Source organism: Saimiri boliviensis, chromosome 10 (assembly GCF_048565385.1).
Source record: "Saimiri boliviensis isolate mSaiBol1 chromosome 10, mSaiBol1.pri, whole genome shotgun sequence".
Classification (NCBI taxonomy): domain Eukaryota; kingdom Metazoa; phylum Chordata; class Mammalia; order Primates; family Cebidae; genus Saimiri; species Saimiri boliviensis.
This window is the reverse complement of record NC_133458.1, coordinates 70,493,982-70,635,895: the sequence shown is the minus strand read 5'-3', so window position 1 is coordinate 70,635,895 and position 141,914 is coordinate 70,493,982. Positions and strand designations below refer to the sequence as shown.

The following is a 141,914-nucleotide window of genomic DNA, read 5'->3' as shown; positions in this document are numbered from 1 at the left end:
ATGGTCATGTGGTCATAGCTAGGACTGATGATTTCCTCCTTCCACTTCCCATTCTGTATCTCCTTTGCCTCCAGCAAGCCCTGGGTTTACATGTAGGATGACTTAAAACTTCTTCCTGAAGAAGCCTTTCCTGTATTCTATTGTTGTAGTCCTTTCATGGACTTAAATCACAGGACACGAGTTTATTAAAAGGAACCCTATATTTATCAGATCAATAGCTTCATACTAGGAGCCAGAGGCTGTGTTGATTTGTCAATAAAACCACATCTGAAAAAGCAAAAAAAAAAAAAAAAAATTAAACAACCTGCTCCTGAATGACTCCTAGGCCCACAAAGCCACCCAATCCTAAGCAAAATGAACAAAGCTGGTTGCATTACACTACCTTACTTCAAATTATACAAGTTTACAGTAACCAAAACAGCATGGTATTGGTATCAAAACCGAGATACAGACCAATGGAATGGAATAGAGACTTCAGAAATAACATCACACGTCTGTAACCATCTGATCTTTGACAAACCTGACAAAAACAAGCAATTGGGAAATGATCCTCTATTTAATGAATGATGCTGGTGAAACTGGCTAGCCATATGCAGAAAACTGAAATTGGACCCCTTCCTTACACCTTATACAAAAGTCAACTCAAGATGGATTAAGACTTAAATGTAAAAGCCAAAGCCACAAAAACCCTAGAAGAAAACCTAGGCAATACCATTCAGGATATTGCAACAAAAGCTAAAATTGACACATGGGATCTAATTAAATCAAAGATTTTCTGCACAGCAGAAGAAACTATTATCAGAGAGTTCAGTCAACATACAGAATGGGAGAAAAGTTTTACAATCTCCCCATCTGACAAAGGTCTAAAATAATTTAAACATGTTTACAAGGAAAAAAAAAAACAAGCCCATCAAAAGGTGGGCAAAGGATATAAACAGACATTTCTCAAAAGAAGACATTTATCCAACCAATAAACATATATTTTTAAAAAGCTCAACATTACTGATCATTAGAGAAATGTAAATCAAAACCACAACAAGATACCACCTATACCAGTCAGAATGGCAATTATTAAATAGTCAAGAAACAACAGATGCTGGTGCAGCTGTGGAGAAATAGGGACAACTTTTGATGTTGTTGGTGGGAATGTAAATTAATATCATGTATATTAATCAACCATTAATTTATGGTCAAATTATCTAATAAATTATTATTAAATTCTTCTTTAGAAGACAATGTGGTGATCCCTCAAGGATCTAGAACCAGAAATACCATTTGACCCAGCAATCCCATTACTGGCTGTATACCCAAAGGGATATAAATTATTATATTATAAAGATACATGCACACGTATGTTATTGCAGTACTAGTTACAATAGCAAATGCCCATCTATTATAGACTGTATAAAGAAAACGTGGTACATACGTACCATTGTATACTATGCAGTCATAAAAAGAAATGAGATTATGTCCTTTGCATCAAAATGGATAAAGCTGGAGGCCATCATCCTCAACAAACTAACACAGGAACAGAAAACCAAACACCGCATGTTTTCACTAAGTGGGAGTTGAATAATGAGAATACGTGGACACAGGGAGGGAACAACACATACTGGGTGGGGCCTGTCAATGGGGAGAAAGTGGATGGAGAGCATCAGGACAAATAGCTAATGCATGTCGGGCTTAAAACCTATGTAACGGGTTGATACATGCAGCAAACCATCATGGCACACATATACCTATGTAACCTGCGTGTTCTGCACATGTATACTGGAACATAAAGTATAAAAAAAATTTAACAAATTAAGAAAAAATAAAATCATACAAATAGAGAAAGACAAAAAAACCCTTGACAACCAGAGGGCAGTTTGGTATGGTTTTCAAGTAAAAAAAGAATAGTGTATCAATTTATTCCAGAATATTAAAGAAATATAGTAAGGGATAAAATTTGAGTGTATATAGCAAGTTATTTAAGGTTTAAGAAAAACGGATTTTATTTGCCATACTTTATAATATCTTAGTCCAGGAAAAAAGATCAAATATGTTAAAATTTGGTAAAAGCTTCCTTAATTTTAATGGATTTGTTTATAAAGATATTTTAATACCCTTCACTGCAAAAAACTAAATTAAAGCAATCTGGGAATTTTATTTTCTCCCTGTTAAAATATAAATTGATCTTGAAATATTTAGTATACTTTTAACAAAGGGAATAAGATTTTTTTTATCTTCTGTGTAATCTACGGAGTTAGCAGAAATTCTATATGTCACCAAAATAAGTTCCTGAAATTTGTGGTGACTTTATTTTGTTATCAGTTTTTTTTTAAGTTCATCACTTCATGAAACCCAAAGTTCCTTATAATTGAGTTACTTTCATCTATGTCTATTATACAATATTGTTATCACTTTAATTTATGTATAATCAAGCTATAATCAGTCATTGCTCACAGGCAACTGTAATACTGTATCAATCAAACGACCAGATCTTTTCTGATAACTCAGTTTCTTCAAGATCAGATTCTAAACACAGAACAACAACAACAAAAAAAAATAACAGATTTTCTTTTTCATTTTTTTATTGTGGTAAAATATACAAAACATAAAATTTGCCACTTTAACCATTTTTAAGTGTGCAGTTCTGTGGCATTAAGTACATTCGCATTTTTGTGCACCTGTCAATACCATCCCTCTTCAGAACTTTTTCATCTTTCTGAACTGAAACTCCATACTCATTAAACAACAGCTCCCACTCACCTCTCCCAACAGCCCCTGGCATCCACCATTCTACTTGCTGTTTTGTACATTTGTTATTCTAGATAGCTTACATATGGAATCATACTGTATTTGTCGTTTTGTGACTAGTCTTATTTTACTTAGCTTACTTCACAAAAGTTTTCCATTTCGATGTGGTCTAAACTACTTTTTTTTGTTGCCTGTGCTTTTGATGTCATATCCAAGAAGTCATTGCCAAGTCTGATGTCATAAATCTCTCCTCCTATGTTTTCCTTTAAAAGTTTTATAGTTTTAGATTTTCTGTTTGGAGCTTTGATTCCCTTTAAGTTAATGTTTATATACAGTATAATGTAAAGGTCCAACATTATTCTTCTGCATGTGGTTATCCAATTGAAATAGACAATCATTTCTTTAAAAAATTTTAAGAAATGGTTACTTCTTAAATAACTATTTAATGATTATTTCTTAATTTGTGGGTCATACTTGTGCAGGGGTCATGCTAATCTTCTCTAAATTGTTTTAATTTTAGTATACTTGCTGCTGAAGCAAACTCTAAGATGTTTTCTAAAATTACTATTATCTTTTAGATTGACCAGGGATGCCCCCCCTGGAAAATACAGAAATCACGGTGATTTCTATATCTGCTACATAAAAAGAGAGATGCTAAAAGTATTTTAGATTGCTTTGGTATACCTTTGTTTCTGAATTCTTAAATATTTCTGAGGAATTGTCAAAATAAAAGCATAGTTTTTTTACAGATAAAATGTTATTCATATAAAAATTTCTGAAATTGTACATTTTGCAAAATAGGTTAACAGGTTCAAGAGATTTCTTAAGGATTTCATTGTCCATAGTATGATTTTAATCCAAGGAAAAACATTGACGAAATTCTTATGAAATGGTTATGTATCGTACCCCAGTGGAAAAGTTTACTCCCCTTTGGTATTGTGTTATTGGAATAAATCAATCTCATCCATTTGGTCATAGTGTTATCCAGTCAGTTCTGCTTTGTTCATAATTATAATACAAAAACTGGTATTCACCAGATCCAGAAGCTATACTCTTAAATAGTTATTCAAGGAAAAAACTTGAAAAGCTTGTGTTACAATGAAAAAACATAATACATCATCCATATATTGAGAAAGAAGCACTGTACTCCTAAGAAATGTTTTACTTATGGGAAGATCTTCAAAATAGCCTAAAAATACAAACCAATTAAGTTTTTAAAGCATATGCTAAACTTGCATCGTTATGAAAGGTGTTTTGGTCTTTTTGATGCATAACATTTGGTTACGTTAATATGTATTTTTAACATGCATTCAGTCCCCAAATAAAACATATTTCATTTTAAATATTATTTTTGACAAAATAGTCTTTATCTTACATAATTTAAAGAAAATCAAGCAGCATTTTTTTCTGACTAGAGAGAAGCCTAAATTTATATTGTTATAAAATATTTTATTTTGTATACTTATGTAGACATATTTTATATCTCAAAATATGCGTATATAAGTAAATGTATATATTTATAATATAAATATAAAATAAATGTATATGTAATATATTTCATATAAATTATATTGTAATATAAATATATAAATAAATATATACATATGTAAATATATGCATATGTAAATATATTTACATATTTATATTTACATAAAATTATATATAGGATACTTATATAAATATGTATTTCTGTTACAGTATTTACATATATACTATATAAATATAGTATATATGTAAATGTTATATTTACATATATACTATATAAATATAGTATATATGTAAATGTTATATTTACATATATACTATATAAATATAGTATATATGTAAATGTTATATTTACATATATACTATATAAATATAGTATATATGTAAATGTTATATATATAAAAATGATCATATATTAACATTTAAAATTATTTTAGGTAAATGTTATTTGTATTTTTATTAATATGCTAATGTAAAATAAAATATTTTGCTTAAATTCAGTTTCTTATTATCTACCATAGAAAATAGGCAAAATGATTTTTTAAAACTTAAAGGAGACTTTATAAATCAAACAGACTGGGAAGTTTTGGGTGCTGTAATTATGTAATGTTTATGGATAATTTTCTTTTTACTTTATTGCCCTATCACCATGTGCTGGATAATTTTCTTAATGAAAGCTAACAATAGGATTTATGTTATTTAAGGAAAAACCCCAATAATTTTAGTAGTAAAATAATTATCAATAAAATGAGGACATTTTATAATAGATATATAAATTCTAATTGTGTTTAGGCATTCATAAGGTTCATATCTGTGGCAAAATATCATTTTTAAAATATTGAAGCTGCTTCAGAAAAATCTGAATTTAAAAAGTTTTGTTCCAAAGGAGTATTTTTATGTCTTATTCATTTTATAATGCAGATCAAACTGACATTCTTAACACTGTTTACGTTATTGTAATTTGGCAGTGGAAAATGGAAACATAATATAGACTTTGTAATTTCAACTTAAGTAGTGACAGGATAGCCTCCCTTTCTTTTTCTTCCCTTTGGTCCTCATGAATTCAAATGTTTTGCTAATGACAAATTCAGTATGTCTGAGGCTTTCAAGAATGTTTAATCTTCCTATTTTTTATGACATTTAGGCAATTACCTCATGGCTTCTGAGCCTTTCCAAGAGTATTGTTTTTAATAATTTGTGTTTATACTCAAAGAAACTTGAGGAAACAAGGTTGTTTGAGGATATTTTCAATATTTCTTGGGTAATTGCTGAGCATCCCTCCAGCTTCAGAATGTACTCTGGAAACCTCACATTTATCTACCTGCCCCTTCATGTGACCTCTAGATTCCAAACAGTGGATTGAGGTATCATTCTGAGGTCCAAGAGTTTACACAAGGCATATTTTCACTCTTAAATTAATGTGTTCATGTCATGCTTAAGAATTTTGAACTAAAGTTTATGCTATTTTTATGATACCACAAGAATATACATAGACATTAAATTTAGTAATTACTGGAAGAAATGTTTGCAAAACAACAACAAAGCAACTTTGAGCAAGGATAATGCTTGAAGTTAATGTCGCTAATGCTACCCTCTCTACCCCCTGCTACAACCAATCAAATCTAATTCTATTATTAAGCTTACAATTTTTTAAAAAACAGCTTAGTTGACTACTGTTAATTTAAATATTCCAATAGTTTATACTTCAAGTAATGTACAAATGACGTCATCCATCAATGCCTAAAGAAACGAAGGAGATATTACTAGGCTTCAAGCCACTGCAAAGCCTATTGAATTTTAGGTGGAAAAGCAATGATATTATTGTTGAAGTAAGGAATCTGCATATTGTACTAACATGCTTTATCAGAGAAAGATAAAGATTGTTTAAGAGAAATACAATGAAACTGTATTTTAGAAACATTTTTAGGAAAGTAAACTTCTTAGAGCCCCGGTATCTTGTATTTTAAATTCAGCTGTTCCCATTATTGACAATAACTGTTATAATCCTGATCCTAAACCTGGGAGTTCGTGAATTATTCATCACTTACGTACCAGTTAGATTGTTGCTGTAGTCTTGATAAGATAATGGGGGACAAGATAAGGCAAAAGGAACAGAAAAGATGAGTTTAAAATACATTTAAGGTAGGATGTATAGAATATGGATACTGCTTATAATAAAAAAAGAAAAGTAAGATTGGAAGCTTAAAATAGGATTTAATTGTGATTGACATACAAATACAAAATGGACACCTGTCAATGATTTTATTTAACTCATTAACTAATGAGGGACCCATAAATGTTACAACTGATTCAAAGGAGTGTTAAGGAATATACACATATATAAGCAGTAAGTATGCTGGAATTGATTTACAAATTGGTAAAATTCTCTTACTCCATGGGAAGTAGAAATCCCTTTAATTTCCCTAAGACAAAATTCATGTGCATGATTCTGGAGAGTAATTGCTTGCATTGCCATCAGTTATTTACAACTTACAAGAATTATAAAATAAAGAAAAGAAAAAATACAGCGAACCTATAGATCAGATGATAGTAATAATGTGCTTAGACAACTGCCTAGTTTTCCATTAAAGATACCCAGTAATGCTTTTGGTTCATTACAAAGGAGAGAAGATATGAGCTTAATTTTTAAAAATTTTAAAGTTTTCTCTAAGATTTTTAGAATAAATACTGATAAATGTTTTTTATATTTAACATTTGGTAATTCATTTTTTTTTTCCAGAAAAGACTGAGAACAAGGCTCATAGAGTCTTAAGAGGGTTTATTGATCTAATTCTACTAGATAGGACACAATAAAACACGGGTAAGAACATGGACTCTCAAGTCAGATTGTGGAAATTGCAATTCTGACTTCCTTACTAACTAGTAATTGACTTTGGGCAAGTTAATTTACCTTCTTTGTAACTCAGTTTCTACATTGCTAAAATGAGAAAAATAACAGCATTTAATTTATAGGACTGTTAAGAGGATTTCATAAGGTAATAAATGCCATGTACCTGACATACAGTAAACTCTCACTGCATGCTTTCTAGTATACCTTGAGAGAAAGGCTATTAATATTACAAGTCTTCTTATAAAGAATATATTTTGATACAAGCTTTATTTAAGTCAATGATCCTTTTTCTGACTACAGCACTGAACAGTCAGTAATTTTCAGTCGCAAACATCCTCAGCCCCATTACTTTCAAAGCCAATCTTACAAGCAGCAACAAGGGTTATTACCAAGAGAAATGGAAGTAAAGAGACGTAGAATATGCACCCAAAAATATGTCATTTTGGTATGTTGATTATTTTGAGCTGAAGACAAGAAGAAAGAGACATAAGAAAAACTCTTCCTCATTTGATTAAAACAGAACATAAATTTGCAAAGGTGCCTCCCTCTCCTCTCCACCAGGAAGGACAGAGATAATTACTGGAGACAGCTCTAGACCCTTATCAGTCTGGAGACTGCACCAGAGGAATCTATGTAACAAATCTTATTAATTAGCCCTTATCTTTCATTCATTTCCCCATGTATTTACCTTCCCATAATTTGCTGCCCTTGAAACTCAAATTCCTTTTCCTTTGTCTTCTCACATCTGTAAAATTTATTGTTCTAAAATTTATTAAGATGACCAAATGCTAACCATTCCTTTGAGTTACTCAACACCAAGTGCTCTTCTGTGTACACACATCGCACATGTTAAAAAACTTCTGTTTGTTTTTCTCTTAATAATGTACCTTTTGTCAGTCTAATTTACAGGGCCCCAGCCAATGATTCTAAGAGGGGTAGAGAAAAGAAACCAAAACTTTTTCTCCTCTACAGAAGGAACAACCATTGCCTAGTTTTGGCCATGACAGTTCATCTTTCATCATCACCATATACCCTCTTGGCATCTTAAGTCCCTTCACTTTGTCAGCAGGAATTGCTTTCCAGATAGATCCATCCTCTGACATGGTATTTGTTACCAAAGATATTTCTTGGTTTCTTCCCTCAAGCTAGTATTTCTCCATGAAATAAATTCCAAAATTACATAACCCTACATGTGAATCAGAAAATATTTTAAGGCAAAAATGAGAGCATATTGTTAACAAGTTGTGCTGAATGATAGATGGCTCAGCTAGAGTCTATCGGTAAGGAATAAAGGTAAAGAAATACTAGGCAAGGCAGTCTTATACATGTATCCCAGTGATTCATTTAAGCAGTCATCTGCAATTCATTTTATAATTGCAATTAAAGCCTCCAACAATCTCAGCTGTTTGAAAAAATACTTGGAGAACTTAGATTAAGTTATTAACTAAAATTAAGTCCAGATAGTGGGCTCATGGGTTTTTTAAAACCTTCTTTGTATTTCTCTGTGCTTCCCAAATTTTGTACAATGAATTATATCAATGTTTAATTAAAAATAAAGGGAGACAAATCTTCAAGGATGTCCTTTTAAAGCCTTAGAAGGAAAAGGAATTATGAAGACACATAAGGTAATACAAATCAAGTAAATTTAATTTTTTCACTACCATACTGCCATGTCAAAAAAGAAAAAACAGATATTTTTCTATGTCATTAATACAGAAAACCTTGTTCCCATGCTGGGAATACACTTGAAGAATTATGGAACACCTGGTGAAAAAGACGTAGTCAATTTTACAATAGAAAGTCTTGTATTCCCCTGGTAAATGCACGATTGTTATTCCAGCTTTAGCAATAGCAAGTATGCACTTCTGTTAAAGTTACCGAGTTACTTGCTCCCCAGTTTCTATGGTAACCACTTTTGGGGGGGTATATGTGTAAAAACATCATAAAATTAAGAATGGGGTTTTTTCCAGAAGTAAGTTCCACAGCATAGGGCTGAGAGGTAAGTGCTCTGTGTTTGAACTGACCTTAAAATGGATTGGCACTTCTGACTCCTTTGTAAAAATCATGATGTTCCTCCACGGAACTAAAAGAAGATGTGGAAATGAGAAGAAACAGTCAATAAAGGATTTAAGTACTTCAAAAAGGAAAAAATAGTGCTTAAAACTGAGCATACCAATGGACTAGAGCTGAAGAACTGTGGAAGTCATTCACTCACAATGTTTCTTTTGTCTGCCCCTAGAAAGGAATGCATAGGTTACACACATAGACTCCCTTTTCTATGGTAACAGCAACTTTCCCCAGGGCAACAGGAAATAGGAAGGGAAAATATTTTTGCAGGCTTGACATGGAGTTAAGCAGATGAAGTTTTTGGTAAATAACTAGGCTTCACCAGACTCTTAATCTCCCTTCACCAAGCTCTGTCCTGCTTTTTCTTTCTTGTATTCAGTCAAAGCTTATTCATAAATGTCCTTAGAAATATAAATGCCTGATTACAGGTTGTTACTTTAGATATTTATTCACAATGGGGAATATGCTCATGGTCCTAAGGAAGGATGCTCCACAGGTAACACTTAAGGCATAAAGCAGGTTAATAAAGGTGATACCAGGGTAAAGGGAATCCTGTGGTGAGCCTGGAATTAGGTTCCTGAAGCTGCCTTCTCTTAAAACCATAAAGTTAATCCTATACAGAAGTAGTTTTTCTTTTTCTTTCTTTTTTTTTTTTTTTATATTTTTACTGTGGTTTAACAAAAAAAAATGCAACATAAAATTTACAGTGTTAACTATTTTTCAGTATAGAGTTCAAATGGTGTTCATTATATTCACATTGTTTTGTAATGAATCTCCAGAAAGTTTTCATCTTGCAAAACTGAAATTCTATGTCCATTAAACAACAACCCCCTATTTCCTAATTTTCCCAGTACCTGGTAAGCATAATTCTATTGTTTGCCTCTATGATTTTTTTTTTTTGATAGAGACAGTGTTTTCCTATTGCCCAGGCTTGTCTTGAATGCTTGGGCTCAAGTGATCCTCCCACCTTGGACTCCCAAAGTGCTAAGATTATAGGTGTGAGCTACTCCACCCAGCCTGTCTCTATGAACTTGACTGCTTTAGATGCCTCATACAGGTAGAACCATGTGGTATGGTCTTTTTGTGACTAGTTTTTTCACTTAGCATAATGTCCTCAAGGTTCATCCATGTTGTAGCATGTGACATGATTTCCTGCCTTTTTAAGACTGAATAATACTCCATCATATGGATATACCACAATTTGTTTATCCCTTCATTCACTGATGGACATTTGAGTTGCTTCCACCTCTTGGTGGAAGCTGCTATAAACAGGGATGTTCAAATACCATACCTCTTTGAGATCTTGCATTCAATTCTTTTGTATATATACACAGACATGGGATTGCTGGATGACAAGATAATTTTATTTTTTTTATTTTTTAAGAAACTGCCATACTGTTTTCCATAGTGGCTGCATGATTCTGCATTCCTATCAACTGTGTGCAAGGATTCCAATTTCTCCACATACATTCTAACACTTATCATTTTGTTTTTCTTTTAGGTTTTTTTTGGTGGTAGCCATCCTAATGTATGTGAAATAATATTTCATTGTGGTTTTGGATATTTATATTTATTAATATACTTTCTTTAACTATACCATCTAATTTATGAAAATTGCTTACATCTAATTTATGAAAATTGATAAAAACATGCATAGTCAAGTGGTATATTTCTGCATGTTAACATAAAAAAGACTCTGGTGAAAATAAATTGAAGAGAAAATTATTTCTGATTAATAGTCATCATCATATCACATAATGTCTTGATAGTTTCAAGAAAACATTAAAGCACGTAAATCTGAGGCAAGAAAAGAAAATCTATTGAAATAATGTAAGAAATTTCAAAGTAATTTCACAAAATATGTACCTTTCTATTTAAAAGATGTTACTTTGATGCTCTGTGTATAATACTTGTTACAATTATATGATAAAATCCAAAAGATCACCAAAATGCAGTCAAAAACCATTTTCACCAAAAATTCATTCAAATGTGTTAAAGTATAATTTTCACAAAAGTAAAATCATTACTGTCATACAAATATAATATGAACAAGTATTAAAAATGTTATTGAACTCACAATTGTGAGAGAACCAGTAAGATATTAAAACCAGTTCAAAAAGCAGCTGAGAAACTATTATGCATACATGTATGCATATATGTGTGCGTGCATGCACACACACACAGACATATTCAGTTAAGATAATTGGGTAAGATACAAAACTGGTAATGTCTTATAGGGCAATAATATTAGTATTATCTGTTACTCTGGACAGAAATTATTTTCATTTCTACTAAACAGAATTCTATAAACTGATACCTGGAAATGTTAATGCATAGTGCATAGTGAGTCTAGGTAGGTATCTTCTTCTTGTATCAATGATTTTGAAATTATAATTCCTGAATCAGCAATTACTGGATCTGTGTCACCTGGAAATTTGTTAGAAATGAATATTCTCAGGCCCCATTGCCAGATTTACAGAATCAGGAACTCTTGAGTGGGACCCAACAACCTATGATTTAATAAGTTTTTTAGATGATTTTGAATGCACACTGAAGTATGAGACCCACTTCTTTAGATAATCATTAGGCTGCTGTCACCCCAGTATGACATTGAAGGAAGGGATACAGTACCCAACTTTTTGCCACACTTTCGAATTTTGCCTAATTTTTTCATAGCAAATAAAAATGTTAATAATTTTTACTCTTGATTTTCCCCAGATTTTGCAAATGCCTCATAATGTTACTTCCACATTTAGGGTCTTCTGTCCCTGACATCACAGGAACTTTTATTGGATGAGGCCCAGATATTTTAAAAGAAAAATGCTAATGTTATGTTTTCATAAAATAATCTTTATGCATATAATTTTCATATCATTTATGGGGAAATTCAAGAGATGTGAGTTGTAAGCCAAATTATAATGGAGTCCATTAAGATCTGTGTTTGCCATGTTTAGGCCTTAGGAGGCTGAAAAGGGATTTCGTAAGGCTGTGAACACATATTTCTTCTGCATAATAAATGTTACTGTTAAGCAAATAATTAACATTGATTCTTTTGTTGTACGTCCTAACAAAAGTATAATTCTTTTAAAGTGTGCTGACAGGACTAATTTCTAATCTCAGTTTTTACAACTTTGTTCTGCCTTTATACAGTCCTGCCAAACTACATTGTGAGGAGAAGGAGAACTTCTAGCAGTAACATGTCCTATTTCACACTGGTTCGCATGAGTCATCTCAATAATATGTGGTTTTGAAGGTCAACAGCTGGCAGGAAACAGCACAGAAGAAATAACATGAAGTTTTAAACTTGCATTCTACACTATGGTATACACACAGAAATCTTGATGCAATCAGCATATATAAGGCTGTTTATGCTTTTTTATTTTCTGCTTCTTAAATTGGCTACTCTTTGTGACTACTTCTCTTGGTAGCCATGGGCATGATATATTTGTCCAGCAAACTGAAAGCAACAAAAGCAAATACACTTATTTTTAAAGTCCCCCTTCAAGTTACATACATGTTTATTGTAGTAAATTTAGAAAACACAATCTAAAAGCAAAAAATATCATTATCACTCTAAATTCTACCTGCTGGAATAACCACAATTAATATTTTTATCTTCATATGAAAATATATATTTATGTTAATGTATGTTTTTAATGTTAATGGACATATATCTTATTCAGAAAAGGGCTAACAATTTCTAAATAGAAGTACTGACATGAATTGTACAAACATTACATAACAATTTGCATTTTTAACGTATCATGGTATGTTAAAAATGCCTATACCTAAGGATTCATTTGCACAAACACAAATTCTAAATGTACCAGTGAAAAAGCTGAGTTTTTGATCAGACCAATGCATCATTGTTTATTTTATTTAGCCTCAGCTAGCCTGAGAATTATCAGTTTGTCCAGTAGATTATTCACCCATTGTATGGTAGAAAAAGATACATGTCACCAAACAAGATGATACAGTATTTCCTTTAATTCTTAAAATCATCTTGAAAAACAGAAGTGATTCATGAATAATAAAAATCTATAGCAGCACTGGAGACAAAGTGTCATTATCATATTTAAAATTTGAGGACTTTCTTAAAAACATACAGTAGATAGCAGGATTAGTGCTAGAAACCATAGGAAGTATGCAAAGCATTGAGTCAGCAGGGCTAGAAATGGGAGCTGGTTATGGGCCAAATAGTGTGCCAATTCACTGAAGAATAGTGCAACAGTTGGGCCAGTCCCAACTTGAATATTCTTTAGCCTTTAGGCTAAATCATGTTAGAAGAATTAAATAAAATAGAATTTCTGACTCAGAAAATGAAGGCTTAGCATGAACTCCTGGAGTAAGGCAGAAAGGTAAAATTTGACCCTCAGAATGGAGATCAAGGCAATAACAAGGACATGCAGCTCCATGCTAAGAATTGGACTATGCTCATGCTATTCTTATTTCACTGTTTGAGGAAAGTCAGTAGATTATCTTTTTGCTTTTTAATCTATGGGCCTTTCAAAAAAAAAGCTGCCCATTTTTCTCCTGACAAGAATCATTCCTATAACTATTTCCCCACCATGCTTAATGGAGCCCTAAAGTTACAACTCTCTTTTGAGAAGTAGTTCTCTATAGAAAAGAAGGCTTGAAGATGGCCAAGGAGCCCCATGATACCTACAATGGTGAGGCAAGTTTTTCATTTATAAATGTGAATAAAAAAAAATTGCCAGGCATTTTGAGGAAAACAAATAGCAAATTTTAGTGAGGGACATTAAAATAAATACAAAAATACAGAGACAAAAGAAACATATTCCTTAAATAATGTGTAATTAATATCTTCAAATAGATTTAAAAGATTATTGCATACAAAAAAATGTAACTATCAGAAAAATAGTGCATTCTTAGAAATGAAAAACAAGACACAAGGATAGTTTTGAAAAAGAACTCAATTGTTGGACCGAAGATAAATGACGTATTTGTAGATTGACTTAATGACTGGAAGATAAAGTAGAAAGAAATGAACTGTTTTAGGAACCAAGAAAAGAGGGGAAAAATAGAAGAAAAAGTAGTTAAGAAAAATATGTAGTAGATTTTGTGTTCTTTTTGGCTGCTTGGCAATTTTGAACATCCTTTTTATTTTTGAAAATTTCTCACCTTATGAGTCTCACCAAGACAGAAAATAGAAAGTTGTCTTCCCCATCTCTCTTGTTATTTAAAAGTAAATTTGATTAGTTAAAAATTAACACTGAAAACTCTAGAGAAGTCCCTACTAAACTATCTTTACAAAGAAGTATAATTAATATGATAAAGTATGAGCTAATGGAGAATTATAAAATGCTCAATTAAAACCAGGCCAGACACAAAAAGAGGCAAGAGAAAGAAACAAAAAATAAGTGGAACACATAGAAAACAATTATAAACAAGGTAGATGTTAGCCAAACTATATCAATAACCATTTTAAATGTGAATGGTCTAAGTACACCAATTAAAAGACAGATATGTCAGGGCAGATAAAATATCAAAACCCAACTATACACTGCCTACCAGAAAGTCATCTTAAATATAAAGACCTGGAGTAAAACTAAAATGATAAGAAAGATGAACTATGCTAACACTAATAAAAAGAAAAGAAAACAGCAATTTAGAAGGCCAAGGTGGAAGGATTCCTTGAGCCTAGGAGTACAAGACCAGCTTGGGCAACATAGAGAGACCATGTCTCTGTAAAAAAATTTAAAAATCAGCCAGACATATTGGTGTGCACCTGTGGTCCCAGCTACTTGGGAAGCTGAAGTGGGAGGATCACTTAAGCTCAAGAGGTTGAGGCTACAATCCCCCATGATTGTGCCACTGTACTCCAAGACTCTGTCTAAATAAACAAAAAAGAAAGAAGATAAAAGGAAAAAGCTAAAGTAGTTATTTTAATTTAAGGAAAAAAGTAGACGTCAGAAAAAAATTATTAGGAATAAAAGCATGCATTACACAATGATAAAGGCATCAATTCTCTAAAAAGATATAACAATAAGTGCAGCTAAGAACAGATCATCAAAGTACATTAGGCAAAAACTGATATAACTATTAAAAGAAATAGATACATCCACTATTAGATGTGGAGAATTCATCAATTAGCAGAGAGTTAGTAAAGCATAGATCCAGCAGGCTGAAAATTAGTAAGAATACAATTGACCAGAATAGCACTATCAAGCAATGTGATCTAGCCGACAATTACAGGATACTCAATCCGATAACAGCTAAATATACATTCTTGTCAAGTTCACATAGATCATTTGCCAAGGTGGACCACAATTTGGATCATAAAACACCATCTTAAAAACTTGTAAAGAATAGAAATCATACAAAATATGCTCTCAGACCATGTTAGAATTCAACTAGATCATTAAAATAACTGGAAAATTCCCAAATTTAGAGGTTAAACAACACGCATCTAAATAATACATGATTGGGAGGCTGAAGCCGGTGGATCACAAGGTCAGAAGATCAAGATCATCCTGGCTAATACAGTGAAACCCCATCTCTATTAAAAATACAAAAAATTAACTGGGCATGGTGGCATGCGCTGTAGTACCAGATACTCAGGAGGCTGAGGCAGGAGAATTGCTTGAACCTGGGAGGCAGAGGTTGCAGTCAGCCAAGATTGCACAACTGCACTCCAACCTGGGTGACAGAACGAGACTCCATCTCAAACAAACAAACAAACAAACAAATAACTAAATAAATAGAACATGCATAACAAAGAAACCTCAATACAAATTATAACATTATTTAGAACTAAATGAAAATGAAATTTTTTTTAATTTGTGGAATGCAGAAAAGGCAGTGTTTGGAAAGAAACTTAAAATTAAGTCCCTTTATTAGAAAAGAAGAAAACCTTCTACAGCCATACCACCCTGAATGTGCCCGATTTCATCTGATGTCGGAAGCTAAGCAGGGTCGGGCCTGGTTAGTACTTGGATGGGAGACTGCCTGGGAATACCCAGTGCTGCAGGTTTAAAAAAAAAAAAAAATTAAAAGAAAAAAATATTTAAAAAGAAAAAAGAAAAGGAGAAAACCTAAAATCAATAATCTAGGCTCAGGAAACTAGACAAAGGAGAGTAATTTATACCTAAAGAAAGCAGAAGAAAATAAATACTAAAAATGAGAACAGAAATTAATGACATTGAAAGGGATAAAGTAATAGAAAAAAATCAGCAAAACAAAAGGCTCTTTTAAAAAAATTTTGGTAAATTTGATAAACTTCCAACCAAAGTAATCAAGAGAAAAGACACAAGTTGCCAATATCAGACATAAAAACGGGGGCCATCTCTACTGATTATCAGTATTGGGCCAATTCCCTGAAAGATACAAAGTCCCAAAACTCACACAAGGAGAAATAAGTAATCTAAATGAGTGTATGTCTATTAAGAAAATTAAGTATTAATCACCTTCCAAAAAAAACCACATCAGTTCTGGATGATTTCACCAGTGAATCTTACTGAACAATTAAAGAAGAAATTATATGAATTCTCTACAATTTCTTCCAGCAAATGGAACGAGAGGAACACATTCTAACTCATTGTATGAGGCCAGCATTACCATAATACCCAAACCAAATAAAAATATTATAAGAAAGCTTTGAATTAAAAAACTACAGATTGGAATCTCTCAGTACAAAAATGACAAATTCTCAAAAATAAATCAGCAAATTGAAAAAAAAATCTATGAGAATAATTATAAAACACAACCAAGTAGAATTTATACAAGTTTTGCCCACTGATTCACATTCAAAAACTAATTAAGATAATCAGCAATCAGTAAGCTAAAAAAGAAAAAATTCTTGATCATGCCAATTGAGGCAGAAAAATCACTTGACAAAATTTATTACCTATTCATGATAAAGTCTGTCAGCAAAGTAGGAACAGAGGGGGAACTTCCTATATTTAATAAAGAATACCTACAAAAATCTACAGCTAACATCATACTTAATGGTGAGAAACTGGATGCTTTCCCACAAAGATTCAGAACAGGAAAGAATGTTTCCTCTCACCAGTCCAATTCAATGTATTTATACTGTAAGTCCTGGTTAGTGAAATAAGACCAGAAAAAGAGGGCTTCAAAGTGGCTTACTGAAGGCATCTGGTACTTGCCTCCTCAACAAAGAAGAGCAAAAATAGTGAGTACATAATCACGCTTTGAGTAGATCATCTACAGAGAAGTGACAGGAAACATCTAACACAAGAAAAGAGAGGGAAGTGAGGCAGTCTGTTTGGCCAGGATCATCTGGGAATCTGGAGAGGCTCCCTAACACATGGCAAGAGTAAGCGAGAGACTCTTAATGGTCCACATTTCCATCATGGACTCCTACAATCTTAGTAGGGCCCTTAAGGGGAACCCCTAGACCGTCAAGGGCCCCAAGACTAACAGGGAACTACCTGGAGACTGTGCAAAGGTATTTCTCCAGAGAGGGAGTTAATTCAGGGTTTCACAAGGTGCCAGGTTGAGAGCCAAATCCCCACCAGACTGTATCCTGCCTGGGGGCCCAATAGTCCCCGTATGTCCACATCCTTGGAGCTCCACTTACATTCATCACCCACAGTCACTGCCATTAGGGCAAAAGTGCAAATTATTGGCAATGACCCCACTGCCCCAAGTGGCAAATGTGCCATGCATTTTCATGTACCTTGAGGACAAACTATACCAAAACACACAGACAGTCACCATATATGCATTCTGAAGGGCACACTTTCCAGCTAGTTGCATATGGTTGCTGCCACTGAAAGCAACCACACCCTCCCTAATAGCAGAGCTGTAGCACAACCACTGCCAATCCACCTGAACATTCTGCTTAGGGTCTAGGAATCACCCTACCCCTGCCTACTATAACCAGAACCTACATGCACCACCAGAGGGCCTAACAGCAAATCCACCCCACCCAGTTTTAACCCTTCAGTACCCACCTATATCATCCAAAGACCTGGGGATTGCCCAGCCCAGCACACCACTGTTAGCACCTGAGCATTTATCCCAGGAGCCTGAGGTCAGGTACACTCAACCTGCCATTGTCACTGTTGAGATTCACTTAGGGTGGTTGGCAAAATATTAAGGGAAATACTAGGGAAAGTTGTAAGATTATAGTCTCAAACTTTTTGGAGGGCTGAAAGGATTTTATTAACTTATGGAACAGGCTGAAGGCAGCCGGTCCTTATAAAGCATTAGGTCATAGGGTGAAGATTAGGAATACTAGAAGCTTCCCCAGTTAAGTCTGTTTACCCCATGTTCCTTTGTCTCTACTCTATTTGTTTACTCATGTAAGCTTTGTGCCTGATGGTCCTCTTGGGGCAGTCGAAGGGGGATTACGTATTAATGGTGTTTGCTCTGGGCCCTGGAACCAAAAGCTTTTATCATTTGTAAAGCCACTCTTTTAACCATGTTAACTATCCACAAGTGTGTTGACTTAGAACCTCTGTTATTAAATCTATACTGAATAAATGTGAGGGGGAACAGCAAGTAGAGGTCTGTTAGCTGCAATTGCCCTCTGAGAGTAGCCCTAGCCCACTCAATTCACTGTACTTTGTGTGTGAGTGTATTTATTTATCTGCCACTGAGTCAGAGTCTGCAGAACAGACTTTCGCAGGTGGTGATCAATGTCTATCGCCACAGGTAGCATCCACGCATAGATGCCACCTGTGGGCCTGAGAACTGTCCTGCCCAGCCCATCATAGTCACAAAGAGTATCAAGATAGATTGCTTGGAAGCCAGAAAATAGTCATGCCACTGCTACTGCCATCATCTGTGTCATAGGTACACTGCTTTGGGCCCGAGAGCCTCCTATCCATATACCCCACTGTTGCCACTACCAGCATATGAACAAGCTACATGGAGGCCCAATAACTGGCTCAATAACCTGCCAACACTGGTGCCAGCATACACTGCCCAGAGGATCAAGGATAGGTACACTTGGTCCAATGCTGCCACCACTGGAGCCCAAGGATAGGCTCACCTGATATCCTTATCCTCAGCAATACTTCACCACAGCCACAAACAACTGCACCCTAAGCCACTGAAGAAATCATAATCACCATTGATATTGTTTACAGTCAAAGAAATGCTCAGACTATACTACTGTCCACATCCAGAATCAAAACCAAAGTGCCCTACTCAACCCATGCTATAGATACATCTTTAAGAAAATGTCCTCTGCTATGAAAGCAAATTCAAAAAAAGAGAAGAAGTGATTATTACACCGGATGCACAGAAATAAATGTAAGGATATAAGAAACACGACTGGGTGCGGTGGCTCCCAGCTGTAATGCCAGCACTTTGGGAGGCCAAGATGGGAAGATCACATGAGGCCAGGAGTTTGAGACCAGCCTGGCCAACATGGCAAAACCCCATCTCGACTAAAAATACAAAAAATTAGTTGGGCCTGGTAGTGTGCACCAGTAGTCGCAGTTACTCGGGAGCCTGAGTCATGAGACTCACTGGAACCCAGGAGGCAGAAGATGCAGTGAGCAGAGATCATTCACTGCATTCCAGACTAGGTAATAGCGTGAAACCCTGTCAAAAAGAAAAAAGAAAAAAAAGAAGAAATATGAACAAACAAGGAAATATGACATCTCCATAGTAAAACAATTTTCTCCAGCAACAGATTCCAATCAAAAGAGATTTATGAAATCCTAAAGAATTAAAAATAATGAGATTTAAAAAATGCAAGAAAATCAGAAAAACAATTCAAGATATGATTGAGAAATTCACCAAAGAGATGGATCTCATAAAAAAGATCCAAACATTAATTCTGACAGAATTTAATGAATAAAATACAAAATAAATATCTTTAACAATTGATTAGATCAAGCAGAGGAAAGAACTTCAAAACTTGAAGACAGGGCTTTCAAAATAACCCAGTAGACAGAGGAAAAAGAAACCTACATGACATATGAGACACCATAAAGTAACCACATCATTGAATTTTTGGTGTATTTGGGGTGAGGAGAAAACCAAAAGGACAGGAACACCTATTTAATGAAATAATAGCTGAAAATCTACCAAATCTAGCAACAGGTTTAGGCATCTAGGCAAAGGAAGCTCAGAAAAAGCTCAAACATACACAATTAAAAAATATCTTACCCATAGCACATTATAGTTGAATGATAAAAAATCAGAGACAGAAAGAATTCTAAAAACAGCAAGAGAAAAGCATCTAGTAACTTAAAAGGGAACCCCTATCAGAGTAACAGCAGATTTATCAGTAGAAACCTCTCAGGCCAGGAGAGAATGGGATGATGCATTCAAAATGATAAAAGAAAAAAAATTAAAACCCTATTAGCCAAGAATACTATACTGAGCAAAGTTATCCTCATAAATAAGGAAAAATAAAGTCTCCCAGTCAAGGAAAAGCTAAGGGAATTTATCACTACTGGATCAGCCCTAAGAAATGCTTAAGGAAATTCTATACCTGGAAGTGAAAGGATGATATCTACCATCATGAAAACACGCAAAAGTATAAAACCCACTGGTAGAACAAATATACAAATAACGAAGAGAAACAAATCAAATGTTACCACTACAGAAAACCAACAAACCACAATGTTAAACAATTAGAGAGGAAGAAAGGAGCAAGGAATATACAAAACAATTAGAAATCAATAAAATTACAGGAATAAGCGCTCACATATCAATAATAACATTAACAGAGTAAATGTTCCACTTAAAAGATATATACCAGCTGAATAAATATAAAAACATGACCCAAATATGTACTGCCTATAAGAAATTGATCTCATGTAGAGAGACACATATAGACTGACAGTAAAGGAATGAAAAACTCCAAACAAACAAAATCTACAAGTGATCAGGAGTAGCTATGTTTCTATCAGATAAAAGAGACTATAAGCAAAAACAGTAAAAAGAGAAAGGAATGTCATTATATAATGACAAAGGGATCAATTCAGCAGAGAATATAGCAATTCTAAACATATATGCACCCAAGATGAGAACATCTAGGTATATAAAGCAAATATTACCAGCTCTAAAGGGAGAGATAGTCAATAAAATAATCGTTGGGGACTTAAACACCCCATTCTCAAGGTTAGACATCATATAGACAGAAAATTAACAGACACACATTGGATTTAAACTACACATTAGACCAAAGGGACCTTAACAGTCATTAATATTTCATTCAACAGCTAAAAAATACACATTATCTTCATCAGTGCATGGAACATTATATAGAATAGACCATGTATTAGTACACAAAACCAGTATTATTAACAAATTTGTAAAAATAAAAATTACATCAATTGTCTTGCCAGAACACAATGGAATAAAACTACCAATCAATAACAAGAGAAACTTTGGAGACTTTACAAATACATAGAAATTAAACAACATACTCCTGGATGATCACTGGGTCAAGGAAAAATTTCAGATGGAAATCAAAACATTTCTTGAAACTAATGAAGAAAAAAACAAACAAACAAAAAAAACATACCAAAACCTATGGGACACAGCAAAAGCAGTATGAAGGGGGACACTTATAGCATTAAATGCCTATGTTAAAAAAAAGTAGGAAGATTCCAAATGAACAATCTAATGATGCATCTCATGGGCCTAGAAAGCAAGAACAAATCAAACCCCAAATTAGTAGATGGAAATAAGCATTTGATAAAATTCAACATCTCTTCATGATAAAAACTTTCAACAAACTAGGCATAGAAGAAATATACCCATATACCCCAACATAATGAAAGCCATATATGACAAATTGGCAGCCAACATCAACTGAATGAGGAAAAACTAAAAATCTTTTCTCCTAAGAACTGGAACAAGATAAAAACATCTACTTTTACCACTCCCATTCAACATAGTGCTAGAATTTCTAGTCAAAGAAACCAGGAAAGTGAATAAAATAAAAGACATCTAAATTGGAAAAGAGGAAGGCAGCTTGCCCTTCTTTGCAGATGACATAATCTTATGTTTAGAAAAACCCATAGACTCTGCCATAAAAAACCTCTTTCATCTGATCAATAAATTTAATAATGTTGCAGGGTACAAAATCAACATATAAAAATCAGTACTGTTTATATATACCAATAATGAGCTAACAGAAATGAAATTAAGGAGGCAATCCTATTTTCAATAGCTGAAAAAAGAAAAAGCTAGGAATAAATTTAACCAATGAGGTAAAATACCTCTTCAAGGAAAACTACAAAACACTGATGGAAGAAATTGAAGAGGACACAAACAAATGGAAAGCTATCTCAGGCTCATTGATTGGATGAATTAATAGTGTTAAAATGATAATAACATTCTAATTAATAGTATTAATACTAATATGTAATATATAATACAAATGTATCATATTAGTACTAATTAATAATACTAATTAATAGTATTATTAATGCTACACTAGAATATCTTCAGATTCAGTGCAATTTCTATCATATTACCAACATCATTTTTCACATAATTAGGAAAAAAACCCTAAAATTCATATGGAAACAAAAAAGAGCCTGACCAGCCAAAGCAATTCTAAGCTAATAAACAAAGCTAGAGATATTATTACCTGACTTCAAATTATACTGCAAGGCAATAGTAACCAAACAGCATGATACTGGCATAAATATGGACATGTAGCTCACTGGAACAGGATAGGGAACCCAGAATTAAAGTTACATACCTACAACCAATTAATCTTTGACAAAGCCAACAAACATATACACTGGGGAAAGGACACCTTATTCAATAAATGACGCTGAGAAAATTAGATAGCTATATGCAGAAAATGAAACTGGACCCCTATCTCTCACCATATACAAAAAATTAACTCAAGATAGATCAAATGTGTAAATGTGAGACCAGAAACCATGAAACTACTAGAATAAAACATAGGGGAAACACTTGAGGACATGAGGCAAAGATTTTAGGGCTGAGACCTCAAAAACAAAGGCAGCAGAAACAAAAATAGGCAAATGGGATTATACTAAACTTAAAAGCTTCTACACAGCAAAGGAAACAATTAACAGAGTGAAGAAACAACCTGTTGAATGGGAGAAAATATTTTCAAACTATTTATCTGGCAAGGGACTAATGTCCAGAAAATACATGGAACTCAGGCAGCTCAACAGGAAAAGAAACAATTCCATTAAAAAGTGGGCAAATAACACGAATAGAAATTTCTCAAAAGAAAGCATAGAAATGGCCAATAGGTATATGAAAAAATATTCAACATCACTAATCATCAGGGAAATGCAAATTATCTTACCCAAGTTAGAATGGCTATTATTAAAAAGACAAAGAATAGATGCTGAAGAGGAGGCAGAGAAAGGGGATCTCTTATACACTGTTGATAGGAATGTAAATTAGTATAGCCACTATGGAAAACAGTATTGACAGTTCTCAAAAAACTAAAAAATAGAACTATCATATAATCCAGCAATCTCATTACTAGGTATTTATCCAAAGGAAAGGCTATCAGTGTATCAAAGGGATACCTGCATTCCCATGTTTATTATACCACTATTCACAATAGTGAAAATACAGAATCAACCTAAGTGTCCATCAACATATGAATTGATGAGGAAAATGTGGTATATATACACCATAGAATGTTATTTGGCTACAAAGAATACACTTCTGTCATTTGCAGCAACATAGATAAAACGGAAGGTTATTACATTAGGTGAAATAAGTCAGGGACAAATAGATAATTATTCATATTCTTTCTCATTATGTGGGAGCTAAAAATGTTGATCTCATAGAGGTAAACAGTAGAATGATAGATACTAAAGGCTGGGAAGGTTTCCTGGGTTGGAGGTGGGAATAAAGAGAGCTTGCTTAATGGGTACAAACATAGAGTTATATAGACAGAATAAATTCTAATGTTTGATAACAGAGTAGGGTGACTATAGTTAACAGCAATGTATTGTATATTTCAAAATTGCTATAAGAGAGACTTTGAAATATTCCCAACACATAGAAATAAAGACTTCAGGTAATGGACACCCCAAATACAATGACCTCATCATTACACAGCTTATGCATGTAATATCACATATACCCCATAAAAATGTACAAATATTATGTATCAATAAAAAATAAAGAAGGAAATAAGCAGTATACAGATTGGGAAGGAAGAAAAAAAACTCTGTTTGCAGATGATTTGACTGGCTGCACAGAAATTCCAAAGAATCAACATAAAAACATCTGAAACTAATAAGCATATATTGTAAGGCTATAGGATACAAGATTAATAAACAATTAATCTTGTAGATTTAATTGTTTTCATCAATACCAGCAACAAATAATTACAATTGAAATTTAAAGTCATACAACTTAACACCCCCAAAATGAAATATTTAAGTATAAATCTAACAAATTTTGAGCAAGATTTACATGCAGAAAAATTCTGATGAGATTGAAGAATATCTAAATGAATGAAGAGATATTCCATATTTATGAATTAAAAGATTTAATGTTGTTAAGATTTTTATTCTTCCCAACTTGATCTATGATTTAACATAATCTCAACCTAATCACAGCAAGTCACTTTGTAGATATTGACAAACTGATCCTGAAGTTTTCGTCAAAAGGCCACAGACCTTGAACAGCCGAGACAATTCTGAAGAAAAAGAACAGAGTTAGAGGTCTAACATTGCTTGATTTTAGGACTTAGCATAAATTTCAGCGATCAGAATAGTATGATGTTGGTGAAAGAATAGACATATAGTTCAATTAAACATAATAGGGGATCCAGAAATAGATCCAGAAAATATTGTTAATTGATTAGACAAAGCTGCAAGGGAGCAAAAGCAATGCAATGTAGAAAGTAGTTTTTTTCAATAAACGTTGATTGATCACTGGACATTCACATGCAAAAAAATGAATCTTTGATCTTTTATTAAATGTTTCTGAGTTTTCAAAAATTCAAAATAGATCACAGATCTAAAAATAAAATACAAAACTATAAAACTTCTAGAAAAAAAGGATTCGCGCCGGGCGCAGTGGCTCAAGCCTGTAATCCCAGCACTTTGGGAGGCTGAGGCTGGTGGATCACGAGGTCAAGAGATCGAGACCATCCTGGTCAACATGGTGAAACCCTGTCTCTACTAAAAATACAAAAAAGTAGCTGGGCATGGTGGCACATGCCTGTAATCCAAGCTACTCAGGAGGCTGAGTCAGGAGAATTGCCTGAACCCAGGAGGCGGAGGTTGTGGTGAGCCGAGATTGCGCCATTGCACTCCAGCCTGGGTAACAAGAGCGAAACTCCGTCTCAAAAAAAAAAAAAAGAAAAGAAAAAAGAAAAAGAAAAAAAGGATTCGCAACCTTCTGATGGCAATGAGCTTGTAGATATATCATCAAAAGCATAATTTATAAAAATATAATTAACAAGTCTTAATGTCATCAAGATAGACTAACTTTGAGGGTTAAAGTGTTTCCAGGTATTTCAGATTTTTCTTTTGAGAACATTTTACCAATAATATTGTATCTTGGTAGAGTTCATCTTCCAGCATTTAACAATTTGCCAGGATGTACCTCAAATCTCTTCTTCCACATCAGCAGCTTATCCAAGAAAATGTGTAATTTTTCTGTAGCAATCATGTTGTTTAGCATCTTTCATTGAAAGACTTAATTATTTCATGTTTTAAAATATGTGCAAGCAGAATTCACACTGTCATAAAGTAATTTCTTTCATAGTCTTTGCTATAGTCTGATTGTCAGTGTCTCCTCCAAATTTATATGTTAAAAAAAATCCAAAAATCAATGGTTTTGAAAGGTGGGACCTATAGGGGTTGATTAGGTCTTGAGGGCTCTGCTTTCATGAATAGGATTAATATTCTTAAGAAGGAAGATTGAGGGAGTCTGTTTGCCTTTCTGCTATAAGAGGACACAGCTAAAAGATGCTAACTTTGAAGCAAGGAATGAGCCCTCACCAGACACTGAATCTGCTGGTACCTGGATCCTGGACTTCCTAGCCTCCAGAACTGTGAGCAATAAATTTATGCTGCTTATAAATTACCCAGTCTAAGGTATTTTGTTACAGTAACTCAAACAAACTAAGATAAAAATTGGTAATGAGAGTGGGGCTGCTTTAACAAATACCTGAAAATGTGGAAGCAGGTTTGGAATTGAGTGATGGGTAGCAGCTAGAAGTGCTTTGAAGTGCATTTCCATTAATGGACCATAAAAGGTGATTCTTGTGAGAAGCCAAAAAAAAAAAAAAAAAAAAAAGAAAAGAAAAGAAAAAAGATGTAGGGAAGCCTCAGCCTTCTAGCAATTACCTAAGTGGTAGCCATTAGAATGGTGGTAGAAATACAAACAGTAAAGGCCATTCTTAGGAGGTTTCAGAGACAAATGAGGAACATGACATTGAAAACTGAAAGAAAGGAAATCCTTGCTATAAAGTGGTAATTTGGCTGATCTGTGTCCATGTCCTAGGATCCTAGTGCTTTGTGGAAGGTACAACTTGTGAGTAATGAAATATATCCCATGAAAGAAATATCTAAGCAAAGTGTTGAAGGTGAGGCATATCCTTTCTTAACTGTTTATAGTAAAATGTAGGAAGAGAGAAATGAGTTAAAGATAGAATCTATAATCAAAATGGAAGCAGAACTTAAAGATTTGGAAAATTCTAAGCATGGCTGTAAAGAATGAAAAAGCAAGGTTTGGAGAGAATACTAATGTTGTGGCCAAGTGACTGTTAAGTAAGAACATTACCGGGATGCTGGGAAGATGGCCGCCTAAGAACAGCTCAGGACTTCAGCTCCCAGTGAAAGTGCAGAGGATGAGTGGACGCCGCATTTCCAGACGAATTTTTATTGCCCACTAACCAGGAGATACCCAGGCAGAGGGGTCGCCAGCGCCGCAGTCCCGGCCGGCGCGGCTGTTTTGGCCCCCGCGGGGCTGATTTGGCCCGCGCGGCTGCTGGGACCACGCCCTGTTGCGGCGGTTCTCCGTGCAAAAGCCACTGGTCTGGGAGCCCTCTTAGCTGGCGATTGGAGCCCGGCAGAGTTGCCCATTCATCTGAAATAGCGAGCCAGGTCAGGAGATTCCTAGGCAAAAAATCCACCAGGAGCCAGCGCCGCTGTTTGAGCCGACTCAGTGAGTCGCAGCACGGGAGATCCCGGCACCTTTTCAACAAGCGACTGGAACGCTGGGTCCTTCAACTTAAATAAAAAAAAAGACTCTGAGTCAGGGAGCCAGGTGATCAGGCTCAGTTGGTCCCACCCCCCACCCCCAACAACAAGGAAAACAAAAACAGTAATTGGAAACCCTCTGGGTTGAGCCCTTCAAGCCAAGCACAGCTGAACCCAGGACGGTCCGGCTTGGTGGGGGAGGGGCTTCCGCCATTACTGAGACTCTCCTCCACTACGGAGGCAGGCCGCCCTTGCTGAGGCAACCCTCCGTTGCCGAGGCAACCCACCAAAACAGAGAGAGTCTGCCATAACATAGGCGGGGCCACCATTGCCGAGACAGTTCTAACTACACCCATATAAACAGGACTGCAGGGAAGAGCACAGGGCAGCTGGGCGGAGCCCACAGCAGCTCAGCAAAGCCTCTGCAGGCAGACAGTGGCCAGGTGGGCTGCTAGCTGCACGGGGCAGATCTGAAAGAAAAAACAAGGGCAGCAGCACGAAAACTCATAAAGCCCTAACTCCCCGGGACAGAGCACCTGGGAACAAAAAGTGCTTTATGAGTTCAGCTGCAGCAGACCTAAACATATCTGCCCAGCAGCTCTGAACAAACAACAGAGCTCACAGCTCAGGACTTAAGCCCCAATAAAAGATAGACTGTCTCCCCAAGTAGCCCCCTGACCACCATAGATCGAGAGACTCACCTCATAAAGGAGAGAATGGACTGACAGTTGGCGAGCATCCTTCTGGGACAAAGATAGCGGAAGAGGAAACTGGTAGCAACCCTTACTGTTCTACAGCTGCTGCACGTGATCCCCAGGCAAGCAGGGCCTGGAGAGGACCTCAGCAGTCCTATAGCAGAGGGGCCAGACTGTTAGAAGGAAAGCTTAAAAAAAAAAAAAAAAAAAGAAGTAACTTCAGCATCCATGAACTAGAAGCTCACTCAGAGACCCAATCTGAAAGACAGTAACTACAAAGACAACAGGTGAGTAAACCCACAAAAATGGGAAGAAAACAGCGCAAAAAGGATGAAAACTCCCGAAACCAGAACACCTCTCCTCCTAAAAGGGATCACAACTCCTCACCAGCAAGGGAACCAGACTGGATGGAGAAGGAGTGTGATGAAATGACAGAATCAGACTTCAGAAGGTGGACAGTAAGAAACCACAGTGAGCTAAAAGAACATGTTCTAACCCATCGCAAAGAAACTAGGAACCTTGAAAAAAGATTGGACGAAATGCTAATGAGAATGGACAACTTAGAGAAGAATATAAGTGAATTGATGGAGCTGAAAAACACAACACAAGAACTTTGCGAAGCATGCACAAGCTTCAACAGCCAAATTGACCAAGCAGAAGAAAGGATATCAGAGGTCGAAGAACAACTCAATGAAATAAAAAGAAGGCAAGAACAGAGAAAAAAGTGCAAAAAGGAACAAAATCTTCAAGAAATGTGGGACTATGTGAAAAGACCTAATCTACGTTTGATAGGTGTACCTGAATGTGATGAAGAGAATGAATCCAAGCTGGAAAATACTCTTCAGGATATTATCCAGGAAAACTTCCCCAACCTAGCAAGGCAGGCCAATATTCAAATCCAGGAAATACAGAGAACACCACAAAGATATTCCTCGAGAAGAGCAACCCCAAGGCACATAATCATCAGATTCACCAGGGTTGAAATGAAAGAGAAAATGCTAAGGGCAGCCAGAGAGAAAGGTCAGGTTACCCACAAAGGGAATCCCATTAGACTCAAGGCAGATCTCTCAGCAGAAACCCTACAAGCCAGAAGAGATTGGGGGCCAATATTCAACATCCTTAAAGAAAAGAACTTTCAACCCAGAATCTCCTATCCAGCCAAACTAAGCTTCATAAGTGAAGGAAAAATAAAATCCTTGTGAACAAGCAAGTACTCAGAGATTTCATCACCACCAAACCTGCTCTACAAGAACTCCTGAAAGAATCTCTACTCATATAAAGGAACAACCAGTACCAGCCACTCCAAAAACATACCAAATGGTAAAAGAGCATCAACCCAATCAAGAATCTGCATCAACTAACCAACAAAACAGCCAGATAGCATCAAAATGACAGTATCAAATTCACACATAACAATACTATCCCTAAATGTCAAAGACTAAATGCCCCAATCAAAAGACACAGACTGGCAAATTGGATAAAAAGCCAAAACCAATCAGTGTGCTGTATCCAGGAAACCCATCTTACATGCAAGGATACACAAAGGCTCAAAATAAAGGGATGGAGGAAAACCTACCAAGCAAATGGAGAGCAAAAAAAAAAAAAGCAGGAGTTGCAATTCTCATCTCTGTTAAAAGAGACTTTAAAGCAACAAAGATCAAAAGAGACAAAGAAGGACATTACATAATGGTAAAAGGATCACTGCAACAAGAAGAGCTAATGATCCTAAATATATACGCACCCAAAACAGGAGCACCCAGATACATAAGGCAAGTTCTTAATGACTTACAAAGAGACTTAGACTCCCACACAATAATAGTGGGAGACTTTAACACCCCATTGTCTATATTAGACAGATCAACCAGACAGAAAATCAACAAGGATATTCAGGACCTGAACTCAGACCTGGAACAAGCAAACCTAATAGACATTTACAGAACTCTCCACCCCAAATCCACAGAATATACATTCTTCTCAGCACCACATCACACCTACTCTAAAATTGACCACATAATTGGCAACAAATCACTCCTCAGCAAATGCAAAAGAACGGAAATCATAACAAACAGTCTCTCAGACCACAGTGCAATCGAGTTAGAACTCAGAATGCAGAAACTAACTCAGAACCGCACAGCTTCATGGAAACTGAACAATTTGCTCTTGAATGTTGACTGGATAAACAATGAAATGAAGGCAGAAATAAAGATGTTCTTCAAAACCAACAAGAATGAAGACACAACATACCAGAATCTGTGGGACACATTTAAAGCAGTCTCTAGAGGAAAATATATAGCAATGAATGCCCACATGAGAAGAAAGGAGAGATCTAAAATTGACACCCTATCATCAAAATTGAAAGAGCTAGAGGAGCAAGATCAAAAAAAAAAAAAAAAAAAAAAAAAAAAAAAAAAAAAAAACTCAAAACCTAGCAGAAGACAGGAAATAACTAAGATCAGAGCAGAACTGAAGGAAATAGAGACATGAAAAACTCTTCAAAAAATCAATAAATGCAGGAGCTGATTTTTTGAAAAGATCAACAAAATAGCCCACTAGCCAGATTAATAAAAAGAAAAGAGAGAATAACCAAATTGATGCAATAAAAAGCGATAAAGGGGATATCACCACAGATTCCACAGAAATCCAAACCATCATCAGAGATTATTACAAACAACTCTATGCACATAAACTAGTAAACCTGGAAGAAATGGATAAATTCCTGGACACCTGCATCCTCCCAATCCTAAACCTGGAAGAAGCCAAAACCATGAATAGACCAGTAACAAGGTCTGAAGTCGAGACAGCAATTAAGAGCCTACCACCCTAAAAAAGACCAGGTCCAGATGGGTTCACAGCCGAATTCTACCAGACACACAAAGAGGAGCTGGTACCATTCCTTCTGAAACTATTCCAGACAATCCAAAAAGAGGGAATCCTTCCCAAATCATTTTATGAGACAAACATCATCCTGATACCAAAACCCGGCAGAGACTCAACAAGAAAAGAAAACTTCAGGCCAATATCCATGATGAACATAGATGCAAAAATCTTCAATAAGATACTGGCAAGTCGATTGCAACAGCATATCAAAAAGCTCATCCACCATGATCAAGTAGGATTCATCCCGGGGATGCAAGTCTGGTTCAACATACGCAAGTCCATAAACGTAATTCACCACATAAACAAAACCAAAGACAAAAACCACATGATTATCTCAATTGATGCAGAGAAGGCCTTTGACAAAATTCAACAGCCCTTTATGCTAAAAACCCTCAATAAACTAGGTATTGACGGAACGTATCTCAAAATGATAAAAGCTATTTACGACAAACCAACAGCCAATATCATACTAAATGGGCAAAAACTGGAAGCATTCCCTTTGAAATCTGGCACTAGATAAGGATGCCCTCTCTCACCACTCCTATTCAATATAGTACTGGAAGTTCTAGCCAGAGCAATCAGGCAAGAAAAAGAAATAAAGGGTATTCAAATTGGAAAGGAGGAAATCAAATAGTCTCTATTTGCAGATGACATGATTGTATATCTAGAAGTCCCCATCGTCTCAGCCCTAAATCTCCTGAAACTGATAAACAACTTCAGCAAAGTCTCAGGATACAAAATCAACGTGCAAAAATCACAAGCATTCCTATACACCAGCAACAGACTTAAAGAGAGCCAAATCAAGAACAAACTGCCATTCACAATTGCTACAAAGACAATAAAATACCTAGGAATACAAGGAACGTAAAGGACCTCTTCAAGGAGAACTGCAAGCCACTGCTCGATGAAATAAGAGAGGACACAAACAGATGGAGAAACATTCCATGTTCATGGTTAGGAAGAATCAACATCGTGAAAATGGCCATAGTGCCCAAAGTAATTTATAAATTCAATGCTATTCCCATCAAGCTACCAATGACCTTCTTCATAGAACTGGAAAAAGCCACCTTAAACTTCATATGGAACCAAAAGAGAGCCTGCATAGCCAAGTCAATTCTAAGCAAAAAGAACAAAGCAGGAGGCATCACACTACTGGACTTCAAACAAAGCTATAGTAATAAAAATAGCATGGTACTGGTACCAAAACAGAGATCTAGACCAATGGAACAGAACAGAGGCCTCAGAAGAAATACAACATATCTACAACCATCCAATTTTCGACAAACCTGACAGAAACAAGCAATGGGGAAAGGACTCACTGTTGAATAAATGGTGCTGGGAAAACTCGCTAGCCATGTGCAGAAAGCAGAAACAGGACCCCTTCCTGACACCTTACACCAAAATTAACTCCAGATGGATTAAAGACGTAAACATCAGACCTAACACCATAAAAACCCTAGAAGAAAATCTAGGCAAAACCATTCAGGACACAGGCGTAGGCAAGGACTTCATGACCAAAATGCCAAAAGCAATGGCAACAAAAGCCAAAATAGACAAATGGGACCTAATCAAACTCCACAGCTTCTGCACAGCAAAAGAAACAGTCAGTAGAGTGAATCAGCAACCAAGAGAATGGGAAAAATTTTTTTCAGTCTATCCATCTGACAAGGGTCTGATATCCAGAATTTACAAAGAACTAAAACAGATCTACAAGAAAAAAACAAACAAGCGCATTCAAAAATGGGTAAAGGATATGAACAGACACTTTACAAAAGAAGACATACAGGAGGCCAACAAACATATGAAAAAATGCTCATCATCACTGGTCATTAGAGAAATGCAAATCAAAACCACATTGAGATATCATCTCACATCAGTTAGAATGGCGATCATTAAAAAATCTGGAAACAACAGATGCTGGAGAGGATGTGGAGAAATAGGAACACTTTTACACTGTCGGTGGGAGTGTAAATTAATTCAACCATTGTGGAAGACAGTGTGGCGATTCCTCAATGACCTAAAAATAGAAATCCCATTTGACCCAGCAATCCCATTACTGGGGATATATCCAAAGGATTATAAATCATTCTACTATAAGGACACATGCATACCAATGTTCATTGCAGCACTGTTTACAATAGCAAAGACCTGGAACCAACCCAAATGCCCATTGATGATAGACTGGATAGGGAAAATGTGGTACATATACACCATGGAATATTATGCAGCCATCAAAAACGATGAGTTCGCATCCTTTGTAGGGACATGGATGAACCTGGAAACCATCATTCTCAGCAAACTGATACGAGCAGAAAATCAAACACCGCATGTTCTCACTCATAGGCGGGTGTTGAACAATGAGAACACATGGACACAGGGAGGAGAGCACTACACACTGGTGTCCATTGGGGGGAAATGGGGGAGGGACGGGGAGGCAGGGAGGTGGGAAGAGACAGCATGGGGAGAAATGACAGATACAGGTGAGGGGAAGGAAGGCAGCAAACCACACTGCCATGTGTGTATCTATGCAACAATCTTGCATGTTCTTCACATGTACCCCAAAACCTAAAATGCAATTAAAAAAAAATTACCATGGCTAAAAGCCAGGTGCTATTCATTAAGAAAAAGGAAGAATGACACCAAAGGTATTAGATATTCAGTGCTGCCCCAAGTATCATAGGCCCAGAATGTCAGAAGCTTGAGGAGAGAACAATTTTAAAGCTCTTCTCACTTCATTCATGTGCAGTGGTCCTTGGTCATCCCAGCTGTGGCTTAACTAGGCCCAGGTGTGACTTTGGCGACCCCTCCAGAAGGCACAGGTGGTAAAACATGTGGCAGTGTCTGCACAGAGCCACCTCCACAGGTGCACAGAGTGCATGAACTGTGTGGCCATGGCTATCTTCAGCTAGATTTCAAAAGATGCCTAGAGAGCCTCTGTATCCAAGTAGAGAACTGCCACGAAGGTGGGGCTACTGCAGAGAGCCCCCATGAGGGCAATGCCCAGCAGAGTCATGTGTCGGGATCATTGCAGAGCGCATCACAACACTTAATGTTATTGTGGGAATAGGGTCTGAAACTCCAGAATGGTGCAACTTCAGTCTGGGAGAGCTGTAGGCAAGTAATTCCAATGTATGAGAGTACTGTGAGGGGTGCACCCAGCCAAGTCTTGGCAATGGGGCTGCCTGCATCCTCCCAGGACCCACCTCCAAGGTTTGGTTGTGCCCCAGTGTGTATAGAAGGCAGGACATCAAGTCAAAGGATTTATTCTCAAGCCTTAAGATTTAATGGTATTAGCCCTGTTGGGTTTTGGACTTTGAATCAATTACCCTTTTCTTCTTTCTATTTCTCTCTTTTGGAATGAGAATGCCAATCTTATGCCTACCCCAAGGTTGAATTTTGGAAGGACATAACTTGTTTGATTTCATAGGCTCACAGCTGGAGGGAAATTTGCCTAAGGATGAATCACACATTTGAGTCTCAACAATTTCTGATTTTGATGACATTTAGATGAGCCTCTGAACTTCAGGCTTTTGAGTTGGTGCTGGAACAAGTTAAGATTTTGGGGGCTATTAGAATGGAATCAATGCATTTTGCATGTACGAAGAACATTAATTTGGGGGGATCAGGGTGAAATGCTATGATCTGAATGAAGATTTTCCCTCCAAAATTCATATGTTGAAACCTAACCCCCAGTGCAACAGATATTGAAAGATGAGGCCTTTAGAAGGCGAACTAGGGCCTTTCGGAAGTGGAGAGCTCATAAATTAGATTAATGTTCTTATAAAGAAGGCTTGAGGGAACTTGTTTGCCCTACTGCCATATGAGGACACAGCTAGGAAGTGCCAACTTTGAAGCAGAGACTGGATACTCACTAGACACCAAATCTGCTGATTTTATCTTAATTTATCTTGAACTTGAAATTCTCTGGTTTTATCTTGAACTACAGCATCCAGAAACGTAACCAACAAATTTATGTTGTTTATAAATTATTGAGTCTAAGGTATTTTGCTATAGCAGCTCAAACTGGACAAAGACAGTGTTCAAAAGTATATTTTGTTATTGTTGTTTCATAAAATATACAACTTGTGCCTCAACAAGCATAGCAAGATTTATCCTCTTAAAAGCCAGAAAATTTCTCTTTGGTAGTGATCATATTCTGTGCCCATTCCTTGACAAACATTTTTAAATGTAATGATTCACATATCTTTTTCTGATAAAGTTGATGAGTTTTATAGCTGTGGACAAAACTTATTTTAATGACTGTAGGAAGAGTTTTGTTCCAAGTACAGTACATGAGTGTGTTAAATGATGATGTAAAGCACTTTCTTCTTTTCCCTGAAAGTAGTAAAAACTAGAGACATTATCAAACATTATGGGAGCTCCATCTGAGCTAAGAATATAAACCTTACTTCCTGATAGAACTACTTTGGCCAAAATATGATGTGCTAAGTTTATTATTTGCAGTAATTTCTAAGTAATAAGGAGTGAAAACAATATTTTTAGATATCTGTAATTGCCATTTGATATTAAAAATCTCTAATTTCTATTGGTAGCCAAGCCAGGGATACTGCTATTGCTACTATAGTTTGTTTCCTATATTCATCATTGAAGGAAAGTATAAATATCAATTAGATGTTAATGAAAATAAAAGGTAATATTTTTCCATTCAGATTCATAAATTTGCCCTGAATCTGTGGATCTCTTGGGGGACCCATGGATGCTGCTGGTCTGCTCAGTAAATGATGATAGAAAACAGTTAACAATCTAAAATAAATAATTATTAAGTAACATAATTTTAAAAGGTTCTAGAAGGGTCAAAAGTATCAATATTTTTTAAACTGCAAAATAAATAGAAAAACATATTGAAATATATTTAAATTTTGGAATGGGATAGAGCTTTTCTGAGCTTGTTATATAGCATAGAGGCCATCAAGAAAATGAAAAAAATGTGTGACCTTAAAATAACCTATTCAAAGAAGAAATACAAAAGGCCAATAATATTAGCAGCTCAAACGCTCCAATAATTAAAAAAAAAATTAAAACAGCAATTATATCATAGTTTTGTCTACTGAACTGGTAAAAATGAATCACACTGATAACATCCAGCATTTTTTTAATCAAAAATTTCTGTCTTTTAAAAAATATTTATTTTAAGTTCTTGATACATGTGCAGGACATGCAGGTTTTTTACACAGATGAGCATGTGCCATGGTGGTTTGCTGCAACTATCAACCCGTCAACTAGATATTAAGCCCCACATGCATTAGCTATTTGTCCAGATGCTCTCCCTCCCTCTGATCCCTCGACAGGCCCCAGTGTGTGTTGTTTCTCTCCCTGTGTCCATGTGTTCTCATTATTCAGTTCCTACTTACAAGTGAGAACATGCAGTGTTTGGTTTTCTGTTCCTATGTTAGTTTGCTAAGGATAATGGCTTCCAGCTCCATCCATGTCCCTGCAAAGGGCATGATCTCATTCCTTTTAATGGCTGCAATAATATCCAGCATTTCTGAAGGTGTAATAAATTTGCCACTTTCTCATACTATTGTTGGGGTCGCAAATTTTTATGACCTCTTGAGAGTTAGAGGACTAAAAAAAAGCTATTATCAATTTCAAATGTGGATACTTTTTGAACCAATTAATTGCCATTTTAAGAACCCAGTGGCCTACCAGGGGCAGGCCAGTGGGAAGATCTGCCCAGGATATAGGCCACTATATTGCCTAATCAAGAAGCTTGTAGAAAGTTTAAAAAAAAAATAAGATTAAAACCAACCAAAAGTTATTATTCTTTGTATTATCACTATGAGCCAGCAATTCTAAGCAATTTCAGTAATAAAACACTTCTTCCAGTTAGGGTTGACTGCTCCATTGCCATTCGCTCAACCCACCCCTTGATTGCTATTTTAACATTTAATCCTACAGAATTACTAGCTCAATGCAGCATTATTTATAATAATAAAATAGGCACCTGGCTGGGCACAGTTGCTCATGCCTTGCATTGCCAGAACTTTGGAGGCTGAGGCAGGCAGGTCACTTGAAGTCAGGAGTTCAAGACTCACCTGGCCAATATGGTGAAACCCTATCTCTACTATATTTTTAGTTGGGTGTAGCATTGTGTGCCTGTAGTCTTAGCTACTCAGGAGGTTGAAGAGGATCACCTGAGCCCAGGAGGTAGAGGTTACAATGAACTAAGATGGCACCATTGCACTCCAGCCTGGGTGACCCTGTCCCCCGTCACCCAAAAAGGCACCAATTTAAATACGATGGTAAAATAAATTATAAACCTATTGTTCAACATAATTCAGCTTTCACATGAAATGGAACTCTAATAGAAAGTGGTCCTGACCTATTCTGTCTCTACTAAAAATACAAATATTAGCCAGGTGTGGTGGCACACACCTGTAGTCCCAGCTACTTGGGAGGCTGAGGCAGGAGAATTGCTTGAATCCATCCAGGTGGTGGAGGCTGCAGTGAGCCAAGATTGCACCACTGCACTCTAGCCTGGATGACAGAGTGAGACTCTGCCTTGAAAAAAATAAAAGAAAGAAAGAAAAGAAAAAGACAAGTTATATGATCTTATTGAATTTAAAAAGTATGTATATAAGCATGTGGTATGTATTGGTAAATATATATGTATGCTTAGAAAATTAAGAAACTATTATTACTCCTGGGGTAAGCCTTGCAAAAGAACAAAAGGAAGAACGTATTACTTCTGTATTACTTAGAGAAAAATCCACCAAAGTTTTAAAAGAAAAAAAAGAAGGAAATAAGTAAGAAGGGCGAGAGTGAGGGGGTAAAAATGGAAAAAGATATCGTATTCAAACACCATGTGATTCAAATCTATGCTCCGTTATTACCATGAGTCTAAATTTTTCTCAACCACAAAACACATAATCAAATAAATAATTAAAGAGAAACTTCAAACAGGACATAAAGGCTAAAATGAAGACCATGAGGAATGATGATAGGATATGCTGGAGAAACTAATACGATTCAATTGGTTATCATGAAGTTTTGTACAGTGTGGGGAGAAAGGCATGAATTAGTTAATGGGGAGTCTGGGTATAGGACCACTCCATGTCCATCACGGTCCATCTCTTGCATTTCTCGGGTTCATTACTTAACATACATTTTGGCAAGCAACTCTTTCAGGATTTATTCCAATAGTCCTCCCTGACTGGAGGAAGCTTAAAAGAAGAAGGTTAGTAAAATAAATTATGGCCCATGCCTCTACAGATTTTCCCAGTAAATATGAATTTCTTTTGTCAACAGTGTAGGAGAATATTATTTTTTACATACTTACCAGTTTGTGTCCTCTTACCAATAAAATATCTCCTCCCTGTCTACCACCTGCCATTTAGGTAAAGTTCTGAACTAGATCTGCAAAAGACGAAGATGTAGGGAAGATGAGAAAGGGAACTAAAAATGTGCCTGCTTCTTGCAGGCAAGAAAAGGATACAGTGGTAGGGCGAGAACAGCAAGTGTTGAGATATTTTGCTGTAACAGAACACCAAAGTAGAAATGTATGAATTACTGATATGGAATACCATGTGCCTGTTAAAATAAGTGAAGTGGAACTACAGGTACATTTTGCCACAATAATGAAAGCTGTAATATTATTCAAACAATATTTGAAACAGGTATAATATATCCTATCTTAATGTTGGATCTGTATATATGTAGTTGTTCTATAGAAACATTCATGGAAATGATAAACAGAACATTTAAAATCATTGGCTTCTATGAAACATAAAATCTGAGATTGAATTTATTGTGTTTGATGTTAATTAGGGAGTGGACTTGGCATCAGTCCTTGTAGAAGAGAGGAGAAGGAAGTAGAGGACTGGGAAGAGGTAGAAGTCTAATTATGATGCAGCCCCAATTGTGGCTCATCTTTTTACTTTCTTCAGGGCATGCTTTGATTAAGATTTTAATATATTCATGGATCAATGTTTTCTTTGTTGTTAGCATTTTTATGTTTTAAGAATTTTTCCCTATCCTGATATCATACAGATATTTTTTCATATATTCCTCTAAAACTTTTAGAATTCTAAAGTTTACTTTTCAAATTACAGGCATTTATTCACTTGAATTTGACTTTTGTGTATAGCAGGAGGCAGAAACTCAGTTTTGCTTTTTGCTTTTTTCCTTATGAATAAGCAAATTTATCAACACCTATATTAATTATCTATAAAACAAATCACCCTAAAAATTAATGATTTAGAACAACAATACTTATTTATCTCTCATGGTTTCTATGGGTCAAAACTTTTGAAAAAATCTCCACTGAACATTTCTCACTTGTGGTCTCTCATGCAGTTTCAGTCATATGTCTTCTGGGGCTGCATTAATCTGGAAACCTGTCTTACCTAGGGCTGGGACATCGACTTCAAAGTTATCTCATTCACATGGCTGGTAAAACGATGCTCACTGTTAGCCAGGAGCCTCAGTTTCTCTTTGCATGAGAATTTCAAAAGGCTGCTGAAATGTCTTCATAGCATGGAGGCTGGATTCTCCCAAAGGAAACATTTCACAGAAAAAGACAGAAGATAAAAAGCCTTTTATGACCTAGCCTCAGAAGTCATGAATTGTCACTACCACTGTTATTTATTGGTTAAGGCAGTTAGTTACAAAGGTCTGCTCAGATTCAAAGGAAGGGAACACAGACTCCACTTCTCAGGGGGAGGTATGTCATGTCACAGTATGAGAAGAGCATGTGGGCTGTGATATATATTTGGTGCAGTGATCTTTGAAAATAAAATCTGCCACAATACCCATTAAAAAGCCCATTCTTTCTCCACTCATCTTCAATGGCATCATTTTCACACATTTTAAATTTCCATATATCCATACGTCTGCATTTCATTTCTCTATTGGCTTATGACTCCTTGCCTATCTGGATGTAATAACATTTATCTTAATAATTATCTTAACAATATAGTTATATTGTTCATACCTGCAAGATATATTCCTCAATTATGTACTTATAATTGGGATAAATTTCGTAGATTTGGGACTCAGAATACCTGGTTCTAAATTCACTGCTGCCATATAGTCAAGATCTAAATCAATACCATTTCCTCTTTTCTTTCATGATTCTCTTCATTCACCTTCTTCTCCTCAATACAAATTGATATGGTTTGGCTTTATATCCCCACCCAAATCTCACTTTGAATTGTAATCATCCCCAAGTGTTGTGGGAGGGGCCAGGTGGGAGGCAATTGAATCATGGGGGTTGTTTTTCCCAAGCTGTTCTCGTGATAGTAAGTCTCATGAGATCTGATGGTTTTAAAAAGGGAAGTCCCCCTGCACATGCTCTCTTGCCTGCCAACATGTAAGATGTCCCTTTGCTCTTTGTCTTCCCCCGTGATGATGAAGCCTCCCCAGCCAAGTGGAACTGTGGGTGCATTAAACCTCTTACATTTATAAATTACCCAGTCTAGGGTATGTCTTTATTAGCAGCATGAGAACAGACTAGTACATAAGTAGGTCAAAAACATTGTGGGTCTGGATTATACTATGTGGTAGAAATTGAGTTGTCTACGATAACATCATTATTCTTTCTTTTTTCCTTAGGGGCTGATCCCAAATTTCAGCTGGGAACAGAAACATTTAAAATGAAATGTTACATTTCCCATCCTGCTATATACTCCCACATGTAACTGAGTTCTGAGCAGTGACATCTAAGCAAAGAATGTTGGGCTTTAGCTTAAAGAGACCTGACTCAGCATAGGAGGACCCATTTTGCTTTTTTGCCTTCACTGATTTTGACCAGCAACAATTTTAGTTTGGAAGTTGGTAGGATGGAAAGATCAGAGTCTAGGTATCTACTGATGCTGGAGAATTACTTCACTAGCCGTGGACTATTTCTTTTTGGTCTTTTTTTATTTGAGAGAGGAATGACTTCTGTCTTACTTTAGCCACTGTTACTTTGTAGTTTTCTTTTATATGCAGTTAAAAACTAACTGATTCAAACCATATGCTAGGGCTTAGAAGCATCATTTTGCTTGGTTAAAATCTGTAAGGGTTAAGAGGACTGCGTGTGTGTGTGTGTGTGTGTGTGTGTGTGCACAACTGTAATATTCTTATGTGTTCCATGATCTGTTTTTCTAAAAAAGTGGAACACATGACAGACTTGGATTAGTTTAATTCAGTTTGGAAATTTGAAGAAAGTACCATCTTCAGCACCAAACAGCCCAAGCTCAAGGAAACAATACTCCAGCCAAACAGCTGTGACAACCTTCTGAGCTAAACTGAATGGAATAAGAAACTAGTGTGGGCAAAATTTTGAACTTCGACTTAATGTAAAATTGTGAATTTGGACTTTTAGCTTTAATTTCAGAGACTTTTATAGTAGTAGGAGTTTCATACATTCTAACATGGCTTCCATATCATATAGATTTCTAAATTTGTCTAGGAATTTCATTTGTGTCTTCCTGGGCATAATTTGAGATTGAAATAGAAACTGGGATAAAATTTAGGCTGTGATGTGCTTTTGAAATTAACGAATACTCTATTATAACCTATTTCAGAAGTGTCTGAGAATAAAAGCTGAACTGCCCATAATTGGTCTTAAATAAAAGGAGCAGTGCATGTTTTGGTGGAGATGCCTCAAGTGTAGTTATGGGCCTGCTTTGACAAGGTACTGGTGGCCTCTTCTCCAAGAATTACAACCACCCCCACCACACCCTACAGCCTTGGTTGTTAAACCTAACCAGTTAATAGAATGAGGAGCTGGAGTAAATAGAGGGAAACCATTCTCTATCTAATCCTGCTTTTGTACTATGGCCCATATAACAAGAACTCAGCCTCTCAGAGGAATTTCAGTAAGGAAAGTTTCCTCTTCTTTTCCCTGGAGCATTGAGGAGATGTAGGTGATGATCAATGCTCCTTCAGGTTCAACACAATGCATTTGTGCTTTCTTACTAAGGCTTACTGCCAACATAATGCTGTCCATTACATCACTCTAGCTCTTGAACTCCAAGACCTCCTGTGTCAGGGTCAAAAGCAAGGCTGTAGAGCTACAGAGGATTCTAAGACCTACAGACATTCCTCTAGTTTTGATATAATAATGCAAACACCAACCAGAGAGAACCTGTCTAGATTACTTATATTTATTTTACTATAATAAATACCGAATACATATGCACATACAGTCATACATCTCATAATTACATTTTGGTCAATAACTGACTGCATATACCATGATGGTCCCATAAGATTATAATGGAGGTGAGAAATTCTTGTTGCCTAGTGATGCCATATCCATCATAGCATTGTAGTGCAATGTATTATTCATGTGTTTGTGGTTAGCTGGTGTAAACAAACCTACTGCACTGTCAGTTGTATAAAAGTATAACACAAACAATTATGTAAAGTAGATATTTCTAGTGATAACAAATTACTGTGTTACTGGTTTATGTATTTAGTACAAGATACTTTTTGTCATTATTTTAGAATGTACTCCTTCTACTTATAGAAAAAAAACTTAACTGTAAAACAGCCTCAGGCAGATCCTTGAGGAGGTATTCAGAAGAAAGCATGGTAATCACAGGAGATGACGACTTCATGCATGTTATTGCTCCTAATGACTTTCCAGTGGGACAAGTTGTGGAAGTAGAAAACAATGCTATTAATGCTCCTGACCCTGTGTAGGCCTAGGAGAATGTGTGTGTTTATGGCTTAGTTGTTAACCAAAAGTTTAAAAGTAAAAAGAAAATGAAAAATTTTTAAAAGGAAGAAGCCAAGCTGTCAGAAGAGAAAAAGTAACAAAGATCAGAGGACAACTAAAGGCAATTTAGATACCTCCAATAAATACAAAGCCCCAACAAAGTGAAAATTGGTTCTTTGAAAAGAAACAAAGTTGATAGACCACTAGCTATGTTAATCCAGAAAAAACAAGACTCAAATAAGTACAATTGAATGAAAAAGGAGACATTACAACTGATTACATAGAAATGCAAAAGATCAGAGGCGACTATGAGCATCTCTATGCACATGAACTAGAAAACTTATAGGAAATAAATTCCTGGAAACATACAACCTCCCAAGACGAAACCAGGAAGAAATAGAAATCTTAATCAGAGCAATAATGAGCACTGAGATCGAATCAGTAATAATAATTACAAAAAAGAACCAGTCAGATTCACAGCTGAATTCCGATAGATGTGAAAAGAAGAACTGGTTCTAAAAACTTGAGAAGGGAATCCTCCGTAACTTGTTCTGCAAAGCCAGTATAACCCAGACACCAAAGCCAGCCAAGCAAACAACAGCAACAACAGAAACTACAGGCCAATATCCCTGATGAATATAGATTCAAAAATGCACGACAAAATACTAGCAAAACAAATCCAAAAGCACATTGAAAAGATAATTCATCATAATAAAGTGGATTTTATTTCAGGGATATAAGAATGGCTCAACATTTGCAAATCAATAAATGTGATTCACCACATAAACACAATTTAAAACAAAAACTATACAATCATCTCAATAGATGCAAACAAAGCATGGATAAAATTTAGCACCTCTTCATGGTAAAAACCCTCAGAAAACCAAGCATCAAAGGAACATAACTCAAAATAATAAAAGCCATATATGACAAACCCACAGACAACATCATAGCGAATAGGGAAAAGTTGAAAGCATTCCCCTTAAGAAATGGAACAAGTCAAAGATGCCCACTTTAATCATTCCTATTCAACATCATACTGGCAGTCCTAAATAGAGCAATCAGGCAAGAGAAATAAATAAAAGAACTCCAAACTGGAAAAGAGGAAGTCAAATTATCTGTTTGCTGATGATGTAATCTTATACCTAAAAAATCCTAAAGACTTTTCCAAAGACTCCCAGATTTAATAAATGACTCAGTAAAGTTTCAGGATACAAAATCAACATATAAAAACCGGTAGCATTTCTATACACTAATAAAGATCAAGCCAAAAACCAAATCACACTCAATACCATTTACAATAATAATACATTTAACCAAGGTGATGAAAAATGTCTATGAGGAGAACTAAAAAATACTGATGGAAGAAATTGTAGATTCTTCCATCAGTATTCTTTCCACAAAAAAATGAAAAAAAACATTTCATGCTTATAGATTGGAAGAATAAATACTGTTAAAATGACCATAGTGCCCAAAGAAATCTACAGATTCAATGCAATTTCTATCAAATTACCAACATCATTTTCCACATAATCAGAAAAAACAATCCTAAAATTCATATGGAAACAAAAGACAGCCTGACTAGACAAAGCAATCCTTAGCACAAAGAACAAAGCAGTAGGTATCACATTATCTGGCTTCAAATTATACTGCAAGACTATCGTAACCAAAATAGCACAGCAGTGGTATAATCATAGACATCTAGATCAATGGAACAGAATAGAGAACCCAGAAATAAAGCCACATATCTAAAACCAACTGATCTTTGACAAAGTCAACAAAAATATACAATAAGGAAAGGACACCCTATTCAATAAATGGTGCAGGGAAAATTGGATAGCCATATGCAAAAAAATAAAACAGGACCCTTATCTCTCACCATATACAAAAGTTAACTTGAGATGGGTTAAAAACTTAAAATATAAGATCCGAACTATAAAAATCCTAAAAACCTAGGAAAAACTTCTGAACATTGACCTAGACTAAGAATTTATGACTAAGCCCTCAAAAGCAAATGCAACAAAAACAAAAATAGACAAATGAGACTTAAACTAAAAAGCTTGTTCACAGCAAAAGAAATAATCAAGAGAGTAAACAGACAACCTATGGAATGGGAGAAATATTTGCAAACTATGCATCTGATAAAGGACTAACAACCAGAATCTGCAAGCAACCTAAATCAACTCCACAAGAAAACAACCCCATTAAAAAGTGGCCAAATAATGCACTGGTAATACTGTGGGTTTTTCTACTAATCTTATACTCCAGATGGGATTGGGGGAGGTGATTCCTGGGCTTAATTTTCTTTAAGGTCATGAGAATTTGGCTTCCTTTGTATGGCAATGGGCTCTTTTGGAAGACAATGAGTTGATTAGCAGGGAAAAAACCATAGGGAGTTGTAGACTGAGTTTAGGGTGTACTGGTTGAACTGTGGAAAACATATGTAATTCTGTGTTCCTCAGTAAGTGAGATTAGTATCTAATGAGTAGCACACCTTTACTAACTTACTAAGTAGTGGTATAAAGGGATTTTTTATTTAGTTGATTACCAGGGAGATTTAGCATAAAGATTGGTCTGAATTCAGTAAATCAAGTCAGCTTAGATCATTCACCTTAACTTTTACTTTAGCAGCCATTTCCACTAATTTTCATTAATAGTGTTCTATAAAATTTGGTTCAAAGTGGAATCGATGTCTTTGCATCTTGTGACTTAACTTTCTTTGACTATAATGCATGTGAGTGTTTTCATTTCATCTATTCCTTTAACTATGGTGTTCCTTTCACCACGGCATTCACAAGATCAAATGAATGACTGACCAGAATGAAAACTGTCCAGGTTATTCAAATAAACACTGTGAAGCAGAATATCCAAATGGATGAATTAATAAGTAAAACAGAACATACAAAACTCTACAATATTCAATGGGAAAGGACCAGAAATACAGGCTTTCAAGAGTTGGCATCTTTTAGCTATATTTGCAAATACAATAGAATTTAGGCAACTGAGAGAACAGCAAAGTTGACTAAATTATGCATTTCTTGTCCTCACCATATTTTTGATAATTTTTGGATTAATGCAATGATGATTTGTTCCTTCCATATTTATATATAAAACACTTTTTAAAAGTGTTTCCTAAACCTAAAATCTATTTGGTTTGAAATCAAGTGGTTGGAATACTGTTTTGATTTTTATTTGAAGGATGTTTGTCATTGAAAGTTTCACTGAGGAAGTTTTCAATCAATGTGATCAGTTTGATTCTATAATTAGCATAGTACTTAATACTTTGAGGTGCTCTGTTTTGAAGACCAGTGCTCAAGATGGATTTTGTTTATGAACAGTCTCACAATAGATTTGACTATGTTTGTTGATTTGAGGTCTGCTTTTTTTCTAATAGATTTAAGAATTTTAATGTTAAATTAGAATTGCAAAGATTTGTATGGAACAAAGCCTAGAAAAAGGAAAACTTCATATAGTCATCTAAATTAATCATAACATGATAAAGGAGGGAATATTTCGATGCCATAATTTCTCCCTTCCGTTGGTGGGACTTAAATCAGTTGAACTGTATTTCTGTACCACAATTTAAGCTTCAATAAAAGTTTAAGTGTCTGGTAAAATTCAGAAAGTTTTCTGTTGTCCTGTTTTTTAAAATAATCTAAGTGACCAAACGATATACATCTGAAGTTTAAAATCAATATAAGAATGTGCATTTGTGAGTCTGAAGCTAGAGAAGTCAAAAGTTTAAAGGTGTTAGGTTTCAACGTTTTTATAGATTAGGCTCTTAACATATTGGTTGGATGATCAAACTGTAAGCTTCCTTATTTTATTCATGGTTATTTCCATTAAACTAGAACAAATTTATAAGCTTAAAAAAATAAAAAAACAGAAAGTAGGCAAAGGAGGACATGAACAGGCATTTTTCAAAAGAAGACAGGCAAGTAGCCAACAAACATGAAAAAATGCTGAATATCACTAATCATCAGGGACGTGCCCATGAAAACCACAATGAAACTCACAACAGTCAGAATGGCTATTATTAAAAAATTTTAAAAAAAAAACAGATTCCCATGTTTTGAGGGGACCTAGAAAAATTAACAAGAACAAAACAAAAAGAAAAAAAAAGATGGTGGTGAGGGTATGGAGAAAAAATAATCCTTATATACTGTTGGTGTGAATGTAAATTAGCACAACATTTGTGGATGGAAAACAGTATGGAACTATCTCAAAGAACTAAAAAGAATACTACCATTTGATCGAGAAATCCCACTACTGGGTGTCTACCCACAGTAAAATAAATCATTGGATGAAAAAGAAATCTGCACTTGTATGTTCAGCACCACACTATTCATAGTAGCAAAGTCATGGAATCAACCTAAGTGTCCCTCCTGGATGACTGAATAAAGAAAATGTATTTCATGGTGTGTGTGTGTGTGTGTGTATATACCTTCAGTGTGTGTATACACGTGGTGTGTGTGTGTGTGTGTGTGTGTGTGTGTGTGTGTGTATTTCTTCAGTGGAAATAACTCAGAAATAAAAAGTCAAACCCCACATGTTCTCCCTTATAGATGGGAGCTAATAAATGTGTACACATGGACATAGGACACAGAGAGTGGAATAACAGACATTGGAAATCCCAAAAGGTGGGAGGGAGAGAAAGGAGTAAGGGATGTGAAATTGCCTATTGGGTACAACATACACCATTTGGGTGATAGTTACATGGAAAGCCCAGACTTTACCACCATAAAGTATATTCACGTGAAAAAAAACTATACTTGTACTCCCTAAATCTATAAAAATAAAAAAATAGAAAAAAAGCTTGTAGAACAAGGATATAAAAAGAGAAGATACTTTATCCAACTGTACAATATCTCTGTGTTTTAAGCTATGTTACAATAGTTTAAAAGTTAAAAAAATTGAAAGTTTATTAAACCAAAAAGTTACAGTAGGTTAAAGTTAATTTATTATTGAAAAAAGAAAAAATTTTAAATAAATTTAGTGTAGCCTAAGTGTACTATGTTTATAATCTACTGTGGTGTATAATAATGTCCTAGGCCCTCATATTCACTTATGGCTCATGCATTGACTCACCCAGAGCAACTTCAAGTCCTATAAACTCCACTTATGATATGTCCCCTTTATAGGTGTACCATTTTTTATCTTTTTTTTTTTTTTTTTTTTTTTTGAGATAGAGTCTCCCACTGTCACCCAGGCTGGAGTGAGATGGTGTGATCTTGGCTCCCTACAACCTCTGCCTCCTGGGTTCAAGTGATTCTCCTGCCTCAGTCTGTTGATTAGTTGGGATTACAGGTGCCAATCACCATGCCTGGCTAAGTTTTTGTATTTTTAGTAGAGATGGGGTTTCACTATGTTGACCAGGTTGGTCGCAAACTCCTGACCGTGCTAGGATTACAGGCATAAGCCACTGTGCCTGGCCTATTTTTTTTTTTATCTTTTACATTGTATTTTTACTGTAACTGTTCCATGTTTAGATACACGAATATTGACTATTGTGTTACAATTACCCACAATGTTCAGTACAGTAACATGCTATACAGGTTTGTAGCCTAGGAGTAATAGACTATACCATACAGCCTAGGTATGTATTAGGCTATACCATCTAGGTTTGTGTAAGTACGTTCTATAATGTTCACACAATGACAAAATCGCCTGACACATTTTTCAGAATGTATCCCTGTCTTTAGGCAATAATATGTTCATACTTATTTTACCTTACATCTATTATACTATAGTTTACTGTTATTATAAAACATATTAAATAACTATGTAATACATGGTATAATATACTAATATTTAGTATTCTTATGTTATACTCCTCTATATTGTATCATAATAAATATAAAATTTATAGAATACAATATATAATATTATATTAGTCTGCTGGGGCTGCCATATCAATATACCACAGGGTGGTTGGATGAAATAACAAAAATTAATTTTCTTCCAGTTCTGCATGTTGAAATTCTAAGAGCAAGGTGCTGGCAGAGTTGTCTGGTGAGACCCTTGTGCTTGGCTTGCAGATAGCTACCTTGTTACTGTGTCCTCACGTTTTTTTCCTCTGTGTGGGTGTTCTTGGCGGTTCTTCCTTCTCTTAAAACATTAGTTTTATCTGATTAGGACCCCACCCTTAGGAACTAATTTACTGCCTCCTTAAAGGCCCTTTCTCCAAATAGATCACATTGGGGGTCAGGGCTTCAATATATAGATTTGGGGGAGGGAAGGCAGACAATTTAGTCCATAACAAATATATTGTAAGGATTAACTCTACATATGTATAGAATTCATCAGCATTAAAAATGTTCTACATAGACTGGGTGTGGTGACTCAGCCCTATAATCCCAGCACTATGGGAGGCTGAGGTGGGCAGATCATTTGAGGTCAGGAGTTTGAGACAAGCCTGGTCCATATGGTGAAACCCCATCTCCACTAAAAATACAAAAATTAACTAGGCATTGTGGCAGGTGCTGTAATCCAACTACTTGGGAGACTGAGGCAGGAGAATCACTTGAACCTGAGAGATGGAGCTTGCAGTGAGCCAAGATCATACCACTGCACTCTGGCCTGGGTGATAGAGACGCCATTAAAAAAAAAAAAATACTACATAAAACTAAACCGTCTAAACTGCAATTTTATATTCATAATAAAAATAATACACACATTTCTTTGGAGTAGGTATAGAACACCACCTTTTAACCTCTAGGTGCGTGTCTGTGATGGTTCATTTATCATCTCGTAGGTAGGGATGCTTCTTCTTCAAAGTGGTCCTTTAGATAGCCTTATCACTTGTGGATTGGAATTACCATGAGGACTCTCATCACACTGAAGTCCAGGATATTAGATTAGAGACTTGATTTTTCAGTGTTAGGGGAACATTATACAGCAGGTCTCCTGAAGCAGGAGCAGTGTCTTGAAGCACTTCATCAGGATTTTTATACTTAGTGAACCCTAATTTGTTGCACTAGACGTGAGTGTCTGCTACTTCTAGCCATCTGGTTCTAAATTTTACATATGTGCAAATAAGTCCAATCTGATATGTATCTTCTGATAAGAGATATCATTGGACTGGAGACAACTTATATATCAGTGTCGACAAGGACCTGAAAACAAACTGGGGCTCTAGTTCTATACTCAGTACTCATAAGCAATTATATCAACCTTTCCTTAAAAAGGGAGGCTTCTAGGCATATCTGCCTTGCTTTTGTTCCTTTCCCAAGTTCTTGATGGGTGTGAGACAGTTCGTGTGCCTCCTTGAGGGGGCTATGTTAAGGTATCTACTCTGAGCACATCACATCCTCAGATCCAGAATTGGGGAGGAGGAAAGGAATAGGATGGATAATTTTTCTTTCTTTTTCTTTCTTTTTTTTTTTTTTTTGAGACAGAGTTTCTTCGCTCTTGTTACCCAGGCTGGAACGCAATGGCGCGATCTCAGCTCACCGCAACCTCCACCTCCTGGGTTCAGGCAATTCTCCTGCCTCAGCCTCCTGAGTAGCTGGGATTACAGGCACGGGCCACCATGCCCAGCTAATTTTTTTTTTGTATTTTTAGTAGAGACGGGGTTTCACCATGTTGACCAGGATGGTCTCGATCTCTTGACCTCGTGATCCACCCGCCTCAGCCTCCCAAAGTGCTGGGATTACAGGCTTGAGCCACTGCGACCGGTCCAGGATGGATAATTTTAATCTTTTAACCTAAGGCCCAAATTGCATGCTACAACTTATCTTGACTATATTAAAGATGCATTTTAATCCATGTCTAACTACCTGTGTTCATTCTCAAGTAGGTACAAAAGAAGAGAGAGGTCATTAGTGAACACTCTCCCAACTTCAATATTGGATTTTGGTAATGTTTAGCACTTAGTAAGAAGACAAGCTCAGTTGTCACAATTGGGTATTATTTAAGACTTGGACTGACAGGGTAATTTGATGTGCCAATGTTGTGGTCCAAAAGCTAGCAAAATATCATTCCCCCTACTTTAATTAACCTTAAAAACTGCAGGCAGTGATGAAACTTAGGGTATTACTCAGGAGACTTCAGATCAACTTATGCCTGGAAGGTAGGATGTTGTATTATTTTATTAGATTTATTCTAACATCGGGCTGATATATGTGAGATTTAAGTAATGTTGAAACCTCTTAGAAATAAAATAGGGAAAAATATTTGTTTTTTAAAAAGAATTTTATCTATAATAAATTTTTTTAAGATGCTATCTTTGTGTGTAACTTCCACCTATTTCTTTCTTTTTTTTTTTTTTTAACATGGACCGATTGAGAATAACTAGCCAATGATGCAAAGTGATATGTTATAATTAATTTTTATTTAGGGATTTTCTTATGTAAGGACTATAAGGCTAAATAGAAAATAATAATTAATGATTTAATGATATTCCAGAGATTAACTTGCTCTCTTTTTTGAGTTTGTATCTTGGATCAAAATGTTATTCTGTAAATTATCCTGAGTTACAAGGAACTGGGATTCTAGATATACAGCTGTCAACTACCTCTAGGAATTATCAGGGAATAGAACAAGGAAATTTTATTATGTGCTAAAAGGGTTGCTTGGGAAGTCAATTTGGGAGGAAGGAATCATTTCTCTTGTTTATTATTTCTAATCCTCAACTGAAAAACATGAGTAAAAATAAATATTTAAGAAATTTAGTGTATTCTAGAAAAAAACTTAAATGTTGAATATCCTTTGTCTGCATTAAATGATAATTAAATGGTGTCTACTCATAAATGACTTGGGCAACTACGGTGCCTAAGAGCAGTTGGAGTACTCAGGTGCTATTATTTGGATATGGTTTGTTCTTACCAAAACTCATGTTGAAATTTGATACCCAATGTGGCAGTGTTGGCGAATGCAGAGCGAGTAGCAGGTGTTTGGGATATGAGGGCAAATGCCTGATGAATGGCTTGGTGCTGTTCTTCAGGTAGCGAATGGATTAGTTTCCTCAAGAGTGGGTTATAAAACCAGGATGCCCCTCAGATTTTTCCATTTGCATATGTCTGCTTCCCCTTTGACCTTCTCAGCCATGTTGTGACAAAGCTTGAAAGTCCTTGCCAGAAGCCAGGACCATGGCCTTGAACTTAGCCTGCAGAACTGTGAGCTTAGTAAACCACTTTTCTTTATTGATTACTCAGTCTCAGGTATTCTTTTATAAAACAAAAATCGACTAAGACACCTAGCTAGAGAACCCTTGGGTGCTCACCCTTCAACTGCATTAGGTTTCTCAGTCCAAGGTCTGTACCCTGAGTTGTGTCCCCCTAGACCTAGCCTACTGGCTTGAACAATGAAAGAAATCAATAAATTATTATTGAACATATCACACACACTCTCTCTCTCTTATTTTATTTATCCATCCATCCAGATTCTTTTCCAAATAGTCATCCCTGTTTGGATGTATGAAGTGTATGAAGGGAATAGGTTCCAGTTCCTCCATAGTAAAATCTGAAGATGCTAAAGTCTCATATAAAATCCACAGTATATGCATATACTTATGCATACTCTCCTGTACACTTTAAATAATCCCTAGATTACTTGTAATACCTAATACAATGTAAATTCGATTTAAATAATTGCATTATTTTTATTTTTTTTCTGAATATTTTCCATCTGAAGTTGTTTGAATCTGTAGATGTGGAGCCTGAGGATAAGGATGAAAGGTAGGGGATTGGGAGTTTACTTAATTTTTCCAGGAAAATATGAGGTGGTTTGGGTAATAAATCAAGTATTTTATAGGTATGTACCAAATGTTTCCATTCTGTTGTGCATGTTAGCTTTATGAACTTAATTCATCTTAGATTTATTAGTTTATCCTCCTCATATGAATAAGTTCTTCCTTCTCATAGTCCTTGAATTTATGCAATTCATTAGTGTATTTTTTGAGGTATGGATCAAAAGTAATTCTTATCCTCATGAATAGTTAATTATCTTTATATTTTTAAAAGTTACTTATTTTCCCATTGTAGTGTAATATTTTGTGCTGCTGATTTAATTTATTCAAAAATGCAACTCAGAGCTCCAGTCAGTGGAAGAGGAACCCCTATTAAGATTGACTTAATGAATGTACATTTGTGTTTTAAGTTAACAAAGTGTGGCCATCATTCTAAACAACTTTTTTTATTCTAATTGTTTAGACTGTAATTAGTTGTTTAGATTGCCAGCATCCACTACACTAGATAAGAGGAATTCGTTATTCATTTCATAAAAGGTTTCAAAAAATATTGCAATTTTTATGTAAAATAAGTTGAATGTTCTGGACTAGCTTTGTCATGCAGCTGTATAAATTAAGTTATATTAACATATTAAGTAATATAACTTATATGTAACTTAATATAATCTTGAGGCTGAGCAGCTTTTTGTTTTTGTTTAATCATGTAGATTGTGAAAAGAAGTGGGGCCCAGATGGGGAGGAGTCTAGGTGTAACAAATAGAGATAAACAAGATGCTTCCATTTTCTTTCAACATGATTTGGCTAATCACTTCTGCATCATGTTAAATTGTAAGTAACTCTCCAGGCAGATACTTGATAACTCAGTTCTTGGTCGAGGACCCTCACTCCCAATTTCTTCAATTCCACCAACCACCCTATACACTATTGGCATTTGTGAGCTCTACTTGATGGACAGCTACTCTGGTAGCCTGCTTCTGAGGGGAGACAGTTATTGTGTGTTTTCATTAGTTCTAGATTTTTCCTTTTAGTCACCATCTTCCCAATAAACCGTCTTATTTATGTGGCTGTCATGTCACGTGAACCCAACAGCTCTTTGAAACTAGCCCACTAAGAGTCCCTTTTTTAAGGTTTCCTATATGCAACCTATTATTCTACAAATCTGACTGGGGTCATCATGTTTTAAAATCTGATAGGATGAATGCCTTGTGAACCCCACTCGCCACTTTTTCCTTAGATAAAATTTCACTGTCACTCTGATTATATTGTTTTAGTGTTAATTGGTGTAAATCTGTCTGTTAATTTCCCACACATCCGTACTGTATTTTTGTCTTCTTCTATGTCCTAATACTTCATAATTTTCTATTAATGAATCTCAAGTATTTAAAGTGAAACTGATGTTAAAGTTTGTGATATTACATCACCAGAGTTGCTATATTAAAGGTGTATCTTTATTTTATATGTTAAGCTTTTGCAGCTGGAATAACTGATTTCCTGGAGTATTCTGGCTATGTAATTGATACTGGCTTGTGATTGATGTTCTTTTATACCACCATCCCACTATCCCAAACTCAATTCCATCCCTACCCTATCCACCCTCTATCTCCCACCTCCCTACCTCCTCACAATCCCATCCTTCCCACAGTCCCATCCTATCCTACTGTCCCCACTCTTAGCTTCTCCCACCCTGCCTACTCTCTACAGCCTTCCCTCCCCTACCCCACCCCATTTCCTTGATGCTGACGGACGCTGAAATGATCAGGACACAGTTTGCACTTAACCACTAAATCTTTATTGATATTTTATTGTAACAGCAATGCAGTACTAGTAAATAGAGAGCAATATAGAGTGAAGAGAATACAGCAATAAAGTTTGAAGGAGCAGTAAGGGTAATGGGGTTCAGTGGTAGGAGGAGGGCTACTGACAGGGGTGAAAGCAAGGGTTTTTTATTTATCACTTTTATAACTTCCATGAAAATTTACCATCCATCATTGACAATTTCAATCTAGCAATAATTTCTCAAAGGGCACTCATCCTCTATTAAATTGTTTACCTAATAACCTTTGAACATTATCCTACTAGGGTGGGATAATGCTTTATCCTTGTCCAATTCGCTCTAAATAAGTTGGTCTCCCTGCAGTTCCCTCAGAGTTTATTTGAAATCTTTAAGGATAGCAATTACAGGGCAAAGGTTCACAGGTACACATGTTCACTTATAGCAATATCTAATACATAATATTATTCTAACATTCTAAATAACCCCACCCAGTTAAAATCACTTAATATCCCTCCCACCCTAAAATGCTTATGATTATATATCCCCTATTACTTAAACTGATTACACAAAGAAATAAAAGCAATGCAATTTTCCACAGACCAATTCAATAGCATTCTACAATCTAAAACAACAACGAACTTTCATCTCATCAGATGTGTGTTCTCTCTTTAGATGAAAATGTAGCATGGTTCCCTCAGGGCTCTCCATTTTTGCCCAGGTCTTTCCAGCAGAGTGTTCTCTGTTGTCAATCTTGGAACTGTCTGCATTTGACATGAGATGTCTGTGGTGGATGACAACCGGATCAATTCAGAAGTCCAAGAGGTACCTGCAAAACTCAAACAGAATTCCAGACTGCACCATATAGATGTGCCCCTCTTATTTTGTGCACCTGCAAGTTCACTATATTACTTCACAATTCAATCAGACTAATGCTTCTTCTTTCCACTAAGACAAATACCTCATGTCCAAACTAAATTGACCCTTCATAACTGTATGCAAACTTTCTCTGTTTCAATATCCTAGCATGATGAACTTAGCTAGTTCTCTCTAGGCTTGCCTATCAATGGGAGCTCTTAGATCTTCTTCCTTTTTAATTTAATTAACAATGCAAATTTGGGCCAAAAGTCAATTAATTAATTTTGCCAGTTTGTCTCAAAGACTTGACTATTGATTTTGCTTAATAATTCATCTATCTCCTTTATGTTTTTATATTTTGCTCCCTTTCTAACTTCTTGAGATATCAAATTCCATTGATGTTTTTGCTTTCTTATGAATAAAGGCATTTTTTTGTTGGAAAATGCCCCCCAAAATTTTAAAGAATCTAATTAATATAAATTTGATTAACCACAATATAAATCGAGTGAAAGGAAACTTAACTAAACTTCAATACTACAGCATAATAAATTCAGAATTACTTATCCTTAACATCTACATTTATAGATAGCATATATAGCAATAGAGCATAGTACACACTGCCAAAAAGTTAATCACAAGCTTTAGTAAAATCACAGCCAAACGTGGGTCAGGGACTTTCTGAGTTGTTATCCCACACCAGCATACGCACACTCCCCCGATCATTCTTGTCATTGGCCAACTTCTTCAGACTGTTGCTTGCAGTGGTGGCAAATGTCCGTGTGCACATGCCAGGGCTACAGGCAATGGCCCATTTCTAGGCACCCTGCAGCTTGAAGATCAATTGACAACTGTAAATTTGACACAAAACAACTTGAATTCAAATGTATGGAGATGAATTGATACTTGAGGTAAACAGAAGTGACGCTTCAAAATAGTTCAGAAGCACGAATGCACCATTTTAAAAGTAATTACTCTAAAACACATGAGTGATTGACAAGCTTTCTAATTCCATTGAAGGAAAAAAATTGTTTGGATTAAATAGCCAATTAGGTTTCTCTTTTGAAATTTCATATCATTTTGTGTGATTTTTAAAAGCCCAATTAGATAGAATTGAAATTATATATGACGTTAAAATTGAAGATGAACAGGATGAACTATTATACAAATGCTCCAGTTCTGAGGAGCCTCTCATTCACAGTGTTGTAAGTAGTTCACAGTAAAGAAATATTTTACACTATGTTACTTATCATTTTTACTTAGTTTAACTCTAACAATAAGAACTGGGTAGTACTTTGTAATTCAATGGACATCTCTGAAAGCCTAGTCACCACTTCAAAACACTTACACTAAAAATTTTAAGTATTTAAACATGCAAGAATAAGGGTAGATGATTATGAGCATGTGAAAGATGATGCTGATGAAAAGTGAAACTTCACCGTCAGACTCCTCTTCATGTCAGGCAATTTGAGATATACATCATGTTGTTTTCTACTGCTCAGAACTGTGTTTTGGCAATTGAAGCCTGCCTCTTACATATCTGTGTAGCAAAGATGGAGTCTCAGCAACCAGGCAGGAAAATGACACAAATCCTGCAGCAGGGTCAATGACAGTAGTAAAGAATTAAAAAGAAAAAGAGATGTTAGATAAAAGAGTTCAAAGGAGTAGCAAGGAACCAAGCTAAAGTAAGTCAGGCAGTCCCAGGTTAGCACAAAACATCCAGGGGACACCAGAGGTGTCACTGGGCTGAAGACACCTCTTGTGTTGTCTGTGGCTTTGAGTCCTTTGAGTTGCTTTCTGAGGCTTTTCATCTACTGACAGCTTCACATCAGCTCCATCCTCTAGAGTGACCCTTTTCATTATGTGGATTCTGATCTGCCACTCTTTAGCCTTCGAAGGTGATTGAGAGGTAGTCACATTTCACAAACATCTAACACCCCTGGAGCCACCATTAATCTCTGGTTATCAGGTTTGATGCTTTGTGGAAGCCATTATGGCATGATGATGGTAAGGTGTGTGCCAAAGCCAGAGTCCTTGGGTACATGTGATTTGCACCACAATGTGAAGGCACACTCTTAACATACAAGAGTCCATCTGAGAGAGCACTTTCTTTTCAGGCCTGCAGTATTTCATGTAGCAAGGGTTTTGCCTGCTCCTGGAAGAACCAGTTGAGTTGCTGCTCCTTGAGAATTAACGGAACCATGGAAATGGAGTTTGAAGACGGTGAAGTTTCTAAGGGTGCAGCAGGATGATCACGGAAGCCTTTCCACACTGCACCAATAGTTTTGGCTTCCTTAACAAGGCTTCGGTCCTCTAGTGATGTAAAGAGAGTACCGAAACTGCAAGAAAAGTCATGTCCTCCTCTGCCTCCTCCTCCTCATCTCCCCCTCCATGAAGAAATCAGCATTTCCTGCATTTGTATCAGCTTCTCTGTAAATGTTGAACAAGATATTCGGCAGCTTATAATTCAGATGATGATAGAGGTTTTAGTAAGTAAAACCCAGACTTCCAGGACTGGCTGGAAAGTAAACTTATTAATTATTTTAGTTAGATTGGCAGTCAAGATGGAAAACTGAGAGATAATTTGTTGGCAAATACTCTGTTGCTCTCAGAAAATGTTGAAGGTCTTTTGGTGCTTTAGGATGTGTGCCAGTCCAGGGTGGCCCTGACCTTCTGTAGCCATTTCAGAGAGGATGTGCCTCAGGTGGCTTGAAGATACAGTAGCCTAAAATTTAGCACACAGTCACTGATTGAGAAGCTGAACAGGAATAAATTTTGAGGGCAGAGATCCTGACGGACATGACAAGTATTCACAGGGTACTGTAAGATGGAGGTGGCGGCGGCGGTGGTGGAGGAGGTGGCGGCTGTGGCGGCGGGTACTGTGGTACCGGAGGCTGGCGGTACCAGTGTGGATTCCAAGTGATCATAACAGGTACATACAGTGATCTTCCTTGTCCGTCTCGTCCCACTGGGTACCAGGCGAATCCTACTGGGTAGGTCGGGTACGCGGCATATGTGGGGTATGTTTGGTATCCAGGTATTTGAGGTACGAATTCAGTGTACGTTGCCAGGTGCGCTTGGTCTTCTAAATTTGGAATAGATAGGCGAGGATACTGATTCTGGATAGTAATATTGTTTGGAGCTCGGCAATCATAAGAAACTTGCAGTTTCCACCCCCTCTTCACCTGGAGAATTTGGGCTCCATTAGGTGCAACTGTTGGAGTAATTAGCCCATCCTTTACATTTCTTGCCACAAAATCTCGAAGAGCTGCCATATCAGATTCAGACAGTGAGTACACATGTCCGCTAGGAATACTGTGTGCTCCAGGTATCATTTCTATGTGAGGGTCAACCAGGCGGTGGTCTGGATAAACGTGCTCATCTACTGGAGTGTACACATTCTGGACATAGTAATACCTCACTGGTTGGTAAACTCTGTATCCATCTACTGGATAATAGAATGGTGGTTGTGGTGCTGGTGGTGGGAGCGATGGTGGTATTGGAGAATACATCCGGCAGTGGTAGCGGCAGTATTCAGAATCAAAGACGATAGATCGAGTGCTCCAGGTGATGTTGGGATCATGTGTGCTCAGCCAGCGAACCCCCAGGACGACAGGGAAGAATGGAGACTGAGTCACATCAAATGACAGCACCTCACGGTGATCTCCCAGGTCAACTATCAGGTCATGAGTTTCGTGGACAACTGGGCCCGATGCTATGGGGCGCCCATCAATTGCTTCCACAAGTATTGGCCAGTCCTTGATTCTTAGAGGAATTCCATTTTGAGCAACGTATTCGTGATCAATGAAGTTGCCAGAAGCACCAGAATCGATCATGGCTCGGACGAACAGGGTGTGTCTGCCCGGAAGATGAATCTGGAGCATCACTTGCAAGTGAGGAGATGAGGCATCATCTTGTGGGGACCTTATTATTTCTGGCCCGGTCGCTGAAGGTCCCTCTACAGCGGGGCCGGGGAGTTTCCCGCCGGCGAAGCCTTCGAGGCCTTGGCAGGACAGTTGTCAGCGTAGTGACCTCCTGTTCCACAGTAGAGGCAGAGGTTCAGCTTTCTGCGTCTTTCTTTTTCTTCCTGGGTCAGGCGCATGCGGGCACCTCCCACCGGCTCAGTTGGATCTACCTGGTGGTGGCTTGCAACGTGAGGCAACACCAGCGCCCGGGGTGGCGAGCGTGGTGGCTTGCGAGCTGCAGCAGCCCTAGCCAGCCTTCTCTCAATGTGAATGCACTGCCCTATCAGAGCAGACAGCGACTTGGCGACCTCGAGGTGGGAGAGCTCCTCCTGAATGTGGTCACTGAGGCCCTCGTGGTACTGGTCAATCAGTGCAGGTTCGTTCCAATCCAGGTCCTGGGCAATCATCTGGAAAGCATTGGAGTAGTCGATGACAGACCCCATACCTTGGCGCAGTCGTCTGATCTTGCGTTTGGCAGCCTCTCGCCTCTGAGGGTCTTCAAAGACATGCTTCATTTCCATCATGAAAGCCGGGTAGTTGTGCATCAGGTAGTGAGAGCGCTCCAGCTTCGCTGAGGCCCAACGGGCAGCACGGCCGGTCATCATGCTTGTCACGAAGCAGACACGGACACGATCAACTGAGAAATCTCTGGTGCTCTTTTCCATGAAGACCTGGCACTGGGACATAAAAGGAGCCAGCATGTCTGGGTTGCCATCAAACTTCTCTGGGAGGTCTTCTGGGCATTCTTCCTCTATTGGAGGGGGTGGGGCAGCAGCTGCTGCAGCACCGCGGAGCTCGATGTCATCATCCTCATCCTCTGGGGTGGGTTCCACTTGCTCTCGAAGGGTGGTGTTCTCCTCTGTGAGCTTCTGCACCTGGTTCTGCAGGTTGTTGTTCTCCTCAGACTGCTTCATGACCTTCTCTCTTAAGTTGTTGATCTCTTCAGAGAGCTCATCTCTCCTTCGTTCGGTCATGTTGGGGACACACGCACTCTTATGGCCGGTGTGCTTGGAGTTGTTGTTGTTGTTGTTGTTGGGGGGAGGGGGAGGAGGAGGAGGTGGGCAGTCGGGACCCATGGCGACGGTTGGGGTGGGAGGAGACCTCCCAGCTGTAACTTCACTTCTGTGGGGATGGAGGCCTGGATCCTGGCCCCCTCTTCCACTCCTTCTTTTTTTTGTTTTCAAAATGCGCTTATTTCTGTAAATAAAGATAAATGTATGAATCCAATTTATACCTTCAAAGCAGCAAAATGTAGACACAAAGGATTTGATATTTAAATTATCCCTTGCTCTATGTGCTTACTTTAAAAATTAGCAAACAACCAAAAAAAAAAAAAAAAAAAACTCTCAAAAGGAAGTTATCAATCAGCACCATACAAAAAGCAAACGACTTTTTGATGTTCAAATGACTTTGTCCTTCTCAAAGATCACCTGTTCATTATGATTCAACAATACATTATCAACAGCATGCTTAGCTTTATAAACTGTAAGAGAATGTTAAAGCCCTCTAAACAAGTAGTTTTCTATTGAAACAGAGCAAGAAACTTCAAGGCAAACATGGACACCAAATCAACTATGCAAATTAAAGCCAAAGTAATAACTTTGTTATTAGAGAAGCTAGGCCAAAAACAGGCAATACTACAAGTGATAGAAATTCATAAAAACAAGAGGAGAGTATTAAAATCACAATGCATGTATTCATCAGCCCTGTGGGTCGGGGGGTACCCTGGCCAACTGTCACAATCCTGTTCCACTGCCACAGAGAAGGTAACTGATTATCAAATCAAACAATCACCACCACAGAAACCACAGGACTGCCTAAATTACTTTTCTGACCATAATTTAAATCCCCAAATAAAATTCTCTATGGGACAGAAATGGCACTGAGCAGCAACATATATATATATGTATCAGTTTCCCTTGTCTCTCTCTCTTTCTCTCTCTCTCTCTCTCTCTCTCTCTCTCTCTCTCTATATATATATATATATATATGTATCAGTTTCCCTTGTCATTATGCAGTCATTCAAGAAATACTAATTGATGTCTCCTAGGAAAAGCTATAAAATGAGACATGTGAAGAAGCCCAATAATAATATACCTCAAACTAATTATGAGGACTTAATTAAATAGTGCAGGTAAATTACATAGTGAGTATTCAATAATGGTTAGCTAATATTAACAAAATTATTAATTAGAAAATAGAAAGGTAACTATCTGCAAAAGATAAAGGGATTAAAACAGGGAGAGGTTGCAACTATAGCAACATGGGCATGCATTTCCCACCTAAAGATATTTAATTTTAAAACAATACTGTGTTAGTCAAACAAATTCAAGGCCTTACTTGTCTGCAGGTCACCAGTTTGCAATCCACAGTTTTTAATCAAGATTTGTTGGCACAGCCCCAAATGAAGGTTTGTAATGTTAAGGTGGGACAGAGCCACAATCCTATGGGGTGAGTGGATGTATATGGGGAGGTGGGGGTAGGGTGTGTATTTAAGCATTTTAATTATGAGTGCAATGACAATAAATCACAGGACCTAACACAGTGTCTTCCTGTGTATTTCCTGAAAATATGGTTAAATGCATTTAGAATAATTCAATTATTTTAAATTTTATTAATAATCAAGTCCCATATTTAGAAAAATAAACATATAAAAAGTTTAAAATATAATATGTAAAAGTTTAAAAAGGTTTTAAAAAGTTTTAAAAACTTTAAAAAGTTTAAAACTTTTCAACAAAGTTTAAAAAATTTGTAAAACTTTTTAAACAAACGAAAGTTTAAAAACATAACTTGGTCCGCTCTGGATACTCACTATGTGATTTACCTGCAAAAGTGGATGCCAAATAAATTACATAGAATAAGGCCAAAAAGAGGGCACGTAGTTGGTAATTAGAGAAATAGTTGGTAATTAGAAAATAGTTAGTATTTTCCACCAATAGGGCAAATGAAAAAAAAAAATAGATATAGTAATTAAACATGATGCCCAGCCCCTGGCTGTAAAGAAATGCTCCTTCCTCCTCTACTCCTAACCCTTTAGGTACCTCCTGTGCCCCAATGTCACCACCCATATACTTTCCCTGTGTCCTTTGCAGTTAGTGTAGCCTCACCAAGGAGTGGCTATACAGCAAGCAGGGTCTTTAAGAGACAGGGAGTAGTGTGACATTTTAATAGTTTTAACCCCACTACTTAATTACGTTAGTAACTTAGGCTACAAAAACAACATAATTGAAATTCAAGATGAAACATAAAATATTCAAGTTTAGAAAAAATTAGAAAACACAATAAACACATCATAACCTGTGACATTCAGTATCATTTCCAACTCCTTAAAGACAATTGTATTGGTGACCCTGACAATATAACATCACAACATAATGCAATTTTTACTTATTGAATTAGGAATTTTCATGTCCCATTAACAAACAAACAAACAACTAGGAAGCATAACTAAGGTGAGGAAGGTACCAAGAGCATTCATAGCATGGCCTGGTGCAGCCTGACCACTTGTCAATCACAGCCACTAAGGGGGTCTTTATTGAAGCTCAGGTCAGATAGTTTTATTATCTGCAAAAAACAATGATGGGACAGAAATAACAATACATTAGGAAATTGGCAAATAATTACTATATGGTTTAGGGAAACAAAAGATCAAAGAGTTAAAAATTCAAATACCTTTGGTATATAAGGAAGGTAATTTAAAAGTGAAAAGAGACCAGAGGTAAGATGGGAGGGCTGCAACAATAGAACTTGGGGGTGCACGCCCTCCCCCTGCCACCAGTCATTTTGTTTTTTATTTTTTAATGTACTGTTGGCCAAACAAACTCAAGGCCTACTTTAGCCTGCAAAGTCACTAGCTTGATTGCTGACCTTTGCCAAAAACAAGCCTGAGGCCTTCACATGAGGGTTTGCAAGTTTAGGGTGGGATGTTAAAAGAGACAACTGCCCAGAAAACAGTAGTTTATCTGTTAAAGTAATAGGGTAATGGGCAGGCAAGTTAACAGTACGTATAAAAATGTTTAAACAGCAACTGAGGCAGGGCAGCACAAGTTAAGCTGGGACAAGGAGCATGTTTACTTGATTTGAATTATAGAACTATGTATAGCTCCTTAAACTCCCCCTTAGTGGGGCTGCACTGGAGGGGAGGGAGTCAAGAGGTTCCATTCCTGAAAACTTGAAGGACACACGGCATAAAGCCAAGCTGCCTAGGACAGATGCCATCTTTATATGATAATAATTTCAGTTTTAGTCTATTTAGTAATCAAATACATTTGGTTAATTACTGACTCTTCGCAATAGCTTGGAAAAATTTCTATTCCCAAAACACACCAAAGAGCAATAGTAGCCAAAAACCGTATGTAAACATCTCATTAGGAAATGACACCTCATTAAGCAACTCTTATTTGCTTCATATTTTCAAATGTCCAATTTTTTAAGTACTATCATATACTATTTATGAAATATGAATTTTCTCAATATGCATGATTTTACCATTGTTTTGAACCTCTTTAATATTCAAACATACAACTTCCAAAGAGGAGGGGGAATTACTTAAAGCTGTAATTATGATAAGCACAAATTTTCCATAGATTGTGTACTTGTTGGGGGGAGGGAGGTACATGACAGAGATTTTGGGGAACCAAAGCCCCCAATTTCCCTCTTACCAAAGTCCTGGCTCCTGATTTGTAATACATGGAACCAGGTTTAAAAATTTCTTCATTCAGTTAGAAACTTATATCTTACATGGTCCTTCTTATTAGCAATCAGTTATAAATTTGTTTTATATAGATGTTTAATTATGCCAGCTGAAACAATCTATATTTTGTAATGTAACCACTTTATGTAATATTATACAAACTTTAAATAATACCAATATGTACCATTAATAATCCACTTGCCCCAAATTAAAATCAGCTTTTTATTTAAAAAGCTAATTATTTGGAATAACTAGCTTTTTATGAAAAAGCTAATTATTTGGAATAACTAGCTTTTTATGAAAAAGCTAATCATTTGGAATAACTAGCTTTTTATGAAAAAAGCTAATCATTTGGAATAACTAGCTTTTTATGAAAAAAGCTAATCATTTGGAATAACTAGCTTTTTATGAAAAAAGCTAATCATTTGGAATAACTAGCTTTTTACGAAAAAGCTTAATTATTTGGAATAACTAGCTTTTTATGAAAAAAGCTAATTATTTGGAATAACTAGCTTTTTATGAGAAAAGCTAGTATTTGGAATAACTAGCTTTTCATGAAAAAAGTATTTGGAATAACTAGCTTTTTACGAAAAAAGCTAATTATTTGGAATAATTAAAATTAATTTAGTTGTGTATTATAATTACAGCTTATATTATTGGAGTTTAAAAATACATACACTTTTTTTTTGAATTTGTTAAATGTGAGCGATAATGCAAACAAGGCAACCCAGGACCATAGGAAAGTACCAAATCGGAAGAAATCCACACACACCAAGCAAGACACTGAATAAACCAATTTACTCTGGTCATTTAACACATATTTAATGAATGCCTACCATGTGCCAGGCACAACTTATTATACATAGGCAAATAGGCTAGGATTAATCACCTAGATATCCAAGAAAAAACTCCAGCTTCATAGGTACGCAAATAAAAGCCTCACTCAGAGGCCAAACCAGCAGCACCAATTTTGTATCCAGAAAAACATCTGATTCCAAAAGGTCCACTAGTGTCTCTTAAAAAAAAAAACAAACTTAAAAATGTGAAAATATTTTTAAAGTTTTTAAAAATAAGTTGTTAATGTTTTGTTTTTCAGTTGCAGTAAAATCATTTGGCTTTAGGGGCACCAGCCATGTCAGCTTACAAGGTCCCTTCAAAAGCCACTATCACGAGTTTAAATTGTGGGATTATTTTACTGAATATATGCAAAGCACATAATAAAAGTGCTCCTGAACTCCAGGTATAATTATTATTGTTAATTGTTTTATTATTCTATCTATTAGACACTAGTAGCCGAAAAGCTAAACCAACACAGCAGAGAAACCGCAGGGGGGCGGGGCTGTACAGCCAGGCTTAGGTAAGGAAGGTGCGCAGGCGCAGAGGACATAGGCCTGAAGGAAGGGGTTGAGGATTCACACTGCGCATGTGCGCTCCCGGCTCTGGAGGAGGCTGGGCTTATAGCCCAGCACGGCAGAGGCAGGCTTAGGGCGGGGCCAAGCTTTGGAGAGGCGGGGCCTGGGCAGGCCGCCTCAGAAGAGGCGGGCCTGTGAGAGGCGGGATCTGAGCAGCTCACCACAGAGGAGGCAGGCCAGGAGAGGCGGGGCTGAACAGTCCACCTCAGAAGAGGTGGGCCCGAGAGAGGCGGGGCCTGGGCAGTTTACCTCAGAGGAGGCGGGCCTGGGAGAGGTAGGGCCTAGGCAGTTCGCCTCAGAAAAGGCGGGCCTGGGAGAGGTGGGGCCTCGGCAGCTCACCTCAGAGGAGGTGGCCAGCGAGAGGCGGGGCCTAGGCGGGCAGGCGCTAAGGCGCTGGGAGGAGGGGCCTGGGGAGGCTGGGTTTAGAAGGCGCGCTCTGGGAAGGCGCGCTGCAGGGGAGGCGCGCTCTGAGGAGGCGCTGAGGGAGGAGGCGCTAAGCACGCTCCAGACCGCTACTGCAGAGAAGACACGCTAGGATGGGCGGGGCGGGCCCGAGACTGGCTGCTACAGGGCTGCAGAGTATATGTACACCCCCCACCAAGAATCCCCCTCCCAAACCCCTCCCACCAGCCACCGAAGCTAGATTCATTTCATGCAGCAAGAGCAATCACCCACAGATCCAACCGCCGCCCCCCTCCCCCTCCCCCTCCCCTTCCCCTTCCCCCCGCCGCCATACTCAGCAAACCCACAGTTTCCACAAACTGTTGCTGGACCCTGATTCGCGCCACCACAACTACACCGCCACTTCAATCAAGCACAACTAGGAAGGCAGCCCACTCTGCCATCACCAAAAGATTCCCGTTTCCACTCGAATCAGCGCCCCAGCCACTCCACTGCTATAGCAGGAATGGTGCGGGCAGAATGTTAAACACTAATTTTCACCCGGGGCTCCATTTTGTCTACCAGCACCATCGTGCAGAGACCCGTCCTGCAGAAAAATAGAGTGGGAGCCATTCCAAAAGGTGAAAGGGTGGGGTCCTGCTCCAGGAAGACCGAGGAATTGGACTCTGCGGCGCGTGTCCCACTACGGCTGCTTTATTTGCAGCGCGAACGGTCTGCAGCTCCCGTACTTCTGCAGCTCTAACCACTTGGTAGCTCGTTTTAGGTGTGAATTGTTCCGCAGCTCATGTACCTCTGCAGTTCGCGTGCCACATAGCGCAATGAAGCGCTATTTTCGGGCTGGCTAATCGCATCATTTTTGTAGCGTTTTTTTGTAGTGCTACTCTTCTGCAGCTCAGACTGTGCAGCGCGCGTAAAGCGCAATTCAGTTTTCCGTCTGCAGCTCCTGTATCACTGCTCCTAGTTCTGGATTGTGGCGCCACTGAAGCGCCCATCCATCAGTTTGTAGCACATAAAGCGCCCATTAGTTTCGTAGCGCAATGAAGCGCCAGTTGTAACGCCCATCAGTTTGTAGCCCGCGTGAAGCGTGCTTGCGGCACATCTGAGGCGCCAGTTTGTAGCGCATTTGAAGCGCTTATCAGCTTGTAGCGCACAGCACTTGCTAGCGCATTTGAAGAGCAAATTGCAAATCAATCTGTAGCTCTTGTCGGTCTGCAGCTCATCACCGTCCGCAGCTCATCTCAGTCCACAGCCCGTATCTGGACTTGGTCCTGGAAACCCAAGCCTTGAAGGCTTGGTTCCCTCATTCGTTTTGGGGTACAGCCAGTGAAGGCGTGACAGGGTTTGCGTGGAGACATTCTGGGGTGCTACTCCATCTCCCGCAGCTCCTGATAAGTACGGGGAACGAACGTGATCTTTAAAAAAAAAAAACGTCCTCACCGCATACTCACCACGCGAGGACTCCTCTGCGAAGACAGGAAGGATGGGGTCCCACACCTGAGCGAGGCGCGGTCTCCACTGGGTGCTCCGCAGCCCGGAGTGGCTCCGGACGCCAGCCCGCTCAGCGGACCTTTCGCCAGGCTCGGTGGACCTTCTCCGCTGTTCTCCTCAGGGCGCAGTCAGGTTTCTTCGACACACACCAACCGAAGTTGAAGCGCGTGTACTGGGAGCGCAGACTGCGAGCCTTATATAGGGTGCACCGAGAAGGGGGGCGCCAAATCCCAGCGTGCTCCGCGGGCTAGGGGGCGGAGGGGCGTGCGGGGGCGGAGGGGATGGGGGGATGGGGGCGGGGGCGGTGGCCACGCTTCGGTGGCCCGCCGCTAGAGGGAGTACGGGATTACCGAGGGGGTGCGGGATGCTGATGCTGAACTGGCCAAGCTGGGAGGGAAGAAGAAAGGGAGGGGAGGGGAGAATCGAGGACGGACGGCCTAGCCAGGCCAAGAATGCTATTGCCCCGGTGGTGGGAGCTGGGAGACCCCTGTGCTTGGACGGGACAGGGTCGGGGGACACGCAGGATGAGCCCCGCGACCACTGGCACATTCTTGCTGACAGGTTAGTGGCCTGCGCGCGACGCGGAGGTCCCGGGGCCATCAGGCCGCCGCCTCCCCCTCCCCCGCTCGGGTTCCGGGCGCCTGGGCGCGCCCTTTGGGCACTGGCCCCTCTTTCTGCCCCAGACCCCACCGCGCCGCTCCTTCAGTACGCCCTGTACCCCATTTTCCCGGCCCAGGCCCAGCTTATCTGTCCCCAGGCTTGACCCCTGGCCTTTTTCCCCCGCTCCCCCGCGGGCCCCTCCCTGCTCTGCGGGCGCAAAAATTCCATCTCCAATTCTCTTTCCCAACATCCTCCTTCCCGCCCAGCCCCAGGGTAGTCCTCGCTGGATCCCTGCGGCAAAGGGCTGGGTGGGGGTCGCTGCCTGTTTTTCTGGGGGCGGGGGGCACGTTTCCCCGCGATTGGGCTCTGGCCGGGATGAGAGCCAAAGGAAATGGGTGTCAAGCTGCGTCCCCGCTGCACAAACACATCTTTTCTCCTTTTCTTAATCGTGATAGAGAACACAAAAATGTGACATTTAAAACACCGAATTCCCCCCTCTTGCTAAGTGCATTTTTCGGTGGCGGAAATCTCGGTTTTCTTAGGTTTTACTGAGCAGGGAAGCGGAATCATGAAATGCTGGGAGCCGAACAGGGCGTTCAGGTCAGGGTTAACCCCGGCTGGAGGCCAAGAGATGCAGCCGCACCAAGCGCGCTATTTCCAGAAACGAAAACCAATTTAAAGCAGCTGTGGATGCCTCCAGTGTGTTTGGCGGGCTTCAGAGGCTCCCAGCTACGGACTTTTGTTGGTGATTGAGGCGGTTTACACACAGACCTTGCTTCCCCTGCAACGTTACGTTTTCCTAAATCTTGTAGGGTGAATGAAGGCGTTTAGTCACGGCAACCTCACGTTTAATCCTCTCCAGCCGGTTGCCGAGATTTGGCCACAGGTATTTGCGTGCATTTATACTATGAACATATATATTTAATGTCAGGGAAAATTGCAGTAGCTGATAAGACTCTCAAATAGTGATGAGGAAGGACGCTAAATAAAACCTTAAAGCGAATACCCATCTGAGCGCCTCAATGTTAGGCGCTTGGGAAACTGACAATCTGTTGATGATCTTAGTAAAAGAAGTTTAAGTTAAAAGGGAAAACCAAATTGTCTACAGCTGAGTTAGATTTCTGAAACACAGATAAAACGCTTTCATATTTGAAGAGCAAAATTGAGCACATTAATAACATTGCTACAGATTATTTTATACTTAGCGGATCAATAAGAATTAGACTTATTGTCATTACAACGTTGCAGGCACCACACTTTAAAAGCCAGTCTTTCTAGGAATAAACAAAACTAGCTCATTTACGAAGATTTTACTTTTGATTAGAGATAAAATATCCACCATCAGGAACATGAATGAATGAAGTGCAGCTTTTTAACAAAGACATTTTCCTAGGAAGTTGGATGAACACAATTATACTTTTTAGAAATGCCCTTTAATTTAATCTTTAGGATGTTCACCCTATTCTGCAAGATAGAATAATTTCAGGATACCTTATGCTTGGAAGAGTACTATTCCGGTGACCGCTGACAGTCAAATTCTTAGGAGTTTTGTTTGTTTAAATTCAAAAGTTACTTCACCTTGTTAACTGAGACATTATTTTTCTAAAAGCTGAGATAGAAAATCAGTATAGATGAAAAGTAGAAATATTTCAAGTTCAAAAATCCATCTTAAGACTTTAAAAGTTTGAATAAGTTTGAATCAATTTGATTTTTTCATTTCAAAATGTTAACCAGGACTTTTTAAAAAACCTTAATTAGTATTTTACCATACTAAATGTAATTTCTAGTCATTGTACAGAATTCAGGAGAGAAAACCCTTAAAAAGCTATAAAGAATAAAAGGTCACCTGTAACCTCCTCACCCTGCAATAACGCCAGTAAACATTAAAGAGTCTGCTTTTTCAGACATTCTCTATGCATATAGAGAATCTTACTTAGTATCACAGTAAATATTTTTTCATAGGATTGCAGATAAATACTTTCTAAAAGTTAAAAACAGGATCAAATTAATTCTCCTCAGTTATTTTCTTTCCAAATAGCCTTTAAATGTTAAATAACATTAAGTTTGCAGAGCTTTCTTTAAAGGAAATAATATTAATTAATTTTTCTAATTAAAATTTTAAGTGAACAACCTTAGTACATAAATATATAAAACCAGAAAACTGAGAAGAATTTTCTCTGATCTCACTATTCTAACATATTGTGTTTTTTTTAATTCCCCTACATATGAAAATATTTTCACTTGGCTTAGGAATAGAATTTTCTAAGGAAAAAACAGCATCAGTAAACAAGTAATTTAGATAAAACCTTTTTGTTATCCAAAAAAATAAAACAACATTAAAAGTAAAACTAAAAGATAACATTAATAGAGCAATACTTTAGGTAACATTTTTGTGTTATCTAGAACAACGAAAACTTTCAAAACCAAACCAAAACAAAATTAATAGATAAGAACTTTAAACATTTTTTGGATATTTAATATCTATGTGAATTTTTTATTTTCTCCGATATTTATTACTGGTGTTGACTTTTTCTGCCGGTTTTGCAAATGGTTGAATATACAGCAAAGAGGAGTTAATGGGTATTATTTATTTTATCAAATAATAACTGGGCTTTGAATTTAGACATTTTATCTATTTTTATGAGTGTTTACTGTCGATCTACAAAGCTGTTGATGTAACACCTATATTTAATTTCTAGTATGGTAAGAAAATTGTATTTGAAAACAGAGTGGGATTTTCACTTGTTAGATAATAACTAGACTTTCTCTTTGGACATTTTACCCATTTAATGAAAATTTGCCATGTATTTTTAAAGCTGTTGAATTTACCTTATGTATTTAGTTTAAGTTCTAGGGTGTTAGAAAAACTATTTCAAAGCAAACTGGAATTTTCACTTGTAAAATAATAATTGTAATTTCTATTTGGACATTTTATTCCTTTTTAGTGACAATTTGCTACAGATCTATGAATCTGCTGACTTACCATATGTATTTGGCTTAATTTCTAATATGGTAGAGAAAATGTATTTCTAAGCAAAGTAAAATTTTCAGTTGTCAAATAATAACTGGACTTTCTATTTTGACACCTTATTCATTTATAATGGCAATTGCTATAGATTTACCAACCTGCCGACTTACCACCTGTATTTGGCTTAGGTTCTATTATAGTAGAGAAAATGTATTTCTAAGCAAAGTAGAATTTCCACTTGTCAAACAGTAAGTGGACTTTGTATTAAACATTTTATCAATTTTTACAACAGTTTGCCATAAATCTAAAAGCTGTTGATTTGCTTCATGTATTTTGCTTAACTTATGGTATGGTAGACAAATTGCATTTCTAAGCAAAGTAGAATTTTTACTTGTCTCACAGACATTGAAAATAAGGGACAGCACTAATAAAAACGGGATAGAGACAACCTCAAAGAAATAAAGATAACATGTATGTAGTTGCTAATACTAGCTTTCCACTGGAGAAAATCATGCTGTACACAAATATTGATGCAGTGGAGAAATCCTGATTTGTTAAAAGTCAAATATTTAGATTGTTTCTGATTCTTATAAGTGCAATATTTACAGATCATATTTTCTCCAAAATACCCAGTCACCTTCTTCCTTTTTCTTTTTTACTAATTACCCATACTCTACCCGAATCCTTTCCTTAAAACTCACCCTTCCACTTATTTCCTAACCCCAGTGTAAAAAAATGACCATAGGGGAATTGATAATACAGGTTTATGTGTTCGTTAGAAATTCTTGGGCTGGAGGGGAGATCACTTTTACACTTTGCTCCATTTTAGTCCAGAGCTTCACAGAAATATCAGTATAATGACTGTTTTCTTTCTATCCCTCTCAACCTCACCAGCAGAGACAGACAGACAGACAGACAGAGGGGCATACATAGACTAATACACACTGCATGCAGGCTTTTTCTAAACTTCAGAATCCAGTTCTCCAGTCTGCTATCTCCCTGATTTCCAGAAATATTAAGCCTAAAGTAGCAGTACAAGGAAAAAAATAATAAAGAAGAAAAAGCCAGTGTTTCTAGGTATCAACAAGTCTTTTCAAGTGAATATGTTTCTTATTCAAGTTTTCAGGTTGGTAGGATCAGATAGAGTCTCTATGCTCTTAAATCCATTCACATGGATTGCTTGAAAGCCAAATCCTCTTCATAATTCCGAGTGTTTTAAATTTGGTAAACAATGTAACCCCGTATTAAAGACACTATTAAGTAAAAAGCAAACCTCCGGTTTCCACAGATTGACAGTGGAACAACCATTTCCATTGATGCTGTATCCCTTCTAGTCTTTATTCTGTGTACATACACATTTTTATATAATTTTAATATGTGTAGATTTCTTCCACTTTGTTTTGAAAGGTAAGTTAATCCTGCTTTCAGCGATGCATTTGTCAAGGATGCAGGATGCTTTTATGTATGAAGTGGTGTGCAGATTAATTAGCGGTATTGCTGTGTGCGCGGGAGGCAGACTGAACCAGCAACGGGAAGGTGTATAGGTTCTTGGGTTTGGGTCAGGAATTGTCCCTGCATAAGGATCACAAGCCTTTCCCCCGAGTTTTTTCTTCCTCAGCATTTGTGTGAATGACTTTGATGAAGGTCTAGGAGGCTTGCTTTAAAAATCCATGGACGAATTGAAAAGGGATAGCTGTTAGATAACAATTCAGAGTTAACACAGTTCTTAAATAGGTTGCAATGCTATGCTAAAAACAAAAAAAATATAATAGTAAATGCATCATAATTCATTGGTATGGAAGTATGGAGGTGACTTTGTATAGTGGCAGTTCTTTAGGAAAACGAAGGTTAATAGGAACCAGTGACATGACATGGTTGCAAAAGAAAAAAAATTAGTTAGGTTCTGGTAGTAGGGTAGTGTCCATATGTCACAAAAATTTATAGTACCGTGCTCTAATCAACCACATCTGTAGTATTGTGTCAATTTCTGGCTGTCATATTTAAAGAGAGATGTTGACAAATTAGACAACTTCCAGAGCCGTCCATGGGGATGTTGAGGGGTCTGGCAATTCTGTCATAGGAGGTATCCTAACAGGGTCTGGAAATGTTTAACTTGAGAAGACCGAACAGCCGACATGAACTCTCTGCTGTTTGCTTCGGAAAATAGAGAACTAGCACCGGTGGGTGAAAGGTACAGATAGATTTCAACTTAAGGCCTTCCTAACAGTGAAGCTCAACAAGACAATCAACTTTATTTGTTCTGTTCTTTAAATATCAGAAATATTCACATTTCCTGCAATGAATATTTAATTTGAAGGTCATGATAACATTTTAGTATAGACCTGAAAGATACTTGTGATGAGAACATTTTATTTTTTCTGATAAACTGTCTAAAAAGAATAGCCCTGTGTGTTGCAAGTTCATTTCTTACAGCTTGAAAAACGGGGTAATTTAACACACACCCTCCTCTCTCTCTCATTCTATTTCAAATATGAAAACCTGAGAAGAAAATTAGATTCCTTTTCCCCCTGCAAAGTGTCTTAACTTGCTTAATTTGCTTCCCAGAATTACTCTTTCCTGGAATTTCTTGCTCTGTCCGAGCAGGCTTCTGGGGCTGAGTGACCGTGGATGCCGAGGATACCCAGGGCTAGAGGAGGCAGTTTGAGTGCTAGAGCTCAGCCGCCTCTTCTCCAGGGAGAAATAGGGTTCCTTCGGCAACCTCCCCTCCCTTGTGATATATCTCTCTATAAAACTTAACAGTTACAATTTTCGGCTTTTACATAGCAAAATAAAATATTTTAATTAAATGTTTTCAACTTCTGTCTGTTTCAGATTAGCCTGGCTTCTGCCTGGCTTAAGGGTACATTCTTAGTTTTTCAGACATGTCTTGAGGCAGATTTTTCTTTCCTATGTGATCATCTGCCTATTGATTGTTTATTTTGGCTACTATATCAAACTTTGAAAATGTGATTTCTCAAAATGAATTTGTGGAGTATATAGGGCTTCTTTACCGGAACCCTTTTGAATAGTTTTGGATTCTACAGAAGCTATTTTTGTGCCCTGGACTTCTTAGTTCTTGCACACTAAGAAGTCTAATGAAAGAGGTGAAGAAATGATAGAAAAATTCTTCTGTCATCTTTTCTAACGTTTCGCTGCAGCTTTCACTTCTGCTTCACACTTAGAACTTTCTCTTCCACTCCAGTTGTTGGGTCAGAAATGTAGGCACTTTCACTCTGACTGTATGAAGTATGTTTCTAATGTTGAACAACTTTCTCCTCTCCTTATTCTCTCTTTTATAAAAGGGCCCCGTGCACTTTTGTGGGATTGTAATAATGCAAATGGCAATTTGTGATGGCTTGCATCCCAGTTGTTGAAGATGCCACGGGCATTCTTGGGCTGAGTTCTTATTTCCAAGACAGAAAAGCTCTAAGTTGAGTTTCTGGCTTGTCAATCCTCAGCTGATCTACTGGCGACCACTTGTAATTCCTTGAATGCAGCTTGCTTGCTCCAGCTCCGGCTCCCCTGCTTTGGAAGTAATAATTCTCAATGTTTACATTTTGAAACTTAAAGGAGTTACCTTGAGAAATAAATAGGTAGCCTCAAAACATGAGATGCTGGCATGATTATTGTTATATTCTTGGAAACAATATGTTAATGAAAGCCACAGTGCCGTTTTCTTCTTTGGTAGCTCTCCGGTAGAATTTTTTTTTTTTTCTGTATCTTCATTTAAGAATTTTTATGCAATGTTTATACCATAGCAGTTTAAGTGCATTTTATTATTTAAAAACCACTCCTGTTTAGCACATTTCACTTTCTATCTAATTGCCTTAGACTAATCAGTTTTTTGGAATAGATCTTTGGCATCCTGTACCACGGGAATCGCCACAGCATCTGTTATGACATGTATGCAGACTTTCTTTTCTGATAAATGAACCCGCTCATTTCAAAAATGTTTAGGAGTTAGGCAGCTCTGGTATAAATTCTTTCCCATTCTTTCCCACTCATTCATCTGGTCACCACTTTGATTATTATGGAGATTTGGGGTTCGCTGCAAATTTGAAAGAAGGAATCGGAGTAATTTTCTTACAGCAGCTAAAGTGGAATCTTTGTCATCTATTTTCTTCAGTAGTATGCAAAGAAGTATAGCTCCTCTTTTACCTTGGAAAGCAAAAGAAGAGAAAAAATATCCCTGAGGTTTTGTTTTTCCTCCTTGGCAAATTCATTTTTCTTGCTGTGCAGTAAAATGACATTGGCTTTTCTTTTCTATGAAATAATCGATGTAGCACTTTTAATATCTTTTATTTTCTGTAGTTACAGGGTTGATTTCCCTCAAAATCAGTACTGCAGAAGTAGGAACAGAACAGATTACTTATGTGCTTATCAGAATTTGAAATATACATTATTTTTTGTCTAACCATTTTACTGCTAGAAATCTAGCTTACAGATATACTGGTGAAAGTACTCAAAGATACAGATAAGGATTTTTATTACAGTATTGATAATCATAATGAAAAACTAGAAAAAAAATTTTTTTGAGACACAGTTTCGTTCTTGTTGCTCAGGCTAGAGTACAATGGCGTGGTCTCCACTCACTGCAACCTCTGCCTCCTGGGTTCAAGTGATTCTCCTGCCTCAGCCTTCCAAGTAGTTGGGATTACAGGTGCCAGCCACCATGCCTGGCTAATTTTTTTGTATTTTTAGTAGAAACAGGGTTTCACCATGTTGACCAGGCTGGTCTTGAACTCCTGACCTCAGGTGATCCACCCGCCTCGGCCTCCGAAAGTGTTGGGATTACAGGTATGAGCCAATGCACTCGTAATTACCCAGCCAGTAATTCTTTTATTCGTTCATTTTTTTTTAGTATAGACTAGTTTTGAGACCCCATGCTAGATGCTGGGGATACACAGCTCGGCTATTGAGAAACCTTTTACACTAGTGAGGTTGACAAAGAACAGGGTTTTTTTTTTGTTTTGTTTTTTGTTTTTCAAGATTATTTGATTCATCAAACAATTACACATATAAATTTGCTCTTAAAACTATGGTAAGTGCTACAAACATGACTAGAACTTTTAAGTAGAGGATTTGGCCAGAGAGGGGGTTTAAGGAAGGCTTTTCCAAGGAAGTACTCAGATCTTAAGGATGAGTAATTGGTAGTAATGAGGGTACGTATATTTGAGGTAAAAGGAAGACCTCTGTAGAGGCCCTGGGGCAGGTTGAATATGGTAAACAGAAAGTGCTAAAAGAAGTCTAGTGAAGTTGGAGTGGAAAGAGAAGGGTGAACACAATGTTAAATGAGGCTGGAGAGGAAGTCAAGGAACAAATTTTGCAGGACCTGGTAGACTAACTTAAAGGGTTTAATTTTATTCTAAGAGCAGTGGGAACATCTTTGCAGGTGTTTAACCCGGACATGATCAGATCTGCATTTCAAAAAGAGCACTTTAGCTGTTTGTGAGGAAAGGGTTGGAGGGGTCAGAATAGCTTGCAGCAGACTACTTAGGCTCCTTCAGCAATTGAGGATAAAGATGATGACTTTGTGGGCTAGGGTGGTGACTAGGAGATGAAGATAGCAGGGATATTTTGGGGGATAAAAATCAACGGGAACGAGTGTTGCATTGAATTTGGTGTTGAGTTTGTTGGGAGGAGATTTCAAGGATGATTTCCAGATTTCTGTCATCTACGTGAGGACAGATAGTGGTGCCACACATGGGATGAAGAAGGCTGGAATAGGATCAGTTTTTAAGGGAAAGATCATAGACAAGCTTTGTTTGAGGTGATGATAAATAAATTACGATTGAGACACATAGCAGAAAACAATGTAGCCTTAAAATGTGCTGTCATGTAAACATGTTCAAGATATATTCTAAGTGAAAAAATGTGATGGTATGTGTTTTTATGTGCACACACATGAAATACAGAAAAGATGCCAAGACGATTAAGAATAGATACCCTAGGCAGTGACAGTGGTGGATGGCAACAGGGATATGAGAGAGAATATTTTTTATTTTGTACCCTTCTGGTTATACTATTGGAATGTAATATAATACAGTGAGAATGTATGGCTTTTATAATTAAGAAAATTAATAACAATTTACAGCAAACATCCAATATAAGAATATTCATTCTTTAGAGGTTACTTAGTTGGAAAGATCATGTGAGCCTTGTTATTTTTTTATTGTGATGGAAATTTTTCCTGTAGCTTTACCTCCCCAACCCAATAGCTCATATACTTGGCTTTTTAATCCTTTTCCACTAGATTGCACTATTACATTAGATTTTACATTGCCTGTATACTGTTTTGTATTCTGCTTTTCACTAATTTTATCACAACAGTCCAACATTGTATAAATAAGGACATTAAATTATAATGTGCATATTAACTGTTGTTTATATGCATCATTTGTGTTAAAGTTCCCACTGGTGCTCCTATTTCATCTGACTTACATAGTACCGCTCCCATGAGTGGAAACCCAAACTTACCTTCTCAGGCTATTTGAGCAAAGGAGCAAAAAATACCAACAGAAATGAATAACCTTACCTTTTCCATTAACTATTCTGTCAAACCAATACTTCTTGTATTGAACATGGAACTTTCCACTCAATTTTGATGTGTTTAATGCAGTTAAATCTTGCTCATACATAAAATTTTGCTTTTGTTGCATTGTTTCCTCTAAATAAAAATCTAAAAGTTTATAAAAGTCAGAATATAAATATCGATATAATTAATTTCTTAATACATCTGGCTTCTCTCAAGGGTTAAACTGGAGCTTTCAACTTGCCTGAGTGTGGAGAATGAGGACTGTCTGAGATGCCATCTTCTTAGCCCTTGGGCAGTCACGTGGTGGAGTTTGGTATGGCTGTTGCCTCTTCTTCTGAGTAGCCTCTACAGTTGACTCTCTGTGTATTTCTATAGAATATCATTTTTCATATGTGTCATGATTATGGAAAAAAGTGAGAGTGCAGTATTATATAATGCCACCTGTAGTGATGGCAGTTTTTTTCATTTGAAAATATATTTTTAAAAATGACTGTATTTAAAGAAATCCAAAATTTTCTTCAAATTAGAAGAGTAAATATAATGATAGTTTTCATTTTTTGAGGACATCATTATATGGTAGACATTCTTCTGAAGTTCTTAAATGTATTATGTCATTTAATACTCAACAATCTCTCTCTGGTATGAGTACTATTCTACTCCAGATGAGGAAACTGAGGCACAGAAACATTGAGTAACTTGCCAAATGGACAAAAATTAGGATTTGAACCCAGACCCTCTGTAGAGACTGATGTTAAACACTGCCTTTCTGCACTACAGTTTTATTTCACTCTGTAGTATCTAATTTTTTAGCTTCTTCTGGCATCCTTCATTAAAGTCTTGCTCTAACATTTCTTTTAGGATTATCTTTTCCTGACTCCTTTCAGAGGTTGGACTAGACAATCCTCCTTAACAAAACCATTTATTTTTTCCCCATAGGTTTCAAAATTTAAAGCTTTTTCTTTCAACAAATTGTTTTCATTTTGGTTTTGATGCCCATAATGCATGAAATTAATTTCCACTGCACAGCAATAGCAGAGTAATGGTAATGGGGACTTTGGTTTTCTATATGGAAAAAAAAGTATAAATTAAAATGTATATATCATTTTGTGTAAGTACATTCTATGATTGTACAACAACAAAATCACATAACAATATATTTCTCAAAAAGTATCCCCATTGTTAAAGCAATACATGACTGTATTTGGGGGTAGTATTGATGTGTACGTGACATAGACTTGGCAGTCAGCCACGAAATGGGTTCAAAATTCAACTCTGCCACTTAGTAAACATATGACTTGGGATAAGTTAACATAATTTTCTTAAACTTGGTAGTCTTGTAAAATAAAGCAAATGCTACCTACTTCACATAGTCATTGTAAGGATTACATTAGTTAATATGTGTAAAACCCCTAGTGTAGTATCCAGCACTTAGTATTTTCGACATGGTAGCTAAAGAAGAGAAGTAATGGTCAACTTACGTTTTTTAGAGAGAAAACTATAAAAACAACGTTTTGATATAGGAAACAATTTAAAAAGTGATGAGAATTACATAAAAGAAGGGAAGAGAAAAATGTAGAGAGTCAGGGAGCAACATAGCAACTTGGATGGGGATGGTAGAGAAGGGAAGGGATGTGGGACAGGTGAACTGTATAACCAACTTCTGTAAACAAAGTCTTCCATTCCCCTTAGAGTAGAATATGAAAGAGACAGATGAAGTAGTGGACAGAGAAAGACTTGACAGTTTGGTTTTAAGGTGAGTATGATAATCAGATTAAATTTCATTTGGCATATCCTGCTGTTTACTTGGACAGTGATGTCTGAATAAGTTATTATTTATTATTTCCATTCCTTGATATTCTGATTAGCTCATCAGCAATCAGTCACTATTCACAGCTCTTCAATTACTTTTATTAAATAGCAATCCTTTCCTCCCCCAGTCAGCAAATTATTCAGGTTTGGGAAAGAGTAGTATCTCTTCAGAGAGTGCTTGCCCCGGGCCAGATGAAATGTAGTCATGCTGCTACAAGACTCAAAATGAATCATGGACTCTTGAGTCAAACTTTAACTGTTGTATGGTTTCTGGGGAAGGTGAAGGCATGCCAGCCACCTTTGGATTAATTTAGGCTTTGATGATTTTGAAGAGCGAACATTGAAAAGATTATTAAATTGTGTACAGTGATATCCTGGCTAATTGTGTGAATGCCTTTTTAGTTTAGGATGTGTAAATGCAAGATGCCTGTGAGTCTTTGCTTTTGTGTTTATGAACTAGAATAAAATTCGCACCCAGATATAATTGTAGCATAGATTACCATGAACCTGGTGAGCACAGTGGTGTTCTCTTCCTTTTAAGATTTCTGAGAGTAGTCCATTATCTTTGGAGGAAGTTCAAGAACGAGTCTCTTCAGATTGACATATCTTTACACATTAGATTTAATATTGAAAAGTTTTAGGTAGGATAACTATTTTAAATATTGAGTCATCTTTTTCCATCCTAGAGAAATTCATTCTCAAGTGAAAAAATGCATTGGTTATTTTCTAATGAAAATTAAACTTTAAAATACTAGCCTTTTTCAGTGAGTACTCTGCACTTATCAATGTATGGAATACAATACTCCGTACAAGTAGTCAAGTGGATCCAGGATATTGTACATACAATTTAAAACAAATAGTTATTTCCGTTATTGAGGGTTCTTCCTCAATGTGTGAGACTTGAATGTTTAAGCAGCCACATCATTTGTGGCATCGTGTCTTGCCTTTAGTGATATTGCCTGGGGAGTAGAGCCATAAAACATTGTCCTTTTATTGAGATTTATTGAACTTCAGTCTTCTGTGGTCAAAGTAGGACTTCATATAGATCAATACAAACTTTAAAAAAATGAATGTGCTCAAAAGCAGTGCTGGCCTTGAAATAGAGCAATAGCTGTGTGTTTTGTTTAAACTGTTCTACCCTGCCTCTCTTTTTAAACAATTGAGACACCCAATTCAATTTGCTTTTTGAATCCTGTAAAAGGCAACTAGACTCCCCTTATACTTTAGAACTGGAAAGTATGAGCAATGATGCATTGATTCACTAGCCAAGGACATGTAGTGGTGTTAAATATTTTGCTGGGTTAGTCAGATTCTAAAAGCAAGAGTTTAAGAAAAAATTCCATAGACTTAAAGTTATCCTAGTAAATCCTTTAAATCACCCACAAGGTAGTATGTGTAGTTTTGTGTGTATCACTCTGAGCAATAATTCTTATGCACAACATAGTCTGAGAACTACTGAGCTAGTATAAAGGAAGGAACAAAAGAGAAGCTGTCTGGGCACTCAACCCATTCTTTCTTTATGGTAACTACCCAGTCCATGGAGAAATGGAGAGTTCTATAGAGTGTCTGCTTGCCTGCAGGATTTATTCCATTCTGCTGTAAGATTAAGCCTCTATAATCTTCAGACACATTAAAAGATTGATTTGGTTTTGTAAGGATTGAATTAGACAGTATATGTGAAAGCACCTTGCTTAGGAGCTGGTAATGGGAAGCAGTTAAATCTAAATGTTGCTTGTCATATCCACACATACATTGTTCTTTGGAAAGTTGTAGAAAAGAATCTGGCCACCTGTTTTTTGACCTTCTAGTTGGGATTTTTCCACTATCCAGCAGGGTCTTACATGTTTTTGCAAATTGGCTCTATCTGCAAATCAGCTGGAGGTTGGAATGGGTAGGGTTTTCAGTTCTAAGGTCAGCTCTACATTTGTTGTATATGTAACTCAGATAATAGTATATATTTCTTTGGGTTCTGTGATGGCTCATCTGTCTTCTAGAGTTCACAATTGTGTATGTGAATTACCTGATAGAATTGTGTAACCCACCTACCTAGACTCTCCATGGTGGAGTCATGAACATGTGTTTAAAAATTTTTTTACTATCTATATTTTGGGGGTACATGTGAATGTGAATTTTGAGGGAGCTGCCTATGTGATTCTTACGTAAGCAGGGTGTTGCTTTTGGAACATAGCCATCAGAAAAACCCCGGAGGTGGAGTATTTTGCCACAAGAGACAATATTAGCATTTCTGATCCTGTGTTAGCTTAGATTATTAGGAAATGCCTACTGTATTATTCATTTAGATTTAAAAATATATAACCAGTTAATTACATAAATTATCAGACAAATCATAAGATTGGTAGATAAAATTTAGTAGATAAAATTAATATTCTCAATTTGACATATTTTTTTAATTGAATACAAATTAAGTAGCTTATTTTGGGGGGTGCTGTGGATTTTTATTTTTACTGCAGCATATCACTGACGTGATCACCTGAAGTTTTGTTTGTTTGTTTTTAATAACTTGGTTTAACAACTTTTAAAATTTTTTATTATGGACATCTAATGGTTGTACATATATAGAGGGTGCCTGTGACATTTTGATATAAGCATACTACATATAATGCTTAAATTAGTAACCTCAGTTTTAGCTAACTGCAGTGGTCCCAGCAGTGCTTGTAGTCCTAGCTACTTGGAAAGCTGAGATAGGAGGATTGCTTGAGCCCAGGAGTTCTGGTCCAGCCTGGAAAACATAGTGGACCCCATCCTTAAAAACAACACTACCACTACTACTGCTAATAATAATCTGGGTTTTGAATTTTTTTTTTTTTCATTTTGAAGGGAACTTTGGATTTTTCATAATTTAAGTCCAAATTTTTACTGAAAATTTAGTTTGAAAAGGAAATAAGCATTTTATCTCTGATTTATTAAGTTGGGAGCCCTTTTAATGTTAAGTTTGCTGTACCCCACTAACTGTTACTGTTTTTACTTTCCTTTTCTCATGTACAAAGTGTTTTCTTTACTTTCATATGCATGGTCCTACCCATTCTGCCTTTTCTTGGATTGTATCTCATCAGTTATGTTCCTGTTCTTTATCCTTAATCTCTTTCTTTCCCCTTACATCTTTTCCTCAATTTAGATACAAAATATGTCATCCCTACTAAACAACCAACCTTTTGTCTACCTTGCTACTTCTTCAGTCTATTATTTGTTCTTTTTGCTTCCCTATTCTAACCAGCGTTCTTGAAAGATTAACTGTGATTTCTGCATCCACATCTTGGCCTTTTGCAGTTTGGCTTCTACTCTCACCACTCCACTGGAACTCCACTTTCAAGGAGTCACCAGTAACTTCTCACTTTTCAAATCTAGCAGTCTTTTCTAAGCTCTCATCCTTTTTGGCCTTTTTGCAGTAAGTGAGGATCACACTCTTCTTCTTGACATATCTCTTCTGTTAGCTTATGTGACTCTTCAGACTTCATTTTCCAACCTCTATGACTGCCTCTTTTCTTTCTTTGCTGAATCATCCTCTGCTTTTGATATGTTAATGTATTTATTAACATGTTATTTTGCTTTTGCTGTCCTTCTTACCTTTTGAGCATTCTTTCTTCATTTCAGGTCCAGAAGCTAGGAAAGGTCAGGCATGGTGGCTCACACCTGTAATCCCAGCACTTTGGGAGGCTGAGGTGGGTGGATCACCTGAGGCCAGGAGTTCGAGACCAGCCTGGCCAACATGGTAAAACCCTGTCTCTACCAAAATACAAAAATTAGCCAGGTGTGGTGGTGCATGCCTGTAGTCCCAGCTACTCCATTGGCTGAGGCAGGAGAATTTCGGAGTGGAGAAGGAGGAGGTTGCAGTGAGCTGAGATCATACCACTCCCCTCCAGCCTGGGCAGTAGAGGTAGACTTCATCTCAAAAAACAAAACAAAACACAAAAGCTAGGGACAGATCCTCTGGGGAATTCTTGGGCTGAGCTGAATCCACAAGGAACTTACCCTAAGATAGCCCAAGGGAGAATAGGATGGAGAGCCAATATTGTAGTCAGAAAAGATGGCGCCTGAATCTATCATGTCTGAAATGTAAGGGTGAAAAATCAGAGAGTAGGCAGCAGATTGGCAGTTTGGATGATGAAAAACAGGATCAATGAATGGGTCAAGAACAGGAATATGTATTTACTCCAGATCACATTCGATGTAAGAGCTTGATGTATGTGTTACTAGGGACATGGTATCTTAAAGGAATCACACTAGGGCTTTGGCTTTAATAATCATTTCTCTGGAGAAGGACTTTAAATCTGTAAGTGAAGTCCCATTACATTCTCTTCTTCCTCTTAGTTTCACCTGGCTGTCCAACTGGTACCCTAAGTTTAACATATCCCAAATCAAATTAATCATCTTTCTCTTGAAATTGACTTTTCTGAGGTCCTAATGTATCACTGTTCTATGTCATTCTAGATTTTAAAAAAAATCAAAGGCATCTTTGATTCTCCTTTTATCCCTACACCCAGCAATTTGAAAAAGTGTTGTCAGTATTGTCTTTATGTTGTCTTGTAATTGGCATCACCTTTTGTTTCCTTGTGCTTCACCCTGACTACTACCCGACACTCTTGCAGTAGCCCCTATTTAGTGTTCCTATCCTAGTCATTGCTGCCAGTGTGAGCAAAATGCAACTGTGAATTTAAAAGGTACTTTAAACTTAACACAACATTCCTAGCCAGAGATAATAGGTTCCCATCAATGTTCTTATAGCACTTATGCTTTCTACCATTTGTGTATGTAATTACTGTGATTTATTTTATATATATATATATATATATATATTTGTACATGAATTGCCAATCCCCATAGATTGGAAGCTCCTTCGGGGGCAGGAACTGTGCTTTGGTTGTCTTAATATCCCCGTGTATTTCTTGTATTGACATACAACAAATATTTGCTGACTAGAATTAAACAGTTAGCTAGGCTACAAGGAATCTGATCCCAGTTAATAGTAGATGATCTGTGATGGTCATTTTAATATGACATTAATTTCATTTTTTACATTTGTTTTATTCTGAAAAGCTTTTTTATTAAGCTGTGCTGATGGCATAAATGGAACAGTTAACTGGAAGACCAGACAGGCCACCAATTTTATTATCAGCAGAAAAATGGTTGCTGGGATGAAAGATGGTGAGTTTAGGTTGTAAATCTAAATCCCTTTGGGGGAGCCAATTAAATGTCTGCTTCCATTTGTGGCTTTTTTTTTTTTTTTTTTTTTTAGTAAGTCAGTCTGAAAAAATAAAATTTTGTTTTCCTAATCTTCTAAAACTTCTGATCCTCTGTGTTCTTAATCCATTATTTTTCAAGTTCTTTTCCTTGGCTATAGCTTTGCCCTTTTTAAAGAAAAACTAAAAACCATTCCTATGTTTTTAACCAACCCTTTATCCAGTCACTAGCTTGCCACTTAAAAAAATTGTCCTACTGTGGTTACTGTAACAAGTTATTTATAATATTGAAAATATTAAGAAGTACATTCAACATGTATCATTTAAAATAGCATGTATGTAACCTTGGAAAAATATTCATAAAATATTTTCGCTAATTTTGGATGATTCTTGCTGCAAAACTAAATTGATATGTTTTGCTATTAAATACTTAGTTGGTACTTGTTTTCTATTGGAAAGACGACTTGATCTGTAAATGATTGATTGATTCTTCTAAATTTTTCTTCTGTATCTATAAATATGTCCATCAGCAATATTCCAGTACCTTTGAAATAATACATTTTATTAGGAAGAAAAGGCATTACTTAATTCAAAATATTAGTCGTTTTCAAAATATCAATTAATATTATGAACTTGCACTAATATTTCTTGTTTTTTTGGCTTGATGATCCTTCACATAAAATATTAGCTACATGTGTTTGTGAACATTTTCAGAATAATAGAGTAGTTTCTCTAACTTGGGAGCAACAAAAATGGCTATAAAAATAATAGTAATGTGCTGGGCATGGTGGCTCATGCTTATAATCTTAGCACTTTGGGAGGTCGAGGTGGGGGTGGATCACGAGGTCAGGAGTTTCAGACCAGCCTGGCCAACATGGTTAAACCCCATCTCTAATAAAATACAAAAATTAGCTGGGCGTGGTGGCGGGCACCTGTAATTCCAGCTACTCAGGAGGCTGAGGCATGAGAATTGCTTGAACCCTGGAGGTAGAGGTTGCAGTGAGCTGAGATTGTACCATTGCACTCCAGTCTGAGTGACAGAGCTAGACTCTGTCTCAAAAAAAAGTAGTAATAATAGTAATATTAAAATGTTTTCAAAAGAACAGTAATTTTATGTGATAAGATGATAATGCCAGATGAAACCTGCTGGGTACTTGTAGGAGTGATTCCTGGCTTACTTCATTTTCTTCATACATCTCTGAAGTTGGGCATCAATAACTTTTTTACAGCTGGAACCAAATTATTCTTCAGCTGGACTCTTCTACCCCGAGATCTCTTTCACAGTGGGACCAAGTTTCCCAACATCTTTTCTTCCCAACTGACTTTGAAACAGACCTATAAACACCTGTGTATTTTTAAGGAATTTTCATTACTAAGACCTGTAAGAAAATATAGAGTTTCATAAAAATAACTTCCCATGAAAAGATCACAAAAATTTGTTTTAAGATGCACTTGTTCCAGGACACAGGCCCATGGTCTCATAGTTCTTTCCCCCACATTCTCTTTAGATACTGCCATCAGATTCTCCCTGATTATCCTTATCTGGCTGATTTCGCAAGCTGAGGGCCATCGGCTTCTTTGACACAGTTACTTTTCCTTTTTTCTAATCTCTTTTCTAGTTATGGGTCCCCGGTGTCCTTCACTGTTGCAATCTGCACTGTGCTTCTGCTCTGTCATCTCCAAAGGATTTGGGACATGCCCTGGCTCCTTATGCTTCGCTTAGGATCCCTGAAGACTCTTCCTCTAGACTTTACATCTTTTTTCACTAGATTGCAATCATCCCTTTTCTTCAGACTTTTCTCTTTAACTTTGATTCCTGGAATTTCTGTCCTCTCTGAGGTCCTCCTCTTGCTGTTTGATTTGCCAAAGAAAAAAAGCCACTCTCTCACCAGCTGCTAGACTCAGCAGAGTCATCTATTATGGTGCTGTTCTTAGGGAAACGCATTTCAAGACCTTGACATATAGTATCATCTAGAATATCTAAGAGATGCCAGTCTCTTCCTGTTTCAAAATTCATAGTGTCATTGAACCTCACACTGATTTTTTCCTTGGGACCTGAGAGATAACTATAGTTTTCAGAATAGAAATGATCACCCCATCTTGAATCTACTGAGGTAACGAGTTTAGGCTATCATGTTCTCTTATTTCCTCAGTTTAGCTTGATCTCATCCTTTATATTATTTTCCTTTCTTCTCATCCTATTTATATCCTATCATTATAGCTCTGAATTATCAAGATACCTTATACAGAAAATACATTTTTTCAACTGTATGAGGAGAATTGTTTCATCACTTTTAAAATTATAATTACAAATACTAGTAGCTTGTATGGCAAGGCCGTTTTAAATACTGTCTCAGATATAGAACGTTCTCTGAGATGTTCTTGACCATGAATCCCAGTTGTCTCTTTTTGAAAATTTCAAGAAAGCACAAAAGATGATAGGAGCATTTATATATAAAATAAATCTCACAAATGTATGTTTTGTATAGCTTTCTTTTTTTTGAGATGGAGTTTTGCTCTTGTTGCCCAGGCTGGAGTGCAATGGCGACATGTTAGCTCTCTGCAACCTCCGCCTCCCAGGTTCAAGCAATTCTCCTGCCTCAGCCTCCCAAGTAGCTGGGATTACAGGTGCCCACCACCACGCCTAGCTAATTTTTTTGTATTTTTAGTAGAGATGGATTTTCAACATGTTGGCCAGTCTGGTTTTGAACTCCTGACCTCAGGTGATCTGCCTGCCTTGGCCTCCCAATGTGCTGGGATTGCAGGCATAAGCCACCATGTCCAGCAAATATTTCAATTCTTAGCTAAAGCGGTAGGATGATACTTCTTCTGTAAATTCCTTCTGAGGAATTCGAATACCTTAGAACAACATTTCTGACATCATACTACCTCAGCACCCAGTAAGTTGTTAGAAAAGTCATAAAGAATACTCCAAATATGAACTATGGAATCCCTTTTTTTTTCCTGGAATAGGAGTAGAAGACTCACTTGAGCAAGCTGAGGGCTGTCAACTTCTTTGACACACCCACTCTTCTTTTTTTTCTAATCTTTTTTCTAGTTATGGGTCCTATAGGCTTGAAGCAGTCACTTAGTCCCTCTGGGTTCAATTTAGTCATCAGTAAAATGGACTGAACTCTCCTGAAGAGCAAATTCAGGCAAACTCTGTTAGTAACTGTCAGGAATCCTGGGTTGAGTAGGAAGCAGAGGCCATATGGAGGTAGGAAGTAATATGATCTGTCTCTTAATAAATAAATATATTTGGCATGTTCAGACAGGATGACATACAAAACTCTTTTCAATGTAGCATTGTATGGCACTAAGCTTATTGGTCACCAATTAACAGTGGTTTGCAACCTCTTTCCAATTGACGTTTTAAAAAAACACACATGAAATCATATAAAAATCAAGATGTTTTGTTCCAGTTTGGAAAAATTAAAAGTAAATGGTTTTAGTTGGAAAAAAAATCTCCTGAAGAAACTCTTGCTTTTTGTAGAAGATTCAAGTAATGGTTTCCTCTCCTACTTCATGTAAAGAAAAGTGGCCATATCTCTAAGAGAAATGAGGTTCACAAAGACCCTGTAATGCCTTCCCAGTGATGAATTCCACAGCCAAGGCATGGACTACCTGTGACTGAAACAAAAACAATAGCTGTCGGCTGCCGAATGAATGGCCTGCAGTACTTTGATGTTGAGTGAATTCAAAGGTGGAGGGCAGACTACTGAGAAAAGCCTTTGATTCAAAGCCAAGATTCATAAAGTTGTATTGGTAAAATACAAGGTAAATCTTAGTGAGAAAAACAAAAACAAAAACAGGTTGTGTAACTGGCTGGATATTCATATCTCTTAAAATATTTCTCTGCAGTAATTATGTGGCTTAATAATTAAATTTCAATTTGACTGTATTAACAACATGTTAAAAAATAAATTAGAAAGGAATCCATAAATGTATCAGGCTATGCAAACCTTAAAATGAGTTCTTTTGATGCAGAGACAGCAAGTGAGATTTACCTATTGTAATCAATTCATGTGTATAGAGTCTCAAAGAGTTTTTAGATGTTAAAACTGTAAAATAAAAGAAGTATTATTTTTGTCAGTACTTAACATTTTTAATTATCAGGGATGATCATACCTAGTTGCTTAGGTAACAATTTATTTTAAAAGATACAGCAGATAGGTGGCTATTCAGTAGTCTCTTTATAGCCTAAACATATCTTAAAACCTTCTTAATCATTGTTATTCAAAATATTTTTTTAGATAATACATACTGTTAAGGCAATATTTAAACTAAGTTCAAATTAGTTAAACAACTAATTTCTCAGCTGTTAAATATATACTATCATATTTAAGTAATTTGAACTCAGTTAAAATACTTTTTCAACGCTTCCCAATGAATAGCTTCTGTCCTCAAACTCTTTATGTGAGAAGCAAATTGACAAAAATTGAAGTTCTTTTAGAAATAGACTTTAATTGCTTATTAAGAAATTACTTATTAATTACATTGTGTTACAGTATTCTTAGGCTGATTTAGCGATAGCTAAGGGCAATATATCATTTAATCCATAGATCTCTTTGTTTAAATTATGCAGTGTATTTCCCACATGTTGAATACATAAGTAATTATTTTATACAATGCATTCAATCCATTTTTTATTGGACAGTTCATGGTTATGTAATATATTGAATTAAGACTTTCAATTGTACACCTACTTACTTGTGAATGTATTTTATGCCAGAGTTTCTGCAGCCATCACCTTAAGTAATGGCTCTCTCCCAATTATAGTAAGATCATCTATTTAGAAGTGTACTGCATCAACCAAGAACCAGGAAATATGCCACAAAAGGGTCTTTCGGCAGCCAAAATAGATGCTACAAATGCAGGCTTCTGTTTTTACATCTAGCAGAGCCCTATGTGTGTTAAACAGCACGTATTTGCTTTTACTTTAATGTGCAACCCTGCCTAATTTGGTAGTCTGGTTTCTAAACCTGCAGCTGATTAATAATAGCAAATTAGAGAGGATAGAGAAGCTGCTATGGGAAACATACTGATAGCAATGAGAAATGACAGCTGACAACTCGTCTACAAAAGAGAAAACAGAAAATCTATAAAACACACAACCTTAAAAAACATTAGCAGACCAGAACCCACAGTGTGATCAGTAAATGGCAAGGCAACCAGACAGTCCTTAAGGGTATCACCATATAATAGAGCAGAGTGCAATAATTGATGTACAAAATGATGATCTTATACCATCATGAAAAAGGGTCGACCGCAGAGTACTTCAGAAAAATTAGCTCTGTGGAACAGTTCATTTCATGGGGTTCTGGTAAACTGAGATTTTACGATATCCGTATAAACATTCAAAATTAGAAAATGATTATATAAATGGATCTTTTAAAATGATTAATTTATTGATAAGGCATCTATAAGGGAGACCTAAACATCCTGGGTACCTAATAAAAGTCACCTGGACATATATATCGATGATACTTTTTGACTTTCTTCTCAAAGATTTCAGAAGAGAGATGGCTTTAAGATTTAAAACTAGCTCGAACTTGCAGGGTCTCTTACTTAGTGGTTATTTTATCTTTATAGCCATGTAATTGTTCCTGGTGATGCAGAAAAAGGGCTGGCAAGTGTTCTCTGGACATTTTTGTACCGAAGGGGCTGTGTGTGTGCCTGTGCTTATTAATATGCCATTAAGAATAATCACTGTGAGAATTGTGAAGTTATATGCTGTGGATTTATTAGCAACATACCACCATAATACTTTGAAAATTTAATGTTTACTAAATACATTGAAACTAGCTTTGAAAGTAATTGTAAGTAAGCACACACAAGCACACCCTTATATTTTCATCATGGATAGAGAAAGTTTCCATTGGACTATTAGTAAAGGAAGACAAGACATTGTTTAGCTAGCATGAGGTCCCTTTTTTTTTTTTTCTTTTGCTGCTGCTATCATGGTCCGTTATTTGATTCTGGGCTCTGCATGCTGTCACATAATATAGAGTTGTTGAAATGGCTGCAGATTCTATACCCTGTGAATGAAACATACAGGTAACAGTTTTGTGAGCAAGGTTTTGGTAACACCGTGATGAGAGACATTGGCGCTAGGTTTAGGGAGAGTGAGATAATGATCCCATCTACTCGCTTACATACTCTTTTGGCTGTCTCTACTCAGATATATAATTATTACTTAAAAAATTTTATTCCTTATGACTACCTGTCTTCAGAAGTTTTTAATCTTTATTAATCTAGCTATCCTTGCTATTTGGAAATATTTTTGACCTCTTGTGGGTTGGACTTTTGGTTTGTTTTTCCCATTAATGATGATAGAATTGCATGGATTTAGCAACCCATAGGTTTCAAGTTTCATTTGTATCTAGTGGCATATGTTTGCAGAGGTAATGGATTTGCAGCCGTAGCGGATTGCAAAATCATGCGATACACAGAGAGGCCAGACCCTGTGACCTTGGCTTGATTAGCATGGCACTGTACACATGTATATTTCAGAGATTATTACATCTTAGTGTTGTGGATTCTTAGTGTGTTTAAATTTGATTTTCAAAACTTGCTCTTAAGGAAAACAACGTGCTTTAAGTGTATCGTTTGTGAGTACTGCCTAGGCATATGTGAGTGCAACATGTGTTAACTGTTAGTAATAGCCTCTGTGGTTGTTGGAGCAGACCCCATCAGCATTATTTATATAGCTCATGTTTAGAACAAGAACCTATAGCTTCGAATTCTGTGTCATGTGTTGTTTTTGAAATGAAACATAGATGTAAATACTGCCCAAATCGCCTCTGTTGAAGAGTTATTTGTTTTGCAAGTAACAAATGGGAAAGAGAAAGGCAAAGGGCACTGCTCTAAAATGTTGTGTGGGTGACTGGAATTTAAACTGATGCTACAGAAAGGAAGTATTATTTTTACAAACAAAACATAGTGGCTTAGTCATTTTCCATTTCTAGATGATGAATGTGTCATATATCTGTATCATGTTTTTCTCAAAGTGAATGGCATACTATTCTTAAAGTGAAGCAGCCTTTACTGTGGAGTTGCCAAGGTAACTGACCAGCAAGTATGCAGTTCAGCAGATTGCTGAAAGGCAATTGAGTACACATGAATAAAGAAATGTGCTTGTCATCTTCAAACCCAGGACGGCCATGGTAGATTGTGTCTTGGCTCTGTAGATCACAGAAATATTTTTTGTAAAAGCAGAAACTGAGATGTTCTATGCAAGTTATTGAAGTGAGATGATATGGAGTGGCAGGTACCCTTTCTTTAATGGTTCCACTTCAGGACATGTGGAGGGCAATGTAGAAAATGGAATCATTTCAATATTATTTAATATGAACAACCTTTCATTTTGCTTTGTAAGCTAGCTTTTACCACCTTATAGCAGCAAACACTAAAGGAGACTATTTGTTTAGAATGTCAGTGAAGGATGATAATCTACAGGATGCTACCATTTCAGTATTATATAGATTTAGTTCACTAGTAGGAAAAAATTTGTGTTTGCCTCTGCTATACTTTGTATTACAATGCACTCATCCATTTCATAGGCATTGATACAATTATTCAAATATACCAGACTCTCTTCTAGCTGCCGAGAAAATGGCAAGGTAAATAAAATTTAGTGCTATACTTTGAGGTATTTTTAATCTCTAGAAAGAATAATTTAGATAATTAGATAAACTCCAAAGAGATTCCTTTAGATTATTTGAAATGTTCTCTGCTTTGGATGTAGAGTTATGATCCAGAATTTAAACACTTTGATATAGAGTGAAATGACTTCTTAGCAGGAGTTCAAAACTCTCCCTCTTTGACTCTTACTTTCTTTCCAGTTTTGCCTCCCCCTACCTTAAATTTACCCCAGGATCCAGCATTACTGGCTTAATTCCCTTTCCTGAAAGGCCCCCACAGTATCCAGTATTGTATCTTACATGTATGTTTACCGCTGAAATGCCCAAATTCCACATCTCTGAGTTTCAGAATCCTACTACTGTAGTACTTTAAGAGCCATATTGGATTCCACTTCTTCTTTAAATCTCTTCCAGATCTGTCCAACCTTAATTGCTCCTCCCATATTTTCAGGTGTTGCCAAAACAGTTTTACCTCTGGGATGATACCAAATTAGGTGGATGTTGGTCTCCCAAACCAGATAGTGAACTCCTAGAAAGCAGTGGCAGGGTCTCTTTCATCTTCATATTTCTCATGGCACCTCGCTTTCAGGGTACATTGTGGTATCAAACTGGTAAAAAAACAAAGGGTAAAATTCTCTTTACTATTTTTCTGTGATTCATCCATTCTTGTTTTGGGGACTGGGATTATTTCTGTTGGTAAGTACGTTGTTCTTGAGTAGAAGTTGGGTACTATAAATGCCACAAGAAAAATCACTTATGAATACTAGTACGAAACAACTCAGGAAAGAATAGGTCTCTCTACATCCTAGTTTAAACATAACTTGTAGCTTCCTTCCCTCTGTTACTCGGCCTTTGAAGTTGTGTTTTTAGGAGTAAAGCTGTAGAAATGTGAAGGTACAAGCCAAATATTTTAGCTCAGTTACCCCTTTTTTGGCAGCCATCTACAGAACTGCAGGGATAAGTTTTCACAGATAAAGAAACATTTTGTGGGAGTTTTTATTTTTGTGCTGAAAAATGTAGTGTCAGTGATCTTGCTATCCAAGGCTTTTAGTTAAGTTTTGAGCTTGGAGTGAGCAGCTTTGGGGTTCTTAAGGTTAGTTATAATATTTACAAATCCACCAATGACTTGAAAGAACTGGCCTGATAGGATTTATCTATCTAAAAATTACAGCCACTAGCCAATCAGGAAAATAAAAGCCCCAAAGAGATCGTAGAAGTGATGAGAGTAATGGCAATAGTATGTTAGTGCAGAAGATGCTAGCAGAGCAAAAACAATAGGTGGAAACTAATCAAAACAATTGGCCATTTTAATGTACTCACATGATAAGTCTTAAGTAACTGGTAAATCATGAAATTTGCTTATTTCACTTAAATAAATTATTTGGCCTGAATTTTATTATGTAATTGTTATTGCTTATTTAGGATGCAGCATAATAGAATAGATTCTATTGTTTGAATTATTAAATGTCAAGATCAGGCAAAATTGAATAAATCATTTCTAAGAGAGATATGAGGAACGAATACCAGAAAAAGCACCCAATGCATTTTTGTAAGTATTCATGAAAGCCACATTACATGTATTGATAGTGTTATATAGTCTGACATGTTTTATCTAGAAAACAATTAGTACAATATGAATTCTTACTACTTAAAAATTACTCTATGTACTTTGCTTTAAAGAAAAGAAAAGAAGAAAAAATCTGTAGCAATTATGTAGCTGGTGAGTTCTCATGATATATTTTGTTGATAATATCCAAGTAAAAAGAAATTACCAAAATGATATTACGGATGTCTTCATTATTTTGTCTATGTATGTGCCTAATTTTGTCTATATACTGTGTTTGAAAAGGCTCTAAACACAAATCCGGAGAATTTTTTCCCATTTTGTCCTGAAATCACTTCCATTTAAAACAATTGTTATTAACAGTTTCCATGCATGTTGCTTCAGTTTTTCCAGAAATGTCTACATAGTGAGGACCCCTCTTTATAAATGGTGTAAGCTGAATTATCAAGGGCATATCTTATTATTTGTCTTTCTGTCACTTATCTTTCCTCTTTGTTTTCAGTGTACACTATTTTCTGCAAGGTACACTCCGATCGGAATGTATATCCATCAGCAGGTGTCCTCTTTGTTCATGTTTTGGAAAGAGAATATTTTAAGGGGGAATTTCCACCTTACCCCAAACCTGGTATGTTCTTTGTGAGGAAAAAAAAAGTAGTTAACTTACTAAATTTTTTGTTTAATTTGCATAATCCAGACAATATATGATAAAATATCATTAACATTATTTCAAATGGTCTGAATATGTGATAAATTGTAGGATAGTTCTCATTTTCAGATTAGAAATTTAATTTCAGACAAAAATTTATTTTTGAATTTTAAATAAAGCATATTTCTGGATTTTTAGTCTTGAATGTTATGTCTCTGAAAAGCAATCTACCTATATTCACATGGAAATAATTATAGCTGTAAACATAATTTTCCATATTAAGACCTAGATTCTCACATAGCACACTGATTTTTTGAAAACTATACATATGCTGTAGAGGAGAATAAAAAATGGCTCTAGGTAAGAATTTTTAAAAAGCTTTTATAATAGGAGGTAATTTTGTATAACTTCATAATATTATGGAGATTAATTTTTCCTTTTAAGCGATACCAGTTATGAAGTCTTATTTAATTCACTATTGGCTTAAATATGTTATTTTAAATGATCATAAATGTCATCAAATTAATGAAGATACACAAAGAATAGCAAGAGAAGACATATCATTATAACTCTTCCTTAAGAAGCAAATAAAAACGAATTTTTTGAAAATTATATTGTGTAAGAATATGTTTTTAGCATTAGAATTGATATAGCTATTCTTTTTGAAGATTACATGATGAATACTGTACCTGAAAACTCTTACAATATAGTTAGCCATATGCCTGATGGTATTCAAGAAGAAGAGGTAGTCTTTTCATCAATTTTTTTTTAAATGTTTTCTTATGAGGCATCCCACGTTTGCAAAACTATATGGCTCAACCTTTTGAGCAGTAGCTCTAACACTTTGGAAGAAAAGCATGTAGTTAAGAGCATAGTTTCTGGAGTCAGCCAGGATTAAATGCTATTACAGTTTCACCATTTAATATGACAATGGGGAATTAACTTAATGTGGAAAATTACATATTCCATCAATAAAATTAGGGCTAATACTAGTAGTAGGTTCATAGGTATGTGCGAAAATAGATGAAATAGGGCTTGTAAAACATTTAACACAGGGCTAGGGATTTGCTAATAAATGATGCTGTTATTGCTTGTTATTAATAAATGCTGCCATTAGTACACTTGTTATGGATTTGTAACATCTTTTTCATCCTATTCTCCAGTGTTTTAAAATTGCATTATTTTTGTTTTGATGATACTTTTAAATTTTGGAATATATTTAATTCTCATATGATAGTGTCCAGAGTTTCATGAATGGAGTATTTCTCAAAAGAATGAGTACATCAGCATGATTAGGGAATTTTCATGAAAGATAGTGGTCTTACTGGAAGAACTATCTCAAAAATATATGTCCAAGAAAATTGTATTAATCCACTTTCTTTGTTGCATCAGATTTTGAGACAAATAGACAACAAAAAGGATTTTTTTTAACATGGGGCTCTAATCTAAATTCTCAGATGGGTTTTGTATGTGTGTATTTAGTTGGCTACAAATGTAAGAAAATAATTTTAGAATGTTTTGATTGAAACTACCAAAGCAACATGTGTGAAAATAACTGTCTTATGTCTTAATTCTCTGTTTCTTATCTAGGCGAGATTAGTAATGATCCCATAACATTTAATACAAATTTAATGGGTTACCCAGACCGACCTGGATGGCTTCGATATATCCAAAGGACACCATATAGTGATGGAGTCCTATATGGGTCTCCAACATCTGAAAATGTGGGAAAACCAACAATCATTGAGGTAATTTACACCTGGAAAGAGCAAAACTGAGTGTGTGTGTGTGTGTGTGTGTGTGTGTGTATGTGTGTGTATTGTAATTTGAGTTTTAAGTGTTGAAATTAAAGTTCTCTGTGGTTTTTAATATTTTGTGCATGGAAGCACAGTAGATAACATTTGGAAATGTGCCATTCTTTTCTGCTTATCTATAAAGTTTTTGTATCAGCTTTTATATTAAAAATGACAGTCTAAATTGGTGGAAAAATTATGTTTAAAAGAAATAGTTATATGAATTATATTTGAGAAAATAATTGTAGACTTGATATACTTATTTGCTCTGTATTTTGAATTGAAGTTTTATGTTCATTGAAACATAACCATTCAACAGACATCTTACATAGCCCTACTATGTGCCAAGCATTGTCATAGGTGCTTAGGGATAGAATGATAAGTAACAGGTGAGTCTTGCTATGTCTTACCATTCAGGGGTTGGAGAACTGGGATGCAAACAATACTTAGCCAACACTATAATAACTGCTATAGTAAGAAGGTGCTGTTCGACACAGAGTTGTAAGAAGGTAAAGAATTTACTTCACAAAGTAGAAGGAGGGCCATCTTGGACAGAGGAAACAACACATCAAAATCTTGGAAGTATAAGAAAAGCCACATGGTCTCAGAGAACTGTAAGTGTGGCTGGAATAAGATGTACCCCAGTAGGCAAATGATGGGAATGGGAGATGTTGATGTTGGTAGGAGCAGATCTTTGAGGGTTCTGTAAGCCATCCTGATGTGTTTAGCCTTTATTCTAGAAGTGATGGTGATGTTACCATTCATCAGGTCTTCACCAGCACCTAGCATCATACCTGGGAGATATAAGAAACTAAAACAGCAACAACAAAACAGTTGTTACATTGAATCTTTAGTGGGCATTCATATAATACTTAAAAAAATGAATGGATGTAAAAGCTAAAAGTCGCTTACTATTTATTGTACCCCCAAAAATAAGAATTATAATGTCAATTAATGACAGGAGAGTCCTACCATCGTTTTAGGTCTTGATGTCCCGAGAAACTTAGATTCTAATTTAACTGTCCAATCCCATAAGAATTTATCGGTGGTGACCAGGGCAACAGCATAGAAACTGCCAGTGGAATTGCTAGGAGCTTGTACAGGTCCCAGATGACATGTTGTCTATCAGTTACAAACTTTCAGAGGATTACATCTTATGAGTCTTTCCCCGACATTTTAGTCAGCTGTGAACTGTGGATATGAGCTTCCACATTGGCTACTAATTTGGAATTGAAGTTTGAATGAACTGTTCAGTGATTTCTATCTATAAATCTTATTCCTTAAGGCAGTATAGCTATAAGATAGAAATGTACTTAAAAGAAGCAAGTTAGTTTGAACTATTGTCCAATTAATTTTTTAAAATATTCAGAAAAAGCTATAAAAGAAATATGTAAATGCAGTTTACCACATTATCTGATTAAAGAAGGAGAAACAACGTAATTGCCTTGATAGTTATGAAAAAGTGTTTACTACCTATTCATGATAAGAAAAAATAGCTCTTAGGAATAGAAGTAAACTTCCTTAATTTGCCAGGCTTTACCAACAGTAATAACGAACATCATTCTTTATAGTAAAATGTTAGAGAAATTTCATTTAAATTCAGGAACAAACAAGAATGACTCTGTCTGATAAATCTATTATAGAACATATTGGAAGTCTGAGCTAGTAAAGAAAGAAAAAGAAATTAAATCCATAATGATTAAAAAGAAGAAGTGGAAACCATCAATGATATAAATAGTCTATAGAATATTTAGAATCTTAGGAAAGGCTAGCAGTGAACTATGGGATCAATATGTTGTTACATTTCTATACATGAATAGCAAGTATTGAGAAAACACATGTTTTTAAAAATACTATTTTTAATAGCAGCAAAAATGTTGAGGAACTAGGAATAAATCTCACAGAATATATGCCAGGTCTCAAGTCTAGGTAGATTAAGGATTACGTGTAAAATGCAAAATTTTCAACAATTATATAAAATGTAGAAAAATCTCTTTCTGACCTACAGATAGGGAAAGATTTCTTAAGACCTAAATATTTTTATTTAAGAGAAAAAATTGATCAATTTAACTATATAAAATTTGTGAATGTCTGTTCATCAACCATTAAACCAGAGCATGATTTAAAATGACAAGTCACAAACTGGGAAAAGATATTTTTAATGCATATAGCTGACTAAGAGTATCTAAAATGAAAACTAAGTCCTGCAATTAAATAAGAAACAGACATTTAACTACAGAGGAGACACAAATGTCAATAAACTTAAGTAGCATACTCTTACGGGTAATGAAGAATATTCAGATTGAGATCACAATGAAAATTTTGCCATCAGTAAAATTTATTGCAGATGGATGTGGGAGTTGGCATCACGATTTTGGAAAGCAGTGCTGAGTATCTCATATAGTTGAGTATCCCTGTACCTTATGATCTGTCAGTCCTACTTCTAGCAATATGCTCCAAAGAAGTACTTGTGAATGCCCTCCTGGAGACACGTACAATCATGCTCATCAAGCAACATTTATATAGTACAACACCGGAAAGCCACAAAACAATAGAGATCCAAAAGTCTATCAGCAAGAGAATGCGTTAATCTTGGTCTATTCACAACAGTGAATGTTCAGAGCAACAATGAACTTAAGCTTGCCCAGCAATATGGATAAATGTTTTAAACACAATGTTTAATTTAAAAGAAAGTACTAGAAGACTACGTATAATAGTTTGCCATTTTGGTAGAACGCAAAAACAAGCAAACTAAACCATATGCTTTAAGCATTCACGTAATTATAATAAAACTGTATTTTAAATAAATGGATTGTTAAACACCAAATCCAAAATGACTACTTCTGGTTGGGGAGAGGCAAGGGCTTAGGCTAGGAGAGAAACACATATACGGAGGTGGTTTCATAAGAGTTCGTTATGAGTGCATTCATTATATACTTTAACATACAGTGTTGTGAATATGTATAAAAATATATTAAAACAGTAAAAATGAAAGTTTACCATATATTTCATATATTATAGTTATTTATCTGTAAATAGCTCATTTTTGCATTCATTTATAGTAACAGGAATGGTATTTTTAAATATTATTCTATTGTTAGTCAAGAATTTTCATATCTTAAATATATAATATTTAATCATATAAGTCTACTAATTCATTCAGTAGATATTTATCTGAAAATTTAGATTTTAAGTATCTGAAAATTTAGATTTTAAGTGTCTAAAATAGATTGGCTCTATTTTAGAAATTGGGAAATCAAATATAAAGCATGCACACATAGACACACAATACTCTTCTGCTTTGAAGATTTCACATCATCATTAGTAAAATCTGAGGATATTACAGCAGTTAAGTGTCTCATTGGAAGTTATAGAAGAACTACATTCTGTTATAGCTGTTAAAATAAGCATCAACTATAAAACCAGATAATAAAATTCTTCCTCCTGATACGAAATATTCTTTACTCCCTTCAATAGTCTGCATTATTTAAAAATAAAGACATTTATTGGAATTTATGAAACTTATAATAATGAAATTTGTGATGATTAAGGGAAGGTTAGCCATAAAAATATTGCTATTAATTTGAAAACATCTATTTCTTTTTCCTGAGCTGAAGCTTCATGATATTGTAACAAATAGGAGAGGGCTTATACTTTTTATTGAAAATGTGATTAAATTTTTTGCAGGGTAAAGGTTTAAACGATGAAGTTCCTCAAAATGTATTTTGCATTTTTCCTGTTTCATTTGAGCAAAAGCTCCTAGTTTGTTTAATGGCTAGTCTTAGTTTTAATGTTTGGTGTGAAATTAATTGATCATGTGTCCTAACAGATAGCAGCAAGGAAATAATTAAATTTGATGGAAATCTGACAAATCATGGAGAGAGAGGTTCTTTTAACTTTATGGAATTATATGCCTTTCAAAATATATACCTTTTAAACATTGTTAAAGTTTGGAATTATTTATTTCAAAATTCTTACTGTTCTCAGTATTTTCAATAACTGCACCTTACTTTTTTTTGACACTCATATGGGATGTATAAAAATCTTTGATACTTGTTTTAAAATGCACAGGAATATTTATTTTTAGTTGAAGTCAGTTTTATCCTACTCTTTTGTCTCAGTGTCACCTCAAGCTGCAATCATTGCCAGAAGTTTAGTGCTGGGATTCTAAGACTTGGACACAATCATTTTTTTTTTTTTTTTTGAGGTACTGCAGATGTGTTCAAATGATTTAATATCTGTAACAGAGTTAAATAGTCCTTAAGTTTTGAAACGATATCCTGTTGTTGGCCTTTGCTTTGTGTGTTGTTTGTACTGGCTGTTTCTGAATTGACTTTGATGTAAGTCTATTGACTCTGCAAATGTTTACTAATATTTGACTGTTTGAAGGGATTGATTTGTGCTTTTGAGCATGTTCCATAAGCTTTATGGACTATGATCCTTACTACTTTACTCCCATCATAAGTGAGATGTGATTTCCAAAGGGTTATTTGTGCCATTTTTTGACTGATGGGTGTGCAGTTTAGTACTAAATGGAAAAAACACAAAGATGTGCTTGTTTTAAAGTGTACTTTCCATTGTAATTCTTAAACTCCATTTAAAAGTACAAAAATATATTTTTTATGTTTTTTTGAAATCTTAGAACATCACCAGTAAGTAATTCATAATGGTTAATCCATTTACTAATGATGCATCTGCGTTGCTACCAGAGCTTAATGGCCTTCTATGAAAGAGCCGTTCTGATTTTAACTTTTTGTTTCAGCACATTAAGTAGATCTGACTAATTATTTATTTCCCCACAATATTGCTAAAAGCTCTGAGCTCTCATTGCCCAGAGAAGGAATATATTGTAAGTATATCAACAAGTAATGAAAATGGAAAGAACAACAATTTGTTTTCATTTTAATCCTTAATGAATTTCATTTTACAAAGAATATTTCACTTCTTTAATATGGTTTTCCTTTTATAATAGATAACTGCCTACAATAGGCGCACCTTTGAGACTGCAAGGCATAATTTGATAATTAATATAATGTCTGCAGAAGGTAGGTATGAAAATATGTTGATGATCATTTCCTTATTTACAAGAAGTATTTCATTGTGTTTTAAACTATGTAAAATGTAGTTAAGAATTTTAAAATGCCACATACCTAATATAACTGATGAAATAAAAAGATGTAGAAAAGAAAAACTAAGCAATGTCTAATTTGTTATAAAGTATCATGGTGTGTTATGATGTTGAAAAGCTCAGATAGGACGCCAAACAGATAGGCCCCTTACTTCTCTAAGCCTTTTTCATCATCTTAAAATGGGATTAACAATAGCATTTCTCTCATAAGTATGGGGTAAGGATTCTACGAGTTAAGGCTTGAAATGTGTTTATCACAGAGCTGATCACAAAGTGCACAGTCAATAATTATTAGCTGTGATTGCAACACTACACTTTAGCCTAGGTGACAGAGCAAGACCCTGTCTCAAAAAAAAAAAAAAAACCAAAAAAAAAAAAAAACCCTAGCTGGTTTTATTATTTTATTTAAAAATTTACTATAGGTAATAGTCTAAGCATATGTGATAATACAGAGTTGCTAAAAAACAGAAATAAACTATTATTTAAGGCTATCATTATAACAATATAACAAATAGTTATATAAACTGTAACAATTTTCTTCCAAAATAGTTCATAACATATTAGTAATTTGTAGAATCTATCAGCAATTTAAAGTTTCAGAATCTCAAATTGTGAGTGATTTCCTAAGAATTTTGAAGGTTAGGGATAAGGAAGTATTCCAAGAATTTTACTCTCAAATATTTTGACCGTTTTTTATCAGTTGACTGGGAAAATACCACCAAATACTTTGTAGTTAATTTTTTTTATTTTATTTTTTTAATTTGAGATGGAGTCTTGCTCTTGTCACCCAGGCTGGAGTACAATGGCGTGATCTCAGCTCACGGCAACTTCCACCTGCTGGTTCAGGCGATTCTTCCTGCCTCAGCCTCTGGAGTAGGTGGGATTATAGGTGCCCGTCACCACGCCTGGCTAATGTTTTATGTTTTTAGTTGAGACAGGGTTTCTTGTTGGCCAGGCTGGTCTCAAACTCCTGACCTGAGGTGATCCATCTGCCTTGGCCTCCCAAAGTGCTGGGATTATAGACATGACCCACTGCGCCCAGCCTGTAGTTAAGATTTATAAATCACAGAATTATCCTCCCTATGTTAGATATCATTTATGATGATGACAGGAGGGAAACTGATTCAGAATTTTTTTCCTCTCAAAACAAGAAAACAATTGTGCATTCTTGATTGGGGAATTTTTGCTTCTATTTACTAGTGCAACTACAAACAAACAAACAAGAAAATGTTTTGTTTAGACGGAGTTTCGCTCTTGTTTCCCAGACTCCAGACTGGAGTGCAATGGCACGATCTCAGCTCACCACAACCTCCACCTCCCAGGTTCAAGCAATTATTGTGCCTCAGACTCCCAAGTAGCTGGGATTACAGGCATGTGCCACCACGCCCAGCTAATTTTGTATTTTTAGTAGAGATGGGGTTTCTCCATGTTGGTCAGGCTGGTCATGAACTCCCGACCTCATGATCTGCCTGCCTCACCTCCCAAAATACTGGAATTACAGGTGTGACCCACCATGCCTGGCCAACACCAAACATTTTATCAGAACCTACTAATTTAGAATTCATAATAATGTAGTCAAGGCTGGGTTAAAAATTACTTTTATAGCATATGAAAGAAGGACTTTCTGTAAAATTAAACATACATATTGAGAAATTGCTTTAAGACTTAAACCCCTTTAAGTGAATATTTTTCCCCAGGTGTTTACCAGTATCAATTGTAGACAACAAATGTGCAAGTTTAAAATTTTAAATGACCTTCATATATGAAAAGCAAATCCAAGTGCCAGTTCTATGGGCCTGGACAGAAGACTCCCTGTCCACTCTCCCACTCCCTGAAGGCTTTTGGTAGGTATTTTTGTTTTTATCAGGGAGATTTTTGTTCTTGACTATAGTGGTGATTGGATTCTTGCATACTATCTAAGCTGCCCCTGTAGAATTGGAATATTCTTAATGAGCAGAATAATTGAAGAGTGTCCTTCCTCCTTGCGAATTCATCATTATAAAGTTATACTACAGTGGCTTTGGACCATCTCACCCCACTATTGTGCTCTCAAAGGGACTCAAAACTCTGTCAGGTGTGAGAGTCCCTGCAAACTGGAAGCTTGGTCTATAGTTTGAACTTCTTACTTCTCAAATCTAGTGTCAGTGCTACAGATACAGAGTACTCAAGGCATCTCAATATGTTGTTGACATATGGGGACCTGTGGTCAAGTAGATACTAATACAAAACTGCTAGACAACTGTAGGATTGGAAATTGGCAGCAGGGCTTTTCATCTAAATAAGGGGTTTGGAAAGTGTGCTAGTGAGAAGCAGTAGCAGACAGGTTTTAGAAGCCTCCACCTTTACCTCAGGCAGTGCTTGTTCCTCTGCTTTTTATGTAGGGTTCATGGCCCAAACCTATTTGAACCACTGCACTAAAGTCCATCCATTTGTCCTTGTTGGTCTAGACAGAAATGTATATGTGCAGTAGGATGTACATCTTTGAGCATGGCCTACACTCATGTTATTTATCCCAGATAAGATTTGGGAGAAGAAATAACAAAAGTTGTATATCAGGGTAATCATGCTCTGTCCAACTCCCTGCCCAGCTGTCTCCTGTTCTGAGAGACCTAATGGGAAATTAGTCGTGTAGACTCACACAGCATGAAGCTCAAGGAGAGTACATAAAGTGATTCTCTAAATTGGGTTTGGCGCCTCTGAGGCCTGCCACCAATCTGTTGGCCTACTGTTCTCTTGGCCTCTGTGATTTCCAAATATAGCAGGCATGGGATTTCCCCAGAGTTAGAAAGCTGCTGTGACTCATCTCTGGGAGGCCTGGCAGCAGCTCTTGGATGGGTAGACAGCAGGCAGCTGCCCAGCTCAGAGCCTCTGAGGGGTGTGGTGGCAACCACAGGCTTTGCAGCGAGTCTTAGAAAAGGAGCCATGAAGCGGGGTCACATGGAACAGGAAAAGTCAGATAGCAGTTCTCCAAAATGTAACACTGATAATAAGAAAAAAGTTTTACATACTTTTTAAGAAAACTGGATGTAAAAACACTGAATGAAATGAACAGATTTTAGACTTCTAGCATATTCAAAATCTGTATTTGATATTATTTATAAATATTTATTGCCATGAAACTTCATAACGTATTTCTGCATGACTGTTTCTGGGTATGTGGCTAAATGTAGCATGATTAAGCTATTAATTATCTGTATGAAACAGGAAATATATCTGTATAAAACAGGACATTTACTTGCATAAATGAGAATAAATACATTTTAGATTGCAGATGGGCTATACATTAAGCAAATCTAACAAAATTGTAGGCAGAACATGTGAGAATATAGAAGATAAGTAGAGAACTTTCTATGACTGGGCTTTGAAAAACTAAATCTTTAGAATGTGATGACAACACTCTAGAAAACTCTGTTGAAAATTCTGAAGTCATAGTTTCTTCCCTGACTTCATCTCAGGCATCAGATGTCCTTTAATATCAAAGACACTTCATAAGAAAGTTAATTAAGATTTCAGGTACTTAATGTAATTTTTATTTTTTGTTCATTAAATTGGAACAAAATTTTACAGATACATGAATTTTATTGAAATAAATGAGAGGATATACGTAGTGTAATTACTGCTGGGGACTTTAAATCTGTGTAACATCCAGAAACATTGCCTTGTACTTTTAAAGTACAAATTCAGATAATCAACCTTTTCATATTATTATAATAAGAGCTAACGTTTACTATTTTATAATCTCCTACTATGTGTTGGGAGCTCTGCTGAGCACTTTATATATGTAGCCTGTTTTAGCATAGATAAAAATCATATAAGGTAAGTTCACATTATGAGATAAGCTTCTGGACCTCTCAAGATAAGCTTTCACATATGAAAGTATAGAGAAAAATATAAGCAGCTACTCACCGTCTTGTTGTGAGAATTAAAGTTTGTAATTCACCTAAGTCCCCTATATTGGCCTGCCTCATAGTAAATATATTTAAAAAATTAACCTTTATTTTTACAGAAATATTATTAAATAAACAGAAAGCTATTCTTTATCTTAAGAATGTTCTCTATTAGAATACAGAGTGATGCTTTATAATTGAATAGTAGCATTTGAGTTACAAATGATATTTTTTTACAGTTTCTTCTATTGATAATTTGAATTTGACAAGGGGTTTTTCAGCAGTATTCATTGTAGGCTGGGTACAGGTACAGTGGCTCATGCCTGTAATCCCAGCTCTTTGGGAGACTGAGGCAGGTGGATCGCAAGTTCGAGACCAGCCTGTCCAATGTGGTGAAACCCCATCTCTACTAAAAAATACGAAAGTTTCCTGGGCATGGTGGTGCATGCCTGTAGTCCCAGCTACTTGGGAGGCTGAGGCAGGAGAATTACTTGAACCCAAGAGGCAGAGGTTGCAGTAAGCTGAGATCACACCACTGTACCCTAGCCTGGATGACAGAGTGAGACTGCATCTCAAAAAAAAAAAAAAAAAAAAAAGTTAATTATGAAATATTTAGAGGGAAATTTTGATGACACATTGGGGAAGAAAAAACATTAAATCTCCAACAGTGTGAAGTGGAATTACATGAGAACTTTATAATTGTTCTAGAATATTTAATTATAGTGTGATTAAAAACTGAAATTGTTCTGGTTTTTAGAATTCTTATTGATATATAATTGATATTTATTTCAGAAAAAAAGCAGTATTTTGGCATGCTCCCCAAAAGATCAGTAATGTAAATTTAAAATACAAATTTAGCTTTTCTTATTTCTTTTGGCCAAATTCTAGGATTATAAATTGCCCTGATGAGCCTGTGGTGAGCCTTGGATTTTATTATATTGTAGATAAAGTTCTGTGTCTGATGACTGTTATGTTTTTAGATACATCCTCTGTTATACAGAAAGCCTTTAAAGTCTGTATTAATATTACTCCCTGGTGCCACGATTATGACAGAATTCAACACATCGCAAATTGTTCTTTTGTTTCCCTTTTAAAAGACTGTTTCACTAAAGATATGCATATCCTTTTTCACCAAAATTAGACTTCCCATTGCCATATCAAGCAGAATTCTTCATTAAGAATATGAATGTAGAAGAAATGTTGGCCAGTGAGGTTCTTGGAGACTTTCTTGGGGCAGTGAAAAATGTGTGGCAGCCGGAGCGACTGAATGCCATAAACATCACATCGGCCCTAGACAGGGGTGGCAGGGTGCCACTTCCCATTAACGACCTGAAGGAGGGGTAAGCAGACCTTTATCTCATTGCGTTAAATATAAATTTTTAAATATGGTAATCTTACCAAACTGATTATAGGTGAAAGATGGCCTATAGCATTTTTCTTTTTAATAAGAAATAGATACTGTAAAGATATGAGCATAGTAGTAATTTTCTATATTGACAAAGATGTTGTGTTAATGATTCTTTATATCTCAAGTTTCTCGTCTGGGAAATCTAATTGTAGATGAGGATCAGCATCATAACTTATAGCACTAAGTCTTTTGTACCGTCCATAAAGAAGCTGATTATTTAGGGCCACCAATTTCAAAGGAAATGGACATCCCAGTTATTAGCCGCAGAGGGATGCGCAGACTGCTGTAACTTTATTCTAGGAAACTATTTCTTCATCTTTAACATTCTTTCCACCATGTGTTGGTGACTGATGGCTGGGGTGGATTTGAAACCCATTCCTGTGACACAAAGGCCTAAAGCCTGACCTTGTCACTCACAAGCTGGGTGACACTGGGCAAACCCTGAACTCCTCTGTGCCTCAACTTCCTCATCCCATCCTGTAGAGATTATATTCTTCCTCAGAGTCGTTATAATGATTAAGTGAGATAATGTATTTGAAAGAGATTTTGTCAGTGCTTAAGCCGTGCAGATAAAAAGCATGACTTCTGTCCTTGTGGAGATCAAGAAACAATCCTGCCTGGGTAAAGTTATTATCAAGACAAACTTTGATTTTTAATTTTTAATCTGTGGGTTGAGGCAGATTTGCTTTTTCTCTCTCAATCCTATAAAAATACAATCTGTGGAATAAATCACATTTTGCATAGCATATTTCCGTTTCAACTTCTCCTTAACCCTTAATCCTGGAAACACTATTATACAGGTGATATCTGGAATTAGCTAGAATATCTGGGTCAGGAAGAATTAAATTTAAGGATAGTTTTAAAGGAGTACTATGTTGGAAATAAGGGAAAATATCACAAATAAACATGGATGCAGTCTGTGGGAGTAGGTAAAAGTCAAATGGGGAAAAGCAGTGAGCTATAAAATCCAACTTAAAAATTTCAGAATTAAATTTTATCTTCTGTATATAGCAATGGATTTTTGAGTCAGTCAAGCATACCTAGAAGTCCTTTGAGGAAAATAGTTGCTTTACTTCTTGTCTATGTGCTGGTTGGCTTTCCATATGAAAACATAATTCTAGAGCTTAAATTTTCACTTCATAGTTACAACATGGTTCTCTTTCCTATAAAGTAATTAAAGTAGAACCATGGAATGAGATGAATGGGGATATCTTCTCTAAAGGCATTCTCCAAATATGGAGGTTTTTAAACAATTTTCTTAAGGTAGTGTATTCCACAATTGTTAAAACAATGACCAAAAAAATGTTGGAGGAAACAGCACAAAAACAAGGCATTGGTAGAGTTTTTCATTGTTGTGCTTTATTCTGATCTCACTTTTTCTCCAATTAGTAGTACAGGTCCCACTTGTTGAGGTACTTTTAGAACCTGAACTAAACTAAATTGAACCAAGCAACTTCCTAAACCAAACTGTGACCTAAAGCACTGCTTTCCAACTATGTCTAGCCTGAGAATTGCCAATAGAACATTACTAAAAATACAGATAGGTTCCTGGCCTTTGATTCCCTCTAGAGACTGATTCTTTGAGCCTAGGGCTGGGCCTGAGCATGTAACTCTATATTAAGAACAGAATATTTGTCCTACAAGTACTTGTTTGAGAATTCAATCACTAACTGACTGACCCCAGCACCTGCTAGAGGGTGGCACATGCTGTCACATATTTGAGAGAATCAGTCCTGTGGCATTTATTTGGACTCTTGTTTCAGATCCCTTCCCAACTAGAAATGCTTTCCATAAGTTTTAATTTAATGTTAAGCCTTAACCTTTACAAAATATTCACATGAGGAGTCTTTTAAAATAGCATTTCTATAAATTGTACACAATGCCAACTCTATTACTCCAGTGTCCGTATGCAAACACTCATAAAATAAAATCCTACTTGAGTTATAATTTGAAAAGTTTGTCCCCGCAAATGATTTTGCATGTTTTCTTTAGATGTTATATAATAGCATGGCAATTGAAACAGTTTTTTAGCCCTGTTGCCTTAAATTTAGAAAAAATCCAAGGCTTAACTAGTACTTTCTTTCCTTTTTAATGGTGTATATCATGATTTTTAATTCACTTTCTGTCTTTGTATTTTCTTTTGAAAATATCAGGTTCTATGAATCCTTTAAAAATGAAATATTGAAAAGATCAAGAAGTAGGGTCAGAGCTAGCAAAGGAATTATATCCCTTTCAAAATTTTTTATTAAAAAATATATTCATACACTTCAGAAGTATTAACTAAGCACCTCATAAATGTGTTCTGTTTAATACTTAGCATAAGTTTTAGTCCCAGATTTAAATTTAAAAAAAGATCTCCATGAAATGATTTCCTAAACAGCAGATAACCAAGAGTATCCCTCATTAGTAGATCCTCAGAGTAAATCTACTACCCTTCTACTGCCTAAAGTGTCATTAAATGTCCATCCCCAAGAGCCCAACATGCAGCATCTTGACTCCTCATCCTTCTTGATGAGCATTTGTTTTTTATTCTCTGCAGAACTCACTGTCAGCTTTCAAACTTCTAAATCAAACAGAAAATGATTATAAAGATTTACTTCAAAGTACATAAGCTTCTGCAAAGGAAGGCTGAGTCCTCTGAAAAGATTCATTTTCACTTGCCAGACCCATAACCCCAGGGTAACTGTGCTGTCTCTGGGCATGGTCTTGGTGCTACTTTTGCTCCTGATGCTGAGCCAGAGGCTAAGGACTCATGGTTGTATTTAGCCTGGGATAAAGCTACTGGAAAGAAGAGCAGGTTCGTATTTCATTCCAGGCATGTCATGGCTGCCAACTACAGGCGAGTGATGTAGTGTAAATGGTGGCTATGAAGGGAATGATGGGGTGTGAGGATTAAAGAATATACTCACTTTTCCTAAGAGATTGTCAAACCTACCACTATTTCCTCTGGTTACCAAAGCATGTGGATCTAGCCTCAATCAACAACAGAGAATCCTGGTTTATTCTCTAGACCATCTCACAAAGTACTCCCTCTGATTGTCTGCTTTTTGCTGTATGTGAGAGGCCTCAGTGAGAAGTTATACTTGAGGAAAAGAATGAAAGTCAATGGCTGCCCAATATTGGTCTGATGGAAAGTCATGATCCTGGGCCAATCCATCTATGGTAACTTACAGAATTGCCCTTTATTCTTAAATGATGTCCCTTTTGTAATTTTGGAACAAATATCCTTTCTTTTATTGAATAGTGGTGATACAGGAATTTTCAAAAGTGCCTTTAATAAACTAAAATTGGAAACCTTTATGAGTCCATTTTCATAACAAAAAGCAAATGAAGTCAATGCAACTATATGTTTAATATCTACTCTTCTATCATTTTTTCTTTCATAGTTTAAGGTTTATTCAGTATTTTTTTTTTTTTTTTTTTTTTGAGACGGAGTTTCGCTCTTGTTACCCAGGCTGGAGTGCAATGGCGCGATCTCGGCTCACCGCAACCTCCGCCTCCCAGGTTCAGGCAATTCTCCTGCCTCAGCCTCCTGAGTAGCTGGGATTACAGGCACGCACCACCATGCCCAGCTATGTTTTGTATTTTTTTAGTAGAGACGGGGTTTCACCATGTTGACCAGGATGGTCTCGATCTCTCGACCTTGTGATCCACCCGCCTCGGCCTCCCAAAGTGCTGGGATTACAGGCTTGAGCCACCGCGCCCGGCCTATTCAGTATTTTTTTAATGGGAGAATATTTTGTTAGTTTCTGGAGTACAGTGATTTTAAAAACACAATCTAGGTTGCAATCTACTGGGAGTAGGCAAATAATCAGATAATTAATATCAGTACAACAGTTGTGGTTTTAAGTACCACAATTGAGGCATCACAGAGAGAGCTCCTCTCTCACTACAGGGCTATGCCTGGAAAAGGTTTATAAAGGAGATGAAGCCTGATCTGAGTTGAAAATATGGGTATAAATTAGCCTCCTGAGAAGAAGAGAAATGGGAATGCTGCATGGGTAAGGGCTTGGGCGAGTCCCTTAAGTAGGAGAGAGCATGTTGGATTCAGAAATCTACTTAGTGTGGAAATGGAGAAAGAGATCCAGAAGTGAGTTATGAAATGGGCAAAGACCAGACCATCTAAAACCTTGTCTTCTGGGAAAAGTTATTTGGATTTTATCCTGAAGCATTAGGGACCTATGAAGAAAATGGTTGATACTTAAGTTTTTGTTTTAGAGAGATCACACTCGTAGAATAAGGAAGACTGAAAGGAGGAAATGCTGTGTGGATATAGGTGCTGGGATTTTAGGAGACCCAATAGCATCCATTTTCCCCTGCCAGAGAAACATGAACAAGAGGAACATGAACACACGATAAAATTCTTTTAGAATTTAGTGCCACTGAAACATTTGGGTCTCTAAGGAATAGTCATGCTTTCCCCTCTCTAATGATCAGAATGGTGACATTTACTGTGTGTATTTTTTTCTTTAATTTCAATTTGGGAACAAGAAAATTCAGTGCCAAATGCAGTGCTCTGGTTTGCAACAGAATTATTAGTCCTGTCAAGTTTTCAATGTTTTCCTAATTTTGGGTGACTTTTTCATTTTTTAATATGTGTTTTGCTATAATCCCATGCATCTTTCATTCTTTATTTTTCATCTTATTTTTTGATTGATTAATTGCAGATATGTACATAAAAAAAGTGAGGTGGGGGAAAAGCCAGGAAGTGCAGTGCTGCTGCTTTTGAGAGTTCAGTAGTTTCCAGGCAACATGTAATATATATGGACACATTTTTCTCTAAACGGTCTTTTTTCTTCTATACACATAAAATAACAAAATATATTCATTAATTGGACAATTAGGAAAAAATACAATCATCAGATACATTTATTTGGCTAGTGCTAAAAGGCAGAATTTTGGCTTAAATTATTTACCATTACTTGTTTCTTTACATTATAGATCTAAAGGCCTTAATAAATGCATTTTACCTCAAAGAAGGGAAATCCAGTTGTTCAAATTGGAAGAAAACAATTCTTCACAAGAAACAACTCGATCTAGTGTACTCCAGTCCCTAATATTTTGAAGTACCAGATTTTGTTAGTATTTATTGAGAGCCTTGTACTTGATAATAGCCTCCTGTCTCATCTGTTTACACACATTTGAAATTTTGAAAACATGTGCTAGGGTCATAAAGATAAAGATCATTTTCATTTCACTTCATACAAATTTTAAATTTTGACATATCAAAAACTAGCTGAAAGAAAAACAGATTATGAAAAACATAATTTTAGAATGTGTAGTATAGTTATTATTATTACACATGAACTCAGACAATTACATATTTTAAAAAGCTAGCATGTTTAAACTTAGTGATTCTACAAACAAAGCCAAAAATTTACTTTTTAAAAAAAGTGTATTAAAAAATTTGTTATGAGACAAATTAAATTATATTATGAAACAAATCCAATATCTACTGCTTTTGAGCATGACATTTGTGTTCTGTTTGTTTTTAAACTGGTATAATGCTTTTCATTCATGCATTCATTTAGCCAATAGGCCACCTGAGGACAGTGGCAAAGACTGGGATCAAGGAGAATCATTAAGGGGCTGTTCCTTTATTCCCTGTGGAAGGTGATGGTGACTAGACCTACAGTTGTAGCTGTAGGATAAAACACAGTGGACAGGTGTGTGTGAGAGTTATTTCAGGGTAAATGTCAAAGACTGATGATGGATTGAATATATGGAGAGAAGAATAGTCAAAGATAATGGTGCTTGAGTTCATGACTTGAGCATTTGGGGATGTCAATCACTGAGAGAGAAGATAGAAGGAGGAACAGGTGGAGGTGGGGTGGGGTAATGATGAGCTCAGTTTGGAATGTATTAAGTTTGAAAAGCTTATGGATCATCCAAGTAGAGATGAAAGTAATTTAGCAGTATGTATCAACTGTCATAAAAATGTGTCCACTTCTAGACCTCTCTTTTAGGATAGTCACATTAAAGAATATGCACATAGTCTTTGCAATATTATTTATAACATCAAAAATTGGAAGCAACTTAGTTTTCCAACTCTGAAATAATTGTGAAATAAACCATGTGCACTTAAAAAGTTATATTACCATAAAGCTATAATTACAAAGATTACAATGTGGAATATGCTTATGATGCAGTAAGTGAAAAAACAGGATACAAAATTATATTTTAGAGATTATTGTGATTAGATTAAAATATATGCATTTGAAAAATATTCTGCAAGGTACATTGGAAAATGAAAATGGTTTTCTTGGCAACGTAAATGAGTTTTGTTTTTATATCTCACATTTTCTGTAATGTTTTTATATTGCTTTTATAATTTAAGAAAAAAAGCTTCAAAGATGTAATGTTTTTATGTTGCTTTTATAATTTAACAAAAACACAGACATGAGCATGAAAATCTCTTATGCCCATTTATATTATCTTGAAAGGAATTAATTTAAAATCTTACTACTTGCAAATGCAAATCAATGTCTTATCTAAGTAAGAGGGCCATTAACAGTTGTAAGAAATATTCATTTTGTCTCTGTCCTTACAAATATATTTCACAATTATCGAGGAAAACTACATAATTGGCTTGGTAGTTAATAAGAGGATAGAAAAACTACATAGTTGGCTTGGTAGTTAATAAGAGGATAGAAGTTGAGTGTATGCGAGTCTTAAAAGTAATAACTTGTTTTAAATTGAAAATGTTTATATCCACTGATCATCTAAATACCAGTGGTTTCTCATATCTACTTTTGTTCTGAATTTTAAATTTGATCTTTAATTTTAGTCCATTATTTACTATTTGTTTCCCAAAGGTACAATATAGGGTTTTTTTTTAAAAAAATATTCTTTCAAATGAGTCTTAAATCCTAATATAAATTTGATATGAAGAGCAAATGAATTTGTGTGAACATATTCTGGAACACAGTTGTCATCCCAGGCTTGGTCATGACTTTACATTTACATTGAACTTTTGTGCTGTACTTTTATTTCATTTCATTTGTTAAAAATAACAGCTTTAATGAGATATAATTCACATACAATGCATCTATCTAAAATGTACAATTTTAAATTGTGATTTTTAGTAAATTCACAAAGTCATGCAATCATTATTATAATCAATTTTAGAAAGTTTTTACTATACTAACACCGCACACCCACCCTTGTACCCATTAGCAGTCACTTACCACCACCGCCACCCCTAGGCAACCACGAATATACTTGCTATCTCTATAAATATGCCTATTTTGGACATTTTGTATAAATGGAATTATACAATATATACTCATCTGTGACTGGCTTCTTTCACTTTGTAGAACATTTTCAAGTTTCATCTATGTTGTAGTATAAATTAGTATTTCATTTTTAATTGTGCAATAATATTCTGTTTTATGGATATGCCACCTTTTGTTTATCCATTTATAAGTTGATGAGCATTTGGGTTGTTTTTACTTTTTGACTATTATGATGTCATTGTGAACATTCATGTACAAGTCTTTGTGTAGACATGTATTTTCATTTTTCTTGAGTATATTCCTAGGAATAGAGTTGCTGGGTCATATATTAATTCTGTATTTAACATATTGAGGAACTGCCAGATTGTTTCCAAAGCAGATGCACCATTATACATTTCCACCAGCAAAACAGGAGAGTTGCAACTTCTCCACATCTTCACCAGCACTAGCTATTATCTGTCTTTTTGATTATAGCCATTCTAATGAAAGTGAAGTGGTATTTCATTGTGGCTTTGATTTCTATTTTGCTGATGACCAGTGATGTTGAGCATCTTTTCATATGGCTATCAGATATCCATATATCATTTTTGGAAATATGTCTATTCATATCCTTTGCCATTTTTAATTGAATTATTTGTCTTTTGATTGTTATAAGAATCTTTTGTATGTTCTATATACAAGTTCTTTATTAAATATATGATTTGCAGATATTTTCTCCTATTCCATGGGTTGTCTTCACTTTTCTTAATGGTGTTCTTTGAAGCACAGAACTTTCAAATTTTGATAGAGTTCAATTCATCTATTTTTTTTTCTGCTACTGATGGAGCTTTTGGTGTCATATTTTAAAAATCATTGTCTAATTCAATGTCATATTTATACCTGTTTTCTTCTCAGAGTTTAATATTTTTAACTCTTACATTTAAGTCTTTGATTTTTTTGTGTATATACTATTTTTTAGAGAATTTTTAGGTTTATAGAAAGATTAAGCATAAGGTGCAGAGATTTCTTTTGCATAGCCTCCCCCATTATCAGCATCCCTCACCAGAATGATACATTTATTACAATTGATGAACCTACATTGATAAATCATTATCACCCAAAGTCCCTGATTTACATTAGGTGTCACTGTTGGTAGAATATATTTTGTAGGTTTGGACAAATTTATAATGACCTGTTTCTACCATTATAGTGTCATATAGAGTAGTTTCACTGCTCTAAAAGTCAGCTGTGTTCCACCTGTTCATCCCTCCTTCTCCCCAACTTCCAGCAATCATCAATGTTTTTATTGTCTCCACAGTGGCTTTTTTTTTTCCCAGAAAGTCATATAATTGGAATCATATAGTCTGTAGCCTTTCCATATTGGCTTACTTCACTTAGTAATATGCTTTTAAGTTTCTTCCATATCTTTTCGTAGCTTGATAGCTTATTCCTTTTTTAGCATTGAATAATATTCCATTTTCTGGATGTACCACAGTTTAATTATCATTCACCTACTGGAGGACTTCTTGGTTGCCCCACTTTTTGGCAGTTATAAACAAAGCTTCTATAGATATCCACATGCAGGCTTTTGTGTGTAAATAAGTTTTTAACTTCTTTGGGTAAATACTAGGGAGAGTGATAGCTGGATCATATGGTAAAAGTATGTTGTTCTGTAAGAAACTGCCAAACTGTCTTCCATATTGGCTACACCAACTTGCATTCCCACTAGCAATGAATAAAAGTTGCTATTGCTCCATATCCTTGCCAACATTTGATATTGCCACTGTTCTGGATTTTGGCCAATCTGTGTGTTGTATATCTCACTGTTTTAATTTGTCTTTCCCTGATGACATGGAAAGTGGAGCATCTTTTCATATACATATTTACCACAAGTATATCTTCTATTATGAGGTGTCTGTTAAGGTCTCTGGCTTTTTTTTTTTTCTTTTTTTCAGACGAGTCTAACTGTGTTGTCCAGGCTGGAATGCAGAGGTGCAATCTTGGCCCACTGCAACCTCCACTTCCTGGGTTCAAGCAATTCTCATGTCTCAGCCTCCCAAGTTAAGTAGCTGAGACTACAGGATCATGCCACCACACCTGACTAATTTTTGTATTTTCAGTAGAGATGGGGTTTCACCATGTTGGCCAGGCTGGTCTCGAACTTCTGACCTCAGGTGATCTACCTACCTTGGGCTCCCTAAGTGCTAGGATTACAGGAGTGAGGCACCACACCCAGCCTGTGTTTTAAATTTCAAGTTCTACTTGTTCATGCTGGTATATAGGAAAGTGGTTGACTTTAGTTATATTAGTCTTAGTATCAGCTCTATCAGCTTTTGCCTCATGTAATTTGATGCTTTCTGTTTTGGAAGGTTATTAATTACTGATTCCTGCAACCATGCTATAATTACTTACTAGTTTTAGGAGATTTTTAAAAATCAATTCTTTTGAATCATATCATCTGCAAACAGTATTATTTTATCCTTTCATATCTGTATACTTTTTATTTTCTTTTTGTCTTTTATTACATTATTTAGGACTTCCAGTATGATGCTAAAAAACAATAAAGAGAGGCAACAGTCTTAACTTGTTTCTGATACTAGTGGGAAAACTTCAAGTTTCTTACCATTTAGAGTAATGTTAGCTGTAGATTTTTTGTAGATATTCTTTATCAAATTGAGGAAATTCCCCTCGATTCCTAGTTTACTAAGAATTTTTTTTTTTTCACAAATTGCCATTGGATTTTGTCAAATGCTTTTCTTACATCTGTTGATGCTGTCATGTGATTTTTCTTCTTTAGCCTGTTGATGTGATATTAACTGATTTTTAGATGTTGAACTAGCCTTGCATAACTGGGGTAAGTCCCAGTTGATCATTGTGTATAATTCCTTTTATACATTGTTGAATCTGATTTGCTAATTTTTTTTTGAGGATTTTTGCGGCTGTGTTTATGAGAGATGCTGGTGTGTTGTGTAGTTTCTTTTCTCATAATGCTGTTTTCTAGTTTGGGTATTAAGGTAATTTTGGCCTTACAGAATGAGCTAGGAAGTATTCTTTTGGCTTTTGTCTTGTGAGAAATATTGTGGAGAATTGCCATAATTTCTCCTTTAAATGTGAGAATCACTTGAACCCAGGAGGCAAAGGTTGCAGTGAGCTGAGATCTGCACTCCAACCTGGGCAACAGAGCGAGATTCTGTCTCTAAAATAAAATAGAATTCAACAGGGAAACCATCTGCACCTGATGCTTTCTGTTTGGAAAGATCGTTAATTACTGATTCAATTTCTTTGCTACATATAGGCTTATGCAGATTATCTGATTTTTATTTATTTATTTTTTTCTTCTGCTTGCTTTGGATCTGATTTGTTCCTCTTTTTCTAGTTTTTTGAGGTGGGGGTTTCAATGATTGATTTTAGATATTTCTTCTTTTCTAATGTATGCATTCAATGCTATGAATTTCCTTCTAAGTATTACTTTTGCTGAATTGTAAACATTTTGATAAGTTATGGTTTCATTTTTATTTAATTCAGAGTATTTTTAAGTTTCATCCAGGATTTCTCCTTTAATCCATGTGCAGTTTTTGAAGTATGTTGTTTAGTCTCCTAGTAGTTTGGAAGTTTTCAGTTCTCTTTTGTTACTGAGTTCCAGTTTAATTCTACTGTGGTCTGAGAGCAGACAGTGTATGATTTCCACTCTTTTAAATTTGTTAATTTTTTATGGCCTGGAATGTTGCTAAATGTTTCATATGCACTTAGGAAGAATGTGTGTTCTGCTGTTGTTGGATGAAGTAGTCTGTAAGTGTCTATTAAAACCAGTCAACTGATGATGATACTGGGTTTCACTATGTCTTTACCAATTTTCTGCTTGCTGGTTGTGTCCATTTCTGATAAAGAGATGTTGAAATCTCCAACTGTAATAGTGGATTCATCTGTTTCTCTTTGCATATCTATCAGCTCTTGCCTCATTTATTTTGATGCACTGTTATTAGGTGCATACACATTAAGAAGTGATTTGTATTCTTAGAAAACTGACTACTTTATCATTATGTAATGCATTTCTTTGTCTCTGATAAGTTTACTTGCTGTGAGGTTGGCTCTGTCTGAAATTAATTTAGCTCCTCCTGCTTTTTAGAGTTATCGTTAGCATGTTATATCTTTCTCCATGCATTTACTTTTAAGGTATATGTATCTTTGTATTTAAAGTAGTTTCTTTTTTTTTCTGTAAACAGCATATAGTTGGATCTTGATTTTCAATCCACTGTGACAGTCTCTGTCTTTTAATTGGGGTATTTAGACCATTGATGTTTAATGTGATTATTGAGGCCAGGCATGGTAGCTCACGCCTGTAACCCCAGCACTTTGGGAGACAAAGGCAGTCAGATTACCTGTAGTCAGAAGTTCGAGACCAGCCTAGCCAATGTGGTAAAAACCCATCTCTATCAAAAATACAAAAATTAGCTGGTACGGTGGTGGGCACCTGTAGTCCCAGCTGCTCAGGAGACTGAGGCAGGAGAATCACTTGAACCCAGGAGGCAGAGGTTGCAGTGAGCCGAGATCTGCACTCCAACCTGGGCAACAGAGTGAGACTCTGTCTCTAAAATAAAATAAAATAATCTACCATATTTGTTCTTTTTCTGTTTGTTGCCTTTGTTTTTTGTTTCTGTTTTTGTCTTCCACTCTTTTCCCACTTTTTATACTTTTAATTGAGCATTTTTTTTATGATTCTGCTTTCTCCCCTCTTTTAACATATCAGTTGTATTTTTTAAACTTTTTTTTAGTGATTGTCTTAGAGTTTGCAATATACATATAAAACCAATCCAAATTCACTTTCAAATAACATTATGCTACTTCCTAGGTAATGCAAGTATCTTATGGTAACAAAATAATTCCTGTCTCTCCTTCATCTCTCTTGTATCATTGCTGTCATTCATTTTGCTTACGTATAAGTGTACATAAACATATAGATGTATACATTTATGGATACATGGGTGAATATGTTGTTGCTAGTATTTTAAACAAGTTGTTATCTGTTAGATCAATTAATAATGACAGAAAGTTTTATTTTATCTTCATTTATTTCTTCTCTGATGCTTTACTTTTCTTTATGTAGATCTGAGTTTCTGACTTACATCATTTTCCATCTCTCAAAAGAAGTTATTTTAACATTTCTTGCAAAGTAGCTTCACTTTATTCATTAGAGCCCTCTGCATATTAGTCATAGTTGTTTGAAATTTCTGGTCTGATAATTTCAACATCTCTGCTGTATCTGAGTCTAGTTTGATACTTGTTCAGTCTTTTCAAACTGTGTTTTTTGCCGATAGTATATTTTATAATTTTTTCTTGATAGCCAGACTAATGTATGGAGTAAAAGGAATGATTATAAGTAAAGCTTTAGTAATATGGTGGTCAGATGTTGTGGGAGGGGAATTCTATATGATTAGTTCTCAATCTTTTAATAAGCCTATGCCTCAGAACCATGAATTTCACATGTGCTTCTCATCTGCCCTCTTAGGCAAAATCCTGCTTTCAAGGTAGATTGTTTTTTAGTGTTTTCAATTTTCTTAAAGAATAACCTAGAGGTTCACATTTTTACAGCGTTTATGTCATGGTTGGTGCAGATGTCCCGTTTTCTTCTTGTTTACGAGAAGTTGAAAATCCACAGAATCAGTTGAGATGCAGTCAAGAAATGGAGCCTGTAATAACATGTGATAAAAAATTTCGTACTCAATTTTACATTGACTGGTGCAAAATTTCATTGGTGAGTTTTTATTTTGTTTTTTGCAAGTGTAGTTAAAAATTATGTAGCTGGAGGTAGTAACATTTGACTAAAACTTGAATTGCTTTTAGGAATAAACCCTGGTTTTACTTTAACTGTGGTTGACTTCCCTGAGGTTTAAGGATCTGGTAAGGTCGTTGACAGTGCATCCATTTAGGAAAGAGTATACCCACTTTTGTACTTATTCTACCCTTGATAAGTTGCTGGGGCTGGATTAGCTTGGCAGGCGGTCCAGATGAACTGCTTGGACATCCATATAGCTGCTAAATGGGCACAGATAACGGAGTTAGTATGATATGTACAGAAAGATTCTTCTTAAATATTCTGCTGCTACCCCACTTTGAAGGAGAGGATAGAGTACAATAATAAATCTGAAAATAAAGCAATATTGTGCTATGATTTAATATTCTGAAAAGTCAAATTATAGAGACAATTCCAAGTGAGAAAAGAATCGTACCCATAACTCATAAACATATTTCTTTCCAAATCACATTTTAATTTGCATGTTAAAAGATTTAGGAAAATGTAAGATTTCAAATATATTTAAGATATGTGTAATATTTTATATATGTTTATTTATCATTTTATATGTCTGTATATAATTTTTAGATCCTATTATCTGAAAGGTAGGAGAGTTGTTTTAATTCTTTGTTTTTTTCTTTTCATATTTAATGTATCCAACTGATGTTTTAATTTAGTGACCTTTTAGTTTTAACTTCTGTCAACTTTTTATGACTGGTGATGAGTGAATTAGATCTAAGTTTAAAGTTGACATTTGAACAAAGTTGTTGACACATAAACACAACTATCGCTTCATGTCTTAGAGAGCCAGCTGCAGGCAACTTTCCAGGATCCAGTACTAGAGAACATATTACTCACGTTGCAACACTTAGCACTCCTTGTGACCTTTTGCCTTGAACTCTTCCTCTCATGCCTCTTGTCTCATGGCCCTTAGAAAAATGGCCTTTGCCTTCCTAAGTCAAGTACAATTATTATTATAGGCAAATTTGCTGAATATTTCAATCATGGTGCTAATGATACAAGGGTTCAGGAGACTGAGCAGCTGCAGCCATAACTCGGATTTGTCTCCCAGCATCAGTGGATGGCAGACCCTAGCAACGCCATTTTACTTGTGGTTGTTCCGGAAAATGAGTTTATGTTTAGGACTATTACCCAATCTCTAAAAGTTTAAAAATGACATATGCCTTGAAGATTTTTGTTTATGTGGTAAGGCTTTATAAGTGGAAAGTTTGGGAATTTTTATTTTTTATTTTACATGTATTTATTTTTATGCCATATCTTGCCACAAAAGATTTCAGAAGGTTAAATAAGAGTCATACAATAAACATAATAAATAAAATATTAAAAAAAGGAAAATCAGGACCTAAATTTCACCCTCTAAAAATAAGCATAAGGCTGTGTTTGACAACAAGCTGCCTAATGTGAAGGACAAAAAAAAAAAAAAAAAATGAAATTCATCAGTTTTTAGTTCTCATTCTTAAAAAGGAGGCACAGCATCCATTCTTTGGCAGAAAGCAAAAGTTTTTACTAACATTGTATTATTAAGAAAATTTTTCAAGTTGAGTTTTTTGGGAGCAGACTGAATAATGCTATAATAATTATCCCCAACAGTTTATTTTAGTAGCAAATGTAGTAGCAAATTTCACATGGCTGCATTTTCAGTGTGCTTCAATAAAAACCTTAGCATAATTAAATGCAACTCAGTGAAAGCCGCTCAATTAATGTGGAGGTAAATTAACATAGTGCAACTGTTGTAGTTTTTTTGATTCTGGGATGGAATTAAGTCAGACTGGGTTAGGTTCCATATTCCCTAGACTATCTTCCATAAAAGTTACTTCTGTCAACTGGAAGGCAGAAAGATCAAGGACAACATGTTTGGAAATTGTCCCTGTTTTGTTTTGTTGTTTTTCTTTTTCCTTTCTCTTTCGCTAAACTTAGAAACCATAGGTGCATACCTGGTTTTCAGCCAGTTTTAGGTGTGGTAACATCTACACTTGAGTATTGCCACTAGGAAATAAGACATTTACGTGGTAGTGTAAAGGACTACTGCTTTAGAGAAAGGAAACCTAGAAAGAACAACTACATCCATAGGCACACACACACGTTAAATATGTACACATGTAAATGTATATGTATATATGTTTTAGGGAGAACATAGAAAGTAGACCAAAGTAAAGCCTTTATTACTTTCACTCATTACATTCCCTACCTCCAGTAAATACTTGCAAATTCAAAGTGATAAAGTAATTGGAAAAGATGGCTTTTTAGATAATTTGTCAAAGAATGTTTTAGTGTGTCCAGAGCTTAAAATCTCAATGTTCACAACTATTAATTTATTGTGTAATTGTCTTCTTTTGTATCAGGTTGATAAAACAAAGCAAGTGTCCACCTATCAGGAAGTGATTCGTGGAGAGGGGATTTTACCTGATGGTGGAGAATACAAACCCCCTTCTGATTCTTTGAAAAGCAGAGACTATTACACGGATTTCCTAATTACACTGGCTGTGCCCTCGGCAGTAGCACTGGTCCTTTTTCTAATACTCGCTTATATCATGTGCTGCCGACGGGAAGGAGTGTGAGTACTTTAAGACTAATAAGAAAATTAGAGATCCTGCTAAGATAACAACATAGAAGATTCCATTAAAAGCCAAGTTTCATTTAGCTCATAAAACAGTTTGTAAATGAATTGAAATTGTGTTCAGTCAAACTGCAATATTTTATTTCTTTAAAATGAATTAAAATAGTTTTGAGTCTAGTAAATCAAATTAGGGCATATAATTAGTTTTTTCAGAAATTATTAAGGCTAGATGTAAATTCATACTGACAAAACAGTCCCAAGAATAATTGAGGCCAGATATTTTGGTTATACAAGCTATCTTGTATGAGCAGAGACTGGTTTGCAGACCTGTAATTGCACTTTAAAAAAATTGTGTTAGTTTGATCAGAAATGATGCTCAAAATTCTTCTTGAAATCGTTCTGCTGTCAAACAAGGTGACACGTCTAAATGTTTAAAATATGTTTTTAAAACCCAACTTAGGAGTAAATTAATGAAAATAAGGTATAATTTGAGTAATAAGTCTTCACTTCATGAATAGTTAGTACTTTCAGGACATCTATGTTAATTAAGGTAATCTCCAAAGATTACCTGAAAGTCAGGGTAACAAAGCAAAGGTTAAAAAATTAATAAAGCAGCAAGTAACAAATTCTTTCATTTTTACATGTAGCTTGATTTCATTATGTCATAGAATTTATTTCAATCAAGGCCTTGATTCTTAATCTCCATTTTTTTCCATTTTTCTATGTGTTTCTCATCAGTATTTCATCATTGTATGTGTATCATCCAAGTAATGTCATAAACCTGGTGGCAAATGCTGCCTGGTTGCATTTCATAGTAACAATGTCAGCATTTCCACATCATGCAAGATTCCATGAGCATATAGTCTTAATGTTCCAAATATCAATGCTATTATTTAATTCATAAATTTTGTTTTGTTTCTAGGGAAAAGAGAAACATGCAAACACCAGAGTAAGTGTCTTCTTTCCTGTTATTTTCTTCATCATTTTTGCCACTTCTCAGTTGCCCATCATGCTCCATACATGTGTGTCATGCTTTTTTTCATTCATCATCTTTCATAGTTTATTTCATAAATGTGAAAGCTGCTTTCTAAATAGAGATATTTAGGAGGGGTAGAAACTAAAACCTTTAAAAAGGATTTGAAAACTAAGAGTAAACAGATAAAAATTAAACCTAAAATATTTCAGATTCAGAATATTAACTTGATTCAGAATATTAACTTGCCATTTATATTATGTGATTTCCAATCTGCATTTCTGTAAACCAGAGAACAGATGAAAAGACCTTTCATACAAGTTTTCCAGAATCTACAGTAATAACCTACCATAAAATGAAACTTCTGTGAGTATTTATGAATGCCCCACCAGAAGCAAAAATATAAAAGCTATGATAGTTTTATCTTAATCACAGAAAATAAATAGAAAACTAGTTTGTTACTTAGGGCAGTAATATTAATACAGTGCTTCATAGCTTAGTTTGATAAAACGCTTATATATTTTAAAATCAGTTTATAGTTTTCAATTTTGTTATATTAAAAGTATGTGAGATATCTGACTTTCTGAGATAGTTTGTTAAATGCCCAAAGTGCAATAATGTCTTGTTACTTTAAAAGATAAAAATACTTCATAACTTTTTCAAATTGATGACCCGTTAGGCTAATATATGATTTTAAATATATGTTGTTTTATTTCTTTTTGACCTAGCATCCAACTAGTTCATCACAGTGCTATTCAGAAATCTACCAAGGAGCTTCGAGACATGTCCAAGAATAGAGAGATAGCATGGCCCCTGTCAACGCTTCCTGTGTTCCACCCTGTGACTGGAGAAATCATACCTCCTTTACACACAGACAACTATGATAGCACAAACATGCCATTGATGCAAACGCAGCAGTAAGTGTCCACTTAGAGCCATAATTATTAATATGGATGTATATTTTTAATAACATCTGTAAAGACCAGATCTTTCTGTTGTTGTGCTGTGTTTGTTTGTTTATAACTGGAAGAGAAAATAAAAAGGATTTTAGTTGTGTAAATCCCACCCCTACTATCCTGAGACAAATACAATACAATTACTTTTAGGAAATGTACCTTTTTCCCCCACCTACTAATCCAAATAAGACTACATATACCTTAATATTTAAGAAATTGACACTGATACTAAACTCACATGTTTGCTCAAAGATGAGTCAATTATTAAAAAAGAAGCATATCCTAAGCATTTCAATTTGATTATTTTTTAGAGATGTTGTTAGAATTATTTGGTTTTAACCTATTAAATATGTTATTACCGTAGACCTTTGTAATCTAAATTTTTGCCTTAGAATTAAGGATGTTTGGATTGTTTTTTGTGATCTGCTTGTCTATCAAGGCAAGCAGTTCCAATTTGGGCTATAAACACCTATTTTATTAGTGCAAACCTTGTCTAGTGTAATAGGGACCAGGGTTAGAAAGCCTGGAAGGACTTCATAAAGATAAGGGTAAGGGGTGAGGAAATTGTACAGTTGCATTTGGGAAACCATGTTGTATAATGCTGTAATACAGCATTATGCTACATCGTATATTGCTAATATAATGTAGCTTAGTGGTCACATTTTTATATAAGGGAATGGTGGGTAAAACTGTTGTTTATAAGAACATGTCTCTTTTTTTTTCTTTTTAACCGTATGTTAAAATGAGTTGAATTCAATTGCCCGAGCACTAGAAGTCACAAAGTTGGTTTATGAGGTCCTCTTCTTTTTCATTTTAATTTTGTAGATGGAGTGGCTATGCAGAAAAATCTCTTTCTCACTCTCTCAGTCTCTCTTTCTCTCTTTTGCTCACACACACACACATACACACCACCCCTTAGGATATGATATTAAAGTGAACACATTCACCTGGGAACTCTGCTGGGTACATTTTTCCCATTGAATGCTTATTTTGTAACCAGATAGAATGCAGGTGGTAATTTGAAGATTAAATAATAATTAATATGAGTAGTATAGACAGACTAGATAAGTTTATCCAGAATACTTCAGAAATCCAAAAGTATTATGAATATTTTTCTAAAGTTCTCTAACATCACTTAAGGTCATACAAAGGTGCGTGTTTATGTGCATGTGTATGTGACAGAGTAATTACGTAATGGGTAGCGGGTAATTTAAGTAATGAGTAAAAATGCGTAAATTTAAAATTTTGAATTTTGGAAACATTAATATATCAGGGATATAAATATTAAAGTCTGCAAAATTTAGTTGCACTGAATGAAACAGATGGGTTTCTATACTCTCTGATGGTCAGTAGCCTATCTATTATGGGTCGTCATAAAACCCAGTTTACCAGGATTAGATATTGATGAGAAAAATTGGTAAAATTTCAATAGGATTGTAATAATTCACAATTTAACCTTTTATGCCTTTTTTAGGTGAAAATTATGAAATGGCTTTGTCATTCATTTTCAAAATGAAAAGAATTTGTACTTATTCTTTAAGGTTATTGTTTCTGATATTGTTTACCCTAGCATGCCAGTGAAATGTTGACAGATAACCCTTCAAAAATGAAATGGTCAAATCACCTAGAAAAAGTAGTAGCAACATTGTAAACTTTTAACATGAAACATGAAGTCCTGTAGCTAACCAAATTGTTTATGAATGATAAATTCAGTATACTTAGTATGAATGTGAAGATGAAATGCATACCCTTTTAAGAAGGGTTAATTAGTAAGTGCAAGGCAGCTTTATCCAAGCATATGCCTGGTTATCAAGTACGGTAATGTAAACGTTTTATTTCCCTGTTTTTTAAGCTACAACAGTCCTCAGTCCCTTAGTGTGTTGATATACTTTATGAATCCATAGGAAAAGGTCAGAATAGGCAACTCTTCATAGAACACAGTTTGAGAAATGCTTCTATTGATAATGTAACAATGCTGTAGAATTTTAGAGTAGAAAACTAGTTATAATAAGTAGGGGAACTTGACTACATATGTAAGTCAGTAAAACTCTATTGCTAATGAAATTGAAGAGAGGAAAAACGTTGCTATCATTTTAAGATAACCCTTTCTAATCATATATATTGAAAATAAGAATAGCTCCTTAAAAAGTATTTTGATTCTCTGTAGTTAGAATTTTACAATGTTGCTACTAATATACAAACAATATAAAATTTTCTGTCTAGTTTACACCAAATGCATCTTTCTGGTCCTTCCATCAAGACTCTCATTATGTTGATCAGATCTATTTGCAAATGCAATAGGCTATTATGTTGAACTCGCAACAATTTAAACACATACGTAGTTTTAAGTCCAGAAAACCTTCACATTATTCAGATTTCTGCTAATGGAAAAGCTCCATTAACTAGCACTTCTATATAAATAGGGTACATAGATAATTGATGATGTTCACAATGATTATTCTGAGGCACCGCAGGATCATCAAGTGCGTCTGACTCATCAGAGGAAAATTAAATTACATTCGGTGTCGTTTCAGTGTTGAGTGTATATTATCTTTCTTTTATTCTTGGAAATGGATAATATGTGCATGGTCTCTATGGTAACACCCTATAAGCCAGAATATGTGATTAAATTAACCTCATTTTCCAACCATGCCAGATAATAGGGAATTTATTGTATGGGGTTCATCATAGCCATTCTTCATGGAAATTCAACTTTTACTCTTTACCAGAAAAACAGCCATGTTTTAAAAGTTTTACTTCAGGACTGAGTAGACACACATAAATATTTTGGTCATTTGGATTGAACTGAATTCTCAAGATTAAATGATATGATATTTGGGGAGGCATTATAGTACTCGATAACCAGGTATATGCTTGGATAATGCTGCCTTGTACTTATTAATTTATCCTTCCTAAAAGGGCATGTATTTCATCTTCACATTCATACTGTGTGTACTGAATTTATCATTCATAAACAATTTAGCCAAAGGATTTCATGTTTATTCTTCAGACTTGATACCAGAAATATTCAGACATGGATATGGCTAAAGGTTTACATTGGCTTCTAAGTAAGATTCAAGAATATTCAAAGAATTTCAAAACTGCGTAAAACTAGTTTGTTCCTTTAAACAAGTCAATTTACATCAGAGGTATAGAGAACTCACAACATTGTGTAATGAATGGCTGCCACTGTTATCAATCACATAGTAATATTTTCTTTTCTGTAGAATGTTTCACAGAGTGCCAGACTGGCACCTTATATTAGCCAATAAGAAAAAATATTTAATCATTTGCAGAAGATAAATTTGAGCCACTGATAAGGGGCAAAGCTAAATTAGGTCAGAAGTGAGATTAGATTTTTTACCTATCCTGACATCTAGGCAGGGATAGATAGCATTCGTCATTGACCTCAGAGGGATCTCTGATTTAGGTTGTAAGCAAAATGAATAAAGAGGCAGTGGAAAGGGAAGCTGGAGTAGAACCTGGAGCTGTGCCCAGAAATGAGGTGTTTCATTTTGTAGGTATTCCTTCTGCTTTTCAAATTACAGAGATAATATAAATAGGCTGTTAAAACTATCACATAGTCTAGAAATGTAAGGTCAACTTAATTTGATCTTTGCTAATGTATTTACTATTTAATAAACTTTTTATTTTTGAATGATTATAAAGGTACAGGAAAGTTACAAAGATAATAGAGAGTTCCTACATACCCCTCAGCCAGTTTCTCCTGTGGTTAACATCTTATAGTACCATGGTATATTTGTCACAATGAAGAACCCAGTATTGTTACTTTACTGTTACCTAGACTTCAGACTTTTTTCAGATGTCATTAGTTTTTCCACCAATGTTCTTTTTCTCTTCTAATATTCTGTCTAGGACACAATAATCACTATGTTTCCTTAGTCTCCTCAGGTCTGGGCATTTTCTTATACCTTTCTTGTGGTCCCATGACCTTGACAGTCATGAAGAGCTCTAGCCAGGCACTATATAGTATGTTCCTCATGCCCTCGTATAGTAAGTTTTTCTGCATCTGTCTTTGTTATCTTTGTAGCAAATAAGCGTTGCCATTAATAGCAGGAAGAATTTTTTTCCTCTATAGACATACATCTTATGTATTACAATTCATTTCTGGAAATCACATTGTAAAGTAATTCTTAAAAGTAAATAGACTTTGCCCAAAGAATCATTGTGTGATTGGGGTTATGTTTGTGACCAAAGACTTCACATCAAAAATCTATTACGTATTTGACTGGTGTACCTCAAAGATTGCCCTTTGTAATTGTTTAAATGAAAAAAATTTAATTCCAAGTAATAGAATTTTAGGTCCTCAAAGGAATGTCAAGAGAGAGTCTAGCCTTGTTCCCAAACCATGTTATGTGTCAGAATCACCATAGAGCTTTTACAGTATACATCCTGGGGCTCTGTGTCTGGAAATTTAGAGTCTGGTGGGAGTTTATGTTACGGTAGTGGTAGAGCTCCTGCAGAGAGCTTCTCAACAAAGGTTGAGAATTCCTGGCTTAATAATCAAATGACTTAAGTTTCAAGATTGCAAAATCCAAAAACTCTGATATTTCTGGTCAGGCTCATGAGTGGGAAAGGTTCTTATCCACATTCCTCTACATGGAGTTTTAAAAGTGGAACAGTTTTTCCTAAATTCCCCCATGTGAAACTGTGAAAGAGGAGCAGTCCATGCACATTGTCTAAGAGTTTGGAGGTATTTGGGAGTTCATGCTACTCAGCCTCCAGAGCAGGCATCCCCACACTTTTTACACAGGGGGCCAGTTCACTGTCCCTCAGACCATTGGAGGGCCGCCACATACTGTGCTCCTCTCACTGACCACCAATGGAAGAGGTGCCCCTTCCTGAAGTGCGGCGGGGGGACCGGATAAATGGCCTCAGGGAGCCGCATGCGGCCAGCCGGGGAAGCCGGCTCTAAAGTCTTCCACACCTCCCTAAACTGCCTGAGGAAAATGATATGGAGAGATTGAGAGATAGAGCTAATCAGAAAACAGTGCCTGAGTGAATAAACCTGGAACAGCTCAAAGCCACTGAGAAATTGTTATTTTGTAGTCTTATGCTTGGGGACAGTGGCATTGACTTATGCTTGGGGACAGAGATCCCAATATTTGATTTTCTAAAAAATGATGTATTATTATATTAAATTTGTAGTGAGGTATGCTGTCTTTTGGGGAAAGATCTGCCTCTTCACTATTCTTATGACAACATCAATACCAGTTGATTTTTCTGAGGCAGTAGGCATCTTCATGAGGCCCCTTAGTTAGTGAATAACTAGGGATAGTGCTCCACACATTTTTCTGGAAGATATTAATTTGTTACACAAAATTTTTCTTTATTTATTATTCTAAACATAATTCCTAATCCAGGATAATTGGTTCTCCCTCAAAACAGGAGATAGGTTGTTCCTAATCTTTTGAAAATTAACAAGTATAAAAGTAGAATTAAGTCTTCTAATTAAAAATAGTATCTAATCATTTTAGCTTTTATTTAAGTATTTTTCCATTTGTCCTCCCTTTGGTCACAATGACAACTAACTTTATGGTAAAATTTCATAACTAAAAATTAAGTTTTAATAGAAGTATCAGTTGAAGACAATGTTTCAGGGGACTAAGATTTAAGATTATGGTGTCCTGTTGAGAAGAAGTATCAAGCAGCCGAGAATATTTCCGAGCCATTGATTTCCAAAAATATATTACTATTTCTTATTGTTCAGTGACGCCACCATACTAATTGAAAAGTGAAATATTTTGTATTCCACGTAACTAATGTCATTTTCTTTCAACTCTGGCATGGATTCTTTGGCTTTATGCAAATCATTTTGCTTTTTAGTCTTGAAATAAGTAGCAATATAATCAGTTGATAATCATCAACTTTACTCACAGAATTACTGTACAGGGTATCCAAGAATGTCAAATTACTTTGAAACGGTTGTACAAATAACAAATAATTGTGTACTTCCCCCAAATCACTTATTTTTTAATTTGCAAATCATTACCTTTGTATTCTTAAAGAATGAAGTTTGTGCAATGACTAATTTACACAATTTTCTATTTAAATGCATGAAATTAATGAAAATGAAATTAGAAAATAATGCTAATAATTTAGAGTTCGTTTTCTTAAATTTCTATGTAATGCAGTTTATACATAATAATTTTTCACTTCATCTAATAATTATTATTTTAAATTGTTTTATGATTTTAGAAAGGTCTCTCCTTGGAAGGATTATAGGGCCTCTACTTGAAGTTGACCCCCTTCTCCTGTATAATTGCCTTTAGGAGCCTGCTCTCACCAAAGATGAAAATGCTCCACTTTCTTCCTGCATCCTCTGCATCTTTTAACTAGCAGAGTTGAGGTTGTAGGCATTTCTTCTAGTATGCCTGAAGCAGTGCTCTTATGAGCTGTGTTCCTTCAACACTTAAATGGAATACACAGTTTTAAATATGCCCATCATAGATGTATTCACACTCTAATACAGGTTCGCATGTAGTTACAAGTTGTACATAACTTGGAGACTCAAGGGTCCCCCTCAAAACAGAAGATAGGTTGTACTTAGGAGAAATTGAGTCGCAGTAATTTTTGGTTGAGCGCTTTTTGTACACACAAGCACTTTTAATATAACTCATCTAAATTTCCTTTGAAATTACGAGGAGTGCATGTGCATTGTTCAAAGTAACCACTTAGAACATGCACTATGCTTTTCAGTCCCTAAATCAATATAAGACACAGTTGCTTTCATATCTATCTTCTCTAAATTTCTTGCTAGTTTGTGTGTGGCATTTTTCTCAACCAGCCATCTCTTTTCACCTAGCCCAACCCATTGTGATTTAGAAAGTTTAGCAATGCAGCAAAAGAGGAACAAATGGAAGCTAGAGGAGAAACAACAGGGCATAGGTTGTCTTTGATCAGTGGTTTCCAAGCTAAATTCCACAGAAAGGTCAGTTAGGAGGGCCAAGAGGAGGGCCAAAAGGGTGGGGGCGGTGGAGGGGGCATCCAATTACCTCATCCAAATGCTGATATTGAATTTGAGGTACCCTTAATCTAGGGCTTTTGGAAAACCTGTGTCTTTGTTTACCAACCACTGCCTATGATACAACACCTACATTCTGGACTTTCTTTATCCTCTTTAATTTTTGTGTTTTGTTGAAATGTGTTTATTTAATCTGTTAACAGGCTAGGTAGAGCTAGAGATGGTAAGGAATGAGGAAGTGCTTGTGTGTGTGTGTGTGTGTGTGTGTGTGTGTGCATGCGCTTGTGTACAGAGGGTGCACTGTATTCGTTTTGAGTATAGAATAGACCCAAATCAGTTGTACCTGAGTAGGTAAAACACATTCTCCCACCCCATGCCAGATGCCCAACTAATTGCATTTTGACTTCTATAGTAAAGATGTTTGCCTTGCCATCTTTAAATGTAGAACTTATTCCCTCTTTGTAGTTTATAAATTGATCTTTTTACTTTGTGACCAAAACAAATATAAATACATTGTGTGAAATTCTGAAAGAACAAACTAAAAAGAAATACTCCTCTAGCCCACCCAGGGATAAGTAAGGCTGATAAGTAACAATAAAAAAGAATATAATCGTTGGAACAAATTATTAAGTAACTTCCTCAAATTGAGTTAGAGTTGAGTTTATTATTTTCTTAGTAATATCTTTAAAGTGGAACCAAAACATTAAAAAAATCACTCAAAGCTGTTAACTATAGATTAAATTAAGAGTTTAAGTACTGTTTTCCACTTTAGATTGTTGTATTTGGAACATAATACTTGCCTGGCTGAAATAATTCAGATCAATGGTTTTCAAACTGTTTCTTAGAGATTTCTTAGAATTGCTGTAGGGGCCAGCATGAGGGACAGAGAAAACAAAGCAGACAGGATTCCTAACTCCCTTGTTTCAACCCAGGCAACCTCACATTTATCTCTTTTGTACATTGAAGTTCCGCTTAGGGTTTCAATTAAGAGGAATCCCAGTGCTAAAGAGAAAACACAAAACTTTGAAAATCCCCAGCTTGGATCAAACTTTATTGCAAAGGACTGGCTCCTAGAGTTTCTTCCACACAGAACCTAAATTGTACATTTTCATAAACTAATTTTAATATCAAAATTTGAAACTAAATGGGTGTATCTATATGTTAATAAACATGTATATTATATAAGTCTTTTTAAAATATACTTTAAGTTCTGGGGTACATGTGCAGATTGTGCAGGATTGTTACATAGGTATACACATGCCATGGTGTATGTGAGTCTCTTTAATGCTTACTGCTCAGGATACTAAACAAAATAGGATGGTTCTTATTGTTAATATACTATAGGGCAATTAAATATTATGTGCAGAGAATACAATGACAATCAGCATGTGAATGAAAGCATGCTAAATGGTAACCTAATTGTGAGTTGCTTAGAGAGGAGCCATAATATGTTAAAATTTTTAATAACATTTCTTATGGGAATTTTTAAATTATAAGAGTAATACCTGTATGTTATAACAAGTTCTGAGTTGAGTTTGCAAGGACAAATGGGAGCTGATTGGGTACAGGATATGGTAGTAGCCATGCTTCAAGCAGACGTGGGGCACTCCATTGTAGGAGTGAGATATATTGTGGCTTTCCAGGCAACATTAAGAAATCTGAAACTTAATCTGCAGATAAATTTAAGGAAATATTGAAATGTGTATTATTTGAATGACATAATCAGACTTGTGTCTTAGAACAATAGTCCCCAACCTTTTTGGCACCAGGAACTGGTTTCACGGAAGACAATTTTTTCACGGACCAGGAGTAGTAGTACACACTTTATTTCTATTGTTATTGCATTGTAATATATAATGAAATATTATGTAACTCACCATAATGTAGAATCAGTGAGAGCTCTGAGCTTGTTTTCCTGCAACTAGATGGTCCCATCGGGGGTGATGAGAGACAGTGACAGATCATCAGGCATTAGATTCTCATAAGGAGTACACAACCTAGATCCCTAGGGTTCACACTCCTGTGACAGTCTACTGCTGCCACTGATCTGACAGGAGGTGGAGCTCAGGTGGTAATGCAAGTGAGTACAGTTGAAACTTCGCTGGCTCACCTGCCGTTCTTCACCTCCTGCTGTGCAGCCAAGTTCTGTGGCCCAGAGGTTGGAGACCCCTGTCTTAGAAGATGATTCTGACAGCAGTAGGCAGAGTGGATTATAAGGGGACAAGAATGTGAATAAGGAAACAAGTCAGACCAATTACAAGGATTCAAGTGAGAAATGATGATGGCTTCAACCAAGCCATTATTAATTAGCAATGGAGATGGGGAAGAATGGGGCACATCAAAATAAGACAAAAAGAAATGCCAAAGTCCCTAAGTGGTTGAATGTGGGGACTGAAGGAGAGGGAAGGAACAAGGATGACTTCTGCATTTTGCTAATGCATTTGCATACATGGCCACTGTTATTCCTGACATGAAGATAAAAGAGCACAGATGTTTGAGATAGTGAATGAAGGTTATATTTATTTTTCCAAAAAATGTCTGAGCATATGTATGTCTTCTAGACCTGGATCTGAAAGTATATAGCTTAAGAGCACAAGCCACTGTGTTCACATCTTTACCTTCCATGTCCTAGGTATGTGGCATTGGATCTGCAAGGCTAGTTCCTCACCAATAAAATGGGGAAAATATTTTTGTCTACCTATTAGGGTTGTTGTGAGGTACTTTAGAGTATAGCAGGTAGTGAAAAAATTATGCATATTATCAAATATTGTTAATTTTTATTCTCCTCAGACCTAGTTTCCTCATCTGTAAGCTCATGAAGGGGGAGGGGAATTGTGCTGGATTACATGACCGGGGTTATAGTTACCCATAAAGTTTTTCAATCTAGTATGTCTGTTCTCTTTTTACAAGTGTGTAGCAAACACAGTTTTACTCAAAAATGTTCATCATTTCTAGGAACTTGCCACATCAGACTCAGATTCCCCAACAGCAGACTACAGGTGAGTGCTAAGAATAATAAATTCATGTTTATGGATGAATCTAATAGATTAAAAGATAATTATGGCACTATATAAAATTTGTGTCATAGACATAGACATAGACTTAGAACCTCAGAATAATAGCTTAGATTATGACATAGATTGGCATCAGAATGATAAACACAGGGTAAATGATCTTAGAGCAAAAGCATCCATGGAGGTCCTGTCTAATTAAGGAAGACTGAATAAAACCCCTTTCCTTTAGTGAAGCTCCCTATTCTTCCCCTTGGTATGAAAGATTCTTAGCTTGGATGCGTCCAGGATTTGTCTCAGTAAGTGAGCAGCTTGAAACTGACTCTTACAAAAGGAAACCATTGTGACTAATCACTGAGGCTTCAGTGGGATAAATGAGAAGTGGCTGGCCTGGTTTTAAACCTGCTTTAAAAAGCTGTTATAACATGACCAGTGACAACAAGATGGCGGACAATTCTCCTTGGACTATTCTATTTCCCTAAGACTTGCTTTCTTTATTTCTTTCAAATGTCCCTAAAAATTTTCTACAGCCAATTATTTCATTCATCTCTATACTGAGTAGATAACTTATTCATGATTGTCTTCTAATTAGTGGTTGATTCCTAGTTCTAATTGCCAGGCAACCATTAATGCCTTTGTAGCTCTTTTGGAAAAGCAAGAGAAGTTTTAAAAATGTAAGTTGGGTGTGGAATTCTAAGTATGAATAGTGGCATTGTGGTAGGGAAACTATTAAGTAAGTCTCTTAAAAACTTCAGGCACATACAGAAATGTATTGCATGTTTTCATTCAGAAATTATCTTCTCTATTACTGCTTTCGTGAATTTAAGGAGATTTTCGTTTGACAACTTTTCAAAGATTTGAGGCAAGTATAATGAAATTGTTCATCAGATTTTAGTTACAGGATAATGTTTATCAGAATTTTTCCTATACTTTGATTATTTGTTTTAATTAAATGCTAACATGTTTCAACAAGACTATTCAATATATTGATGTGTCGTTGCTACTTTGTAAGCATTCAGGAGATTGATGAAGGAACAAACTTTGTTATAAAAATGAGTCACCTAAAGAGATAAAAAGAAAATTGAATTCCTAGTACCACTAATTTCATGGCTATTTTTTTAAAGAGGATAATTTCTAAAAGAATATTTCCACAATGGAAACGACAGAACTTCTTCATCATTAACCTTGTAGCTTCCATCTCTCCTAAGATGTCTATCTTCTGATGCTTAATTATTTCAGGCATGGAGAGAGTAGAAAGGAGGCAATTTCTAGAAAAATAGTAAATATTTCTTTTGAGTATTTAAAAATCTAGACTTTACTTACTTACCCACTAGGGGAAATAGGAAACTTGAGTAGATGATATTAGGGCAATTTAATAGTCACATATTTTTTTTTTAGCAAGTATGCTTGTTAACTTGCTACATTTTGGTAACAGAACATTTCCAAATACAAGGACAATTTATGCCTAAACAAATACAAGAGCTGGAGTTTTCCCAGGGGATTTTAAGGTTGTTTAACCCAATTTATGAAATTATTTTTCTGAAACAGATTTTAGGGAGCAGGCATTTTGCTTGAGTCAAGAAAGCTTTGCTCTTCTTTTTAGTTAACACTAGAGCCTATTACCTTCTTGTTTTCTTACATTTTTCTGCAATTTGGATTATATTACTGACTAAAATACACTATCTCCTCTGGTGGTTTTGTTGTTACTTTCTCCTCTTGGTTGTTTTGTTGTTATTGTAGTTTTTTCAGTGAGTCCCTACAATATCTAAGTGCCAAAGGGAGAGAAACCACCCTAGCATTTTTTTATAATTATGAAAGATTGGTGTGTTTGTACCTCTGGTACATCTAAAACTAAATGGAGGCCAGGTGTGGTGGCCAAGGTGGGTGGATCACCTGAGGTCAGGAGGTCGAGACCAGCCTGGCCAACATGGTGGAAACCCCATCTCTACTAAAAAAAATACAAAAATTAGTTGGGTGTGGTGGCACATGCCTGTAATCCCACCTACTTGGGAGCCTGGGGCAGAAGAATCACTTGAACCAGGAGGCAGAGGTTGCAGTGAGCTGAGATCACACCACTGCACTCCAGCCTGGACAACAGAGTGACTCTATATCAAAAAAAAAAAAAAAAAAAAAAAAGAAGAAAGAAAAAGAAAAAAAACTAAATGGAGGCATGGCTCCTGGAGAGAAGGGCTAATGGGCAATTTATATTCCTTATTGTCATTCTATTTATTTAAATTAAAAAGTTTGTTTCTCAATTTCTAAATTATTCTATCTACAAATGCATGGATTCAGTGCTGTTCATATATTTTTGTGAGTACAACAGCTTTTCTGTTCGTTTATTCAGATTATCCTAATACTGCGAAGAGGCAGCTACATTTATGCATGATTATCGTTAAACAGTAACTGGAGTTTTCCAAGTACCACAGCACACTATGCACGTGTCAGTTTTCTTTATGAAGATAATTTAGGCACAAGAGTTTGTCTTGGATATCAAGTAATTTTATTTGTAGCCACCCATGTGGAATTTATCAGGAGAAAGTATATCTTGAAGTGTTTTTTTTTTTTAATTAAGTTACTTGTTTTCTTTTAAATTCTCATCAAAACTTTAAGAAATGAACTAGCTGCTGGTGTTGTAGTCCTGGACTTGGGCCCTAGCTGGGATAATAGAGCAGTTAAAAGCTGACAATCACACTAACTTTTGGACTAGACCCAAACCATTAGGTCTGATGCCCCTTCAGGTTTTCTCATTTTCTCTGCCCTACCAGCCCACATGGTATTTTTTTAAAAGCCATGATTAAAAGGCACAGTCATACATCCCACAGTCAACTTTATTCTTTTTGTTTATTGTGGGAGGAATTTTCAGACTGTACCTTTTGGGAAATATAAAATATTATAGCTTTGGTCCAAGAAGGAGAGGATTAATTTAGAATTTTTTCTTTCATTTTTTAAACTAAATACAGAGAAATCATGCAATGTAATTATTTTACATTGTATTAAGAAGATGGAAATTTTATCCTTGCCGTAATTTCCTTTGCTCAAAATCTAAAAGTATCCATGCCCTAACGCCTGCCCATATTCATTCTTACACATTGCAGGTAAATGGTATCCCTGAAGAAAGAAAACTGACTGAAGCAATGAATTTATAATCAGACAATATGGCAGTTATATCATATTTCTTTTCTCTTCCAATAATGCATGAGCTTTTCTGGCATATGTTGTGCATGTTGACAGTATTAAGTGTGTACCAAGTAATACAACATAACTTTCATTTTACTAATGTATTTTTTGTACTTAAAGCATTTTTGACAATTTGTAAAACATTGATGACTTTATATTTGTTACAATAAAAGTTGATCTTTAAAATAAATATTATTAATGAAGGCTAATATCTGGTGAAATTTATTTCAATAAAGTATTTGCTTCCTATTTAGTAGAAATCTTTTAATTGCTAGAAACAGGTTTGTGTGTTCAGTCTCATTCCACAAGATTTTATTTCGTCCTTCCTATAAATATATAAAATGTCTGTGCGTTAGTGTTCCAATTGAGCAACCCATTTAAATAATATTTTAACTCTTGTGGCCTGTAAATCCTTTTGTTTTTATACCACTTGGAGTATTTTCAAATAAACCTAGTTTTATGGATTGTGAAACTGATGATATCCAGTTAATGCAGAGCAGTCCAGGTTTCACATTTAGCTGACTTCATAATCAGTTATTTGGTTTTTTTTTTTTTCTTCTTTAGCTATACTTACTGAAATGGGAGGATATTTGGATCTAGAAGCAAGACAGGAGCTATTACACAAAAAGAGAATCGTTACTGCTAATGTGACATCAGTTAGCACCAAAACCCCAGAGGTCCTTGCAGTAACTCTTTATGTTCAGGCTCTATTGCTTCTTCTTACCATTTTGGTCTGCTTCATGCATCTTGGATACTATTGGATCAGTGTGGCTATCATGTCACCTGGCAGGGCAGCTTGCCTTGCAGACTGGGCTAGCTGGAAAACCTTCTCTTAATCTACTCTGGGCAAATCTTTGTGTCACCTATTAGTTGGCCAGAGATCACAAAAATTCCAAAATTCAGAAAGATTCCCTGTTAATACTATGTACCGCAACTTGTTTTCCACTTAGGGAGAATACTCTATCATATCATTGACATTAGAACCTCCCTCTTCTTTCTAGGACAGAGGAAGTAGGTTTTCTTATTTCTTATAGATATCTCTGTTACTCTTATTTCTTCCTAAGTTATCTAGGGCATTGCCACTTGCTGTTCTCCAGGATTAATCAGCTTGAGATTGTAAATGTACTGCATCAGAGTCATGGCCTAGGAGGAATGCAATGTCAAGGCTCCAGAGTACCGGATTTTGGCACAGACACAGAGTAAACAAACTGTTGCTCCTGTCAGGTGAAATAAAACTGCTCCTAATAGTCCAAGTGAGCAGCAACAAGGTAACACATGATCGACATATCATGGACTACAGATCAGAAATCAGGAATTTTATTAATCTATTTAGTAAAGAAGCCATTTGGAGTTGGGAAAGTACAGTTGGAGTTAGCATTGGGTTTTGCATTGACCATATTGAGGTATTGAATGGGGAGAGAAATCATTGGCCAGCATCTTACAAATATTTAATAATAGCTTTAATCTGTGCAGTTCCCCCTGAAAAAGTAATCTTGCTTCTGACTTAATATTTTGATGGGGAAAACAGTCCAAATAATTTCCCCGTCGTTGATGCTACCCTAATAGTCCTTAAGGACTTAAGGGTTTTTCTGTTTTTGTTTTTGTTTTACAAAGTGAGGATTCTGCCCTATGTTGAGGATTTCTATCCCAACTATACACTCTCATAGTGGGCAAATGGCTGGCTGTTGAGTTTTGGGTCCTGGTGGTAAATTTAAAACACCTTTTTCAGTTAGCCAGCATAATCCCTTGCCCTAAAATACTGACTATAATGGTTCTCCACATTTTCAGGAATTCAAGTAAACTTAAGATTTAAATTCCAAATCCCCTAAAAGTTTGTGCCTTTTCCACCCTCCAAGCTATAGTTACCCATATACATGACAACCTCTCTTTGAGGAAGGTCTAGGTTCAATTTCCACATGGGGTGTACCTAAAGTTGCAAGATTTCCCATCATTCCACAGGGTCCATATCTATAAACTGGTTCTTTTGAATTGACTTAAGGGACCATGATTCTTTTAAACATTGACTTTAGTAAGGCTGTCTCCTACCAAACTTGTGTGTTTATTTCTATCCGCCTTCAGTCTTTACTTGGAGGCTAGATCAGTAATGGTACTGGGCAGTGAGCAACAAGGGATTGTTGATCTTTAGAAGTGCCAGTGGCAGTAATGAAATTGAAAGCTCCTAACCAGTTATTTAGGTCAAAACATGCATTAAAAATTCACATCTGTAAGTCTACACTGATGATAGAAAAGAGCTCTAAGTAAAGCTCTGAAGGCTAAATTTGAGGCTAAGAGAATACTTAGAAGAAAATTAAATAGAAAATAACATCAAGGTCAGTGCCTCCAAGTACAGACATAGCAAATAGGTGAGGTGAGTGACCCTTGAGATCAATGGTCCAAGACCTGAGCCATTACTTCTCATGTCTTGACCATACCAATTAAGGATGAATAAAAGCCTTTAAGCAAGCCATCCTAAAACAGGGCAGCTTCAAAAATTTGCATTTCAGAATTTCCTATTAAACACCTCTACCATCTGCTTACTTACTGAATGCCTAATACATTACTATAAGTCAGATAGTGTTCTAAGGATGCAATGGTGAGCCAAACTAGACATACACTTGTTCTCAAGGAGTTTACATGCTAGTGGAAAGACATATTAATCAAGTAGTTATACAAATAAATGCCAACCTGTAATAGTGATAAATGCTATGATGGAAAGTAATTGATGCTATAAAAGTTTATCACAGCAGGACTTGACCTAGTCAGCAAGGTCAGAGAAGCTTCCCTAAAGTTTGGTTGATACCAAAAGAATGAGCAGTAAATGCTAAGATGAAACTATCAACTAAGTAAACGGACAACCTACTGAATAAAAGAGACAGTTTTTGCAGTCTAACCATCTGACAAAGGTTTAATATCCAGCATCTATAAGAAACTTAAACAAACTTACTAGGAAGAAAAAAACATTAAAAAGTAGGCAAAAGACATGAATAGATAATTCTCAAAAGAAGACATACATGTGGTTAACACAAAAAAAAAGCTGGCCAAGCACAGTGATTCACGCCTGTAATCCGAACATTTTGGGAGGCCGAAACGGGCAGATCACTTGAGGTCAGGAGTTCAAGACCAGCCTGGACAACCCCGTCTCTACTAAAAATACAAAAATTAGCCAGCCGTGGTGGCAGGCACCTATAATCCAAGCTACCCAGGAGGCTGAGGCAGGAGAATCGTTTAAACCCAGGAACTGTAAGTCACAGGGAGCTGAGATCGTGCCACTGTACTCCAGCCTGGGCAACAGAGTGAGACACACACACACACACACACACACACACACACACACACAAAGCTCAACATCAACATCACTGATCATTAGAGAAATGCAAATCAAAACCACAATGAGATACCATCTCACACCAGTCAGAATAGCTATTATTAAAAAGTTAGAAAATAACAGATGATGGCAAGGATGTGGAGAAATAGGAATGCTTTTAAACTGTTGGTGGGAGTGTAAATTAGTTCAACAATTGTGGAAGACATTGTGGTGGTTTCTCAAAGACCTAGAGACAGAAATACCATCCAACCCAGCAGTCCCATTGCTGGTATATATGCAAAGGAGTATTAACTATTCTATTATAAAGATACATGCACATGTATGTTCACTACAGCACTATTCACAATAGCAGACACATGGACTCAACCTAAATGCCCATCAATGATAGACTGCATAAAGAAAATGTGGTACATATACACCATGGAATGCTATGCAGCCGTAAAAAGGAATGAGATCATGCCCTTTGCAGGGACATGAATGGAGCTTGAGGCCATTATCCTTAGCAAACTAACACAGGAATAGAAAACAAAATACCACATGTTCTCACTTATAAGTGAGAGCTAAATAATGAGAACACGTGGACACATCGGGGGTAACAACACACACTGGGACCTGTTGGAGGGCAGGAGGTGGGAAGAGGGAGGTAATCAGGAAGAATATCTAGTGGGTACTAGGCTTAATACCTGGGTGATGGGATGATTTGTGCAGCACACCATATGACACACATTTACCTATGTAACAAACCTACACATCCTACACATGTACCCCTGAACTTAAAAGTTGGAAATGAAATGAAAAAAAAAAATGCCTTTGATGTCAACTGAAACCATGAGAATGGATGTCTGCCTGTCTGACAGTGTTGGACAGTGTATTAAAATGGGCATTGATACATAGTCAGTGAGATTGTAAGTTGGTACCCTGTTCTGGGAAGAGGCTTGATACTATGTTCTAAGAGCTTTTAAGTTTGATTTCATATGCACCAAGCAATTTCTAATTTTAGTTTGGATTCTCATGTTTATCTCTTGAGGAGACACAGCACTGTTCATGGCACTAAGAGAATGATATTTTTCACTGTAAATTTAAAAATTGGCCTTATGAGTCTATGTGTCTAATGTGAGTCTATCCCTAAATGGTAGCTCTCTTTATGGGATTCTGGCAAAATCAGACTCTCGAATCTGTAAATCAAAAGGCAACCCATGGACTATGGTTAATTGAAGGAATAAGGGTTCCCTGAAGAGGGTGCGTGACAGTGATGCAGTTGGTGATCCTTTGCAACACCTTGGCTGACTGCTCCCTGTTCAAACTGCAACAGAAAATATAGATTGAGTTTTATTTGAAAAGAAACTAAGAGAATGATATGCTTCAGGCTGGTTTGGGAGGTATTCCACGTATGAGCAAAAGGGTAGGGCAGCAGTAAACTCTATGTGCATTCTGAAATAATTGGCAGCTTTGCAGCCTAAGATGAGTAGCCTTAGGTGACAAGAGAAGTGACTCAAGAGTTCTTAGGCCATCTGTTGGAACAAAGGTGACTTTAGAAAAAAAAAAAATCTAACAACTTGTGATGGCGCTAAGATTAGGAAAGTTATACCCTATACCCTGACTTTATCTGCAATGTTATAATTTTTGTTATTTTTATAAGGAAGAATGTATTCATATCTTACTTGAGTAATTTGAAAATCTTCAACAAAAATTTAAGGAAATGCCAAAAAAATGCTAAGATGATGAGGAATAAGAAAAAATATTTGAGGTAGACAGATGAGCATTATCTAAGCCCTTTGGAAGAAGAGATCCTAGTGAGTCTAGAGTTCCATCAAAGTTCAATGTAGCCACAGTATGGAGACTAGGCAAGAGATGGTAAAGTATAGGGGTAGGCGAGATCTAAGAGGTAGGTAGGCCAAAACCATGCATGATCTTAAAGGAAAAAAACTCTGAAGGGTTCTAAGAATGAAA

At 36.1% G+C, this 141,914-nt stretch overlaps 2 protein-coding genes, 1 non-coding gene and 1 pseudogene across 21 annotated transcripts; 2 read left to right on the top strand and 2 right to left on the bottom strand.

Annotated features, from left to right (window-relative positions):
* Nucleotides 1-3,175: 3,175 nt before the first annotated feature.
* On the bottom strand, nucleotides 3,176-3,279 carry LOC120365442 (U6 spliceosomal RNA). The gene has a single exon (XR_005580383.1). It is a non-coding gene; the product is annotated as a U6 spliceosomal RNA (small nuclear RNA).
* Nucleotides 3,280-16,017: 12,738 nt separating this feature from the next.
* On the top strand, nucleotides 16,018-16,136 carry LOC120365547 (5S ribosomal RNA; annotated as a pseudogene).
* A 37,819-nt stretch (nucleotides 16,137-53,955) lies between these two features.
* Nucleotides 53,956-67,007, bottom strand: PEG10 (paternally expressed 10). 2 transcript variants are annotated; one of them, NM_001291086.1, is given in 2 exon segments: nucleotides 53,956-59,977; nucleotides 66,725-67,007. In NM_001291086.1, coding segments are annotated over 2 exon segments (2,358 nt in total). In that variant the 5' UTR covers nucleotides 66,730-67,007; the 3' UTR covers nucleotides 53,956-57,625.
* A 134-nt stretch (nucleotides 67,008-67,141) lies between these two features.
* Nucleotides 67,142-136,843, top strand: SGCE (sarcoglycan epsilon). 18 transcript variants are annotated; one of them, XM_074379454.1, is made up of 15 exons: nucleotides 67,319-67,336; nucleotides 77,095-77,191; nucleotides 78,568-78,631; nucleotides 83,743-83,850; nucleotides 93,595-93,717; nucleotides 95,329-95,486; nucleotides 100,504-100,576; nucleotides 105,688-105,886; nucleotides 118,758-118,920; nucleotides 121,323-121,534; nucleotides 122,460-122,486; nucleotides 123,239-123,427; nucleotides 133,407-133,450; nucleotides 134,290-134,324; nucleotides 136,558-136,843. In XM_074379454.1, exons 4-15 carry the CDS (start codon nucleotides 83,829-83,831, stop codon nucleotides 136,606-136,608), a joined length of 1,296 nt encoding a protein of 431 aa, XP_074235555.1. In that variant the 5' UTR covers nucleotides 67,319-67,336; nucleotides 77,095-77,191; nucleotides 78,568-78,631; nucleotides 83,743-83,828; the 3' UTR covers nucleotides 136,609-136,843. The 18 variants fall into 18 exon arrangements, with proteins under 18 accessions (XP_074235550.1, XP_074235549.1, XP_074235551.1 ...); XM_074379453.1 differs by having other exon boundaries at nucleotides 77,095-78,631; XM_074379448.1 differs by lacking the exons at nucleotides 77,095-77,191; nucleotides 78,568-78,631 and having other exon boundaries at nucleotides 67,143-67,336.
* The last annotated feature ends 5,071 nt before the right edge of the window (nucleotides 136,844-141,914 follow it).

What these genes read in the sequence shown, in the direction of transcription:
- SGCE (XM_074379448.1), top strand. Translation starts at nt 67,228, where the DNA reads ATGCTATTGCCCCGGTGGTGGGAGCTGGGAGACCCCTGTGCTTGGACG. An exon ending in ACTGGTGCAAAATTTCATTG is followed by an intron (nt 118,921 to 121,322) that starts GTGAGTTTTTAT and finishes CTTTTGTATCAG; the next exon opens with GTTGATAAAACAAAGCAAGT. An exon ending in CCATTGATGCAAACGCAGCA is followed by an intron (nt 123,428 to 133,406) that starts GTAAGTGTCCAC and finishes CATCATTTCTAG; the next exon opens with GAACTTGCCACATCAGACTC.